This window comes from Poecile atricapillus, chromosome 5 (genome assembly GCF_030490865.1).
Source record: "Poecile atricapillus isolate bPoeAtr1 chromosome 5, bPoeAtr1.hap1, whole genome shotgun sequence".
NCBI lineage: Eukaryota > Metazoa > Chordata > Aves > Passeriformes > Paridae > Poecile > Poecile atricapillus.
In genome coordinates, this window is record NC_081253.1 from 39,914,283 (window position 1) to 40,058,461 (window position 144,179).

Here is a 144,179-nt window from a genome sequence, read left to right on the forward strand (position 1 = left end):
TCCCCTTCCCTATATAAACCCTGGGGTTGTTGGTTTTTTTGTTGTTGTTTGTTTGTGGTTTTTGTTTATTTTTTTTTCCCAAGTTGAGTGGAGCTTCTGTGTTAGCCCCCTTTGCAGAGGGCCCTGCACTAATAAAGGCTGATTTCTCTGTGGTAACTGCTGGCCAGAGCTCTAGTCCTTTTTCTCCCTGCATTGCCTGGGAAGGAGCTGCTGCTTAGCCGGTCATCACTTGTCAGGCCAGGAGAGAGACATGCCTGTTCCACTAAGAGCCGTCCTTCTCAGGATGCTTTTCCAAAAAGGTCGCGGCAGCCCTGACATCCACCCCACCGCAGCAGTGCACCATTGCTGTGATTTAAAGTAAAATACCTTTGTGTCCTTTTGCACTGTGAGATCAATAGAATCTCTCACGAGGTCCACGTGTGTTAGCAGATCATGACAGAGCCCTCAGCAAACCAGCCAGCACCACAGGAGTACGAGGACACAGATGGCACTTCCTGGCTGGGACAGGGCTTGTCCCTTCAGCAAAACCGCCAAAAGCCAAGGGCTTCAGGCCATTTTCCCCGCACCACTGCACGCCTGGGCAGATTGCCGAGCACAAGCCCTTTTTCCCCCTCTTCTGCTATACCCTGTACACCATGGGCAGCAAAGGAAAGCTCCTGGGAGTCTGTCTAATACAACATATCCTATATTTATATACTAAAGAAAAACAAAAACAAGAAAAGAACAATGTTGAAGAAAAAAAAGCTCTGCTGGCTCAGGTGGCTCCAGCAGACAGAGCCTGCCAGATCAGCTCTCTGCAGACCTCCAGCAGCACAGCCAGCTGAGGCCCGATAGACGAGGCCGTGACCTCCATGCCCTGCGGAGCTGATCTCGCAGCCTCTGGAATGTGGAGATCGGAGCAGGGGCCCTTGCCCTCAGCAGGAACAACGTCTGAACTGCCAGGCTTCCGACCTCCAGGCTGCTGTCATCCATCGTGTCTTCAAGGGCTGGAAGAGAGACAAACAGATCCCAGACCTGCAAGGGCCCCCGGACAGCCCCCTGCCAGAGGCATCCCAGCCAGCTCTTGCCATGGCCAAGAAGGAGCAGGGACCGAGGGGATCAGCCCAAAGCTGCGACCACGAATGCCCCACGTGCCCCTGAAATCTCCATGGGCTTTGCCCACGCTGCCCCTCATCCGCACATTGAGCAGAGCCCTCCGCAGCCTGGCCAGGGATTGCAGCTCCCCCCGCCAGCCCCGCTGACAGCCCGCTGCCCTCACTCACATTGGTAGATCTGCAGGAGCTCTTCCTTCTGCCCCATCAGGAGCCGCCCGGCAATCCCTGGGAACATAGAGCCTGTCAGGGCCCCGGCGGCACAGCTCCCTGCCAGCGGCGCTGCCAGCCCTGGGGCCACACGCCCTCCTGTCCCGGCAGGGCTCAGCCCCAGCCCTTGCCTCATCCTGACTCAGCCCAAGGGCACGGCTGCCAGAGGCCGGCAGCAGCCCCGAGGGCAGCCGGGGCTCCAGGGCGCCGGGCTCCAGGGCGCCGGGCCCGGGTGCCGCTGCCGGGGCAGCAGCCGGGGCCGGGGCCGAGCTGCGGTGGGGAGGGAGCCCGGGTTCGTGGCTCACCGATGAACCTGATGGCCGCCGCTCGCAGGGCCTCCTGTGGGTGCTGCAAGTACCGCAGGGCCTGGTGCAGGTGCTCGGCCGCTCGGCTCTCGTCCTCTGCCAGCTGGAGAGAGCGGCAGGAGGGAAGGGTTGGCGCGGGCTCTGCCCCTCGGCCGGGCGCTGCCTGCGGCCAGCCCCGACCTCCCGTGCCCGCCCAGCCCTGAGGCACCGGGCAGCAGCCGCTGGCGCCGGGCTCTGGAGGGGACAGAGGGCCGGCTGCTGCCCGGGGAGGCGCGGTGCCGGCCCGCCCCGCAGCCCCAGTGACTCGGGGCTCCATTGGCACCTGTCTCGGGGCCACAGGAGCCTGGAGAAGAAGCCGTGAGGCCCCGGCTGCGGCACTGGGCCGGGGCCCAGCTGCCAGCCCCATACACCGAGCGCCGGGGCCAGGGGGCTTCTCCAGGCTGAGGCTGGGCCTTCCAGGCCGTCCTTACCAGGACTTCAGCGAACTTCCACAGTTTCTCTTTCTTCACAGGATTTGGAAGGTCCCTCCTCTTCAAGAATTTGGCCATGCTGAGCAGTGCTCTCTGAGAGGCCTGGAGAGCAGCAGAGACCCGCAGATGGCCCCACAAGCCAGGGCACAGGAGCCGCATTCGTGTGCCAAGGCCTGCAGGTGGCTGCAGCCAGCAAGGTGGCAGGCCTGCAGGAGGCAGCCGAGCCCCCTCCCCGGGTGACAGCAGCAGCCCCGGAGTCCTCACCTGTGCTACACGCTGGTTCTCATCATGGCAGTGGAAGAAGAGTGGCAGCAGGCTCTGGCACATTTGTGTCTCCAGGGCCTCTTTTTCCATTTCAACTAAAACAATCACCAAAGTTTGGAAGAGCAAGATGGACACTAGCTGCACCTGGCTATTATCCTATATGAAAGGAAGAGGAAAAAACCTCAGCCCTGTCGGCACAGGGCTCAGCAGAGCACAGGCCTGCGAATCTCCAGGGCACCAAGTGTCCAGGCAGCAGCCAGTGGCCTCGGCTGGGGGCACAGAGCCTTACGTGGTCAAAGAGTGGTGGCAGCACCTCAGCCAGCTGCAGGGCGATGGGGCTGGGTATCAGCATCTCCTTGTCCAAGACTATAAAACTGAGTATCATGATTGTCATCCGAACTATTTCTCTGTCTGCGTCCCGCAGGAGCTCCACAAGCCTTTCAGTCAGGCTCCACATCTTTTCATTCTGTGTGGAAGACAAGTCTATGAAACGCCACCCTGCTGCCACAGGGCTGAGAGGCCAAAGGCCTGTCCCAAAGCACTCAGGCAGCTGAAGCGGGAGGCAGGAGAGCTGGCAGCAGCTGCCTTTTTGCCTGAAGCCCAGCCGAGCCCAAGTGACTGCATTCCCCAGTGCAGCTTTTGCCACTGCCCACTTCTCACCATCGAGGGATCGTCACCGAGCTTGAAAAGGGCTCTGAGCGCTAGATGACGCTTGTCCCTGCACTCGCTACTCAGGTGCCTTGAGAGGATTTCCAGGAGTCTGTCAGCACCACGTTCACTCAAGTCCAGGTAGTCCAGGACCTGAAAGGCACAGGACAGTGACAGGGGAGCCAGCCAGCAGGAGCATGGAACCACACAGGGCTGGGCCCAGGCGGCAGCCCAGGGCATGGGCACCGTCCCAGGCAGCTGCAGCTATGAGAGGGCCGAGAGGTGGGAGACAGCTCTGCAGGGAGGCAGTTCTGGCCATGGGGCTCACCTCCACAAGGAATGCCAGGGCAGGCAGATCCCAGCGTGCCTCCTGTGTGCTGAGTAGCCGGAGCAGGTAGCGAGCAATCCGGGAACAGAAGTGCCTGGAGACACAGGACATCTCCCTGGCAGGTGAAAAAGTAACCAAGACTGTAAGTCTGAGAGACAAACCTCTCCCAGGAATGACTGAAAAGTCCTGGTCTTTCACCATGATCCTGCAAGGGGATCTGAGCTGCTCATGGGAACCTTCATCTCCCAGCCTTTTCCAGTCTCCTTGGCCATCCCTTGGTGATGAGGCCCTATGGCCTGCGACAATGGGGACGGTGGACACAGGGCAACCTGGGCACGGGGCACAAATGCCAGAGGCAATGGGGAGAAGGGGGTCTCACCTGGCCAACAGACCCACGGCATAGTGGTGGGTGTCGGGGCAGAGCAGTGTGTCCCAGCCACGCTTGCGTTCCATTGAGAACACCACTTCATTACAGCGCATTTGGCAGAGCAGGGACTTCAGGGCCCGCACTGCAAACCTGTGTGCACAGCAAAGCCCAGGTCACAGGGCTGAGAGCACTGGCTCCTGCCCTGGGGACATGGCAGGGACAGAAGGACTGGGATGGAGCACCTGCTGGGGCTGATGGCAAGGCCGTGTTGCTCCTGGCATCCCTTCCAGAAGGCATTGAGATCCTCTGATATATCCAAAGTGCTGAAGAACACTTGGAAGAGTAGATGCACAAAGAGGCGGGGGAAATACACATTCACTACCCGTGGGACACAGGGCACCTGAAGGAACTTCCACATCACCACTGTTGCCTGCAGAGGACAAAGCACCCAGGGATAGTGCTCAGTGCCAAGGTATCTGTGTGGCAGGGCCTGAGCGTGGCAGGGCAAGGCCAGGGGAAAGCCTTGGGGAGCTCCACGCCTGGTGCCCCTGAAGCTGCCCCTAGGCCAGGTTTCAGCCCAGTGCCTGAGGCAGGGAGATGCAGTGGGGGAAGGAGGAAACAGAGCTGCTGAAGAGGCGGTCGGCCATGGGGTGAGCAAAGGCCAGTTGCAGAAACTCACAGCCAGGGCAAAGACACCCGTGTTGTCCCCATCGGAGGTGCACGTGCTGTGCTCTGGCCAGGTTCTCAGCACATCGAGGAGTATCTGTACTACTGGCTCCACAGTCCTGCTCGAGCACATGATGGTCTTCCACATGGTCATTGCAGCTCTGTGGGGTGACAGCTCTGTCTCACGGGGGTCTCAGACACATCCCCGTGGCCTGGGCAGCAGTGGCAGGGGGAGCTGAGCTGGCTGCCAGATCTGCCTCCGCCCGCTGCCCCTCGCCGGCAGCAGCACCCAGACAACCCTGCCCTGCTGGGCACTGAAGGGGCATGGCATGGCAGCAGGCTCGGGGGCCGATGTAGCAGGGCTGGGAAAGGTCCCAGGTAGACAGGACCCTGGAACTCTCTGTTGGTCAGACACCTGGGCCAGGCTGTGCAGGGTGATGGGCTGGGGAGCCCTGAGCCCTCTGGGCACGTGGGCCCCGTACCTGTCACACGTTGGGGCCACACGCAGGAGAGCAATGACCACGTCAGTGGGCTGTGCCTCGGTCAGATCCAGCAGGGTCCTGCCCAGCCTGGAGTCAGCAGACTCATTGGCCATGAGCCACTGGTGGATGTACCTCACCATGGCAGGCACCTGGAGAAGGCACAAGGGGAGACTTGGAAAGCTGCCAGAGGGAGTCAGGAATGTCCCCAGCTTCTCCAGAGAAGTGCTTCCCTTGTCACCACGCTGCAATGGCCTCAAAGGCTTAGAGTGATCAGCAGGCGTGGCTTGGGAGGCCAAGTGATCCCTGGAGAATCACACCCTGGCCACAGGCTGCTTACTTGCTCTGGAATGGAAACACCCTCCTCCAAAATGAATTCCAGCATGGCAGCACTGGTGTCGCTGGTGTAGACGTCACCATCTTCCATGGACCCAGTGCCCATGACGCTGGTCTCTTCCTGCCAAATGTGCTTGATGAATTTGCATGTTGGGTAGAAGGAAGGGTGGGAAGAGAGGGATGTTGCATGGAGTGTTCCAAGCATGGTGCTGGGCTGAGCAGTGCCAGCAGGCCCAGCCCAGCTGGGGATAGCTGCAGGTACCTGTGCTGTTCTGTGGAAGAGGCCACAGGCAAGGTCCTGCTCTTGTGTCTGGTCCATGGCTGCATCTGGCAAAGAGCGAGAGCAGCCAGAGCTGAGGGGCTGCAGGAGAGGCTGGAGAACGCTGCCCAGCCCTGCGATCCCCAGGCAGGGACAGCCCCGAGATGCCCCAGGGGATGGAGCACAGCCTCTGCTGAAGGGGCAGCCCCAGCCCCTCTTGTGTCCTGTCCCTGGGTGTGTCTCCACAGGATAGGGTAGGATGGGATGAGATGGAATGCAGTGGGATGCAATGGGTTGGGATGGGGCCACCAGCCTTTTGTCCCAGCTCTGCAACTCACCCTCCTCCAGTGGCTGGAACTCCTGCACCTCTTCAGTCTCCACTTCTGGGGCAGCTCCAGGACCTTCTTCCTCTTTTTCCTCTTGCTCTTCCTCATCCACCCAGGCCTGCTTGGGCTCTCTTGGGGGTCGCTGCTCCAGATCTTCTCCAACACTCTCCCATCCTTTCCATCGGAACAGCACCAGGGGATGGCATGGCATGCAGTGGGATGCGGCCAAGCTGGCAACAGGCACTAGCCCTAAGGCCGAGCTCTGCAACTCACCCTCCTCCAGCGGCTGGAACTCCTGCACCTCTTCGGTCTCTACTTCTGGCACAGCTCCAGGGCCTTCTTCTTCCTCCTCCTCCTCCACCCAGGCCAGCTTGGGAACTCTTGGAGGTCGCTGCTCCATGGCACTGCCTGGATTTATGGTACTTGCAGGACAGATGCCTCAGAAAAGCTCCGAGGCAGCAAGTCCTGCAGTTGTGTCTGGAAGGCACCTGCAAGACTCAAGTCCTGGCAAGACTTCAGGACAGTAAGTCCTGCACTCGGGTCTTGAGTACTCCTGCCACAAGGACAGGAGGCTTCTCGACAAGGATTGTGCCCTGGTCTCAAGGGCAGTGACTGCAGGGATGGGCAATGCCTCGGAAAAGCTCCGGGTCACCAAGTCCCACAGTCTGCCCTCGAGAGCACCTTAAGAAAAGAAGCCTCGGCAAGGCCACAGGTCAGCACGTCCTGTGGTCTGGCCTCGAGGTCACCTGCAGGAATGACGGCTCAGAGAAGCTCCAGGTCTGACACAAACGAGTGCGCTGTGCGGGGGCTCCTCACAGCACCGCTCTGGCGCGTCCTGTCTCGTTGCGTGCACCGAGCACTCTGGTGTGGTCTTGTCACCACCAGCTCTTGTCCGTTCCACCGTTTCATTCCACCGTTACCAGGCTGCACCGTGTCACTAACGGCTTTTGCACACACTGCCACCTTCCGGGTTCCTCCCCCATCCCCCCTAGAGTGACCCAGGTTGGACGGAATCCCTTACCCAAAGTGTCTAAGACAGCATGACGAGACCTTTAGGAACACCTCAAACCATCAGCAAACACTGCCCTGCTCTGCAGGCTCAGGGCAGCAGAAGGAGCCCCCAGGGCTGCCGACGCAGCCGCAGCAGGAAGGGCACGGGGCCTTGCACAGAAGCTGGCACGGCCTCCTTGGGACACGGCCCGGCTGGTGGCCATCCTAAACCCACAGGTGTGACACAGACAAGGAACGTGTGGGCCAGGCCACGAATGCTGCTCTGAGTCCTGGGGCCCGGCCAGCACTGAAATCAGCAGGTGTGGCAGTGTCCCAGCCGAGGCAGACCTGCTGCCCTCCCAAGCGAGCCCTGGCAGTGCTGGTGCCCTTCTCCAGCCCCAGAGACCTGTGCCCTTGGGGAGCTTCCGTGCCAGAGGGCAGGCAAAGCCCATGTGCATTGGGGGCTGAGCTCCATCCTGCAGGGGCTTCCTCGATCAACTATTGCTATCTATCCCATGACGATGCCCCTTCCTGGAATAATTTTTTTTTCCCTAGAAGGGATTAGCAGTAGCACCAGAACACCATCAGTTTCTGGGTTTCCCTGGACAATTCAATTGTACTGAGGTTCTCCCATGTTTCCTTCTGCTTTTACTTCTTGCATCCTGGAAAAAAAATTGGATCTACACAGCCTCCGATATTCTACATTCCTCTTGCTGCGTGTCTGGCTGTGGCAGCTCATGTCCAAACACAACTGCATCCCTGCTGAGCACGGGAATGGACGGCTACAAACAGGGAGGTCCCCAGTGAACCTCAAGGCAGACCCATGGGGAAATGCAGACTATTGGCATAACTCTGGGCAGAGAAGCTGTTCTGTGTCTCTGATTATGGTGCTGCTGCCCAGAAACTAGGCAAGAAAACCGTACTCCTTAATATAAGACCTATGGAGCAGGTATTTGTTTATTCGATTCCGAGATTTAGGGGCGTTGCTTCACTCATTCATCCATTCTTCACACCGTACTACCTTTTATACATTTTTTTAGTTAATGTGCACATTATACTTTCCTAACCTTCATATTGCAGCGTATTTTCCAATCACGTGGTTATGTAAGCCCTTGTAGCACATGTGCGGTTTCTGCACGAGATGGTCCTCAGCCTCCTGGTGGTTGGTTTGGATGATGGCTCATAAGTCTTCCTCAGGCTTGAACTTTTCACCCCTGCTTCCAAGGCATGCTCTATAAGATTGTCTGCTCACATAGTCAGTGGTTAGTTTTTGCAGTTCACTTGTTCCGCTAAATTTGCTGATTTCTAAAAAGTGCTTCATTTACATACCCTGTTACAACACAACTATTTACTGCACAGCTCCAGCTTTTTGTGTAGCTCAAACATTATCTCACTGCCTTTGCAACAAATCTGCCCTTTCTTTTATCCTTTGCAAATTCTTTTGCAGGCTTGTTGTGGTCACAAAATATTTACCTGTTTTGATCCTGAATGTCATTTTAATTTGCTTCCGTTTGTGATACGTGGTGACAGTTTGGTTACAATACCATATGAAACTCTGGCTCATCATGCAGGTTCCTAAGATTAGTATTCCAATTCCTAAAATTCCTACAAACAGTTGTGTTAGCCAATTCATATAAGGTAGCCAAGATGTTAGAGTTTCCCACAAATGTTTACTCCAAGACGTATCGTCTTTGGTTACTTCAGGGAGCACCTTTGCACGTTGCCAAACGGTATGGATATCCATTGCTTTTTGCCCTGACTGATCTATCCAAGTGCAACAACTGGTATTAATTAGAATACAAACTCTTCCCATTTGGGATTTTATCATCTCTAACACCATGTGGTTTTGAAAGACTGCTTCTTTTAGTGAGTTTATTTCATTTTGTAGTCTTAGTAAGTGTTGTGGTTTTAAAGCATTAGCTAAAAAAATCACTAGAAATCTTATTCATTTCTTGCTGTGAGATATGGATTAGAAGAAGAGCAAAACAGGCTTAAAACTTTAAAGGAATAAACAAAATTTATTAACAAAACTACAAGAATAAGAACACCAGAATAAAACTTCCAGAGCTCCTTTTTCCCCACTACTCAACCATTCTCTCGTTCACATGACAACACAGAGACAAAAAACTTTGATGGTTAAAACAGTCCCAACTTTGCTATAGTCTCTTCATCAGTCTTTGTAGAGAAAAAGAACTTCTCTTCTGCTAATCTATGGAGTTTTTCACAAGAAAACCATTTTCCTATGGTTTTCTATTGCTCTGATGCCAGCCACCTGGAAAACTCTGTCATCACTTCTCTCCTCACATTTTTGACATCACTCTGAGGTGAGTTATAGGTCATGTGTCAAGGCGTGTCATTTTAAGGATGAGTTATTCAAAGGCAAAAGTTCTCTTCATCTGTCTCTGTATCTCTGGAAACAGAAGTTTTCTCTTTGCCTCCTAAGGCCACAAATTTTCAACAACTCTCACTTCTCCATTTTTGTTCCAGCATCACATAAGATCACAACTGCTTCACCATTTGCTGAAATTCACACTTTGAAATACTCTAGTCCCCCCAAAATACTCTTTCATGAATTAAAGGAGTTTTTCAGAACATTATTGTCCATCTCTATAGTTTTAGCAAAAGAATATTTCAGCTTATTAAAGCATCTCTTTATTTCTCTCCCCAGCTGAAGCTTAATTCCTTTCTTCACTGTCTTTGATAGTTTATGTTGTCTCTTTACCTGTTGATCACTCTCTCTTTTCCTCTCTCTCTCTGGAAAAAAAAGGATTAATCTGCAAGTCTCAGCTGGGTAGTGAAAGAGTTAAAACTTGCCCAGGCCTTGTGGATGGTTCTGTGATCTCTGCCAGAGCAGCCGCTGGACCTGTCTGCTATGGAAGATTTTTTTCATGGTTGCTCTGGAAAGTGTAGTCACTGTCTCAGCCCACTGCAAGTCAATGGCTTTCTCTCTCCTTACTGGGCAGTCTCTGATGAAACTCAGCAACGGCAAAAACTGCAGCCGAGCCAGGGACTGGCCTGGCCCGGCCAGAGCCCGGGGAGAAGCCCCGCAGGCCCCATCTCCCGACCGGGAGCTGCGGCAGGCCCAGCCCAGCCCCTGCCCGGGCCGCATGGGCTGGGCAGGGGAACGGGAAACCAGCTGGAGCTCTGTTACCTTTCACAGCCAGAAACAAAGAGACAAAGAAATTTACAGGCTTAGGTCTTAAGGTGGTGTTCACAGGTTGATCTCACTTTTCAATGGTCAAAACTGCTGTCAATTCTCAGAAATGGCCAGTTATTGACCAGGAGAAAAACTCCCAGCAGCCTCCAGCAGTTTTAACTTCTTTAGGTGTTTCTCTTTGTTTTCTTAAATGCCAATCTGTCACAGTAAGGCATCTGCTGTTGAGTTAGCAATCCTATTTTGGCTGAGATGTTTGAAATTGCCTTTTCCAGTTGTGCAATTCTTAAAATTGGGAGCAACGCCCTAACAAAACTGTGAATCCTAGTGCTGCATCACACCAGTGGGCTATTGGGTGTTCTCTTAGTGAGTCTGTTCTTCCATAGTCCTTCCATAGCAAATTCAAGTGGCCCCTCCCCCAATTGGTTTGGGAAAAGATTTCTTTGGAGAAAAATGGACAAAATGTTTATTTAGCAGCCAAGTATTCACAAGTATAAAAAATGAATAATATTAAACAATAAAACTTTTCACAGTTTTGAAGAGATGGTAAATTCAGAAGGTCCTTTTTGTGGAGTGTAACTCGGCTCACTCAGACTCTTATCAGTCCCTCTGGTGCTGGAGTGCAGAGTCCCAGGCCCTGGTGGGCCACAGGCATGAGCTCCTGGTATTTCTCTGCGTTTTCAGTTCAGAGCAGGTTTAAACCATTCCAAGGAAAAGAAAAGCCACAGTCCAAGGGACTTCTCTGCCTCAGCTAGCTAAAAAACTAACTAAAAGCAAAGGAGACCTCTGTCTCACTGTGCATCCATACTGCAGACAACACAGTCCAGGAGCAGGATGCAGGGGAGTGAGGGCAGTTTCTGAAAACAAACTGCATGCTTCCTTTTTTCCTCTCTTTGCTCTCAGAACCAGTCTTAAACGTGCAGAAATTAATATCCAGCGTCAACAGAACAGACGCCTGGGGATACAAGCATCAAAAAGTCACCCCAGGACAGAGGGCTATTAGCTCAGCCTTTTGTGCTGAGGGTCCTGCTGCTCACGGCTTTGACTCGATTACCTCCAAGACTGTAGTCACAGTGTAGCTCACCCTTTGCACTCCCTGTCTCACAAAACTGCTGCCATCAGTGAACCAGTTCATGGCACCTGGGAGCGGCTCCTCCTTTAGATCTGGGCAGCTGGAATACACAGCTTTGATGGTCTCTAGGCAGTCAGGTACTACAGGTTCAGCTTCAGACCTTCCTTGCAGAAAAGAGGCAGGGTTAATAATATTGGTCACTTGAATTTCAGTATCATCAGATTCGGCCAGGACTGCTTGGTACTTTTGGAACCTCGAGGAAGACAACCAATGGTTCCCTTTCTGATCTAATACAGGTGGCACTGTGTGTGACACTAAGACAATCATCTTTTGCCCTAGTGTAAACTTCTTTGCTTCTTCAGTGTTTGTGATCACTGCTGCTGCTGCCCTAAGGCAGGCAGGCCAGCCTTTGGCCACAGTATCAAGTTTAGATAAATAGGCTACTGCCCTTTTGTAAGGACCCAGGTGTTGTGCCAGAACCACTAAAGCTATTCCCTGTCTCTCATGGGAGAATAACCAAAATTCCTTCCTTCACGCAGCCCCAAAGCAGGGACCCTCATGAGTTCACGCTTCCATTTTTCAAAGGCCCTGTTTGCTTTGGGGTTCCATATCACGGCATTTTCAGAGATTTTCACCAATTCATATAAAGGTTTCTCGATCAATCCATAGCTGTGTACCCACAGCTGGCACCAACCTGTCATTTCAAGGAAAATACAGAGTTCTCTTACGGTTTGTGGTTGATGTGTCTGGAAAATTGCTTTCTTCTGGGCAGTTCCCAAGGACTGCTGTCCTACGGAGGCCTCATATTTGAGGTAGGTCACTTGTTGCTGTTCCAGCTGGGCTTTCTGTTGAGATACTCAATAACCATTCAATCCAAGAACATTCAAACTGCCCATTCAGAACATTCTTTAGTACTTTCAGTGGCAATCAACAAATCATCTGCATACTGTGGGAGTGTTCCTTCCCCAGGCAGAGATTGCTCTCATTCTTTAGCCAATTGATTCCTGTTATAAATGACTCAGACCATAAGCAGGAATGAGTAAATAAAGTTTAGCTAGATCCTGTTCAAGTTACAAAGCAAAGTGGGGACAGGGCTGGGAGCGTTGTGAGATTCTTTCTGCTCACCAGAGGCTCAGCCCACAGAATGGTGTCTCTACCTTTTATACATTCAAGGTTACATCAGCTACATTAATATTCATAAGCAGTCCCTATATTTCCTCCCAGCACCTCCCGCAGTCTGTGGCTTTGCCCATATATGTATACTTGGCTCCTCCTAGGGTCCGTGGCCTCATCCCTAGAGGTAGATTTAGCTCTTCCCAAGGTCTGTCAGTCAGTCCTCTGTGCCTTTTGTCGGTGAAGCCCTTCTTGCATCTTGACTGGTGGTGAGATGTTGGCCTGCCAAGCCTCCCAGCACCCAGTGTCCCCCACTCCCTGCCACCTCTTGCCAGGGACAAGAGTACGCCCACCCTGACGTGTTTTGACAGCCCTGCCAGCCAGAGCTGCCAGGCAGTAACTGCAGAAAGGAAGGGGAGGACTGAGGGGACAACGGAAAAGGGTTCAAAACCAAAGTGGAACAACAAGAGTACCTGTCAAAAGACCTATAAATCTTAACAGACATACTTCCCAACATACTTAATAACTCCTCCTCATTTGTGTGAGCCAATCGCTATACCTTATTCATTGCAATTCCCAAAAACTTTGGGAATTTTTTTGGACCCTTGAGGTAATACCCTCAATGCGTCCAGGTAAGGTTGGTTTTCCTGCCAGTGCTATGATTCTCCCATGCGAAAGCAAATGTATTTTGACTTTCTTCTGCAAATGGAAGACAGAAAAAAGCATCTTGAAGATCTATCACTGAAAACCCCTTCCAGCCCTTGAAGACATGACAGATGACATCAGCCTGGAGGTCAAAACCCTGGCAATTCAGACATTGTGCCTGCTGAGGGCAGGAGACCACGCTCCAATCTCCACGTTCCAGAGGCTGTGAGCCATGCCAGCTCCGCAGGGCATGGAGGTCATGGCCTTGTCTGTTGGGCCTCGGCTGGCTGTGCTGCTAGAGCTCTGCAGAGAGTTCATCTGGCAGGCTCTGTCTGCTGGGGCCACATGAGCAGGCGAAGATTTCCCTTTTCTTCAAGATTGTTCATTTCTTTTTGTTTTTCTTTAGTATATAAATATAGGATATGTTATAATAGACTCCCTTTCTTTTGCTGCCCATGGTGCATAGGGCATAGGGGAAGAGGGAGAAAATTGTGGTCATGCTCAGCAAGCTGCCCAGGCGTGCAGTGGTGCAGGGATAATGGTCAGAAGCTCTTGGCCTGTGGTGGTTTTGCTGAAGACACAAGCCCTGTCCCAGCCAGGAAGTGCCATCTGTGTCCTCGTGCCTGTGTGGTGCTGGCTGGGTTGCTGAGGGCTCCCAGGTGCCTCTTGATCCAGCTCCTCTGGAGCTCCTGTGGGGCTGCGGCGCTGCTGCCGGGCCATGCCAGGGGAGACTCTGAGGGGATGGGGTGGTTGGAAGCCATGAAGGGATGAGGGACTGCAGTGGCCATAACAGGACAAGGCTGTGGGAAGGCACGAGGGGGACGTGTGGAGGCTGGAGGCTCCAAGGGGACAGGAAGCTCTTGAGGAGCTGGGGCAATAGGAAGCCCTGAGGAACTGGGTGTCAGAGGCCATAAGCAGCCCCCGGACAGCTGCCTTGTTCCTGACGCCCAGCAAATCTGATGCTTCCCCAAAGCGTCTCCCGGACCTGCGGCAGAAGCCATCAAGGCTGGGCCGTACCAGGATGGTGGGGACACCCCGAGGTGCGCAGGCTGGGCTGGCTGGGGACAGGGAGGGCAAGGCCCTCCTGCTGGAGTATGGCACAAGGTAGTGGGAAGTCAGATAACCTGATATTTTACTCCCAAAACGTTCTTTCTTTCTTTCTCCTAAAATTTATCTCAGATTTTGTCATAAAATTATCTCAATGTGCTCTCTAGCTATTACCTCAGACTTTTCCTCAAATGTAATTTTGTCTCTTCGAGGTCACCTCTAATTATCTGCCAAATGTCCACTACATGTACTCCAGTGATTACTTCCGATTTCATAATTCTCTCAGTCCAGTGATTACCTCAACTTTAACCCCCAAATGTTCATTCTGTGCCCTACAGGTGACACCAGATAATGCCAGCATTCCTCTGCTATGAAGTTCTCTCCCTCTGAGCCACTCCAGGTTTACCCCTCACAAACTGAAACACTCCCTAGTCCTGAGACAATCCTGCCCCATTCTCCTCATCAGCGCTGGGCTGCCCCAGGGCACCTCCCACACCGCTTATGGAAGGCCGCCCAGTGCCTCGCCCGGAGGGGCGGACACAGCGGGTTCGAGTTCCCGCCCCGTGGCTGAGGGGACCGGCGGGCCGGGGCCGCCCGCGCCTGGGCGGGAAACGCCCCCTGCGGCCGGGAGCGGCGGCGGCGGCTGCGGCTGCGCAGTGGGGATGCGCCCGCCCCTCCCGGGTCCCTCAGGGAGCGCCCACGTCCCCTCAGAGGCCCTCGGGTACCTTCAGCGACTAGCAGGTGTGCTCAGCCACACCCAGCATGCCCGACTCCCCCTCAAATGAGGCCCACGTTCCCTCAGTGACCCCGACATCCCCTGAGGGACTCAACAGACACCTGCCTCTGCTCAGTGACCTCCATGTCACCTCAGTGGAATCCTGAGCACCTGCCACCCTCAGTGACCCTCATGGCCCCAGAGTGGCATGCAGGGCACCTTCATGACACCTCAGCAACACACAGGGCATCAGCCTCCCCTCAGTGACGCATGAGGCACTTATGCCAGGAAAATTAGCCCACAAACACCAGAGGTTTATATCCAAAATAAAGACAGAGGAGTCTTGTTACTTTATTTGAATAAAGGAAAAGGCCATGGGGCATTCTTCTGGGGTATCTCAAATTTTTAGAGGATGCAGCCTCCTTTTTTTCCTAATTTCCCAGCTGCATTTCCCACTCTCTTTACCCATTGGTGGAGGTATTTGAGAGGTACAGGCTTCCCAAATCGCCTAACAAAGACCCCCTTTTAATGTATACCCCTCCCCCCACCATTTTCTTATCCTATGGATCTGATGGTTCCACGCATTGCTTCTTCCATCTCTCAGTACCTAGCTTTACCCACAGTTTGTTTGTAAAGAGAAATCTCTCTCATTCCTTTCAGCTGGATACCTATTCTGGGAACCTAGTATCAGCTCAGTGACCCACATGTCCCTTCAACATCACTTGAGTTAAAACAGAGAAATTAAGAACAAGGCATTATTTATAAAATTGTCTTGTGTAAAAGAAGGGGCTCCAAAACCTGTGTGAAATGCTGACTGCTCCCATAATAGCAGGAAGAGAATAAAGACTATGGGATGAGATAAAGAGCTGGAATACATAAACAGGATGCAAGCACAAATGCGCCATAGGATGAGGGGTTCCTTGGATTCTTTTGGACCCCTAAGCCAGAAGAAATGGAAAGAGGGGGGTTCAAAAGAACTGAAGGCAGCATGTGCAAGAAGACAAGGTGAAAAGTTCAGCTGAAGGAAAATTGCTGACTTCAGCCCCAAAGACCCCCAGAAGACCACCAGAGTGACCAACAAGGAGCAGTGCGCAGCTGCAAGTAGGCGTGGAACTAATTTTAATAGGCAGCGAGGAGAAAATGAATATGTATTAGGCATACTGTGTAACCTTAGTTTATAGAGAATAAAAAGGGAGAAACAAGTCTGCAAGGTGTGCATGCCTTTGGAGGTGATATCCCCCATGCAGCTCAGTGCTGAATAAGTTCATACCTCCTCTTATAACTACTCCGTGAGTTATAGAGTTCTTTCTATCCGCATATCATTTTGGTGAGCCAGGCAGGAGGATCTCTGTCTGGCCCTGGGAGCGGCTGAGGAGAAGATTCCCTGGCGTGCCCCCAGGACCTTCCTGGGAGGGACCCCCAACCTCAGATCGCTCACCGCAGGGACAGACAACAACCTGCTGGCCTTGCGGATAAAGACATGAATTAGATATCAAGGAAGGGGCTGCTGATAAGCCATATAGGGATGTCTGATGCACAGCACAGTCCCAGTGGGCCTGCAAGCACCCGGCCAGGAGGGGCCGGAGACAGAGGGAAAGGGATTGATCCTGGCCGATAGCACAGCTGACTGAGGGGTTCTCACTGAGATGATAGAGCAGCTCGCTAGTGACTCTGGGGGTGAGTCGAGAGAACCCTTGTTTTGTGTGAATGCTAAATCCAGACACGTTGAGTCACTGAGTGTGTTTGGTGTGTGAATGAGCGAGTGAGACGCACCAGAGGTGCGGAGTGAGTGTGGAGCTCTGACCTCGGGCGACTGAGGTGGCCAGAGAAAAGCAAAGTGACTGGAGTCAATGTGGGGCAAGCCCCAGTGTAAATGAGGAGTGTTGTGCTTGAGTGTGAAATGGTTAATATTTGTTTTAACCATGGGTAGATGCTGGTATTGTTGCTTTAATAACCATCAGGGCATATGCTCCACGTGCCAAGTGAAAATGCTGAGGTTTGTGTGTGGAAAATCACATTGGGTGCCCACAAATTGGAATTGTGTGTGAGAAGAATATTGGGAAGAGACAGTGAAATTGTGTGAGGAAAATTTTGGATGGAAACGGGACAGGACAAGAAGGACGATATAAGGGGCACTGGACAAAGTAAAGAAATCCCTAAAGTGAGTCCGCTAGGTTGTATTCTTGCACATTGGAAAAATATTGCTGGATATTGTGGGGGAACTGAGAACAAGAGGGATTTAATCAGGTTCTGTAAGGACTGGTGGCCACTATATAAATTGGATGAGGGAGCAAAGTGGCCACCTCCTGGGACTTTGGACTATAACATGCTATTGCAACTCGTGCAATAGCTCTTTCTCAGGAGGGAAGGGAAGTGGACAAAAGTATCATGTGCTGATATGTTTTTCTCCCTTTGTAATCACCCCAAATGGCAGAGGGACTGTGGGATCAGGGCTCCCTCTGACCCTCTGGCATTGGCCCTGGAGAAGGAAAATAAGACTAAGAGGGGAAAGCTTAAGCGGTGTTGTTCAGTGTGTAGCATAGGGCAAAGATGCATAAAATCAGATAAGGTTTACCAGACTGTGGCCCAAGAACAAGATCTGGCAGACGATCTGCTTAAGCCTCCCCACATAAGACCAGAAAGGGATGAGGAGTCAGGGGATGTAGACACCACTCCGATTGCACACCGGACTAGACAACAGACACACATATTACAGGCACCTCTGCATGAGGCAGTGGCACCAGAGGGAGGAGTGGTATTGGTTAAAGTTCCCTTTTCCACAATCGATTTGGAGGCATGGGAAAAAGTTGTTAAAAATTACCACAATGATCCAGTTAACACAGCTAAATGTCTGCAATATATAATAAAACAACACAATCCAGACTGGAGTGACATGCAATTATTATTGGATGCACTGACCGAGACAGAAAAACAATTAATTATAAAAACGGCAGGGGATCTGGCAGAAGATTATTATAAAACCCAACAACTGGATGTGAAAGATTATTTTCCACTCCAAAACCCACAGTGGGATCCAAACAGATTAACAGAATTGGAAAAACTGGAAATGTATCAGGAGTGGATTGCAAAGGGGATGGAAAGAGCCATCCCCAAAACTATAAATTGGTCAGCCTTATTTGCAATCAAGCAGGGACCCTCTGAGTCGCCATCCAAATTCCTTGAAAAATTAAGAGATGCCATGCATCGTCACACATCACTGGACCCTGGGTCTGAAGTAGGGATACAGCAGTTAGTTAATTTATTCCTGGGGCAGTCTACGGGTGACATAAGAAGTAAACTCCAAAAGCCTTGGGGGGCAGATGGGAGGAACTTAGAAACTTTGTTGGATGAGGCATGGAGGGTCTTTAATAACCAGGAAGAAGGATTTAAACAAGGAATGATTTAGTTTGTAGCTGTTTTAAGTGAGGGAGAGAGAGGAAAGCGTGAACAGGGATCACATAGACAAGGCCTGAGACCTGAGCAGAGACCAGTGTGTGATCTGTAAGAAATATGGTGACTAGAAAATCAATGCCCAGAGTGGAAATGGGGTGGCTTTCAGGAAAAGGGAGACTGGGAGAATGGGAAAATTATTTGAATATTTTTCACATTGCTTATGTGAAAGAAGATTGAAGGGGACCAGTAGATCTCACCCCAGAAGATCCACTGGTTATAAAATTGAAACTGGGGGAAAAAAGGGAAAGAGGTGGAATTTCTGGTTGACACATGGGCAGCATATTCAGCCTTGAATAAGACTTTAGCACCTGTGGGGAAGGATTATGTTACAGTAATAGGAGCAACTGGTCAACCTGAAAAAGCATATTTTTGCAAGCCATTAAAGTATAAGCTTGGAAAGCAATGGGGCATTCATAAATTCCTTTATCTGCCCAGCTCCCTGAGACACCTTTTGGGGAGAGACTTGTTAGAACAATTCCAAGTAACTACTAAATTTAAAAATGGAGAGGTTATTCTGGAGGTAAATGATGAACAGTACATAGAGGTATTGAGTTTAATGTTGACAGCTGTCCAAATGGAGGGGGAAATTAGTGAAGAAATAATGAATCAAGTATTTCCTGGAGTGTGGGCCTCCAATATACTAGGGAGAGCAAAAAATGCACTTCCAATAATAATCAAACTCAAGGAAGGAAGACAACCAGTTAGAATTAAACAGTATCCCCTGAAGAGGGAAGATAGGGAAGGAATTAGTCCCAGAATTGAAAACTTTTTGCAATTGGGGCTGTTAAAGGAGTGTCCATCTGAGTTCAATACTCCCATTTTGCCAGTCCAAAAACCTGATGGGTCATACCAGACAGTACAAGATCTAAGGGCTGTTAACAAAATAACTGAGGTTCTCTATCCTGTAGTCGCAAACCGATTGTCATGGTTTTAAAGCAGTAATTGAAAATTACTAGAAAGCTTACTTATTTCTTGCTGTGAGATATGGATTAGAACAAGAGCAAAACAGGATTAAAACTTAAAAATAATAAAGAAAATTTATTAACAAAACTACAAGAATAAGAACACCAGAATAAACCTCCAGAAAACCCGTTTATCCCCCACTACCCAACCATTCTCTTGTTCACATGACAACATAGAGACAAAAAACTTTGGAACTTTGGTGTTTAAAACAGTCCCAATTCCTGCTAGAGTCTTTTTATCAGTCTCTGAAGAGAAACAGAAGTCTTCTTCTGCTAATCTATGGAGTTTCTCACAAGAAAACTAATTCTGTTATAGCTTTCTATTTTTCTGATGCCAGCTGCCCAGAAATCCTGTCATCAGTTCACTCCTCCCATTTCACATCACTCTGAGGTGTGTTATGGGCCATGAGTCGAGGGATGTCATTTTTAAGGATGAGTTATTCAAAGGCAAAAGTTCTCTTCATCTGTCTCTGTGAGCTTCTCTTGAAAGAGAAGTTTTCTCTTTGCCTCTACAACGGCCCCAATCTTCAACTATTACTTCTCCCCCCTCTGTTCCAGCACCTCACTGTATCATAATTACTCCACCTTTTGCTCAAAATCCACACTTTGAACACTCCATTCCTCCCAATGTACTTTGTCATGAATTAAAGGAGTTTTTTCAGAACACTATTGTCCATCTCTATAGCTTTAACAGAAGAATATTTCAGCTTATAAAGCATCTCCTTATTCTCTCTTCCTCATCTAAAACTTAACTCTTTTCTTCACTGTCTTTGATGGCTTTATGATGTCTTTTTCATGTTGATTGTCTCTCAGCTGAAGGAAAATTGCTGCCTTCAGTCCCAAAGGCCCCCAGAAGACCACCAGAGTGACCAACAAGGAGCAGTGCGCAGCTGCAAATAGGCATGGAACTAATTTTAATAGGAAGCAATGACAGGCGGGGTTAGCAAATGAATATGTATTGGGCATGCTGTGTAACCTTAGTTTATAGAGAATAAAAAGGGAGAAACAAGTCTCCAAGGTGTGCATGCCTTTGGAGGAGGTATCCCCCATGCACCTCAGCGCTGAATAAATTCGTATCTCCTCTAATGACTACTCTGCGAGTTATAGAGTTCTTTCTATCCGCATGTCAGGGTCACCCACACGTCCTGTCAGCAAATCCAGGGGCACCAGCCATCCCCTCAGTAACTCACCCTGAGAAACAGCCCCAGGGGCCAGCAGCAGGCAGAAAGCCACAAGGAATGGGGAAAAAGCTCTGCTCTGCTTACAGCGTGGGCTGAGGGCTGGGAGAGCAGCATTTCCACCCTGAAGTTTTGGAGACAAGGGATTACACCCTCCTTATAGGGCTGTCCCTCTCTCCAGGCAGCCAAAGGAGCACAATGGCAAAAGGCCAGCAACAGCAAAGCAGAGACCCAGCCCTGCACACCGGGAGGTCGCCCAGCACAAACCAGCTGTGGCACCCTGAAGGTGCCCACCACACTCTCATGTATCCCTGCCCTGGGAATGCCAGGAATATGGTTTGCCCAGAGGGTTTTACTATGGCCCCACTTGGGCTCCAAGTGCTGCTCTTCTCACTCACTCGTGCCTAAAGCCACAGAGCTTGGCGTCCCCCACTGCAAGAGGAACAAGACTCAACAGCCAGGCAGTCGAGCTCACAGAGTAAGGCTGATGGGTGGGGGGCTCCAATCCCGAGAACAGGGAGGGCACACGCCCAGCCCCACAACTCCTGGGCCCACATCTCTGAGAGGCCCAGACCAGGGTTACATGCCTGATTACAGGGGGCCCCTCCAAACTGAGGGAAATGCCTTGGGAAAGCACCCGAGAAGCCGAGTTTCAGGAACAAGGCAGCTGCCTGGGGGCACCTTATGGCCTCTGACACCCAATTCCTCAGGGCTTCCCACAACCCCGGCCCCTCAGGGTCTGCCCCAGACCTGCACAGCAGCAGCAGCACAGCCCCACAGGAGTTCCAGAGGAGCTGCATCAAGAGGCACCTGGGAGCCCTCAGCAACCCAGCCAGCACCACACGGGCACAAGGACACAGATGGCGCTTCCTGGCTAGGACAGGGCTTGTGCCTTCAGCAAAACCACCAAAGGCCAAGGGCTTCTGGCCATTTTCCCTGCACCACTGCACGCCTGGGCAGCTTGCTGAGCACAAGGACCCTTTTCCCCCCTTTTCCCTATGCCCTGTACACCATGGGCAGCAAAAGAAAGCTCCTGGGAGTCTGTCTATTACAGTACATTCCATATTGACATACTATAGACAAACAGAAAGAAGAACAATTTAAAGAAAAGAAAAATCCCTGCTGGCTCTGGTGACCCAAACAGACAGTGTCATCCAGATCAACTCTCAGCAGAGCTCCAGCAGCACAGCCAGGCACTGCAGCCGCACAGACAGGGCTGGTTTTCCATGCCCCGCGCAGCTGATCTCGCAGCATCCACAGGATAAAGTAGGGAGTTCTCTGTACTGCCCGGAGGACGCACACTGTTTCAATTGCCAGGGTTCTGATGGCAGGGCTGATGACAGAGGCCATGGTTTCAACAGAGCCACGGTCAGATCCCAGACTTGCCAGGGCCCACGGAGAGCCCCCTGCCAGGGCTATCCCAGCCAGCTCTTGCCATGGGCAGTTGGGAGCACGGACCGAGGGGAACAGCCCGAGGCTGCTGGCCACGAATGCCCCACGTGCCCCTGAAATCTCCGTGGGCTCTGACCATGCCACCCCCCCCATCTGCAGAGGGAGCAGAGCCCTCCGCAGCCAGGCCAGACTGGAGCCCCTGGGTGCAGCATTGGGCTGCAGCTGCCAGCCCCACACACTGAGCACTGGGGACAGGGAGGTTTTCAAAGCTGAAGCTGGGGCTTCCAGGCTGTCCTTTACCATGCATTAGGTGATTTTCAACAAATTCCCTGTTGTCCGCACCTACTGGAGGTCTCTCTTCTTTCAAGAACCTAGACACACAGCGTTTCCCGAGAGGCCTGGAGAGCAGCAGAGATGGCATCAAAGCCCACAGCGCAGGAGTTGCATCCCTGTGCCAAGGCCAGGAGGAGGCCTCAGCCTGGGAGGCAGCAGGACAGGAGGCAGCCAAGCCCCGTCCCACAGTTCCACCAGCATCACACAAAACCTCACATTTGCCACGGGCCAGTTCTCATCATGGCAGTGCAAAATGAGCGGGAGGAGGCTGTGGCTCACAATTCTCTGCAGGGCCTTTTTTCCTTTGTCCTCTGCCAAATCCATTACCTTTTGAAAATGTTGAATGGAGAGCAACTGCACACAGCTGTTGTCCTGGAGAACAGGAAGTGGAAAATATCTCTAAGCACCAAGTTCTCCAGTCCCAACTGGGCAAAGGCCTGAATATCCACCTTCTGGAAAATTCCTTCCCCAACAGACCCACCAACACCAACCTCCCTCAACACCCACTCTCAACATCTCGCCAAGACCTCCAGCTGTCCCCATCCCTCCACAGAGCTTTCCCACCCTCCAGCAGACCCCCTGGTTCCCTGCACATGCCATGGGATGGCACTCAGCAGGATCTGCTCCAAGGCCTTCCGCGGTAGCAAGCTCAGGCTGCCAGGCCAATGGTTCCTGGATCATCCTTCCCACTGAGCCTTCCTGTGCACGGCTCTTCCATTTACACATTTGAGCTCAGCTTGGACTTCTCCCCTTAAGCAGGATTGCTGGGAAAGGATCAAGAGCAGCCTGGCAAGCTCTTTCTCCAGCTCCCTCTTTACTCTTGCAGCAGGTAGAACATTCCACAGGAAAGCAACTGGTGCTACAAGGAGCGGGCAGCATCAGGCAGCTCTGGGGAGACCCCTCAGGACTGCTGTATCCTGAGGGAACACCATTGTCCTTGACCTGTAGGTGTCGAGGTGACACTGGTGGTTGGGTTCTTTTCCCCAGGACTGAAATGGACGAGAGAAAGGCTCTTTTCTCGTCTTCGGCCTTGGTTGTTTATTCTTTCCTTATCTATATTACATATATACAGAGTACAAGGAGCTACATACACTAAGATAGAGAGGTGAAAAATGGAGAACGAAGAAGCTCTTCAAGGTTTTTTCTATGTCTATTTGTCCAATAATCAAATGCCAAGTAAGTTCTTTTTCTTAGTGACCCAATGACCTGACACCGGTGTGCTGCACTGCGGCATTTTCTATCCAATCACTCATTATTATCCAAAAATCCTTAAAAGAAGAAGATGAAGGAAGAAGAAGGAGAAAGGGACAACACCCTAAGTCCTCCATCTTGTCTCTTCTTCTCTAAAATAGCTTAAACCTTAAACTCTAACTTTCTCACCCAGTGACTTAAGAAAACTCTAACTAACTCACACACTCATATTCCCAGTTTTTCTACTTAACTTTCAAAGTTATCTCCATGGTGTTGTGTTAAACTCAGTGCTCTCTCGGGTGTCAGAGGCAGGCACGACAGATAAGGGCACATTTTCTGTACCTCTGAGCCCAAGAGGGGAGAGAGTGCTGAAACCTACCTTTCTTTAGAGGAGACGCCCCTTTCAGGACATTTCCTCCTAACTTGTCTCAAAGTGAGAGAGAGGTGCAGTCCTCTAAGATAGGCTGCTTTGGTTTGGAAGCAAGGGCCCTCTCTCTCTCCTCTGTCTTCTCACAGAAGCTGCTTCTGTGGCCCTGCCCCGCTACCAAAAATCAGGCTGTGCTAAATCCGCACGCACAGTATTGTCGCATTGCCCCACCAAGCTCTAGGGTTATGCCTTGTGCTGAAAAATTTGAAGTTAGTGAAGCTGTCTGCATTCAAGGTGCCTAAAACCTGCAACTCCAGTGGGGCATAAGGGCACTTCCCAAGGTGAGACTGTTGTTGCCACATTCTGGTAGCCCACAGATGCAGGGATGCTGTTCCATGACCGTAGTCTTTCCATCCCTTTGGATATCCCTCTAGGATAATATTCCCTATCCTGGGGTTTAAGGGCTGGCCCATATAAAGCTCGAGAGACCCCATCAGGACACTAATTTTCATTCCTTCTCCTTTAAGCAGATTGCATGCTTGTCCTAAAGTAGTCCATCCTTTGGCCACAGGTGGCCAAGCAGCATCATTGGTATAGGGACCTGAGTTGCTCCACCTGTTCTACAGCAGTTACAAATGCTTGACATTGTAACATCATGCCAGCTTGTAGCTCCTCTATTTTTTCACCTTCTTCACTTGTTTGTCAAGCTCTGCATTCTCTTGAACAGCAACTTTGTATGCAACTAATAGGCAACCAGCCATCCGACCAGCAGGAGTCAGCCACTCTTTAGAGCGTCTCAGAGAGGAGTTTGTATAAATTCTCTGCAATATTTCAACACCCCCACAAGGTCCTTGGTCTCCCATGCTTCAGGCCCAGTACTTGTCCAGGTTTCTAGCTAATGCCATCATGTGCTCCAGCCTGGAGCTTCCTGCATCCAGCCTGGTCACTCCACTGACAAAGCCACCGCCCGAGGCTCTTTTTCACAAAACATTGTTACCAGTGCACTCACACAAGGACACCCTAAGGACCACAAGAGAAGTGAGGGCAAGAACTCTGTGCAGTGAAATTGCAACCACGTGATCTGCTGCCCATGGAACAGACTGTCCTGGGGCAGCTGTGTGCCCCACTGAGCAGCTCCTGCTCGTGGCACACGCACCCACGGCACTGCTTCCTTGCTGCAGCTACGCGCCCGCGCTCAGGGTGCTACTGTTATAAATGAAATTCAGCCAAATTTTATCAATAAGGATTTTATTGAAAAATCGGTAAAATCGAATTATGGAAACAACCACAATCACTGTCAGCGTCGAGCCCGGGATCGGCGCTGGGTGAACTCTGAATCAGCCTCTGCCACACTGATTCCCCCAAGTTCACAACTTGTCTTTTGGAGAGCGGTGTTTTATACAGGTTTTTTCAGATTGAGGCTATGCAGTTTCAATTTCTTTCTTTTTCTTGTCTTGTTACATATTCATAGTTCTGCTGCTGGACTGCTGATGAGTTTTCTGAGAAGGAGATGAAGTTTGAGTGGTTTTTTGGGAAGCAGGCTTTGAGATGTAGAATCATGGTGAGTTTTTTTTTTAGTCCGTGTAGTTGTTTTTGGGAAACTGACATTGAGATGTATGGTCCTGGAGAATCCGATCAGGTTGGTATCAGATATTAATCACCGGGTCATTAGAGCGCTTATCTTGCTTGGGTAGACCCAGCTCTTCTCAGTGTTATCTTAATTGCTGGGTCATTCTCTTGAACATTTCTGGTTTTCCAGCAGCTGCTTTTGCAATTTTAAGTTGCTTGTGGTTTTTATTTTACATAAAACATGCTTTTATACTTGATTTTATATGTGTACAATAAAACACGAATTATACCAACATATATTCCACAACCATACACTCCACTGCCCAAACCCTGTCCCTGTTCTCTTACCCACACTCAAACATGCGTCCATTTTTCACTCACACGTGCTCAAAACACCATGGGTTTTTGGGCTCTGGGCATCCCATCCTCATTGCCAAGAACATCATGGGTGCTGGAAGATGCCCGTGCACAAAATTGCAAAGCAAGTCTTACCTTATTAGTTGCTGTTGCATAAAACCTACCAGCCCCTGGATTGGTGAAAAGCCACTGTGCAGCGGCAGGAGATGGAGCATCGTGCTCCAATGGGAAGGGCAGGCAGGCCTTGCACCTTCAGGGCATGCCCTGCATCAAAAAGGCGTGCATTTTGTCCTTCTTGCCTCTCCACTGCAGAACCAAGCCTCCTATCTTGTCCCCTGGACTGGAATTTTCCCAGTTACCATGTCATCTCACCCTTGGCCTGTACATGAGGTAAGGTCACCATGCCAATAACAGCCTCATTGTTACTGTTCCTCTTTCACAGGTTAACTTCCCATCAATTGATCAATCCACTGTTCCTCTTAAGGGTCAAATTCCCAGCAGTTAACCCATAAGGTTTCCTTCAAAGTCTGTTCTTCGCCATCCTGCTGACGTGCACAACAGAGGACCAAATACGGCAGGGCCTTAGACACAACTTTGCTCCCTGACACACACAGGCTTCTTGTCCCACTACTGCCCTTCAGTAACACCTTGAACTCCACAATGCTGTGGAACCGGGCCTTCAGCACAGGGACCTTTCCAGCCTGATCTGCGCTCCTTCCTCTGCGTCTCTGCACAAAACACGGTGCAGGAGAGAACGGCAGGAGGGGCCTGTGTGTCACAGCACTCCGGATTGGTAACCCTTCAACTCCAGACAGATGCAGGTTAAGTGAAAAAGGCAAACTGTTTATTAATGCAAGGCGAAGCAAAGGGATGAACTGGAAAGGGGAAGAAGGGGATGGGCATGGACTGAGGGCTGGAGGTAAGGAACTGTCAAAAGGGAGGAAGAATAGAGGGGAAAAAGAGGATGGGCACAGTCTGAGGGCTGGAGGGAGCTATCTACAGGCTGGGAGAGAACTGAAGCCCCATGAGAATCCCACAAGCTCAGCTTTGCCAGTTGTCAGCTGTGCCTGGATTTCCACTGGCACTGGGAGGTGGTGTCCTCTTCAGTGTCTCCTGCAGCTGTTCTTGGGACACTTGTTCACTGGCAACCTGAGCTTGGATATGCTGGTTGCTGTGGGATGGGGTGGTGTCTTTCCTCGGGGCTTCAGTGGCTGGAAGAGAGAGGACGAGAGCCACGGTCAGGGCATGTATCTGCAGGGATCCTAGGAGACATTCCTGCCAAGGACATTCCACCTGGCTCTTGCAATGGACACAAGAGAAGACCAGACAACAGGATCAGCCAGAAGGTGCTGGCCACAACTCCCACCCATGTCCTTGAAATCTCTCTGTTCTCCGCCCACACCGCCCTCATCCAGACAGGGAATGAAGCACTCTGCAGCTGGGCCAGGGATTGCAGCTCCCTGCCCAGGCATAGCAACTGCCCTCTGCCAGCCCCCACTGCCAGCCCACTCCTCTCACTCACCCTCACTGAGGGTCTGCAGCTCTTCCTTGTGCGCCCTTGTGTATGAACGTCCTGACCGTGCCTGGGAACACAGAGCCTGTCAGGGCCTTGGCGGCACAGCTCCCTGCCAGCGGCGCTGTCAGCCCTGGGGCCACACGGCCTCCCACCCCCGGCAGGGCTCAGCCCCAGCCCTTGCCGCATCCTGACTCAGCCCAAGGGCACGGCTGCCAGAGGCCGGCAGCAGCCCCGAGGGCAGCCGGGGCTCCAGGGCGCCGGGCCCGGGTGCCGCTGCCGGGGCAGCAGCCGGGGCTGGGGCCGAGCTGCGGCGGGGAGGGAGCCCGGGCTCGTGGCTCACCGATGAAGCTGACGGCTGCCTCTCGCAGGGACTCCTGTGGGCTGTCCAGATATGGCAATGCCCGGCGCAGGTGCTCGGCCGCTCGGCTCTCGTCCTGTGCCAGCTGGAGAGAGCGGCAGGAGGGAAGGGTTGGTGCGGGCTCTGCCCCTCGGCCGGGCACTGCCTGCGGCCAGCCCCGGCTTCCTGTGCCCGCCCAGCCCTGAGGCCCTGGGCAGCAGCCCCACTGGGCTGGGGCTCCATCGGCACCCGGCTCGGGGCCACAGGAGCCTGAAGAGGAACCCGTGTGGCCCAGGGAAGGGAGCGGTGTGTGGGGCGCAGGCTGGCTCCCCAGGGTGGAGCACTGCGCCACAGCTGCCAGCCCCACACACTGAGCACTGGGGACAGGGAGCTTCTCCAGGCTGAGGCTGGGGTTTGCAGGCCATCCTTTACCACACATTCAGCGATCTTCATCAGATCCTCTGTTGGCAGCACCCACAGGAGCTCTGTGTTCTTTAAGAATGTGGCAGCACAGTGCAGCGTTTCCCGAGAGGCCTGGAGAGATGCAGAGATGCCATTGCTGGCCAGGGCACAGGAGTTGCATCCCTGTGCCAAGGCCAGGAGGAGGCTGCAGCCTGGGAGGCAGCAGGGCAGGAGGCAGCTGAGCCCCCTCCCAGAGATCCACCAGCATCACACAAAACCTCACATCTGCCACGCGCTGGTTCTCATCGTGGCAGTGTAAAATGAGCGGGAGCAGGCTCTGCGTCACAATTCTCTCCATTGCCTTTTTTCCCTCTTCCACTACCAGGTTCATCGTATTGTGGAAGAGGTGAATGGAGAGCACCTGCACGTGGCTTTTGTCCTGGAGGAAAGAAGGAGGAAATGATCTCAGCACCAGCTTCTCCAGCCCACCTGGGCAAAGACCTGAAAATCCACAGGGCCAAAGTTTGTGTGGGCAGCAGCCAGTGCCCGTGGCCAGGGCACAGAGCCTTACGTGGTCAAAGAGCAGCACAAGTGGCTCAGCAAGCTTCGGGGCAGCAGTCCTTGATAACAGAAGATTTTTTTTCTTCAGCATATTTGTGAGCACAGACAGAGACATGCTGACCACTTCTCCGTCTGTGTCACTCAGCAGCTGCAGGAAGCTTTGACACAGTCTGCGTATAGGTGCGGCCTGTGTGGAACACAAGGCTGTGCTGGAAGCCCTGAACGGCTGCAGCACCAAGACCACCCTGGCACTGCAACCCCACCCTGCTGCTCCCAGGCCCAGAGGTCAAAGGCCTGTCCCAAAGCACTCAGGCAGGTGAGGCAGGAGAGCTGGGAGCAGCTGCCTCAGCTCCTGAAGCCCAGCCAGCCCAAGGGGCTGCTTTGCCCAGCACAGCTTCAGCCGCTGCCCCGTTCTCACCAGCGAGGGTTCCTTGCTGAGAACCACGAAGGCTCTGAGTGCCAGGCGACGCCTCTCCCTGCACTCGCTCTGCAGGTGCCTTGACGCGATCTCGAGGACACAGTAACCACAGTCACTCAAGTTCAGGCAATCCAGGACCTGAAAGGCACAGGGCAGTGAGAGGGAAGCCAGCCAGCAGGAGCCTGGAACTGCGCAGGGCTGGGCCCAGGCAGCAGCACAGGGCACGGGCACCGTCCCAGGCAGCTGCAGCTATGCAAGGGGACAGGGCATGAGGGCAGCTCAGTGAGGTAGTGCTGGCCATCAGGCTCACCTCCACAAGGAATGCCAGGGAGGACAGATCCCAACGTGCCTCCTCCCTGATGAGCCACCGGACAAATTGGTGTGCCACACGGTAACACAAGGGCGTCAAGTCACGGCGCATCACCCTGGAAGGGGGGAAATGGCACCAAGATGGTGAGGTAGGGGGTGGGGAGGCAAACCTCTCCCAGGGATGACTCACGGAGATCTGGCCTTTCCCCAGCATGCCTGGAGGGACCATGGGTGCTTTGGGACCATGGGGCTTCTTCTGGGCACTCTCCTCTCAGACTTCTCCAGTCTGCTCGGCCATCCCCCAATGGCAAAGCCCTCTGACCAGGACCACAGGGACTGTGGTAGGGCACTCTGGGCACAGGGCACACATTTCAGAGGCAATGGCGAGAAGGGCTCTCACCTGGCCAACAGACCCACGGCATAGTGCTGGGTGTCAGCACGGAGCAGCGTTTCCCAGCCACACTTGCGCTCCATAGCCATCAACTCCTTGTCATAGTGCAGAAAGCAGAGCAGAGCCTTCATGGCCTGCACTGCAAACCTGTGTGCAGAGCAAAGCCCGGGTCACACTGGGTGCATTGGTGTCAGCCACAAGGGCATGGGAAGGACAGGAGGACTGGCACCTGTTGGGTTTTTTGGGAAGGCGGTGTTCCTCCTGGCATTCTCTCCAGAAGTTATCAACTTCTGCTGGCATCAGATGCGTGGTGGTGAAAACGTGCAACAGCAGAGCCGCAAACAGAGAGTTGGAATAATGCATCATGGCCTCATGGCTCTGAGGCACTTGCATAATCACCCAGAGCACCAGAGTTGCCTGCAAAAGAAGCACACCAAGACAGTGCTCAGTGCCGAGGTGTCCATGGGGCAAAGCCGAAGGGGAGATGAAAGGGGAACAGCGGGCCTGGGGTCCCCTGAGCCTGCCCCTAGGCCAAGTTTCAGCCCAGCCTGAGGCAAGGAGAGGATGAAGACCTGCTGCAGAAGTGACCTAGGGGACAGTCCAGGCCAGTTCCAGAAACTCACAGCCAGAGCAAAAACGTCCTTGTTGTCCTCATCAGAGGTGCAGATGCTGCAAAGTGGCCAGTTCTCCATCACATGGAGCAGAGTTGGCAGCACCTTCTCCATCGCTGGTTTTGATGAGGCTATGGTTTTCCACATCACTGCAGCAGCTCTGTGGGATCAGAGCTGTGTGTCAGGGGTGTCTCAGTCACAGAGCCATGCCCTGTGTAGCTGTGGGGTCCCAGGTGACAGAGCCCCAGTGCCCTGAGGGGCAGGGAGGGAGCATTGGCAGCAGCCTCAGGAAACAGAGGGGACATCTCTGCCTGTTGGGCAGAGCCCATTGGACAGGCTGTGCAGGGCCATGGGCCCTAAAGGCCGGTGAGCCCTGAGCTCTCAAGGCATGTGGGTGCTGTACCTGTCACACGATGGGGCACAGCGCAGGAGGGTCAGCACCACATCTTCCGGGTGTTCTTCAGCCAGCCTCACGATGTTAGTGGGCAGCCTGGCATCCACCGTAACAGAGCACATAAGATGCTGGTGAATGCTCTGTACAATAGCTGGCACCTAGAGTAGGAATGGGGAAGACTTGGAGCGCTGTCCAAGGCAGCAGCTTCCCCAGCTTCTCCCAAGAAGTGCTTCCCTTCATGCCACACTGTGCTGGCCTCAAAAGCTGAGGGGGCCCTGTGGATGTGGCTTGAAGGGGCACACGATCGTGGGAGACCTCCAGTTCTGGTGCCTGGCTGGCAACCTGCTGGTCAGAAGGAACACCCCCCTTTCAAAAACATCCATATTAGGTGCATGACTCATGGTGGGAGGGGGCGTAGTGTCAGTATTTGCGGAATGGCCATGTCCTCAGTCAGTGCCACATCAGAGTTTGCCCTGTCATCACTCACCGCAGCATCAGAGTCTTGTGAGGGCGCAGCTGAATCTGGGCTGACATCAGGCTCTGCCTGGAGCTCGGTCAGCCCAGAGTCAGGCTCAGCTGTGTCCTCAGTTCCTATGGGGCTGATCTTTCTATGCCGAATTGGCAGGAACTGGCGGAACCTCTATGCAGAATGAAAAAAGGACAGGGAAGAGAGGCATGTTCCATGGAGTGCTGCAAGTGCAGAGCTGGGCTGAGCAGTGACAGCAGGCCCAGCCCAGGTGGGGATGGCTGCAGGTACCTTCAGCATTTTGCGGAACCGGCCGCGGGCGGGCTCCTGCTGTTGTCTCTTTTCCATGGCTGCATCTGGAAAAGAGCAGCCAGAGCTGAGGGGCTGCGGGAGAGGCCGGAGAACACAGCCCAGCCCTGCACTCCCCAGGCAGGGACAGCCCTGGGGTGGCTCAGGGGATGGAGCACGGTCACTGGCGGGGGTCAGCCCCAGCCCATATTCTGTCTTGCCCTTGGGCATGTCCACAGGGGAGGGGACGGGATGGGATGGGATGGGATGGGATGGGATGGGATGGGATGGGATGGGATGGGATGGGATGGGATGGGATGGGATGGGATGGGATGGGATGGGATGGGATGGTGCGGGCCCTAGCTGGCTGCAGCCATCAGCCCTGTGGCCCAGCTCTACCACTCACCATCCTGCCGTGGCTGGAACTGCTCTGGCTCTTCAGGGTGTTCTGCTGGGGCAGCTCCAGGGTCGGTGTTTCTGTTCCTTCGGAACACTCTGAATAGGCTGATGAATCTGCCTGCCATGACAAAATCTGGCCTTGGGAGCACCTTCTAAAAAGATGTCTATAGAAATCTCCGGCTCACCAAGACCCACACTCTGCTCACAATGTGAGCTGTAGGAATTCTGCCTTGGAAAAGCTTTGGGTCAGGCACAAAAGAGTGGGCTGTGCGGGGCTCCTCACAGCACCACTCTGGTGCGTCCTGTCCCGTAGCATGCACCAGGCACTCTGGTGTGGTCTTGTCACCACCAGCTCCTGTTCATTTCACCGTTCCATTCCACCGTTACCAGGCTGCGCCATGTCACTAACGGCCTTTGCACACACTGCCACCTTCCTAGTTCTGTCCCCATCTTCCCCAAAGTGGCCCAGGTTGGAAGGAATCCCTCACCCAAAGTGTTTAAGACAGCATGACAGGATCTTTAGGAACGCCTCAAACCATCAGCAAACGCTGCCCTGCTCTGCAAGCTCAGGGCAGCAGAAGGAGCCCCCAGGGCTGTCAACGCAGCCGCAGCAGGAAGGGCACGGGGCCTTGCACAGAATCGGTTCAGGGGCCTGGCAGCACTGAAATCAGCAAGTGTGGCAGAGTCCCCACTGAGGCAGACCTGCCACCCCAGCCGAGCCCTGGGATCTTCTGTGTCTTTTTCTGGGACAAATGTTAGCCCAGTCTCTGATGTTCAAGGCTCCAGTTGCTGTGTGTCTGTCTGTGTTACAGCTGATGCAAGGCAAACATTTCCTCCAGACACAGAGTCCTCCTTGAACAGTCACAGAGCTACATCTATTTTTACATTATATTTGTAATTTTATTTTTTTTTAAGTTTTCCAGAGCCTACTGACTGTTTTCAAGGTTTTCTCCCTACCCCTAGTGCACATTCTCCAGAAATTGTGCTTTCACATCCTTTTGCATTTATTAAAGTTACCTGCAATGAGCAGTCAATCAAAGCCCTGGGAAAACTTGAACTTCAAGGTGAAACCCCGCAAAATATTTATCTCCCACATCTGAAGCCATGAATCGCCAAGTACTGTCCCCAGTACACCTGTAGGTGTGCTGATGCCATTTCAAAGGGGTTGCCAATGAAAACAAATTTTAATATTTTTGTAGTTTCCACATTGGAATTAAAGTCCTTGACTAGCAAAATCGCATGTCAAAATTTCTAGGACTCTTACATACCATAGCTGTCATTTTCACCCTGCATTTTAGAGTCTCGGAACAGTCACACAAGGTTTTAGTTCTAGACACTACAGAAAAAGTCCTTGATGTTCGGCTATAGGTTTTCATCAGCATATAGTCTTGATGATTATTTTAGGCAGGAGCAGTAAACTCAAGAATGAGCCAAACAGGCTATTCCTGTGTTCTCATGTCCTGAGTCTCTCTCTCTCTCTCTCACGATGGCGCCAAGGCCGCTGCCTTGGGACACCTGAGTGTGGAAGGCGAGCCCGCCCTCAAACAGGGCCATCCAAGTCAGTCACAGGCACAGGCTGCAGCTGAAGCTGCCAAGCATTGGTGTGAGGCTGGCAAGTCAAGAGAAAGCCATTGTGGCCAATTGTGCTGAAGCCTTTTGCCAAAGCAAAGGCAGCTGTGCCCACAGCCTCCCCCTGTTTGGCAGCCGGCTGCTGCGGACGCCTCAGTGCGCAGGTGCCGACGTTGGGGCTGCTTCTGTTCCTGTGCCCACTCTGCTGCTGTTCCTGTGCACACTCTGCTGCTGTTCCTGTGCACACTCTGCTGCTGTTCCTGTGCCCACTCTGCTGCTGCTCCTGTGCACACTCTGCTGCTGTTCCTGTGCACACTCTGCTGCTGTTTCTGTGGGCTCCAGAGCCGCTTGGGCAGCAGTGACTGGGCAGCCCTGCTGGAGGAGACATCGCTGCCCTCCCCATGGTGGCAGCAGCTCAGTGGGCCCCGAGCTCTGTGTCAGGGGGGCCTCGGTCACAGCAGCGTGGCCTGGGCAGCCGCGAGGGCCCGGCCTGGCCGCCAGCCCTGCCTCTGCCCACTGCCCCTTATCGCAGGCACCCAGTGGCCGTGGCCTGGCAGCACCCCCCTGCCCTCCATGTCCCCAGCCAGCCCAGCCTGGGCACACCTCAGGCTGTCCCCACCCTCCTGGAGGGGTGCTGTCCCAGCCTGGAGGGCTTCTGCTGCAGGCCTGGGAGACATTTTGGGGAAGCGCCAGATCAGACGGGTGTCAGGAACCAGGCGGCTGCCCTGGGGCTGCTTATGGCCTCTGACACCCAGTTCCTCAGGTCTTCCCACCAGCCCGGCCCCTCAGGGGCCTCCTGTCCCCTTGGAGCCTCCTGACACCCACTCCCTCACACGTCCCCCTTGTGCCTTCCCACTGCCTTGTCCCGTCAGGGCCTCCACAGCCCCTCATCCCCTCATGGCCTCCCAGCACCCTGTTCCCTCAGGGTCTCCCCCAGCGTGGCCCGGCAGCAGCGCCACAGCCCCACAGGAGCTCCAGAGGAGCTGCATCAAGAGGCACCTGGGAGCCCTCAGCAACCCAGCCAGCACCACACGGGCACGAGGACACAGATGGCACTTCCTGGCTGGGACAGGGGTTGTGCCTTCAGCAGAACCACCACAGGCCAAGGGGTTTCTGGCCATTTTCCCTGCACCACTGCACACCCTGGCAGGTTGTTGAGCACAAGGACCCTTTTCCCTCTCTTCCCCGGTATCCTGCGGACCTTGGGCAGCAAAAGAAAGCTCCTGGGATTCTGTGTATTTAGAACATATCCTTTATTTACATACTAAACAAAAACAAAAATAAGGAAAGAACAATTTTGAAGACAAATAAAATCCTGGCTGGCTCAGGTGGCCCCAGCAGACAGAGCCTCCCAGATCAGCTCGCAGCAGAGCTCCAGCAGCACATCCAGTCAAGGCCTGAGAGATGAGACCGTGTCCTGTATGCCATGTGCAGCTGATCTTGCAGGTTTCCAAAGATGGAATATTGAGTTCTCTGTACTGCCTGAAGGATACAAAATTTTTGAATTGCCAGGCTTCTGATGGCAGGGCTGATGTTGCCTGCCATGTCTTCAAGGGCTGGAAGAGAGGAACAGAGCTGTTAGAGTTCAGAAACACACATAATCACAGAATGATTATATGAAGGTGCTTTATTGAAGAGCTCTGGGTGTCAGGGGTACACAGACCCAAATCTGACCCAATTTGGTTTTGAGTTGAACATGTTTTATACTCTATCCTTATACAACTTACATATTAATTATTAAACTTCCATTGTTCTATTGTATGCATTGTTTTTACCCAAGCATGGATTTCTCATGATCCCCCCTAGCCCCCTAACATTGTTCCTGATGTTCTATAAACAATAATTATATCTAATCACATCTAACAATTGTATCATTTATCATCTACTGACTACACAGGTGCAGTTTGACCTGATCTTTAGCAAGCAAAAGGCCTAACATATCTCAGGGCCTACTTTTTCCAGGGCTTTCCAAACGTAACTTTCTTTCTAAGTCCCCAAATTTTCTAAGATTTTAAGACCTTTTCTATCACCCTCACTTCTCTTGTGGTCCTTAGGGTGTCCTTGTGTGAGTGCACTGGTAACAATGTTTTGTGAAAAAGAGCCTCGGGCGGTGGCTTTGTCAGTGGAGTGACCAGGCTGGATGCAGGAAGCTCCAGGCTGGAGCACATGATGGCATTAGCTAGAAACCTGGACAAGTACTGGGCCTGAAGCATGGGAGACCAAGGACCTTGTGGGGGTGTTGAAATATTGCAGAGAATTTATACAAACTCCTCTCCGAGACGCTCTAAAGAGTGGCTGACTCCTGCTGGTTGGATGGCTGGTTGCCTATTAGTTGCATACAAAGATGCTGTTCAAGAGAATGCAGAGCTTGACAAACAGGTGAAGAAGATGAGAAAATGGAGGTGCTACAAGCTGGTATGTTGTAACTTGACAAGTTACAATGTCAAGCATTTGTAAGTGCTGTAGAACAGGTGGAGCAACTCAGGTCCCTATACCAATGATGCTGCTTGGCCACCTGTGGCCAAAGGATGGACTACTTTAGGACAAGCATGCAATCTGCTTAAAGGAGAAGGAATGAAAATTAGTGTCCTGATGGAGTCTCTCGAGCTTTATATGGGCCAGTCCTTAAACCCCAGGATAGGGAACATTATCCTAGAGGGATATCCAAAGGGATGGAAAGCCTACGGTCATGGAACAGCGTCCCTGCATCTGTGGGCTACCAGAATGTGGCAACCACTGTCTCCCCTTGGGAAGTGCCCTTATGCCCCACTGGAGTTGCAGGTTTTAGGCACCTTGAATGCAGACAACTTCATTAACTTCTATTTTATCAGCACAAGGCATAACCCTAGAGCTTGGTGGGGCAGTGCCACAATACTGTGCGTGTGGATTTAGCACAGCCTGATTTTTGGTAGTGGGGCAGGGCCACAGAAGCAGCTTGTGTGAGAAGACAGGAGAGAGAGGGCCCTTGCTTCCAAACTGAAGCAGCCTATCTTTAGAGGACTGCACCTCTCTCTCACTTTGAGACAAGTTAGGAGGAAATGTCCTGAAAGGGGCGTCTCCTCTAAAGAAAGGTAGGTTTCGGCACTCTCTCCCCTCTTGGGGGTACAGAAAATGTGCCCTTATCTGTCATGCCTGCCTCTGACACCCGAGAGAGCACTGAGTTTAACACAACACCATGGAGATAACTTTGAAAGTTAAGTAGAGAAACTGGGAATATGAGTGTGTGAGTTAGTTAGAGTTTTCTTAAGTCACTGGGTAAGAAAGTTAGAGTTTAAGGTTTAAGCTATTTTAGAAAAGAAGAGACAAGATGGAGGACTTAGGGCGTTATTCCTTTCTCCTTCTTCTTCCTTCATCTTCTTCTTTTAAGGGTTTTTGGGTAATAATGAGTGATTGGATAGAAAAAGTCGCAGTGCAGCACACAGGTGTCAGGTCATTGGGTCACTAAGAAAAAGAACTTACTTGGCATTTGATTATTGGACAAATAGACATAGAAAAAACCTTGAAGAGCTTCTTCGTTCTCCATTTTGCACCTCTCTATCTTAGTGTATGTAGCTCCTTATAGTCTCTATATATGTAATATAGATAAGGAAAGAATAAACAACCAAGTGTGAACATGAGAAAACAGCCTCTCTCTTGTCAATCTCAGTCCTGGGGAAAAGAACCCAACCACCAGTGTCACCTCGACACCTACAGGTCAAGGCCAACGGTGTTCCCTCAGGATACAGCAGTCATGTGTAAGGTACAGAACAGGCCACTCCTTACAAGTCCCTTGTTGTGGTTTTAAAGCAGCAATTGAAAAATCACTAGAAAACTTACTTATTTCTTACTGTGAGATATGGATTAGAACAAGAGTAAAACAGGATTAAAACTTAAAAGGAATAAAGAAAGTTTTTAAACAAAACTACAAGAATAAGGAAACCAGAATAAAACTTCCAGAAAACCTTTTTTTCCCCCACTACCCAACTATTCTCTTGTTCACATGACAACATAGAGACAAAAAACTTTGCTGTGTACAAGTGTCTCAATTCTTGCTATCATCTTTCCATTACTCTTTGTAGAGAAACAAGTCTTCTTCTGCACATCTATGGAGTTTTTCACAAGAAAACTATTTCTGTTATAGCTTTCTATTTCTCTGATGTCAGCTGCCTGGAAAAAGCTGTCATCAGTTGTCTCTTCCCATTTCACATCACTCTGAAGTGTATTATGGGTCGTGAGTCTAGGGATGTCATTTTTAAGGATGAGTTATTCAAAGGCAAAAGTTCTCTTCATCTGTCTCTGTGAGCTTCTCTGGAAACAGAAGTTTTCTCTTTGCCTCTACAAAGCTACAAATCTTCAACTATTACTTCTTCCCCTCTGTTCCAGCACCTCACTGTATCACAGTCACTTTACCGTTTGCTTAAAATCCACACTTTGAACTACTCTATTCCTCTCAATATACTCTGTCATGAGTTAAAGGAGTTTTTTTTCAGAACACTATTGTCCATCTCCATAGCTTTAAGAGAAAAATATTTCAGCTTATTAAAGCACCTCCTTATTCTCTACCTTTTCTGAAGCTTAATTCTTTTCTTTACTGTCTCTGATAGTTTATAAAGTCTCTTTACATGTTGATTACTCACTCTTTTACTCTCTGGAAAAAAAGGATTAATCTGCAAGTCTCATCTGGGTAATGAAAAGGTTAAAATCTTGCCCAGGCTTTGTAGACGGTTCTGTGATCTCTGCCGGAGCAGCGGCTGGAGCTGTCTGCGTTGGAAGATTCTTCATGGCTGCTCTGGAGAGTGTGGTCACTGTCTCAGCCCACCGCAGATCAAGAGCTTTTGTCTTTCTTTACTCGACAGTCTCTGGTGAATTCAGTCATGGCAAAAAAAACTGCAGCTGAGCCAGGGACCAGCCTGGCCCGGCCGGAGCCCGGGGAGAAGCCCTGCAGGCCCCATCTCCCGACCGGGAGCCGCGGCAGGCCCAGCCCAGCCCCTGCCCGGGCCGCATGGAAGCCAGCTAAAGCTCAGTTTCCTTTCACAGCCAGGAAACAAAGAGACAAAGAAATTCCCAGGCTTAGGTCTTAAGGTGGTGTTCACAGGTTGATCTCACTTTTCAATGGTCAAAACTGCTGACAATTCTTAGAAATGGCCAGTTGTTGGCCGGAAGAAAAACTCTTATCAACCTCCAGCAGTTTTAACTTCCTTAGGTGTTCCTCTTTGTTTTCTTAAATGCCAATCTATCACATCCCTGCTCACCAGCAGGAATGAAGGCAGTGTACGGTGGCAGCAGAGCAAGCACACCTGCAAAGAATCACCTGGCAAACATCCACCTCAAGCAGGCCAGAACTCCTGTACAAAGTCCCTTGGCGCCTTCAGGGTCTCGGTCTCTGTTCTTGTGACGGTCGTGAGGCAAATGAGGGAAACTGCAGACCATCTCTTACAATGTGCCAGCACTGGAGCCCTTGGGTTCCAAGGAAGCAACCATAAATCCGCTTTTCCAGGAGATCCCAGCCCTCTGAATCACAACTAGCATAGGGATCGGTAGAATGGTTGGAATGCCAAAGACTGGATTGCTGAGGAAGAAACCCCAGACTTTAATAAATGCAATTGCCTGATGGAAAACAATCCAGGAATTCAGTTCCTGGAGTTGGAAAAGCAAGGAAATGGTTTTCTTGGAGATGCCATAGGCAGTCCTGGACTGGGGAATTCCCTAATCCATCCATCCCTGACTGAGGAATGGAAGTTCCTGGGATGAGCCAGGATTAACAGATCCCCTCCCTCAGGTGTGTGGTCCAGGATTTTCCCATTTTTTCCCAGCCCAGGTGAGCCACGTGCAGCATTCCAAAGGGATGAAGCCATTAAGTGGGAAATCCATGATTTTCCCATTTTTCCCCCATTTTTTCCCAGCCCAGGTGAGCCATGTGCAGTATTCCAAAGGGATGGGGGTGTTAAGTGGGAAATCCATGATTTTTTCCATTTCTCCCCGGTTTTTCCCAGCCCAGGTGAACCACGTGCAGCATTCCAAATGGATTGGTTAAAACCGATTAGGTTTTTTATTCCCCATGGGAATAATCCTGGCCTCAAAAACACTCCCAGAAAGGGAAAATCCCAATTTTAGCAGCTTTTTCCACCTCCACATTGCAGGATTCCCTGGACCTGCTGGATAGTGGATGCTCATCCCAAATATACTGCCCATTTCTCTAGGAACACTCCAATGGCAGTGCTGATGCAAGTTGTGCTGATTCAGTGCTCTGAGGTTTTTTGGCATTTTTTCCTTGTGATTTCAGGGGGCTGGGAGGGGGGGAGTAAGGCTGGACACAATCTGGATTCAGAAAAATACCAGATAGTGCCAGGAATGAGGAAATCACAGTTGAAGCAAGCACAAAGGAACTAGGAATAAAATAATTTTTAAGAAGGAAAAGGAAGGGGAAGAAAAGGATAAAAACGGATTCCAAACAAATCCACTTGAAAAGAATAACTTGGAGGTAGGATAGGAGAAATTCCAACACAACAGGTCACCAAGGCCTTGGAGGTCCCATATGTTTGGTTTTATTTGGGGTTTTTTTGGATTTTAAATTTTTAATTTTTTTTCTTTTCCAAGAAAATCCCATTTCCTTTTTGATGGGACTGGAAGTTACCTCCTGTTTGTGTTTTGTTCTGGTTTTGGCCATCCTCATTGTTGTTAGAAACTTCTGTAAAATGGTGAAAATGATGATGAACTGTGACCTTTTTTCATTGTCTTTACTTGTGATGCAATTGCAGTGAAAAAAAGAGGAAAAACACCAATAAAAAAATGGGAAAAAATATTTAAAAAATCAGAATTTTACCACCTACCAGAGCCTGGCTATTTGTTATAAACCGTCATTTGTCTGGTGCTCTTTTTGCTATAAGATATAATTATAGGGCATTCTGAAAAGGTTAAAAACAAAAGAGAAAGAAGGTAAATTAAAATCTAAAATTTTGGCTTCATTTTCACAGAATATACCACAAAAAAAAAAAAAAAAAAAAAAAAAATTCCCACAAAAAGATAAATAAAAGAAAAAGAATAGTCATAATAATAATTATAATTAGTAATAATCATTGTAATAACATTAATTAAAAATTGTCAGTATTCTAAATATTTCTTCTTTGTAGTTTTTTAGGGACTAAATTTTGGTACTTTATTTTACTATTTAAAATATATAAGCTCCATGTCACCAGGTCCCACAGTCTGCCCTCGAGGGCATCTGCAGATGAGGAGCCTCAGCAAGGCCACAGGTCACCAAGTGCTGTGGTCTGGCCTCGAGGTCACCTGCAGGAATGACGGCTCAGAGAAGCTCCGGGTCAGACACAAACGAGTGCGCTGTGTGGGGGCTCCTCACAGCACCGCTCTGGCGCGTCCTGTCCCGTCGCGTGCACCGAGCACTGTGGCGTGGACCTGTCACTGTGGCCAGCTCCTGTGTCACCATGTTATCAAAATCAATATTATGGAAATACCCAGGGTTCTTATCTGGTGGCCCACACTCACATAAATAGTCTGTTATGACCCATAGAAGCTAGAAACGTGAAGCATTCAAGGACAAAATTACTGAGTGGCAGAAAATTTAGGGCCAGGAAGGATAAGGAGTGGGTTGGGATGCCCATGGGGAGAAAAATGGATCTGTTTCTCTAAGGCTGGACATTGGGATATCTGAGAAGAAGGTGGAGTGCAAGATCTGGTAAAACAAGAAATCGTACGAGATACCACCAAAAAGCTGGCAAGCCCACCAGTATCCACTTGTGGGAGTTGGATTGACAGGGATTGACAATGAGTTGGCCTTGGCTGTTTGTGAAGTGGCCATTAATCTAAGGCTGAGAGAAACATTGGGTTAGATCATGGGGAGGAGCATGGGATGATGGGAAGGATTATGTTCATGTTATGTAAATGCGCTAAGACACTTAAGGTAATGTTCTTGGTTCTTGTTGGTGTTTGGTTATTATTGTTTTACATATAAGGTTATGTTCTGAGCTCCTGTTGATGATTGTTTATCAGTGTTGTATATATTGTTAAGTAAGTTGTTACGTTTTCCCAATTTTGGGGTCTTTTGAGGTTGCCCTGTACTGCTGTTCGGATTATGTTCTTTGGTTTGCACCCTGATCAAAATTGTTTCCAGGTTTCTCAATCAAACCCATCCCTATTCGTTTATTTCATTTCTTCCACCCTGGCTGATCTGAGGATTGTCGTGACACTGGCGATATCCAGCCAAGTACAGAAAGCAGAAATGTACACAAAGATACAAAAAGCACTGGGGAGTGAAACTGAGCTACCCAAATGGGAATGGAACCTATTTGTGGACCTAGGGGAAAGAATAAGCCAGGAATTCAATCTCATTAACTGTTGGCTATGTGGAGGACCACTGATGACCGAGGAGTGGCTGTGGAAGGGAGTAACTTCAGTTCTGTGGAGTTATCGAAGTGGAATCAAACTGAGGGACAAAGGACTGGTCAACCTGAGGGGTGGGTACTAAGCTCGGAGACTACTGGGGAGGAGAGTATTTGGAGAACTGGGAGGGCCTTCTCTAAGAAAGTAGGAAAGACCCCCTGTAACAGCTGCAAGGTAACTAACGGAACAAACATCTGGTGGGTCATTGCAATGATGTGTCAGAGGCAGGACAGCGACAAGCACACACGAAAGTCATGCAGCAACAGCTAACTTTACTGAGACCTCTTCTCCTTATATGGATCAGAAGGCACGTGTGGTTAATCCTCATTGATCCAGCTCGTTGCCACACGGCCAACCAGCCCATAGCAGGCAGAATCCCCAGCGGCCTGGGCCTGCTCTCCAATGGCCCTGACTGGCTGAGTTACATGAGGATGGTAATTATGTAATCAACCACATTTCACTTATCAAGTTGGGATTATTTATAACTGTGAGGCCTCCAGGCCAGCTGTAGGCCAACACAGCAAATCCCCTCAGCTCCTCAGCAGCTGTGGAGAATGAGGAATAACTCACAGTGTCAGTATGATAGGAAGCTCTCTTCCTATGCAATGGGAGTTCCTCCCCCGAAAAGATCAATCCATATGAAGACATTCCCAGAATAGCTCCATATTGGTCACTTATTATAACTTTTTTCAATTCTGTTTCTTTTTTCTCTTGATTCTGCTGTGCTTCTTCTGCACTTCTCTTCACTCCTGGATTTCTCAGCTCCTTTGAGCTGAGCTCCTTGGGGATACTCCCTCACAGGGAGTCCCTCTTATCTCAGTCCTCCAGGTCTGAAGAAGACTCCAGAGCTCATTAGGATCTTGTTTCTCGTGTTTATTAGGATGTTATCACAAAACTTGGCAGGTCTCTCCAGACTCTCTGCACAAGTTCAATTCACCACAAGCTGGCTCATTTTGTTCTGATGGTACAAAATGGCCTTGTGGCTCACTTTGGACTTTGAAGGCACAAAATGGCCCTGAACTACACAGTTCTTTTATCTTTATACTCATCCAATGAACAATAGACACGCATATTATTTTCCTTAATGACCCAATGACCCATCATCTGTGTGCTGCACTGTGGCATTTTCTATCCAATCACTTACTATTACCCAAAAACCTCTAGAGGAAGAACATGAAGAAGAAAGAAGAAGGGAAAGAAACAACATTCTAAATCCTCCATCTTGTTTTCTGCTTTCTAAACTAGCTTAAACTCTAAACTGTAACTTTTTCACTAGTGACTTAAGAAAACTCTAATCTACACACTCACACTTTTAGCTTTTCTATCTAACTTTAACAGTTGTTTTCATGTATCACTATGAAAACATGCCCATAAATTTCATGTTATATGAAATTCAGTGTTCTTCTGGATCTCAGAGCTAAGCATCAGAAACAAGGGCACACACTCTGTGCTTTAGACTCCAACAGGATATAGGGAACACCTCCAAGATGCGGGTGGTCCTGAATGCTCTGTTCTGGATTTGCGGAAGGAGAGCATAGATGAATTTACCCTCAGAATGGAGAGGAAGCTAATAGCTACCCTGGAGCTAATCCAACCGGGTTTTTTCTATTACCTTTGAAAAAGGAGATAAACTAGGAGTACCCGTGTATGAAGACCTCAAAAGGTCTTGAAGGGACTAGACTGGAGGTACCCAAAGGTGGGGAAAGGATGAGTGACCTCCAAAAAGGATCCTAGAGACTTCTGGACCTGCCACCCGGGCTCCAGACAGCAGTTGGGTTTACCAAACTCCTATATACATGCTTAATAGGATAATCTGATTACAGCCAACAGTTGAGATAATAACTATTAGAATTGCCATAGATTATAGCTACTGCTTGAACTTAACTTTAAAACCTTAATACTTTCCACTACCTAGCTTAATGTCTTTTCTATTTAAACTACAATCTGTATTTGCTTTGTAGATATGGCTACCAAATGCATGTTCTGTACCACACTGGTTATTAATCTGAGAAAACAAGGTATTAGACAAGGGAGAAATAGGAGTCCTGCCAAAGAACATATTATAAATCCTACCATTTTCCACCAAGCCCTTCTGAATAACTTATTCCATCCATCACTGTTCAAGATGGGTTCCCACTTTGGTATGGGTACAAGTGCAGTCTTTCTGATTTCCCTTGCCAAGTCCATCACTGCCTCTCCATGTCTGTCTATTTGTAAACAACAATCTGATGGACTGAATTTTTCCACACACACCTCCCTCTTCAGTTAAAAGATATTCTAAGTCCAATCTGTTTTGATAAATGGCTGTCCTTGTTTACCTTTGTTGTTCTGTTATTAGCTCTAAGGTTGAGGCGGTTATGTTAGTTATTGTCTCAAATGCCACCTGACAGTATGTCTGTACAAATGCATTGTCCTGGGAAACTCAGAAACTGATGGTGTTCTGGTGCTACTGCCGATCCTTTCCATGAAAAAAATTCATTCCAGGAAGAAGCAACATCCTCTGACAGATACCAAGAGCTGTCAGCAGTAGTTCCAGGAGCTTCTGCCAACAGCCCCCGCAGGAAGGGAGCCCAGCCCCCAATGCATGTAGGCTTTGGCTGCCCTCTGGCACAGAAGCCCCCCAAGGACACAGGTCTCTGGGGCAGGAGATGGGCACCAGCACTGCCAGGGCTCGGCTGGGGTGGCACGTCTGCCTCTGCCACACCTGCTGATTTCAGTGCTGGCCAGGCCCCAGGGCTCAGAGCAGCATTTGTGCCCTGGCCCACACATTCCTCGTTTGTGTCACACCCTGTGCAGGTTTAGGATGGCCACCAGCCGGGCCGTGTCCCAAGGAGGCCGTGCCAGCTTCTGTGCAAGGCCCCGTGCCCTTCCTGCTGCGGCTGCGTCGGCAGCCCTGGGGGCTCCTTCTGCTGCCCTGAGCCTGCAGAGCAGGGCAGCGTTTGCTGATGGTTTGAGGCGTTCCTAAAGATCCTCTCGGGCTGTCTTAGACTCTTTGGGCAAGGGATTCCTTCCAACCTGGGCCACTTTGGGGGGGTTGGGGGCGGAACCAGGGCAAGCGGAGAGCTTGGCCCCATCCCATCCCATCCCATCCCATCCCATCCCATCCCATCCCATCCCATCCCATCCCATCCCATCCCATCCCATCCCGTCCCACGTGGTTCAAGGTTAAATTTATGGTCCACTTTGGACTTGAAGTCCAAGGTTGGCTTAGGTGGGCAAAGGTTGGATTTGAAAGTCCAAAGTTGGATTTGAAGGTTGAGGTTTGGTTTTGATGGGGAACCCTGAGAAATCATGGAATAATTGCTTTCCATGGGTATTTTAAACTCCTCCAGCTCCCCTCCCAAAATTTCCATGGAATAACAGCATTGTTGTCATCAAGAATTTTGAATGTTCCAGTTTCATTCCCAGATTCTCATGGAACGGCATTCTGTGCACTGAGGATTTGGAATCCTCCAGCTCCCATCCCAGATTTCCACCAAAACCATGGAATTACAGTAATCCAGGCATCAGGAATTTGGAATCCTTCAGCTCCCCTCCTGAAATTCCCATCAAATAATGTCATTCTGGATGTCATGAATTTTGAAGCCTCCAGCTGTCCTCCCCAGTTCTCATATTTCCATGAAATAAGAGAATTCTGTGCATTGAGAATTTAGAATCCTCCAGCTCCCCTCCAAGATTGCCCCCAAACCTATGGAATTATAGAATTCCAAGCAGTGGGAATTCAAAAGCCTCCGATTACCCTCACAAATCCCCACAAAAACCATGGAATTACTGTAATCCAGGCATCAGGAATTTGGAATCCTTCAGCTCCCCTCCCAAATTCCCACAAAAGCATAGAATTACAGAGTTGCAAGCGTTGGAAATTGTCTCCCCCATATGTCCTCCCTAATTCCCATCAAATTCCCAAGGCATAACAGCATTCCAGGCACCAGGAATTTTGAATCCTCCAGTTCCCCATCCAAATTCCTATGAATAATGGCATTCTGGGTGCTAGGAGTTTCAAATGCCCTAGCTCCCCTCTCAAATGCCCATGGAATAACGGCATTCCAGCTGTCAGGAATTTTGAATGCTCCAGCTCCCCTCCCAAAATTCCCATGGAATAACAGCATTCCGGGTGTAAAGAATTTGGAATCCTCCATGTCCCCATCCAAATTCCCATGAATAATGGCATTCCTGGCATCAGGAATTTCAAATCCTCTACCTCCCCTCCCAAATTGCCATGGAATAACAGCATTCCAGCTATTGGGAATTTAGAATCCTCCATATCAGCTCCCAAATTCCCATCAAATTCCCATGGAATAATGGCATTCCAAACTTCAGGAATTTGGAATTTCCAAGCTGTCCTCCCCATCTGCCATGGAATAACAGCATTCCAAGTGTCAGAAATTCTGAATCCTCCAGTTCTGCTCCCAGATTCCCATGGATTAATGGCATTCCAGGCATCAGGAATTTCCAATCCTCTAGCTGCCCTCCCAAATTTCCATGGAAGAATGGCATTCCAGGTATCAGGTATTTTTAATCCTCCAGCTCCCCTTTCCAAATTCCCACCAAGTTTCCATGGGATAACGGCATTCCATGCATTGAGAATTCAGAATCCTCCAGCTCTATTGAGAAACCGCCAGACTATTCAGCCGAGTCTTCACAGAAGTATGGCGAGCGTCGTTTATTTCTGTCTCTAGCACACTTTCATAGGGTCCCACAGGGTCCGCGGGCTTAGCAAGCTACTACTGGTTAATACATATGGTTTACATTCTTTCCCCAATACACAAGGCTATTGTTTTTCTTTCATTCTTGCTGCTTCAGGAGAGTTTCAAGGACACTATCTTTAATATCATCGCTTATACCAAAGGCTGGCTTGTGCAGACAGGCTTTTACTAAAATGCCATGCTTTTACTCTCTTAAAATGTTTTACTACAATTCCCCATTTCTCTTTTTGCACAAGCCAGACTTTAGACACGATTCTATTTACACTTTTACAGAGACAAGATAACATACAACTTAAAACTACTATCCTTATTAATACTATAAGTAAAATCTGTCCTCCCTTCAACACAAGAGACTTAAATCATCCAGCAACGCCCCAGCTGGCGAACCAACTTCCAATGGGGTCACTGTCTTCTTTCAGGGCATGCAACCCATTCTGTAGCTGCTTTAGTTGTTTGTGGATTGAAACTGAATGATCAGTAAGGTTCAAACAGCACATGCCTTCAAACTCCTCACAATTATGTCTTTGTGCTAAGAGCAAGAAATTAATTGCAGTTTGATTTTGCAATACAGTGTGGCGTACACCACCCACATCAGCTGAAAGTTCACTTAACACTGTTGATGTTAAGTTCAGTTCTTTCCTGATCTAACAAGCTAGCTCTTTTAGAGTTGACAAGCTTTTAGCAGCAGCTGCTCTTGGAGCAAAAGGGAGGCTAGCTATATTATACCATGACCCCAAAAATCTGGGTCTCTAACCTCATCACATTGTCATTCATATAGGTTTCACTTTGACCATTTGATGTTTTTTATTTTACCAGCTATATTGAGCAATGAGTGTAAGTTTGGATGGAACAAAGTAAGTTGCCCAAGGTAACAGGGTCCTCTATGTGGGCTAGCAGGAATTCCATTCCATGCTCTATCTCCACAAATTAAGAATATTGAACTAGGTAATCGCTTTGGTGATCGTCCTGTGAGACTGCATCGTGAATAAAAAGCTTTACTTTTGGTGTTAGTAATGAGATCAACTACAGGGTTAACTGGAGCTCAGTGTTGCGCCACTTTATTGGAGTGGCTTTTTGTTAGGGGTTCAATCATCCATCCACCTGAGGTATTGGTGGAGTTTAACAAATCCAATTCTTCTGGGGGGCCCTATGGTAACCTTGAGAATTTCAATCATTTTTTCTTGCCAACAGGCTTCATGTTGTCTTGACGTGAAGCCAACAGTGCGATGGCACTCTCATAACATTGCTAATGGATTCAGTTGAGTCTCATTACTAACTAAACCTTTAAATGCTTGAGGATCCCATTCAGGGACACCTTTGAGACAGGTGCAAAAAGGATCTCCAGGTGTGGCTAGGCTTAGACACATTGATTTTTGGCCAGTCAAATGTACCAGAGTGACCCATGTGTTCTGTCGCTTTTGGATGTTAGTTAGCAGACAGTTGGAACTCTACACAGTACAATTACCATAAGCAGTTTGTTCCATGCAAATGACACCATGCTTTCAGAATTACAGCTTAGGTTTTAAGGTTAAATGAACTTTCAAATATGCTCACTTTAACTCTTGAAGGGGGAATACTTATACTTTATACTAATATCTTTTCTAAACTTATCAATAACTTACAAATAACAATTATCACACAAGCTAAACTCTTTATCCTAAACTATTATCTAACTACTTTTAACACACGTGCTCTAGTATTTATGCAATATAAGCGTGAAAGCAATTTGCTTAAAAGGTAAAATACAGTTACAATTTGCTTTTATATACATCTAGATGGAGTCTCTATACTCTTCTAGATCTTCTGTAAAACTCTTCTCACAAACAATGATTTAACGCGATTCAGTCTTGGAACATCCGCTGCTCTTGTGACGTCAGCTGGCAGCTGATCAGTGACTGACTGAAGGCATCGATGTTTGGATTGTTCTTCACATCCTTCTAAATCTTGCAACAGAGAACAACTGAAGAAAAATGGTACAGACACAACATCATGATAAAAACATAAAATTTCTGTTGGCAAACTGTCTGTGTACTTTTCAGACACAACTGTGTCCTGGCAGCTCCACTTCTGATCTTGTTTGGAGTACCAAGGTTGTGTGGTGACGTCTCTGTTCACTGGATCTCACATTTTCAGAGGCAGACAGCCTGGTCAGATGAACAGGTGACCTTTTTGAACTTGTTAACAAAACACAGACATTTCTCTCCTTGAAGTTAATAAATTACACTAATTAAAGGCTTTTAGGGCATCAATTTCCCCCATTTTCCTTAAAAAAAATAAAAATGAGATGCATTTCTGTTCAACATTAACACAAAACCTTATGCACAATTAGTAAGAACTTATACCAGTTAAAAATCAATTAAATCTTAAACATTATTTATAACATATGTAATATAAAACTGCTATTAATTACTAAAACACTGCACTAGCATCCCATAGTTAGCAAACAAACAGAAACAAAAAAAAAAATCAGTGAAGGATTGGAAAATCATCTCCGGAAATGATTCTCCAAGCCCACTTCAAAATTGATCCAGCTGTCATATCAATAGGGTCAAATTGTTGAGTCAACAAGTGACTCAAATACTCTTTTGGTACAGAAAATAGCTGGATCTGTTGGCAAACATTCTGTCCAGGTAAAGTCAAGGCTTGGCCAGGGCCTTAGGCTTTAAACTGGAAAGATGCCTCTTAACTCATTTCTAAAACAAGGTTCTCAATAGTAGCAGCTATGAGATGCTTACAGCACAGCAAAATGTTAAAATGCATTTGTACAAAGCAAATGATCAGGAGCCTTGGGTACCAGACCAATTAAACCACGCAGCAGTTGGTTTAATCTGAAGCCTCTCCTATGGCAGCTGATCCTCAGCAATGGCACATCTTAAAATTCTGGAAACACTGAAAAATAAGAAAGCTATGAAAAACAAAAACTGCCGAGATTGCAACAAACAATAGAACTCCTGATGAAGTCAAGGGTGTCACAGACTGCATTCACTTCTATCCACAAGCAGGTGTTCACCAGTGTTCCATCACAGCTGTCTCAGCTGTGGCCGTCCTCCTCTCTCTAGGAAAACAACTATACTTTGCAGTTTAAACAAGTGTCTCCAACAAAACACAAAACAATTTCAATCAAACAATATCTAAACCCAACAATAATTATATATGACAAAAGGAAATAACAAAACTTAACCTTAAAAGAATATCTAAGTTATAAAACTTAACTTAAAAACATTCAAGCCTAAACATTATAAAACTTGACTATCCTTAATTCTATTAACACTTATTCTATATTAAATGAAAACATAACTTAATCTTATTCTGTTACTACAAAAAAGCAACTAAAAGTTTAATATATACCTTTTAAACACAATATAACAATAACATGGATTCACTATAAAGATTATAAAAATGTAAGAAATACATCACAATTCTATGTCATCTAGCTTTGAGAATAACCCACAATAACTGCAAATGTTACTAAAAATACTTATTCATAACAGGAATTTGCCTAGTATATGTTTAAATTGGTTAGGATTTTAAAGTGTAGTTTTTCTAGAGAAAAACCACCACAACAACATGCGATTTGGCAAGTTGCCATCCAGCTTTTGTAGCACTTTTCAAGAACATCAAGTCCAATTTTTAAACTAAAATCCAAAATCCAAATTGCTATATATGCAGTTATATGTGTTTTATATAACAAAAGAACTCACATTGAAATTACCTTATTAAAATTGTGGAAAAAACAAGCAAATAGATAATACATGCTCTAACTTAACTTTGTCTTGTACAGTAAAGTTCTCTTAACTAATTATTTTTTAAACCACAAATCCCTTCTGTAGATAACATTAATTGGAAGGTTTTCTTAAAAGCTGTAAATCACACCATATTTTAACCTTAAGTTCTAAAACCAACTATTGCAAGGCAACTTCTATTAATATTCACCTTAAACACTTTTTTTTTTTTTAACTTTCAAAGAACCACAATAATTTCTCTAGTAAAACTCTAAAAACTGCAATTGCATAAACTCATAATTACTTAAAACACAACATTAACTCTACAATGGTATATAAAAACATTTTGAAAACCTAATAAATCATGACTTTTCAACAAACTGGGTACTATCCCCCTGCTTTTTCTTAGAGAGGGAGCGGGGGGGGGGGGGGTGAGCTGCCCACTCTGCTGCCACTGCAGCTCTGCTCTTATCTTTCTTCACATTCTCTACATACTCTAGCAGCGAGGAAAAATGGAGAAAAAGAAAAAAAACCTCACAAAGTTAACTTTAACAAATGCAGTTTTTTCTCTCAATCTCTCTTGTTGTTCGCTGATAGAGGAAAAAAGGGCACGATTTTACAAAAGCAGGTGATGTTACATGAAATGTCTCTCACGGCCAGGTGCTAACAACGGCGATCATGGCAGCTTATCAGCATGGCCTTGGAACTTTTCTTGCGCTGCTTCTACCCCCAGGGTACCTTTGTTCTCTGCGCCCACCTCGCTCCCCCATGTCCCCCTGGTTCGGGTGGAAACCAGTCTAAATTTGGCTTCTTTTCTTCCAGGGTGGTAAAGATGGAACTTAAATAAGATTGTAATGCTAAAAGTGACTCCAAAAATGAAGCAAATAGTTCCAAATGTATCACATCCTGCCATAACTGAACAGATTCTGTTCGTTGTTTCAGCGTTCCCTGTGCAACTTTTTTTTTTTTTTTTCTCATTATTTTCTTCTCTTTGACTCTCCCTCCCTCTCTCCACGGGCAGCATAGATAGGAGAGCTTGCCCAGCAGTGGGAGATAAAGGCATCTGCTGCTGTGACGCAGGTAGAATTACGGAGCTCACAGCCTCAGCATATCTCACTTTTCTGGTTTTTAAGGTATTAATTACAATCTGCCAAGTTGGACCGAGAGACACAGTGTCCTTGCTCTTTTCCGTAATTGCTGTTTCCCATATCAGAGCCCTTAAATCCGTCCATTCTTACACTGCAAAGAGCAGTGCTGGCACTACTAAATGCCCGTGATAATTAGCCCATATAATGAGCATATCCAGGTCCTTTTCCCGGGCTGCTTCGCCTCGTTTAACGAGGATGCTAAGAAGCAGTTTATCTGCCGCCGCAAATTCCACATCCATGCTGATGGCAACCCGCAAGGGGGAAGGTTGCGACCCTTCTACCACGCCCTTGCCTGCCTGGGCCCCCCCCAGCAGCCTTACTTCCACGTCCAACCGCTCCGCATCTCACCGCGCTCAGGCTGCCTATCTGGTGCCGATCCAAGCCCGCGACGTCTAACGCCCAGATCCACTCCGCTGACTCCAAAACCCCTCTGCCCGCAGGGGTGTCCTTGCTCGGAGCGCCAGATGTTGAAAGACCCCAAAGCTATTCACCAGTTTCACAGAAGTAATTGTGAATGCCGTTTATTTCTATCTTTAGCACACCTTTTATAGGGTTCTACAGGGTCTGTGGGCAGAGCAAGCTACTATTGGCTAACACACACAGTTTACATTTTTTCTCCTACACACAAGGATATTGTTTTACTTTACTCTCTCTTCTGCATGAAGGTTTCAAGGACTTTAGCCTTTAATATCACGACTTATGTCAAAGGCTGGTTTGTGCATACAGGCCTTTACTAATATATAAAATATAGCAACACACCAGGGTTTCCAGATCCCAGCTGTCTGGGCCTCAGAAAACAAATTTATTAGCTGCTTCATTCCTTCACTCGATCCTGGGTCCAGGCTGGTATGTTTCCACATTGCATTGCGCAGTTGATCTAAAAATTCAGAAGGTGTTTGAGAAGGACCTTCTTTAATAGCATATAGAGATGATTAATTTATAGTTCCAGGAATTGCTCTTTCCAGTTCTTTTACTATTAATTCCTGATATCTTTGTAACTGTCTTAGTCCTCCTTGTTCATTGGGATTCCAGCCAGCATCCTGAAGGGGAAATACATCCTTAACATCCTCCTGTGTTGTCCTACAATCATCCTCAGCTAGGTCTTTAGCTATCTTTAATACCAATAGTTTTTCTGTCTCTGTCAGGGCATCAAGCAGTAGCTGTAAATCTGACCAATCTGCTGAATGCTGCTTAACCACAAATCTCAGTTTCTTAGCAATGCCTACTGGATCACTCCAATAACTCTTAGCAATCTTTTCCCAAACCTCCAAATGTATTGTAGAAATGGACTCATGGACTAATTGACTAATCTTGTCGTTCCCTCAGGGGTCATTGCTTCTCTCAGAGGTGCTTGTATAAACTCTTTAACCTGCTTTTGGGTCCTGGATGCTACAGGGCTTGGTGGGGGAGACTTAGAAGTCTTGGTACTTGATGAGGAAGACCCAGGCTCCTCATCCTCACTGTCACCACTCAGCAATGGTGGTTCTGAGCCTGCTTCCTCTTCCACCTCCCCCCTCTCTCTAACATTCTAAGAGGTGGTCTTAGGAAGTTTGCTGGTTCCCATTCCAAAACCTCTCTTTGGTATACTTCATCAGGGTGAGTGCATCTTTGATTAATTGAGCATGTTCTACAACACCATTTAGGCTTTTCTCCTTGAGCTTTGTTACCTTTCTCCAGGGCCAATACCAAGGGATCAGATGGTGGTCTAATCCCACAATCCCTCTGCCACTCAGGGTGGCCACAGAGGGTAAAAAACATATCAGCATAAATGACTTCCAGCCACTTGTGTTCATGCTGGAGGAAAAGCATTAACTGCAATAAGGTTTCCTAGTCCAGCGTACCATTTACTGGCCACCTCACACCCCCATCCAGTCTATATATGGCCACCACTGTGTACAGAATTTAACAAGCTCCCTCTTGCTCTCTGCACCAACATATCCCACTAGTTCTTTCCAATGTGTTAAAAGCCATTCCAAAGGACTACTCCTAGGAATTTCTTTACTCTCATTTGCTCCCATCCTGGAAGTTCTTTTTCTTGCAATGTTTCGTTATCCCAACTTCGAGGTTTCTCTTCGTAATGTTCAGGTACCAAATTATCTTGGGCACACTCAACCCTAAGAATGTCTATTGGTTTCTTTAAGGGCCCTGAAACACCATGCTCTAATAACTCAAATATCTCACTTCTGCCATGGGTTACTTTACCAGTTCCTAGCAAGATTTTTATCGCTATCTGGGTGGCTTTATTCTCTTTTGTGCTATAAAGGAAACAGAGTCGCCACTTGGGGATCCTCCACCTAAACACCCGTTGGACAACTACAACTACAAGCAACCACAATCACTGTCAGCGTCCAGCCTGGGATTGGCGCTGGGTGAACTCTGAACCAGCCTCTGCCACACTGATTCCCCAAAGTTCACAACTTGTCTTTGGGAGAGCCGTGTTTTATACAGATTTTTCAGCTTGAGGCTATGCAGTTGCAGTTTCTTTCTTTTTTTGTTTGGTTTTTTCCGGTTGTTAGATATTCATATTTCTGCTGCTGGACTGCTGATGAGTTTTCTGAGAAGGAGATGAAGTTTGGCTGTTTTTTTTGGGAAGCAGGCTTTGAGATGTAGAATCGTGATGAGTTATTTTTTTTTAGTCTGTGTAGTTTTTTAGGGAAACTGACATTGAGATGCATGGTCCTGGAAAATCAGATCAAGTCGGTATCAAGCGTTAATCACCAAGTCCTTAGAGCACTTATCTTGCTTGAGTGCACCCACCTCTACTCGATGTTATCTTAATCGATTAGTTGTTTTCTTGCAAATTCCTGGTTTTCCAGCAGCTGGTTTTGCAATCTCAAGTTGTTTCAGTTTTTTACATAGAACCTGTTTTTATACTTGATTTTATATGTGTACAATAAAACGCAAATTCTACTAACACATATTACAAGAAAAACCAGCCCAACAGCGCACCGGCTGCTGCAAATCACCTCTGCTGAGCCTCTCTCAGCTTGTGACAAATCACTCTGCCGAGCCCCCCTCGGCCCTCGGCTGGCCACACAAATCCCCAGCAGCTAATACCGCTTCCTGCTACCTTTGTCACTCCACACTTAGAGTAAATTAATTCCTGTGACCCAAATCAACCTTTACAGCTCTCTCCAGGACCTTTCTTGTCCCTAAACCTGGGACCAAAACCACAAACTGCAACCTACCAGGCTGCTTTTTAATCACAAATCAAACAGAATGGGAGTCTCCACGGCTCCCAAAACACAGCAAACCAGCAATTCTGTTGTTACCACCGTTTCAACTCAAGACACAAACTATTAACTCCCAGCTGCTGCTCCTGGCACTGCTTAAAACACAAACCACCAGCAGCTTACGCTGCTCCTCCTGCTCTCAACTTAAGAGCTCACACTCCTAAAACCAGTTTTTCTGTGGAAACATACAAATAAAACCACAGAGGCATTCGTAATTCGTACCAAATTTGCACGTAAAGACATCTCTTTTATTTATCAATTTTATCTATTTATCAACAGCCTTTTAACAGTGGATATGCCATACACCACCTCAAAGATAGCTGTTTCAATTTTTAAACATACCTTTTGTCCATAGTTCTGGCAGTTCCTGGTCTTTCTCCACGCTGTCAGTGAGGACACAGGAGCCTCCCTCTTCTCAGAAAATTCTGGGTGTGCCTGGACCCCTGCTGGCCCCTGGGCTAGAGAGAGCAGAGTCCTGCCTCGGTCGCCAAAATGATTTACCAAAATATGGATATGATCTAGTATCAGTATCCAGCTGAGATGGACAAAGACTCTTTAACCGATTAGGGTTACAGAGTGTGTGTTTATTGGCAGTGCTGGGCCGATGGGCAGGGTCACCCCTTAATACACACGGCCCTGAGTTCAGGTGAATAGAGACTTTTATTTACTGAGATATTGAATACAAATACATATTCATAACCCAGTTACCACCCACTCCCTGCTTCCCATGCCAATTAAGAAAGAAACAATTGAGCATGTGCAGTTTGTTCCTTGAAATGAGTCAGTGGTCTTATTATGGGAAGTGGTCACAAAAGGAGGAAGGAATATATATCTCTTCCTCATTCTGAACTTCCTACCTTTTCAGTCCAAAGTGACAAATGGATCCCAGGCCAGGCTTGTAGTTTCGTGTTTCCAATTAGTTTCTGGTTTGTAATTGTCTTATGTTCTTGAAGTTCCTCACAAGATTCTTTGTTTCTCATTAAAAGCCCAGCTGAACAAACACAAGGCTGACAGACAGTTATTGGGTAATGATTAGCTCCTAATTCTAGTAGGGCCTCTCTATATATTTTGTGAGGAAAAAGACACAACTTTGGGGGTTCAAATAAACTAGGGCGTTTATTAAGGGAAAAAAACAAAGGGGAGGAAAGGATAATGGGTGAGGGAGAAAAAAAGAAAAGAAATTTTAAAAAGTCCCTGGTTTGAGGATTGAGGAATCCTCTGGCCGAACCGGCATTTTGGTCCCAAAGCAAGAACTCAGCGGCACTGCAGTGAATGCAGCTAATCTGCACTCAGATTTATATAAAAAAGTCTCTAAAAGAGATGCAGACCGAAGTCTGCAGTGTTGGGTCCTCAGCTGCAGCTAATCCACAGTTAAAGGGCACTTCTTCCAACTTCACAGCTCCTTTTATAATCTCTGTCCCCTCAGCTTGTTGCTGGCAGTCCCACCCCTATAGCTGTTGTTGATTGGTGCTGGTAACATCTTCTCCTCCAACAGTTTGCTGTCCTTGGGGTAACTGAGGTTTTGGAGGGAAAGTTCCTCATTAGTATTCACCGTTGCCGCGGTGTCAAGTTACAAGTCTTCTGGGGCAGCTTAAAAATTCTCTGTAAAATGCTGCTGGTGAGGGGATTTGCTTTGACGACCTCGACAGTAACAAACTTAAAAGAGATTATTAAACTTACAAACAATGCATCAATAGCAACAAACAAATGAGTTAGGGACTACAAAAACAGGGATAATGCTTATGACATTTAAACATTCAATTGGACCCAAAAAAAAAACCCGACCAGTACAATTCTACAATGAACAACTTCTAAACAACAACAACAAACACTTCCACATGCAAAAGCCAATGTAAGGTTTTATAGATGACATATTTTAATTTTATTTAGCAAGGATTAATTTTAATTAAGGCTTTAGCTTTTCTAATATCTTAAATTCCTCAAAGTTTATGTTTCAGCCTGAAAGAAGAACAAATTTCAGAGGACTGGGAACACCTATTGGAATGGCTGCAGGTAAAAAGACGGCACCCAGGTGCCAAAGATTTGTACAAAAAAGCTCTTGCCCGTGGCTGGCCTGTCACCAGGGAAATGTGTAAAACTTGCATATCAGCCTGTGAGCAGTGTCACAGATGACTAGAAAGGCATCCTTTAGAAGATGATCTACGCACTTAAGAAAGGGTAAAGGCTTATGGGATGTGTGGCAGGTAGATTATATTGGTCCCTTTAAGAAGTCAGGTGGTAAACACTTTGTGCTGGTAGGAGTGGAGATTATATGCGGGTTGGCCCAATCCCAAGCTTTGAAAAGAACTACAGGAGATAATACTGTCAAAGCATTGCAAGGGTGGTTTGGAATTTTCCCAAAACCACAAGAAATTCAATCTGCTAATGGGTCCCACTTCACTGCCAAAATTGTACAGAATTGGGAAAAGGTGAAGGAATAAAATGGACTTTTCACACCCCTTACTGCCCTCAAGCTAACGGGATTGTAGAAAGGACCAATGGTTTCCTGAAACGGCTCCTTAAACCACAAGAGGGAAGCTGGGCTCTTTGGCTAGGGGAAGCTGTAAAAAATGTAAATGACAGATGGGGATTAAACAGGTGTCCCAAAATCACTGCCTTTTGTCCAAAAGCCCCAAGCATAATTCCCACTCTATGGGGACCAAGGGACCCTAAGAATCCAGCACACTACCCTGGACAACCTGCCCCGGTGGACCTTCCTAGTGTAGGGCAAGTACCACTAGTACTAAAAACATCTCCAAATAAATATGCATGGGTGGCCTCCGATGCTCTGGGAAAAAAGCATCGGATCAACACATGCTGGGTAATTCCATCATTTTAAGTTTCTGCCTTTTGGAGGCAGACTCTGTTGTGTTCACTTTCCACAGAAGAACACCGAGGGCCATGAAGACCAGACAAACCATGATAATACTAGTATTAAATAGTAAGTACTGTCATGGGGTTAGTTTACCTTTAAGAAAGTTAAAGTTGCTGGAGACTCCTGGGAGTCTTTTCTCCTGACCAATTATTGGTCATTGCTGAGAATTGACAGCAGTTTTAGCCATTGAAAAGTAAAATCAACTTGTGAACCCCACCTTAAAGTGTACAACCAGAACTCTGTGGTTCTCTTTGTTTTCCTGACTGTGAAGGGTGGCGGAGCTCCGGCTGGCCTCCGGTTCCCTGCCCAGGCCATGCGGCCGGGCAGGGGCCGGGCCGGGCCCGCTGTGTCTCTCGTCTCCCGGCTGGGAGATGGGGCTTGTCTCAGGTGAGGTCAGGCTGGGCCGGGCCCGGCCCGATTTCTGGTTCAGCTGGAGGTTTTGCTGTAACTACATTCACTAGAAAACTGCTGAGTGAAGAAGGAGAGGAGCTCTGGGCTTGCAGCAAGCAGAGACACCGACCACGCAGCTATGAGGAACTATTCATCGCAGACAGCTCCAGCTCCTGTTCAGCAGAGATCACCGAACCATCTACAAAAGCCTGGGCAGGATTTTAACTCTTTCTCATCCAGATGAGACTTGCGGATTAATCTTTTCATCCAGAGAGAAAAAAGGAGAGTGATCAACATGAAAAGAAACTTTATAAACTACTAGTGGCAAGAAAGAAAAGAGACTTCAAGAAAGGTAGAGAATTAAGAAGATGCTTTAATTAAGCTGAAATATCTTTCTGTTAAACCTATGGAGATGGACAATGAAGTCCTGAAAAGAACTCCTTTAATTCATAATAGAGTATGGGGAGGAATAGAGTGTTCAAAGTGTGAATTTGAGTAAAAAGCAGAGTAATTGTGGTATAGTGAAGTGCTGAGAGATTTGAAGCCTTGAGAGGCAATGAGAAAACTGTTTTCTAGTGAAGCGCATAGAAACAGATAAAAAATACTTTTTGCCTTTGACTAACTTATCCTTAAAAATGCTATCCCCAAACTTATGACCCATAACACATTTCAGAGTGATGTGGAATGGGAGGAATGAACTTTGATAGCAGCAGCTCTGAGCAGCTGATATCAAGGAGACAGAAAACTATAACAAAATAGCTTTCTTGTGAGAAACTCCATAAATTAACAGAAAGGAACTTCTGTTTCTCTACAGAAACTGTGGAAAAGAATACAGGAAAATTAAGACTGTTTAAACCAACAAAATTCTGAAGTTTTTGTCTATGTTGTCATGTGAACAAAAGAATGGTGAGCAGTGAGAAATGAAAAGGTTTTTCTAAAAGTTTATTCTGGTGTTCTTATTCTTGTAGTTTGTCAATAAACTTTCTTTACTCCTTTTAAGTTTCATGCCTGGTTTGCTCTTATTTTAATCCATATCTCTCAGCAAGAGATAAATAATTCTTTTTTCCCCTTTTTGTTAATTACTAGTTCAAAACCACGACAGTACTTACTATGGTAAGATACTTGTCTGCCTCTTACCACAACACCATGGCCAAAACTCGGTTGAGTGGCCATGGTCTGAAGCTACCATCAGGTACCCCTGATGTGTTCTAGGATCCTACCCCATAAACCATCACCCAAACCTAGTGACCGTAGTACTACACGAATCTTGAGGTACATACCGTCAAAATGACTGGGGTTGGGACTGAAAAGATTGGCCCAGAGTGATAACTGGAAGAATTGGTGAAGAAATTAAGGTAGGATGCAGAAAAGTGGAAAAGTCTCTTTACAAGAAAGCTTCCACCATTGCAATCGCCGGAAATTTTCTAGAATCAGATGTGACAAGCAATTTGCACCCCAACATCATGGCTAAACTCTGTGCCACAGCAGTGTGGTCATATAACAAACAATCCCCCCTCATACTGTGTTGTCATCAGAAAAATATCGGTTACTATACCCTGGACCCCAGTACCAACAAGTGGAAATTACGAAGCTTTGTAAAAAACAATCTACTGACTGTTGGTATCATTTCACTTGAACCAAATCAACCTCTGTAACATGTAATTGGCAAAATGACCTGACACATCAGTCAGGTCTGAAAGGTCTAATTTATAGACTCAAAATCAATGCTGTGGAAAAACCCATACTGAGTGCAGTAATCATGTACCATGGTGTAATCACCCCCCAGTGCTGGATGACAAACATAATGTTTTCCCTCCCTTTATGGGAACGCAAGGTGATGATGTGACAATAACCTGAAAATTAAATGTTGAATCCTCATTGAAGCTGTATACAGTTATGGCATGGGACCTCATGGCCATGTTCTGTTTTGTGAAATTCAAAATCAGAATTGTTGGCTAAAGCTTACTGACATACAATTTTCCCATCAAATCGTGTGTGGGAAAAACAATACCAAATACTGGGGAGAACTTGATGTTAATGTTGTAACACCTACACCTACCACCACCCAACCCCAGCAGAAGCCCAGCCACTGCCTTTGTATGGATTATACGGAATTCTTCAGTGCATTCAATATTCCCGATCATTGCATTAGGGCTGAATCATGATGGAGCTGCTCTCTGTCCTTTTGAGCATAGGGATTGGGCCCATCAAATTGGTGAGAAGTGGCAAACTGTTGGTTTGGAAACTTAATTAATAACTTAATTCACTGTAAATTTGAAAACTTGTATTGTCCAGGAACAACAAGGGTTTATCTGTGAAAGTAATGCAACCAAAGTTCATGCTATTTGTTTGGACACGGAACAAAATATCTGCAACTCTGAAATACATCCTACCGAGACTTCTGAAACAGAACGTGTGCATATAGGACGTGGATGTGCATGTCTGAGAACTGCTTGTGATAGTGTACTTCTAGAAATCTTAGTAGTGAATACAAAAAAATCATTCAAATTTTTCTGTTTGTAATTTTACTAAGATTGCAGGAAATGATTTTTCTTATGTAGTCCTAGCTATTTCTTATCACTTTTTGCAGTCCAATCACACACTGATCCACCATTTATTGCCTACCTCTGTGGGGATGAATTTCACACTGGTAAAGCAATTGTTGCTTCACCAGGATTTAATTGAAATTTTGGAAAAGTAAAAATAGGAAATCGGCCCTCGTGATAAAGAAATTGCCTGAAATTGTTTATTTGGATTGTATTGGATGAATTGAAATTGCTTATTCTTTGTAATAAGAAGTTGAATGTATATTTTAAGTGAAAATGGATTCTTTGCTTTTGTTTTTCCTTTTTTCTTGCCCTTATCTTTCTCCTACTTTACTTTTTCTGTCTGATTTTCTGTCTCTGTTTTCCGGGGTATGCTACCAAGCTTTGATGAGACCTGAAGACTTCGTAACAACACTACAAAGGAGCCCTCTTGACGCTGATCGTGAGTCACGGGGTGGTGTAAGAGACACTCTGAAGTTTCCCTCATTTGCCTCACGAGCATGGCAAGAACAGAGACCGAGACCCTGAGGAGCCCAGGGGTGTCGTTCTAATTGGGAACGGCAGGAAGAACGACACGGACTCTCAAGGGAGTCAGAACAGGAGAGAATCTCTAGTTTAGTGCTACAGCCATGTTATATAGACGAGTTCGTGGAAAGTACAGAAAAGAAACTCTTATTGGTTAGTAAAGTACTACATTACCATCATTGGTCAGTGGGGCTCACCACCCCCTGACTTTCTCCTGCAAGGAAAACACGGGAACAGACAAACAGCACCTGCAGGCTGTTTTCTGTCTTTGAGGATTTTTTTGAATCCTCCCATGAAATTCCCAGGCTAGCTCTCAGGCAGGGCTGGCAGGCCATGGGCCTACAGCCTGCTCCAAAGCTAGCCTCCACACAGGGGACTTTGTGCAGGGGTTCTGGCCTGGTTGAGGTGGATGCTTGCTAAGCCATTGTTTGAAGGTGTGCTCGACCTACAGCACAAGAGTGATTGTTTGCAGGTGTTTGCTGTGCTGCCATGGTACACTGTCTTCGTTCCTGCTGCTGAGCAGGGACTTGTAAGGAGCGGGGCCTGTTCAGTACCTCACACCTGCTTCCCAGAGCAACGGGTCACACCACAATAGCCTATACATCTCCCCACCTTTTGGCCAACTGCCCCTCACCTTGAAACTTGAGACTCTAAAGGTGACTTTTCTAAGCTGCTTTCAGAGAGAGAGTTCCCCACGGAAGAAGGCACTGGCGACCCCATCTTGTCCATTGGTAGCGATACCTCCCCCTCGTTTTCTCTCTTTACTTTGCCTCTTTATTTCTCTCTCTCTCTCTCTCTGTTTCTCTCATCTATTGCATAACCCATGATGCTGGCACTAAAATAAAGATGCATTATTGCTGTTGTGATTTAAACTGAAATCCCTTGGTGTCCTTTATGCACTCTGAGATCAAACAAACCTCTCACGATTGTGACACATGTATACTTCAATGTGTGCACAAATGATGGATAAGACAATTTCTAGCATCTATACTGTTCATCAGGCCAGGGGAGATATTAGGGAGGATGAGAATTTAACAGAAAAGTTTCACAGATAGGAATGTTTACTGGAAGGTTCTCTAGAAATGAAAGCAAGCTTGGATATATAAAAAGACATTTGTAGGGCCACTTATTGCTGAAACCACCGAGAGAACAAAGGTTTAGTCGAGATGGAAGGTTTAGAGCAAGGGTTTAGTCAGTTAGAAGGAGGTTTGATGGCTAAAGTCCAACAGCTTTAAGTTGTCTACAAACAAAGCATGTTTTCTACCAAGTAAAAAAGCATAGGCAGACAGAAAGACGTTTTTTACCAAAGCAAAAAGAATTTTCCACTGCAAAACAACTTTCAGAGTTTAACATGTAATTACTAACTCAAATGATTAGTTAGTCACTACCATAGAATGGCAATTTCAGCAGTTTTGATAGGATTTATGTACATGTAAAGGTATTGTGTATGATGCTGATTGGTTGTTATGCAATGATACACACAGCAAAAGAAAGTGATATAATGCACTGTAACCAGAACTAAGTGGGCTTCAGGACACAGGGCTTGCCTGTAGCCAGCAGCTGTAGGCTGAGCCACGACCCCCTGCTGTAATCTAGTCGATAGAATAAACAGCATTCTAAAGAAGAGCCATCTGAAGTCCCCATCTCTCTGCTGGCTCTAACAGCTCTCTGTTAGAGAACTCTCTCTAGAGAGTCTCTCTCTCCCTGATCCTGTCCACGGATGGAGCGTTGCTGTGCTTTCAGGAAGCTGTTCTAGAAAGCCTCAGGCATTCCAAGCTCCTTTGCCCTCTGTGCATGCTTGCCAGAGAATCCCTCACAGCCAGATTCAGGGCATACTCAGCTTGGCTCTTCCAAAATCCATGGCCTTCAAGGTGCTCAGTTAAACCTTGAACTCCACTGTGCTGTGGAACTGGACCTTCAGCACAGGGACCTTTCCAGCCTGATCTGCGCTTGTTCCTCTGCGTCTCTGCACAAAACACAGCGCAGGAGAGAACGGCAGGAGGGGCCTGTGTGTCACAGCGCTCTGGATTTGTGACCCTTCAACTCCACAGAGATGCAGGTTTAGTGAAAAAGGCAAACTGTTTATTGATGGGATGCGAAGCAAGGGATGAACTGAGGGGCAAAAAAGGGGATGGGCAAGGTCTGAGGCCTGGAGGCAGAGCGCTGTGAAAAGGGAGGGAGAGTGGAGGGAAAAAGAAGGGATGGACAATGTCTGAGGGCTACAGGGAGGGAGCTGTGAAAAGGGAGGGAAACTGGTGGGTAAAAGAAGGGATGGGCAGTGTCTGAGGGCATGGAGGCATGGAGTTATCAAAAGGGATGGAGAACTGAGGGAAAAAGAAGGGATGGAAAGTGTTTGAGGGCCGCAGGGAGGGAGGTATTCAAAAGGGAAGGAAACTGGAGAAGAAAAGAAGGGATGGGAAGTTTCTGAGGGCTGCAGGGACAGAGCTATCTACAGGCAGGGAGAGGGCTGAAGTCATGCGAGCTTCCCACAGGCTCAGCTGTGCCAGTTGTCAGCTGTGCCTGGAGCTCCAGCTGGTCTCTTCTGGTCTCAGCGTAGTCTCATCTTCCATTGCATCATATACAAAGACTGGTTCTCCTAAAGCAGCAGACGAGTGAACTTCTGCTGTTCTTTCAATAAATGTCTGCTGAAAAACGGTGTTCCTCTGAGAAGGGTTGTCATCTCTTCTCAGGGCTTGAAGTGCTGGAAGAGATGGGAACAGAGCCACGATCAGAGCCCGGATCTGTGGCAATCCTAGGAGAAAGTGCTGCCAGGGCCAGGCCAGCCTGCTCTTGCTGTGGCCACAAGAGGTAAGGGGCCAACAGGAACAGCTGCAAGGTCCTGGCCACCCCACCCAAATCTGCCCCCCCACATCCCTGAAATCTCTCTGTGATATTTCCACACCACCGAGGTGTCCACACAGGGAGAGAAGCCCTCTGAAGCCGGGGCAGGGATTACAGCTCCATGCCCGGGTATTGCAGATGCCCCAGTGCCTGCCCCTCACTGCCAGCCCTCACTCACCCTCGATGAGGGCCTGCAGCTCTTCCTGCTGCCCCCTCAGGTGCTCTCCGGCCATCCCTGGGAACACAGAGCCTGTCAGGGCCCCGGCGGCACAGCTCCCTGCCAGCGGCGCTGCCAGCCCTGGGGCCACACGGCCTCCCGCCCCGGCAGGGCTCAGCCCCAGCCCTTGCCGCATCCTGACTCAGCCCAAGGGCACGGCTGCCAGAGGCCGGCAGCAGCCCCGAGGGCAGCCGGGGCTCCAGGGCGCCGGGCCCGGGTGCCGCTGCCGGGGCAGCAGCCGGGGCTGGGGCCGAGCTGCGGCGGGGCGGGGAGCCAGCCCGGGCTCGTGGCTCACCCATGAACCTGACGGTGTTCAACAGCGTGACAATCTCTTCAGTCCTTCGCAAGCAACACAGCTGCAGGCCTCTAATAAATCCATGGGCCTGACAGTTTGTTACTTTTCTCAAGGCTTGCAAGCTGGGAACGCCTTTCCTGTTCTCAGATAGTGTGTAATCACCTTTCTTCCAGGCTTCCCAGCAATCTTCTGCACTTTCAGCCTTGCTCCTTTCTCACACGTACCTGTCTACCTTTGTGTTTCATTCTATTTCCATTCCAGTTTTCACAGTGACAGCCCTACACCTTTAGCTTTACACATACTTGATGTGTTTGGCTCAGGTGTTGGTGAATGAGACATCATGAGATACAGGAGGTTTCCCCATGTTGGGATTGATTTTCTTGGGGTTTGCAGGCTGTTCAAAGCATCGCTGCGCACTACATCTTCCCAGAATTTGTGTCATCTCCCTGCTAAACAATCTCTTAGTGCAGTTGGGGTCCCTCTAGTAAAAATCTTAATACATTAAGAATCATTTCTACAGAGGCTGGGCTCATTTAATCTGCACATTTGTGTTTTGTTGGTAAGTAGTGAATTTTTGTAGCAGCAGCAGAGATATTCTTAGCTGACTGTGGAGGGGTTGAGGTAGGTTCCCCTGTTTTTCAGAATATGCAATTCTGCTGGACATTGAATGGGTTTTGTCAGGACGGTCTGGCATGTGGTGCAGAAGGGCACGCACATGACAGAATCCAAAACTTTCCATAGCACCTGTATGGGTTCTGACCAAGGTAAAGTTCACAGCCCTTCCAGTGCTGTGCTTTGCATTGGTTCCTGGGTGGGTGTTGAGAACAGAGCAGTGTTTTGGCTACTGCCGGGCAGTGCTGTCCCTCTGACATTCCTTCCCCCATCAAAGGGGATGGGAGTGGGCAAGATGATGGGAGAGGACACAACCAAGCCAAATGACCCAAATTAGCCAAAGGGATATTCCACATCTTATGACAACAGCTCAGAGAGCTAAGCTCAGGGAGAGAGGAGGAAGGGGGGGAGCATTTGTGAGTTTTCAGTGTTTTCCTTCTGGAGGAGCCGTTACGCGTGCTGAAGCCCTTCTTTTCAGAAAATGTCCAAACATCAGATGGGAAGTAGAGAGTGACTTTTTTCTCTTCAGCCCATGCAGGCACAGATCTCTGCTTAGTTCTTTATTTTACTGTAATAAAACTGCCTTATCTCACCCTGCTGGCTGTTCTCTGTCTTATCCTCTTCCCTGTCCCAGTGGGAAAGAGAGTGACAGAGTGGGCACCTGGCACGCAGCCAGGGTTGAACCACTACAGTCGTTTAGGCACCCGAATGTGGGCAGATAGAAAATTGGTGAAATGGACTATAGCTGGAACCTCGAGGGGCCGGGCTGGAACAGCAGAGGAGTGCAGGCCTGGGGTGGCAGACAGTTTAGCAATGAGCTCAAAGCTGTGGCAGGAGCAGCATGAGGCTGGGCAGACCCAGGGATGTTGAGCTCAAAGTGTACTAAAAATCCAGAGCAACAACAGAAACAGCAGGGTTTGGGCAGCCCTGGAAGGAGAAAAAAGGTGGAGGGGGGATTGTTTTTGGGTGTTCCCTGGCTGTCACCTGTGCAATGCCCTGGCAACAGCAGCAGCTGCTGGGCTCCCACAAGCAGCCGTGAAACTCCTCCCTTTCAGAGGTGGTCGGGGTCCCGGTTTTCCCCTGAGGCACCCAAGCACATGGTGAGGATCCCTCCCAGAGTGATTGGGTATTGAAAGGAGCCAGTTACATGGCCACACCTGGGAGCAGAGGCTCACCCACATTAAAGAGACACAGTGATGGAAAAGTTCTGCAGTAGCAGTGGATCCTCTGGGCAGCAGCAGTCCAACATCAAAACCTCAGCCATCTGCCCTTTGAGCCGTGTCCCCCAGCTCAGAGACAGCCATAACCCCACAGCCTGTCCCTCCTCCCCCAGGCATGACTCCCAAATGCTCCTTTCCCTTGGCTGACTCCTTACTGTGAGATGTAAGAGGTCTCGGCCATGTCTTTTGTTTCTTCATGACCTGTATTTGTGGCCTGGACAACTGCTGCCTTCACAGAGTCTTCCTTTCAGATGGGAAACAATTCCCTAAAGAATCCAAACCAAAAGAAGGGCCTCTACTTTGCTGTATTGAGACAAAATTAAACGCTAAAAATTAGCTAAAATGCAGAATAAAAACCCAAATATTCTTAGCTTATAATGGCACAGCTCCTTATCAAATTCAGGGATCCCTAAATTTTTAGCTAAATACAATCTCACTCATTTTCAACATGTAAACAAGACAGCCAGCCCTGTCCTGCTGGCTCCCAGCAGCGCCTTGCAGCAGTCCAGCATCCACGTCAGGATGCTGGCCAACACAGGGCTGTCCTGGAAACTAAGGCCGCTGACTTGAAGTTTGTGCAGGTACCCAAAGGCCAAGCCCAGCGGTGTTCCCTCAGGATGTAGCGGTCCTGAGTGATGTCCCCTGACGTTGCCCAATCCTTGTGGCACCAGTTGCTTTCCTGTGGAATGTTCTAGCTGCCCCAAGAGTAAAGAGGGAGCTGGAGAAAGAGCTTGCCAGGCTGCTCTCCATCCTTTAACAGCAATCCTGCTTAAGGGGAGAAGTCCAAGCTGAGCTCAAATGTGTAAATGGAAGAGCCGTGCACAGGAAGGCTCAGTGGGAAGGATGATCCAGGAACCATTGGCCTGGCAGCCTGAGCTTGCTACCACGGAAGGCCTTGGAGCAGATCCTGCTGAGTGCCATGCCATGGCATGTGCAGGGAACCAGGGGGTCTGCTGGAGGGTGGGAAAGCTCTGTGGAGGGATGGGGACAGCTGAGGGTCCTGGTGAGATGAGGGAGGTTGGTGTTGGTGGGTGTGTTGGGGAAGGATTTCTCCAGAAGGTGGATTTTCAGGCCTTTGCCCAGGTGGGACTAGAGAACTTGCAGCTTATAGATATTTTCTGCTTCCTTTTCTCCAGGACAGCAGCCATGTGCAGCTGGTCACCATTCAACATTTTCAAAAGGTAATGAACTTGGAAGAGGACAAAGGAAAGAAGCCCCCGGAAAGAACTGTGAGCAAGAGCCTGCTCCCACTCTCCTTGCACTGCCATGAGGAGAACTGGCACATGACAAATGTGAGGGTTTGTGTGATGCTGGTGGATCTCTGGGAGGGGGCTCGGCTGCTTCCTGCCCTGCTGCCTCCCAGGCTGCAGCCTCCTCCTGGCCTTGGCACAGGGATGCAACTCCTGCGCCCTGGGCAGCAATGGCATCTCTGCATCTCTCCAGGCCTCTCGGGAAACGCTGCACTGTGCTGCCAGGTTCTTGAAAAACACAGAGCTCCTGTGGGTGCTGCCAACAGAGGATCTGTCGAAGATCACCGAATGCGTGGTAAAGAACGGCCTGGAAACCCCAGCCTCAGCCTGGAGAAGCTCCCTGTCCCCAGGGCTAAGTGTGTGGGGCTGGCAGCTGTTTCCCAGTGCTGCACCCAGGGGCTCCAGCCTGCGCCCCACATGCCGCTCCCTTCCCTGGGCTGTACGGCTTCTTCTCCAGGCTCCTGTGGCCCCGAGCCCTGACAGGTTCTGTGTTGCCAGGGATGGCCGGGCAGCACCTGAGGGGGAAGAAGAAAGAGATGCTGCTCATCTGTGAGGGTGAGTGAGGGCAGCGGGCTGTCAGCGGGGCTGGCGGGGGGAGCTGCAAGCCCTGGCCTGGCTGCGGAGGGCTCTGCTCCCTCTGCGGATGGGGGACGGTGTGAGCAGAGCACACCGAGATTTCAGGGGCACGTGGGGCATTCGTGGCCAGCATCTTGGCTGATCCCCTTGTTCCCTGCTCCCTCCTGGCCATGGCAAGAGCCAGCTGGGATGGCCCTGGCAGGGGCCTCTCCGTGGGCCCTCGCAGGCCTGGGATCTGACCGTGGCTCTGATAGTAAAAGGGCTTAAAATCTTAGAAAATTCGGGGACTTAGAAAGAAAGTTAGGTTTGGAAAGCCCTGGGAAAAGTAGGCCCTGGGAAGTGTTAGGCCTTGCACTGGCTAAAGATCATGTCAAACTGCACCTCTGTAGTCAGTAGATGATAAATGATACAACTGTTAAATATGATTAGCTATAATTATTGTTTAAAGAACATGAGGAACAATGTTAGGGGGCTGTGGGGGATCACGAGAAATCCATGCTTGGGTAAAAACAATGTATACAATAGAACAGTGGAAATTTAATAATTAATATGTAAGTTATATAAGGATAGAGTATAAAACATGTTCAGCTCAAAACAAAAAAAAACCTCAAAAAAAGGGTAAACATATGGACTGACTCAAAGTATGCTTTTGGAGTAGTACATGTACATGGAGCACTGTAGAAAGAAAGAAGACTGCTGTCTTCTCAAATTACGCACATTAAACATCAAGATGCAGTCCTACAATTGATAAAAGCCGTCCAAAAACCAGAACAAGTGGCAATTATGCACTGCAAATCACACTAATCAGGAAACTCCAAAATTTGTGAGGGGAATTGAAAGGCAGACTGGACAGCTCGACAGATTGCTCGAGAAGTGCAAACAACAATGGCATTGTTACCTTTAAAAGTTAACGTATCTCAATTTAATTTGCCTCCAAAACCAAAAGATTCAATAGAAGATGAGAAATTGGGACAGTTGCTAAATGCACAAAAGAATTCAAAACTGCACAAAGACAAATATTGTTAACCCCCTTGATAATGAGAGAAGTTCTACAAATTAAACATAACAAATGGCATTGGGGTGCAGAGGTATCGTTAAAATTGCTCAAGCAAAAATTAATCTCGGTACGGATGCTAACAATGGCAAAATCAACTCAGTGGCTAGACACAGGCATAGCTAGGAGAGATTAGGATAGGAATAGAATCAAGATGACACTTAGCAAGAACCCTCTAGTGAAGTGAAATTTAGGTGGGCCCTAGAGTCTTTGCTTGGTCCTATAGCAAACTATCAGAAGAGAGAAATGTTGTACAAACTTACAGGTCAGGTAGATAGACTAGCAAGAGTCACCCAGGAAAGATTTAAAGAACTAAACGTAAAATGACAATTTATTACTCCTGAAAGAGCATGGAGTGTGTGAGTTTTTCTAAAGGGACAGATTGATCATTGTTGTGTCCACATCCCAAATGTGACTGCAGATGTCGAAGATGACATCTATCAGTTGCAGCAAATAGAGCACGAAGCACAGGAAGAGCAAAAGGATTTGACCACAAGTTGGTTAGGCAAAATCTTCAAAGGGTTAGGGTAGAATGTGAATTCATGGATTAAATCTATCATTGAGAATGTGATCATCTTACTAATTGTATTCTTAGCAATTTGGTTAGTTGACAGCCTCTTCAAGGGAGAAATACAGAAGAAAACATCCTGAAACCAGAAAATAATAAAGGCACTAACACGAGATCTACCCCCACCATCTTCTGGTTCTCCAATTTGTGACAACATCCAGGACAACGCTTACATCAATCAAGGATTCGAAGAACATCAAGTATAAACTCAGAAAAAAAGGACTGTATCAAGTGAAAACATTTTCACTTCTAGTGAAGTGAAAATGCTTTCAAAGGTGGGAATGATAGTAAAAGGTCTTAAAATCTTAGAAAATTTGGGGACTTAGAAAGAAAGGTAGGTTTGGCAAGCCCTGGGAAAACTAGACCCTGGGAAATGTTAGGCCTTGTGCTTGCTGAAGATCATGTCAAACTGCACCTGTGTAGTCAGTAGATTATGAATGATACAATTGTTAGATGTGATTAGAAATAATTATTGTTTAAAGAACATGAGGAACAATGTTAGGGGGCTGGGGGGGATCATGAGAATTCCATGCTTGGGTAAAAACATTGCATACTATAAAACAATGGAAGTTTAATAATTAATATGTAAGTTATATAACGATAGAGTATAAAACATGTTCAGCTCAAAACCAAATTGGGTCAGATTTGGGTTTGTGTACCCCTGACACCCAGAGCTCTTCAATAAAGCACCTTCATATAATCATTCCGTGATTATGTGTGTTTCTAAACTCTAACAGCTCTGTTCCTCTCTTCCAGCCCTTGAAGACATGGCACGCAACATCAGCCCTGCCATCAGAAGCCTGGCAATTCAAAAATTTTGTATCCTCCAGGCAGTAGAGAGAACTCAATATTCTATCTTTGGAAACCTGCAAGATCAGCTCCACATGGCATACAGGACACGGTCTCATCTCTCAGGCCTTGACTGGATGCGCTGCTGGAGCTCTGCTGAGAGCTGATCTGGGAGGCTCTGTCTGCTGGGGCCACCTGAGCCAGCCAGGATTTTATTTTTCTTCAAAATAGTTATTTCCTTATTTTTGTTTTTGTTTAGTATGTAAATATAGGACATGTTCTAAATACACAGACTCCTAGGAGCTTTCTTTTGCTGCCCAAGGTCCGCAAGATATCGGGGAAGAGAGGGAAAAGGGTCCTTGTGCTCAGCAACCTGCCAGGGTGTGCAGTGGTGAAGGGAAATTGACCAGAAACCCCTTGGCCTTGGGTGGTTTTGCTGAAGGCACAACCCCTGTCCCAGCCAGGAAGTGCCATCTGTGTCCTCGTGCCCGTCTGGTGCTGGCTGGGTTGCTGAGGGCTCCCAGGTGCCTCTTGATGCAGCTCCTCTGGAGCTCCTGTGGGGCTGTGGCGCTGCTGCCGGGCCACGCTGGGGGAGACCCTGAGGGAACAGGGTGCTGGGAGGCCATGAGGGGATGAGGGGCTGTGGAGGCCCTGACGGGACAAGGCAGTGGGAAGGCACAAGGGGGATGTGTGAGGGAGTGGGTGTCAGGAGGCTCCAAGGGGACAGGAGGCCCCTGAGGGGCCGGGCTGGTGGGAAGACCTGAGGAACTGAGTGTCAGAGGCCATAAGCAGCCCCTGAGCAGCCCAGAGCTCGGCTGGGGTGGCAGGTCTGCCTCAGTGGGGACTCTGCCACACTTGCTGATTTCAGTGCTGCCAGGCCCCTGTACAGATTCTGTGCAAGGCACCGTGCCCTTCCTGCTGCGGCTGCCTCGGCAGCCCTGGGGGCTCCTTCTGCTGCCCTGAGCCTGCAGAGCAGGGCAGCGTTTGCTGATGGTTAGAGCTGTTCCTAAAGATCCTGTCGGGCTGTCTTAGACACTTTGGGCAAGGGATTCCTTCCAACCTGGGCCACTTTGCGGGGGGTGGGGTGGCCGTCATTCTTGCAGGTGACCTCGAGGCCAGACCACAGCACTTGGTGACCTGTGGCCTTGCCGAGGCTTATCTTCTGCAGGTGCTCTCAAGGGCAGACTGTGGGACCTGGTGACCCAGAGCTTTTCCGAGGCATCGCCCATCCCTGCAGTCACTGCCCTTGAGACCAGAGCACAATCCTTGACGAGGAGCCTCCTGTCCTTGTGGCAGGAGCCCTCAAGACCCGAGTGCAGGACTTGCTGTCCTGCAGTCTTGCCAGGACTTGAGTCTTGCAGGTGCCTTCCAGGCACAACTGCAGGACTTGCTGCCTCGGAGCTTTTCCAAGGCATCTCTCTTGCAAGTACCATAAATCCAGGCAGTGCCATGGAGCAGGGACCCCCAGGAGTGCCCAAGTTGGCCTGGGTTGAGGAGGAGGAAGAAGAAGGCCCTGGAGCTGCCCCAGCACAGGAGACCAAAGAGGTGCAGCAGTTCCAGCCACTGCAGGAAGGTGAGTGGCAGAGCTGGGCAACAGGGCTCTGCCTGTGGCTGGCTTGGCCCCATCCCCATCCCCATCCCCATCCCCATCCCCATCCCCATCCCCATCCCCATCCCCATCCCCATCCCCATCCCCATCCCCATCCCCATCCCCATCCCCATCCCCATCATCCCCATGCCATGCCATCCCATCCCATCCCAGGTGGTTAAAGGTTGAATTTGATGGTCAAAGTTTCGACTTGAAGTCCCAAGGTTGGATTTGGTTGTCAAAGGTTGTTTTTATTTGTCAAAAGTTGGATTTGAAGGTCAAAAGTGTGATTGAAAGGTCTCAGTTTGTAGTTGATGGTCAAAGGTTGGACTTGAAAGTCCAGGCTTGAATTTGGTGGATTAATGGCATTCCAGTTGATGGGATTTTAGAATCCTCCAGCTGCGCTCCCAAATTCCCATCAACAGTGGAAATCCATGGAATAACAGCATTCTTTTCATTGGGAATTTTGACTCCTCCAGCTTCCTTTCCATATTCCCACCAAAACCATAGAATAACAGCATTCCGGACATCAGGAATCTTGAATCCTTCCATTTCCCACCCAAATTCCCACGAAATAATGGAATTCCAGGCATCAAGAATCTTGAACCCTACAGCTCTCCTCCACAATTCCCATGCAATTATGGAATTCCAGGCATCAGGAATTAGAAAAATGGCACATTTATTGCTACAGAATGGTCATGGACACGATGGCATCGGATACTACAGGTGGGAAGGAAACTGGGAATTGCTGTGGCGGCTCCAGAATCTCTGCCAAGCTCAACATCCTGTCTGCACAACTCCACGACAACTCAGGAATGTACCAAAAAACATGGAAAAGTCAAGGCACCCAGGCACACATTGGAAACTAAGTGTAACTCTTCTTTTTTTGTTTTTTATATTTTCAAGAGATTTGTCCTTTTTTTTTCTTCTTCACCACTAATTTTTTTGTTCTTTTTCCTTCCTTTATTTTTAATTTTCAACCCTTTTTTGATTTCCAACTGGAAAAATTCCAAGCAACTCAAGTGGAAAAACCCAAACAACCCAAGAAACCAAAGAAGTTTTCATCTCTCGGATTACACATGGCAAAACAATTTAAGTAGTAAAATAAGGTACCAAACTTTCACTCCCCAGAAAATCTACAAAGAAGACATATTCAGAATCTTGATAATTTTTTTAATTATTAGTATTACTTTTATCTCCTTCTTAAAATCCATTTTTTGCGGGTTTTTTTTGTTTTTATTTTTTTAATTCCATGGTGTAAAAGGATTTCTCCTCTGAAAAATAACCCAAATGTTTTGGTTTTGGGGTTTTCTTGGGGATTTTTTTCTATTTTTTCCAAACACTCAAGGTGTCCTCTATTCTATTTTGTGGCAAAAAGAACACTAGACTAACTCATCATAGAATCACAAGGCTGGAAGAGACCTTCAAGATCATTGAGTCCAACTCATGCCCCAACACCTCAACTAAACCATGGCACCGAGTGCCAAATACAGTCCTTATTTAAACACACCCAGGGATGGTGACTCCACCACATCCCCAGGCAGACCATGCCAGTGCTTTATCACTCTTTCTGTGAAAACTCTTTCCTGATATTCAACCTATATTTCCCTTGGCACAGCTTGAGACTGTGTCCTCTGCCTCTGTCAGCTGCTGCCTGGAGAAAGAGACCAAGCCCACCTGCCCACAGCCACCTTTCAGGGAGTGGTAAGAACAGCTCTGAGTCTCCTTGTCTCCAGGATAAACAACCCCAGCTCCCTCAGCTGTTCCTCACAGGGTTTGTGTTCCCAGCCTCGTTGCCTCCTCTGGACGTGCTCAAACATCTCAACGTCCTTCCCAAAGTGAGGGATCAGAACTGGACAAAGCACTCAAGGTGTGGCCTCACCAGTGCCGAGCACAGGGGAAGAATGACCTCCCTGCTCCTGCTGGCCACACTATTCCTGATCCAGGCCAGGGGCCACTGGCCATCTTGACCACCAGGGCACGCTGCTGGCTTGTGTTCAGCTGCTGTCACCAGCACCCCCAGGTCCCTTTCTGCCTGGGCACTGACCAGCCACACCGTCCCCAGCCTGGAGCATTGCAGGGGGTTATTGTGGCCAAAATGCAGGACTCAGCACTTGGATTTGCTAAACTTCATCTTATTGGACTCTGCCCACCCATCCAACAGTTCCAGGTCTCTCTGCAGAGCCCTTCTACCCTCCAACAGATCAATACACACTCCCAGCTTGGTGTCATTGCAAATTTACTGGTGGTGGACTCAATCCCTTCATCCATGTCATCAGTAAAGATATTGAACACAACAGGACCCAGCACAGACCCCTGAGGGACACCACTGCTCACTGGCCCCCAGCTGGATGCAGCACCGTTCACCAGCACTCTCTGGGCCCAGCCATCCAGACTGTTCCTAACCCAGCAAAGAGTGCTCCTGTCCAAGCCTGGGCTGCAGCTTTTCCAGGGAATGCTGCGGGAGACAGAGCCAAAGGCCTTGCTGAAGTCCAGGTACACAACATCCACAGCCTTTCCTGCATCCACTAGGCAGGTCACCTGGTCATAAAACAAGACCTATCCCTCCTGAACCCACACTGGCTGGGTCTGATACCCTGGCCATCCTGTGAATGCTGTGTGATGACACTCAGCATAAACTGCTCCATTATCTTATCAGGTACTGAGGTCAGGCTGACTGGCCTGTAATCACCAGGATCCTCCTTCCCACCCTTTTTGTGAATGGCTGTCACATTGGCCAGTTTCCAGTCATCTGGAACCTCACCAGTGAGCCAGGACTGTTGGTAAATGATGGAGAGTGGTTTTGCAAGCTCACCTGCCAGCTCCCTCATCACCCTGGCTGGATCCCATCTGCCCCATAGATTTATGAACATCCAAGTGGCTCAGCAGTTCTCTGACTGCCTCCTCCTGGACAACAGCAGGACCATCCTGCTCCCTGACACCATCTACCAACCCAAGAGGACAGCTGTCCTGAGGACAAGCCGCTTTCCACTAAAGATTGAGGAAAAGAAGGTGTTAAGCACCTCTGCCTTCTCCTCATCTGCAGTTACTAAGTTCCCTCCTGCATCTAATAGAGAACAAGGGTGGCTCTTACCCTTCCTTTTACCATTAATGTATTCATAAAATCATTTTTTATTATCCTTTACAAAAGTTGACAAATGAAGTTTGAACTGAGCTTTGTCCTCCCTAATGTTTTCCCTACATGCCCTAGCAACCTCCCTAAAACACATCCTGAGAGACCTGACCTACCTTTCAAAGATGATATACATCCTCTTTTTATTCTTCAGTTCCTTCCAAACTTCATTGCCCATCCAGGCTGGATGTTTGCCTCGTCGACTCATCTTTCAGCACACAGGGACAGACTCTTCCTGTGCCCTCATGTCGTGGTTTTGAACCAGTAATTAACAAAAAGGGGAAAAAAGAATTATTTATCTCTTGCTGTGAGATATGGATTAAAATAAGAGCAAACCAGGCATAAAACTTAAAAGGAATTAAGAAGAGTTTATTGACAAACTACAAGAATAAGAACACTAGAATAAACTTTTAGAAAAACTTTTTCATTTCTCACTGCTCACTATTCTTTTGTTCACATGATAACAGAGACAAAAACGGTATAATTTTGATGGTTTAAACAGTTCTAGTTCTTTCTATAGTCTTTTCCTCAGTTTCTGTAGAGAAACAGAAGTTCTTTTCTGTTAATTTATGGAGTCTTTCACAAGAAAGCTATTTTGTTATAGTTTTCTGTCTCCTTGATATCAGCTGCTCAGAGCTGCTGCTATCAAAGCTCACTCCTCCCATTCCACATCACTCTGAAATGTGTTATGGGTCATAAGTTTGGGGATAGCATTTTTAAGGATAAGTTAGTCAAAGGCAAACAGTATTTTTTATCTGTTTCTATGCGCTTCACTAGAAAACAGTTTTCTCATTGCCTCTCAAGGCTTCAAATCTCCCAGCACTTCACTATACCACAATTACTCTGCTTTTTACTCAAATTTACACTTTGAACACTCTATTCCTCTCCATACTCTATTATGAATTAAAGGAGTTCCTTTCAGGACTTCATTGTCCATCTCCATAGTTTTAACAGAAAGATATTTCAGCTTAATTAAAGCATCTTCTTAATTCTCTACCTTTCTTGAAGTCTCTTTTCTTTCTTGCCACTAGTAGTTTATAAAGTTTCTTTTCATGTTGATCACTCTCCTTTTTTCTCTCTGGATGAAAAGATTAATCCGCAAGACTCATCTAGATAAGAAAGAGTTAAAATCTTGCCTAAGCTTTTGTAGATGGTTCGGTGATCTCTGCTGAACAGGAGCTGGAGCTGTCTGCGATGGAAAGTTCCTCATAGCTGCTTTAGAGCGTGGTCTCCGTCTCTGCTTGCAGCAGGCTCAGAGCTCCTTTCCTTCTTCACTCGGCAGTTTTCGAGTGAATGTAGTTACAGCAAAACTCTGCAGCCGAGCCAGAGATCAGGCCGGGCTCGGCCCAGCCCGACCTAGCTCGGGGCAAGCCTCATCTCCCGGCCGGGAGACGAGAGACGCGGCGGGCCCGGCCTGGCCCCTGCCCGGCCGCATGGCCTGGGCAGGGAACCGGAGGCCAGCCGGAGCTCCGCCACCCTTCACAGTCAAGAAACAAAGAGAATCACAGACTTCTGGTTGTACACTTTAAAGTGAGGTTCACAAGTTGATTCTACTTTTCAGTGGCTAAAACTGCTGTCAATTCTCAGCAATGGCCGATAATTGGTCAGGAGAAAAGACTCTCAGGAGACCCTAGCAACTTTAACTTTCTTAAAGGTAAACTAACCCCATGACACCTCAAGATCTCTGTTTTGAAGACCACCCATCCTTCCTGGACTCCTTTGTTTTTAAGGGCTACTTCCCAAGGAATGCTTTGAATAAGTGTCCTGCTTTAGGGACAGTAAGTCTCCTAAATAGGCACTCCAATGTAAGTAAAGTCCAATATAAAAGTCCTATTGATGTTCCTCCTGATTTCACCAGATCTGGAGAACTCTATCATTCCATGATCACTATGTCCCAAGCAGCCTCCAACCACCACATCTCCCACCAGCCCATCTCTATTTGCAAACAACAGGTCTAACATAGTCCCTCCCCTGCTGGGCTCACTCACCAGCTGCGACAAAAAGTTGTCCTCCACATACTAAAATCTTCCTGGACTGCCTCTTTCCTGCTGTATTAAGTTACCAGCAGATGTCTGGTTGGCTAAAATCACCTACAAGAACAAGGGCTGGTGATGCTGAAACCTTCTCCAGCTGCTTATAGAATGAGTTGTCTGCCTCTTCTTCCTGGTTGGGTGGACGATAACAGACTCCCAGTAGGATATCAGCCTTGTGGGCCTTCCCCTTAATTCTTACCCATAGGCACTCAACTTTATCATCATCAGTTTCAATACTTACGGTGTCGCTCTATTGGGAACAGCGAGAAGAACGACAGACTCTCTTGGGAGTCGATCAGGAGAATTTCTCCCGGTTTATTGCTTCAGGTCTTTTTTACAGACCGATACGTGAAAGTACAGAAAGGAAAACTCTTATTGGTTAGTAAATGAACACATCACCATCATTGGTCAGTGGGGTATACCACCCCTCAACCTTCTCTTGTAAGAAAACAAGGAACAGACAAACAGCGCCCGCAAGGCTCTTTTCTATCTCTGAGGGTCGTTTTAATTCCTCCTTAGGAATTCTCAGGCCACTTTCCCAGGCAAGACTGAGAAAGTTATGTGGCCTGCTATTCCACAGGCACTGTGCTCCCTACTTCACAGTTAGCATCCATACTTACGGTGTCAAAACCTCCCTAACAGAAAGGGCCACTCCTCCACCTCTTCTCCCTTTCCTGTCTCTTCTGAAGAGCTTGTAGCCACCCAGTGCAGCACTCAGCCATGAGTACATCATGGCTTTGCTGTTGCACCACGGCCTCCAGCTCTTCTTCTTTGTTACCCATGCTGTGTGCATTGGTGTACATGCCCCTCATCTGAGCTACTGATTTCACCCCTAACTCAGGCTCACCACCCTTGGGCCTGCTTCCAGACAGCCCAGCTGCATCCCCTTCCCCCTTGAAACCTAGTTTAAAGCCCTCTCAGTGAGTTCTGCCAGTTCATAAGATAAAATTCTTCTACCCTTAAGAGAGATGCAGCCCATCCAGTTCCAGCAGGCCGGGTGCTAGAAAAGTCGCCCCATGATCAGAGAACCCAGAATTCTGCCGATGACACCAACCCTTGAGCCACTTGTTGATAATGTGGGCTCTTCTATTGCTTTCACTTTTTTTCTGCCACCAAAGGGACTGAGGAAAAGTCTACCTGTGCTCCTGCCCCATCAACCACTGAGCCAGTGCCCTGAAGTCTCTTTGAATTGCCCTGGCACTCCTCGTTTCAGTCTCATCTCTGCCAGCCTGGAGTAGCAGCAGTGGATAACAACCAGAGGGCTGGATCAGCCCAGGAAGTCTCTCAGTGATACCCCGTAGCCGAGTCCCAGGGAGGCAGCAGACCTCCCTGTGGGATGGGTCCAGTCAGTGTACGGGGCCCTCTGTTCCCCTCAGAAGGGAGTCACCCACTACAACCACCTTTTTTTTTCTTTTTAATAAGCTTTGTAACAAAAAGCCAGGCACTGATAGATGGGGGAATTCTGATTTATAAATATTTTTTCCCATTTTTTATTGGTTTTTCCCTCTTCTTTTCACTCCAATAGCATCACAGGTATTGAGAATGAAAAAAGGCCACCGTCCATCATCATTTTCACCGTTTTACAGACGTTTCTAAGAATATTCAGGAATGAGGATGGGCAAAAAGAGGCACTGCAGGAGCACGAGTTGACTTCCAGTCCCATCAGAAAGGAAAAGGGGGATCTTCCTGGAAAAAAATCCAATAATATTTTTAAAAAGCCCTAAAAAGTTCCCAAATAAAATAAAAAATTTGGGCCCTCCCAGGCCCTGGTAGCCTGCTGGGCTGGAATTTCTCCTATTCCCCCTCCAAATTATTCTTTCCTAATGGATTTGTCTGGAATTTTGTCCTTACTTTTCCCTATTTTTCCTTTTTAAAAATCCTTTTTTCCCCCAGTTCCTTTCTGCTTGTTTCCACTATGTTTTCCTCATTTCCAGTGCTGTATGGGATTTTTCCGGTTCTGGATTGTGTCCTGCCTCTCTCCCCACCTTCCATGCCCCTAAATCCCAAAAGAGAATAACCCAAAAAACCTCAGAAGACTGAATCAGTACACGTGGCATTGTACTGCCATTGGAGTGTTCCTAGAAAAATGGGCAGAAATTTGGGATGAACATTCCCTCTCCAGTAGATCCATCAATACCTGCAATGCCGAAGTGGAAAAAGCTGCTAAAATCGGGATTTTGCCTTTCCAGGAGGGTCTTTGAACCTGGCTTTATTCATTAACCTTTCAACGTGCACAAAAGAGGACCAAATACGGCAGGGCCTTAGACACAACTTTGGTCCCTGACACACACAGGCTTCTTGTCCCACTACTGGCCTTCAGTAACACCTTGAACTCTACAATGCTGTGGAACCAGGCCTTCAGCACAGGGACCTTTCCAGCCTGATCTGCGCTCCTTCCTCTGCATCTCTGCACAAAACACGGTGCAGGAGAGAACGGCAGGAGGGGCCTGTGTGTCACAGCGCTCTGGATTTGTGAGCCTTCAACTCCACAGAGATGCAGGTTTAGTGAAAAAGGCAAACTGTTTATTGATGGGATGCGAAGCAAAGGGATGAGCTGAGGGGCAAAGAAGGGGATGGGGAGTGTCTAAGGGCTGGAAGGAGGGAGGTATCAAAAGGGAGGGAAAGTGGAGGGAAAAAGAAGGGATAGGCAGTTTCTGAGGGCTGCAGGGACAGAGCTATCTACAGGCAGGGAGAGGGCTGAAGCCATGCGAGCTTCCCACAGGCTCAGCTGTGCCAGTTGTCAGCTGTGCCTGGAGCTCCAGCAGGTCTCTTCTGGTTTCAGCGTAGTCTCGTCTTCCATGGCACCTTCAATGAAAACTGCTTCTCCTAAGCCAGCGGACAGCGTAGCTCTCCAGCTCTTTTAGAGAATATCTCTCGAAGGTCTGTGTTTTTTTGAGAAGGGCTGTCATCTGTCCTCAGGGCTTCAAGTGCTGGAAGAGAGGGGAACAGAGCCACGATCAGAGCCCAGATCTGTGGCAATCCTAGGAGAAAGTGCTGCCAGGGCCAGGCCAGCCTGCTCTTGCTGTGGCCACAAGAGGTAAGGGGCCAACAGAATCAGCTGCAAGGTCCTGGTCACAAATCTCCCCAACTACATCCCCACCCAAATCTCTCGCCCTGCATCCCTGAAATCTTTCTGTGATATTTCCACACCACCGAGGTGTCCACACAGGGAGAGAAGCCCTCTGAAGCCGGGGCAGGGATTACAGCTCCATGCCCGGGTATTGCAGATGCCCCAGTGCCTGCCCCTCACTGCCAGCTCTCACTCACCCTCGATGAGGGCCTGCAGCTCTTCCTGCTGCCCCCTCAGGTGCTCTCCGGCCATCCCTGGGAACACAGAGCCTGTCAGGGCCCCGGCGGCACAGCTCCCTGCCAGCGGCACTGCCAGCCCTGGGGCCACACGGCCTCCCGCCCCGGCAGGGCTCAGCCCCAGCCCTTGCCGCATCCTGACTCAGCCCAAGGGCACGGCTGCCAGAGGCCGGCAGCAGCCCCGAGGGCAGCCGGGGCTCCAGGGCGCCGGGCCCGGGTGCCGCTGCCGGGGCAGCAGCCGGGGCTGGGGCCGAGCTGCGGCGGGGCGGGGAGCCAGCCCGGGCTCGTGGCTCACCCATGAACCTGACGGCCGCCTCTCGCAGGGACTCCTGTGGGCTGTCCAGATATGGCAGGGCCCGGCGCAGGTGCTCGGCTGCTCGGCTCCTGTCGTCTGCCAGCTGGAGAGAGCGGCAGGAGGGAAGGGTTGGCGCAGGCTCTGCCCCTCGGCCGGGTGCTGCCTGCGGCCAGCCCCAGCCTCCCGTGCCCGCCCAGCCCTGAGGCCCGGCCCGCAGCCCCACTGGGCTGGGGCTCCATTGGCACCCGGCTCGGGGTTACAGGAGCCTGGAGAAGAAGCCGTGCAGCCCAGGGAAGGGAGCGGTGTGTAGGGCACAGGCTGGCGCCCCCGGGTGCAGCACTGGGCCACCGCTGCCAGCCCCACACACTGAGCACTGGGGGCTGGGGGCTTCTCAAATTTGGGCTTCTCCAGGCCGTTCTTACCAGACACTCGGCAAACTTCGCCAGCTGCTCCTTCCTCAGGAGCTGCTTCAAATTCCTCCTCTTGAGGAACTCGGCCACACGAAGCAGCGTTTCCCGAGAGGCCTGGAGAGCAGCAGAGATGCAGAGATGGCACTGCAGCCGAGGGCACAGGACTCTTGTCTGGGTGACAGGGCCCAGAGGAAGCTGCAGCCTGGGAGGTTCCAGGACAGGAGGAAGCCGATGCCCCTCCCAGGGATGCACCGGCACCACAGCAAACCTCACCTTCGCCACACGCCAGTTCTCATCATGGCAGTGGATGAAGAGTGGAAGCAGGCTCTGGTTCAAAATCTTCTCCAGAGGCTTCTTTCCCTCATCCACTACCAAGTCCATTGTCTTGAAGAAGAGGTCAAGGGAAAGCAACTGCACATGGCTGTGGTCCTGGAGGAAAAGAAGAGAAAAAGACCTTAATACCAATTCCTCCAGGCTCGACTGGACAAAGGCCCAGAAATCTGTAAGACACAAAGTTTCTGGGCAGCAGCCAATGCCCGTGGCTGGGGGCACAGAGCCTTACGTGATCAAAGAGCAGCAGGAGTGCCTGAGCCAGCTTCGGAGCAGTGGTGCTGCATATCCCGATGTCTTTACTGTTGAGAATATTGATGAACACCTGGAGGGTCATGCCAACCACATCTCCATCTGTATCACCCAGCAGGTCCTGAAGGCGTTGAGACAGGCTGCACATTCTTATGGCCTGTTTGGAACACAAGGCTGTGCTGGAAGCCCTGAACGGCTGCAGTGCCAAGACCACCCTGGCACTGCAACCCCACCCTGCTGCTGCTGGGCCCAGAGGCCAAAGGCCTGTCCCAAAGCACTCAGGCAGGTGAGGCAGGAGAGCTGGGAGCAGCTGCCTCAGCTCCTGAAGCCCAGCCAACCCAAGGGGCTGCTTTGCCGCTGCCCCGTTCTCACCATCGAGGGATCCTTGCTGAGCCCCACGAGGCCTCTGAGCGCCAGGCGACGCCTCTCCCTGCACTCGCTCTGCAGGTGCATTGACGCGATCTCGAGGACACAGTCACCATATTTCGTCAAATCTAAGTACTCGAGGACCTGAAAAGCACAGGGCAGTGAGAGGGGAGCCGGCCAGCAGGAGCCTGGAACTGCGCAGGGCTGGGCCCAGGCAGCAGCACAGGGCACGGGCACTGTCCCAGGCAGCTGCGGCTATGCAAGGGGACAGGGCTGGCAGGCAGCTCAGCAAGGTAGTACTGGCCATCGGGCTCACCTCCACAAGGAATGCCAGGAAGGACAGATCACAGCATGGCTCCTTCCTTCTGAGTGACTTGAGCAGGTCGAGTGCAATGTGGGAACAGAAGGGGATCAAGCCACGGCGCATCTCCCTGTCAGGGGGAAAACGGCACCAAGACCCTGATGCTGGGGGGACAAACCTCTCCCAGGAATGACTCACAGAGATCTGGCCTTTCCCCAGCATCCCTGGAGGGACTGTGGGTGCTTTGGGAAGTGGCTTCTCCTTTGGGCACCCTCCTCTCTCAGCCTTTTCCAGCCTGCTCAGCCATCCCTCAGTGATGAGGCCCTCTGGCCAGGACCACAGGGACTGTGTGAGGCACCCCAGGCACCGGGCACAAGTTTCAGAGGCTGTTGGGAGAAGTGAGGCTCACCTGGCCAGCAGACCCACGGCATAGTGCTGGGTGTCAGCATAGAGCAGCGTGTCCCAGCCACGCTTGCGTCCCATTTCCATGACTACATTGTCACACCCCAGTCGGCAGAGCAGAGCCTTCATGGCCTGCACTGCAAACCTGTGTGCAGAGCAAAGCCCAGGTCACACTGGGTGCACTGGTGTCAGCCACAAGGGCATGGGAAGGACAGGAGGACTGGCACCTGTTGGGGTTGCTGGGAAGGCGGTGTTGCTCCCGGCATGCTTTCCAGAAGCTGTCAACTTCCACTGGTGGCATCAGCTGTGTGGTGATGACAACTTGGAACAACAGAGCCACAAACAGGCGGGCGGAATAAAGCATCATCGCCTCGTGGCACTGAGGCATCTGGACCATCACCCAGAGCACCAGAGTTGCCTGCAAAAGAAGCACACCAAGACAGCACTCAGTGCCAATGTGTCCATGGGGCAGGGCCTGAGGGGACATGCACGGGGAGCAGCGGGCCCGGTGTCCCCTGAGCCTTCCCCTAGCCCAGGTTTCAGCCCAGCGCCTTAGACAGGGAGAAGATGGAGATTTCCTGGGGAAGCAAGCTCCAGGTGATCAAAGGCCATCTCCAGAAACTCACGCTCAAGGGAAAAACGTCCTTGTTGTCCCCATCAGAGGTGCAGGTGCTGCAAAGGGGCCAGTTCTCCATCACACAGAGCAGTGTAGGCAGCACTTTCTCAACTGTTGGTCCCGATGAGGCTATGGTTTGCCACATCAGTGCAGCAGCTCTGTGGGATCAGAGCTCTGTGTCAGGGGTGTCTCAGTCACAGAGCCATGCCCTGTGTAGCTGTGGGGTCCCAGGTGACAGAGCCCCGGTGCCCTCAGGGGCAGGGAGGGAGCATTGGCAGCAGCCTCAGGAAACAGAGGGGCCCGAGGCTCCTGGACCTCTCTGCCTGTTGGGCAGAGCCCATTGGACAGGCTGTGCAGGGCAATGGGCCCTAAAGGCTGGTGAGCCCTGCGCTCTCAAGGCACGTGGGCCCCATACCTGTCACACGATGGGGCACAGCGCAGCAGGGTCAGCACCACATCGATAGGGTGTTCTTCAGCCAGCCGTATTATGTCAATTTCCTTCCTGACATCCACAGTGACATGGGACACCAGACTCTGGTGAATGTTCCTCACAATAGCTGGCACCTGGAGGAGGCATGGGGAAGACTTGGAGCGCTGTCCAAGGCAGCAACTTCCCCAGCTTCCCCCAAGAAGTGCTTACCGTCCCATCACACTCTGCTGGCCTCAAAGGCTGAGGGGGCCCTGTGGATGTGGCGTGAGGGGGCACAGGATCCTGGGAGACCTCCAGTTCTGGCTCCTGGCTGGGTACCTGCTGGCCAAAAGAAACAGCTCTCTTGTCAACAATGTCAGTAGAAACACGAGGGTCCTTGAAATAATCCCATATGAGCTCTTGGCTTAGAGTGGGAGTGGGTGTCCTGTTGGCATTCGCGATGCCCTGAGTCTCTCCAACGTCATAATTTTGAATGGTCACGTCCTCGATCCCTGCCATGTCAGCCTCGGCCCTGTCATCTTTCACTGCAGCGTCAGAAACTTCTGAGGGCTCAGCTGAATCTGGGCTGACATCAGGCTCTGCCTGGAGCTCCTCCAGCCCAGAGTCAGGCTCAGCTGCGCCCTCAGTTGCTGCTGTGGTGGTGTTGTTTCTACGCTGAATGCGCAGGAATTTGCGGAACCTCTGTGCAGAATGAACAAAGGACAGGGAAGAGAGGCATGTTCCATGGAGTGCTGCAAGTGTAGAGCTGGGCTGAGCAGTGACAGCAGGCCCAGCCCAGGTGGGGATGGCTGCAGGTACCTTCAGCGTTTTGCGGAAGCGGCCGCGGGTGGGCTCCTGCTGTTGTCTCTTGTCCATGGCTGCATCTGGAAAAGAGCAGCCAGAGCTGAGGGGCTGCGGGAGAGGCCGGAGAACACAGCCCAGCCCTGCACTCCCCAGGCAGGGACAGCCCTGGGGTGGCTCAGGGGATGGAGCACGGTCACTGGCGAGGGTCAGTCCCAGCCCCTCTTCTGTCCTGTCCCTGGGCATGTCCACACGGGACGGGACAGGACGGGACGGGACGGGACGGGACGGGACGGGACGGGACGGGGTAAGATGGGATGGGATGGGACGGGGTGGGATGGGATGGGATGGGATGGGATGGGATGGGATGGGATGGGATGGGATGGGATGGATGTGATCCAGCTGGCTGCAGCCATCAGCCCTGTTGCCCAGCTCTGCCACTCACCATCCTGCAGTGGTTGGAACTGCTCCGGCTCTTCTGGCTCTTGTGCTGGGGCAGCTCCAGGGTCTGTCTTTCTGTTCCGTCGGAACACTTTGAACAAGTTGAGGAATCTGCCTGCCATGATGCAATCTTGCCTCAAAGGCACCTTAAAGAGAGATGCCTTGGGAAATCTCTGAGAAAACAAACTGTGCAGTTGTGCCTTGAAGGCACCTGTGAGAGAGAAGCCTCAGGGAGGCTACAGGACAGCAGGTCCTGCAGTCTGGTCTCGAGGGCTCCTGCCACAATGACTGGAGACTCCTCGTAAATGACTGTGGTCACCAGGTCCCACAGTCTCACCTTGAGGACAGAGGTCAGAAGGATGGGAGATGCCTCAGAAAAGCTCCAGGTCACCAAGTACCGGAGTCTGGCCTTGAAGGCACCTGCAAAAGAAAAGTCTTGGGAAGACCACGGGCCACCAAGTCCAGCAGTCTTTCCCCACAGACACCTGGAAAAGAAAAGCCTCGGGAAGACCACGGGCCACCAAGGGCCGCAGTCTTGCCCCGCAGGCACCTGGAAAAGAAAAGCCTCGGGAAAGCCACAGGCCAGCAAGGCCCGCAGTCTTGCCCCGCAGGCCCCTGCAAAAGAAAAGCCTCGGGAAAGCCACGGGCCACCAAGGCCCGCAGTCTTGCCACGAGGTCACCTGTGGAAGAAACGCCTTGGAAAAGCTCCGGGTAAGACACAAACGAGTGCGCTGTGTGGGGGCTCCTCACAGCACCGCTCTGGCGCGTCCTGTCCCGTCGCGTGCACTGAGCACTGTGGCGTGGACCTGTCACCAACAGCTCCTATGTCACCCTGTGTCACAAAGGGCCCTTGGACACCCTGTCCCTTTCCATTCCACGGTTACCAGGCTGCACCGTGTCACAAAGGGCCCTTGCACTGACTGCCACCTGCCCTGGTTCCGCCCCCATCCCCCCCAAAGTGGCCCAGGTTGGAAGGAATCCCTTGCCCAAAGTGTCTAAGACAGCCCGACAGGATCTTTAGGAACACCTCAAACCATCAGCAAACACTGCCCTGCTCTGCAGGCTCAGGGCAGCAGAAGGAGCCCCCAGGGCTGCCGAGGCAGCCGCAGCAGGAAGGGCAAGGGGCTTGCAGAGAATCTGTACAGGGGCCTGGCAGCACTGAAATCAGCAAGTGTGGCAGAGTCCCCACTGAGGCAGACCTGCCACCCCAGCCGAGCCCTGGCAGTGCTGGTGCCCTTCTCCTGCCCCAGAGACCTGTGCCCCTGGGGGGTTTCTGTGCCAGAGGGCGGCCAAAGCCCACGTGCATTGGGGGCTGGGCACCTTCCTGCAGGGGCTGTTGGCAGGAGCATCTGGAACAACTGCTGGCAACTCCTAGTCTTGGTCAGATTAATTACATTAATTGGAATTATTTTCCCATTGAAGTCATTTCATGCTGCTCAAAAAACATCTTTGTTGAGAAGGTACAGAAGGATCTGGTGGACTTCACCAATTCATTGGAATGGCCAGAGAATATGAAAGATGTGCAAGTTTGCTTCCCATCTCAAAGCAGCAAGTCCTTTACCTTAACATCATTCATCGAGAGTCACTTTACAAAATATAACACTGCACAGAGGTTAAAAAAAGGCCATTCTTTGGTTTGCAAACCTTTACTTTTCTATGGAGGGATGATAATATCCTAATTCTCTGAAGGATTAAAGCTCTCAAGGAATGACAGTCCACTCAGTATTACAAAAGTCGTCCAAACAATTGAGTCGATTGCAAAAAGGCTAATCCTCCCCCTGGTACAGATATCGAGGCGGCCAATAAATTACAGCTCTCCCCTCTTCTTTTTTGCATGCAAACCAGGACCACTAACAGGAAAAGTCACAGATATTCCTTATGTCCTCCATAACCAAGGCTGTGCCAAACCATGGATGATGCCATCAAACTGACTCAAATTCCAGCCTAGACCTCTGACTTCCAGACAACTCCTTCCCCAACACACCCACCCGCACCAACGCCCCCAAAACACGCTCACAGAACTCCTCAACACCCCACCAGCACCCCCAGCTGTTCCCATCCCTCCACAGAGCTTTCCCACCCTCCAGCAGACCCCCTGGTTCCCTGCACATGCCATGGCATGGCACTCAGCAGGATCTGCTCCAAGGCCTTCCGCGGTAGCAAGCTCAGGCTGCCAGGCCAATGGTTCCTGGATCATCCTTCCCACTGAGCCTTCCTGTGCACGGCTCTTCCATTTACACATTTGAGCTCAGCTTGGACTTCTCCCCTTAAGCAGGATTGCTGTTAAAGGATGGAGAGCAGCCTGGCAAGCTCTTTCTCCAGCTCCCTCTTTACTCTTGGGGCAGCTAGAACATTCCACAGGAAAGCAACTGGTGCCACAAGGAGTGGGCGACGTCAGGGGAGATCACTCAGGACCGCTATATCCTGAGGGAACACTGCTGGGCTTGGCCTTTGGGTACCTGCACAAACTTCAAGTCAGTGGCCTTAGTTTCCAGGACAGCCCTGAGTTGGCCAGCATCCTGACGTGGATGCTGGACTGCTGCAAAGCACTGCTGGGAGCCAGCAGGACAGGGCTGGCTGTCTTGTTTACATGTTGAAAATGAGTGAGATTGTATTTAGCTAGAAATTTAGGGATCCCTGAATTTGATAAGGAGCTGTGCCATTATAAGCTAAGAATTTATTTTTTTTATCCTGTATTTTAGCTAATTTTTAGCATTTAATTTTGTCTCAATACAGCAAAGTAGAGGCCCTTCTTTTGGTTTGGATTCTTTGGGGAATTGTTTCCCATCTGAAAGGAAGACTCTGTGAAGGCAGCAGTTGTCCAGGCCACAAATACAGGTCATGAAGGAACAAAAGACATGGCCGAGACCTCTTACATCCCACACTAAGGAGTCAGCCAAGGGAAAGGAGCATTTGGGAGTCATGCCTGGGGGAGGAGGGACAGGCAGTGGGGTTATGGCTGTCTCTGAGCTGGGGGACACGGCTCAAAGGGCAGATGGCTGAGGTTTTGATGTTGGACTGCTGCTGCCCAGAGGATCCACTGCTACTGCAGAACTTTTCCATCACTTTGTCTCTTTAATGTGGGTGAGCCTCTGCTCCCAGGTGTGGCCATGTAACTGGGTCCTTTCAATACCCGATCACTCTGGGAGGGATCCTCACCATGTGCTTGGGTGCCTCAGAGGAAAACAGGGACCCCGACCACCTCTGAAAGGGAGGAGTTTCACGGCTGCTCGTGGGAGCCCAGCAGCTGCTGCTGTTGCCAGGGCATTGCACAGGTGACAGCCAGGGAACACCTAAAACAATCCTCTCCCCCACCCCTTTTCTCTTTCCAGGGCTGCCCAGACCCTGCTGTTTCTGCCGCTGCTCCGGATTTTTAGTACACTTTTATCTCAACATCCCTGGGTCTGCCCAGCCTCATGCTGCTCCTGCCACAGCTTTGAGCTCATTGCTAAACTGTCTGCCACCCCAGGCCTGCACTCCTCTGCTGTCCCAGCCCAGCCCCTCGAGGTTCCAGCTATAGTCCATTTCACCAATTTTATATCTCCCCACATTCGGGTGCCTAAACGACTGTAGTGGTTCAACCCTGGCTGCGTGCCAGGTGCCCACTCTGTCACTCTCTTTCCCACTGGGACAGGGAAGAGGATAAGACAGAGATCAGCCAGCAGGGTGAGATAAGGCAGTTTTATTACAGTAAAATAAAGAACTAATCAGAAATCTGTGCCTGCATGGGCTGAAGAGAAAAAAGTCACTCTCTACTTCCCATCTGATGTTCAGACATTTCCTGAAAAGAAGGGCTTCAGCACGCATAACGACTCCTCCAGAAGGAAAACACTGAAAACTCACAAATGCTCCCCCCCATCCTCCTCTCCCCCTGAGCTTAGCTCTCTGAGCTGTTGTCATAAGATGTGGAATATCTCTTTGGCTAATTTGGGTCATTTGGCTTGGTTGTGTCCTCTCCCAGCATCTTGCCCACTCCCATCCCCTTTGATGGGGGAAGGAATGTCAGAGGGACAGCACTGCCCGGCAGTAGCCAAAACACTGCTCTGTTCTCAACACCCACCCAGGAACCAATGCAAAGCACAGCACTGGAAGGGCTGTGAACTTTACCTTGGTCAGAACCCATACAGGTGCTATGGAAAGTTTTGGATTCTGTCATGTGCGTGCCCTTCCGCACCTCAGGCCAGACCGTCCTGACAAAACCCATTCAACGACCAGCAGAATTGCATATTCTGAAAAACAGGGGAACCTACCTCAACCCCTCCACAGTCAGCTAAGAATATCTCTGCTGCTGCTACAAAAATTCACTACTTACCAACAAAACACAAATGTGCAGATTAAATGATCCCAGCCTCTGTAGAAATGATTCTTAATGTATTAAGATTTTTAGTAGAGGGACCCCAACTGAACTAAGAGATTGTTTAGTTGGGAGATGACACAAAGTCTGGGAAGATGTAGTGCGCAGCGATGCTTTGAACAGCCTGCAAACCCCAAGAAAATCAATCCCAACATGGGGAAGCCTCCTGTATCTCATGATGTCTCATTCACCAACATCTGAGCAAAACACATATGTGTAAAGCTAAAGGTGTAGAGTTGTCACTGTGAAAACCGGCATGGAACAGTAGAAGGAAACACAAAGGTAGACAGGTATGTGTGAGAAAGGAGCAAGGCTGAAAGTGCAGAAGATTGCTGGGAAGCCAGGAAGAAAGTAGATTACACACTATCTGAGAAGAGGAAAGGCGTCCAGTTTCTTCCCAGCTTGCAAGCCTTGAGAAAAGTAACAAACTGTCAGGCCCATGGATTTATTAGAGGCCTGCAGCCGTGTTGCTTGTGAAGGACTGAAGAGATTGTCACGCTGTTGAACACCGTCAGGTTCATGGGTGAGCCACGAGCCCGGGCTGGCTCCCTGCCCCGCCGCAGCTCGGCCCCAGCCCCGGCTGCTGCCCCGGCAGCGGCACCCGGGCCCGGCGCCCTGGAGCCCCGGCTGCCCTCGGGGCTGCTGCCGGCCTCTGGCAGCCGTGCCCTTGGGCTGAGTCAGGATGCGGCAAGGGCTGGGGCTGAGCCCTGCCGGGGCGGGAGGCCGTGTGGCCCCAGGGCTGGCAGCGCCGCTGGCAGGGAGCTGTGCCGCCGGGGCCCTGACAGGCTCTGTGTTCCCAGGGATGGCCGGGGAGCACCTGAGGGGGCAGCAGGAAGAGCTGCAGGCCCTCATCGAGGGTGAGTGAGGGCTGGCAGTGAGGGGCTGGCACTGGGGGAGCTGCAATGCCCAGGCAGGGAGCTGTAATCCCTGCCCCGGCTTCAGAGGGCTTCTCTCCCTGTGTGGACACCTTGGTGGTGTGGAAATATCACAGAGAGATTTCAGGGATGTGGGGGGGCAGATTTGGGTGGGGTGGCCAGGACCTTGCAGCTGTTCCTGTTGGCCCCTTACCTCTTGTGGCCACAGCAAGAGCAGGCTGGCCTGGCCCTGGCAGCACTTTCTCCTAGGATTGCCACAGATCCGGGCTCTGATCGTGGCTCTGTTCCCCTCTCTTCCAGCACTTCAAACCCTGAGGAGAGATGACAACCCTTCTCAGAGGAACACAGTTTTTCAGCAGACATTTATTGAAAATACAGCAGAAGTTCATTCGTCTGCTGCTTTAGGAGAACCAGTCTTTGTTTAAGATGCCATGGAAGATGAGACTACGCTGAAACCAGAAGAGACCAGCTGGAGCTCCAGGCACAGCTGACAACTGGCACAGCTGAGCCTGTGGGAAGCTCGCATGGCTTCAGCCCTCTCCCTGCCTGTAGATAGCTCTGTCCCTGCAGCCCTCAGAAACTGCCTATCCCTTCTTTTCCCCTCCAGTTTCCTTCCCTTTTGAATACCTCCCTCCCTGCGCCCCTCAAACACTTTCCATCCCTTCTTTTTCCCTCAATTCTCCATCCCTTTTGATAGCTCCATGCCTCCATGCCCTCAGACACTGCCCATCCCTTCTTTTACCCACCAGTTTCCCTCCCTTTTCACAGCTCCCTCCCTGTAGCCCTCAGACATTGTCCATCCCTTCTTTTTCCCTCCACTCTCCCTCCCTTCTCACAGCTCCCTCCCTCCAGCCCTCAGACCTTGCCCATCCCCTTTTTTGCCCCTCAGCTCATCCCTTTGCTTCGCATCCCATCAATAAACAGTTTGGCTTTTTCACTAAACCTGCATATCTGTGGAGTTGAAGGGTCACAAATCCAGAGCTCTGTGATACACAGGCCCCTCCTGCTGTTCTCTCCTGCACCGTGTTTTGTGCAGAGACGCAGAGGAACGAGCGCAGATCAGGCTGGAAAGGTCCCTGTGCTGAAGGTCCAGTTCCACAGCACAGTGGAGTTCAAGATTTAACTGAACATCCTGAAGGCCATGGATTTTGGAAGAGCCAAGCTGAGTATGCCCTGAATGCAGCTGTGAGGGATTCTGTGGCAAGCATGCACAGAGGACAAAGGAGCTTGGAATGCCTGAGGCTTTCTAGAACAGCTTCCTGAAAGCACAGTAATGCTCCATCCATGGACAGGATCAGGGAGAGGGCAGAACTGTTAGAGCCAGCAGAGAGATGGGGACTTCAGATGGCTCTTCTTTAGAATGCTGTTTATTCTATCGACTAGATTACAGCAGGGGGTCGTGGCTCAGCCTACAGCTGCTGGCTACAGGCAAGCCCTGTGTCCTGAAGCCCACTTAGTTCTGGTTACAGTGCATTATATCACTTTCTTTTGCTGTGTGTATCATTGCATAACAACCAATCAGCATCATACACAATACCTTTACATGTACATAGATCCTATCAAAACTGCTAAAATTACCAAACCATGTTAGTGACTAACTCATCATTTGAGTTAGTAATTACATGGTAAACTCTGAAAGTTATTTTGCAGTGGAAAATTCTTTTTGCTTTGGTAAAAAACGTCTTTCTGTCTGCCTAAGCTTTTTTACTTGGTAGAAAACATGCTTTGTTTGCAGACAACTTAAAGCTGTTGGACTTCATCCATAAAACCTCCTTCTAACTGACTAAACCCTTGCTGTAAACCTTCCATCTCGACTAAACCTTTGTTCTCTCGGTGGTTTCAGCAATAAGTGGCCCTACAAATGTCTTTTTATACATCCAAGCTTGCTTTCATTTCTAGAGAACCTTCCAGTAAGCATTCATATCTGTGAAACTTTTTGTTAAATTTTCATCCTCCCTAACATCTCCCCTGGCCTGATGAACAACATAGATGCTAGAAATTGTCTTATCCATCATTTGTGCACACATTGAAGTATACATGTGTCACAATCTGCTCATACAGGCGGGCGTCGTCACAGGTTTGTTTGATCTCAGAGTGCATAAAGGACACCAAAGGATTTCAGTTTAAATCACAACAGCAATAATGCATCTTTATTTTAGTGCCAGCATCATGGGTTATGCAATAGATGAGAAGGAGAGAAAGTGAGATAGAGAGAGAGGAATAAAGAGGCAAAGTAATGAGAGAAGGCGAGGGGGAGGTATCGCTACCAATGGACAAGATGGGGTCGCCAGTGCCTTCTTCCGTGGGGAACTCTCTCTCTGAAAGCAACTTAGAAAAGTCACCTTTAGAGTCTCAAGTTTCAAGGTGAGGGGCAGTTGGCCAAAAGGTGGGGAGATGTATAGGCTATTGTGGTGTGAGCCGTTGCTCTGGGAAGCAGGTGTGAGGTACTGAACAGGCCCCGCTCCTTACAAGTCCCTGCTCAGCAGCAGGAACGAAGACAGTGTACCGTGGCAGCACAGCAAACACCTGCAAACAATCACTCTTGTGCTGTAGGTCGAGCACACCTTCAAACAATGGCTTAGCAAGCATCCACCTCAACCAGGCCAGAACCCCTGCACAAAGTCCCCTGTGTGGAGGCTAGCTTTGGAGCAGGCTGTAGGCCCATGGCCTGCCAGCCCTGCCTGAGAGCTAGCCTGGGAATTTCATGGGAGGATTCAAAACAATCCTCAAAGACAGAAAACAGCCTGCAGGTGCTGTTTGTCTGTTCCCGTGTTTTCCTTGCAGGAGAAAGTCAGGGGGTGGTGAGCCCCACTGACCAATGATGGTAATGTAGTACTTTACTAACCAATAAGAGTTTCTTTTCTGTACTTTCCACGAACTCGTCTATATAACATGGCTGTAGCACTAAACTAGAGATTCTCTCCTGTTCTGACTCCCTTGAGAGTCCGTGTCGTTCTTCCTGCCGTTCCCAATTAGAACGACACCCCTGGGCTCCTCAGGGTCTCGGTCTCTGTTCTTGCCATGCTCGTGAGGCAAATGAGGGAAACTTCAGAGCGTCTCTTACACCACCCCGTGACTCACGATCAGCGTCAAGAGGGCTCCTTTGTAGTGTTGTTACGAAGTCTTCAGGTCTCATCAAAGCTTGGTAGCATACCCCGGAAAACAGAGACAGAAAATCAGACAGAAAAAGTAAAGTAGGAGAAAGATAAGGGCAAGAAAAAAGGAAAAACAAAAGCAAAGAATCCATTTTCACTTAAAATATACATTCAACTTCTTATTACAAAGAATAAGCAATTTCAATTCATCCAATACAATCCAAATAAACAATTTCAGGCAATTTCTTTATCACGAGGGCCGATTTCCTATTTTTACTTTTCCAAAATTTCAATTAAATCCTGGTGAAGCAACAATTGCTTTACCAGTGTGAAATTCATCCCAACAGAGGTAGGCAATAAATGGTGGATCAGTGTGTGATTGGACTGCAAAAAGTGATAAGAAATAGCTAGGACTACATAAGAAAAATCATTTCCTGCAATCTTAGTAAAATTACAAACAGAAAAATTTGAATGATTTTTTTGTATTCACTACTAAGATTTCTAGAAGTACACTATCACAAGCAGTTCTCAGACATGCACATCCACGTCCTATATGCACAAGTTCTGTTTCAGAAGTCTCGGTAGGATGTATTTCAGAGTTGCAGATATTTTGTTCCGTGTCCAAACAAATAGCATGAGCTTTGGTTGCATTACTTTCACAGATAAACCCTTGTTGTTCCTGGACAATACAAGTTTTCAAATTTACAGTGAATTAAGTTATTAATTAAGTTTCCAAACCAATGGTTTGCCACTTCTCACCAATTTGATGGGCCCAATCCCTATGCTCAAAAGGACAGAGAGCAGCTCCATCATGATTCAGCCCTAATGCAATGATAGGGAATATTGAATGCACTGAAGAATTCCGTATAGTCCATACAAAGGCAGTGGCTGGGCTTCTGCTGGGGTTGGGTGGTGGTAGGTGTAGGTGTTACAACATTAACATCAAGTTCTCCCCCGTGTTTGGTATTGTTTTTCCCACACACGATTTGATGGGAAAATTGTACGTCAGTTAGCTTTAGCCAACAATTCTGATTTTGAATTTCACAAAATAGAACATGGCCATGAGGTCCCATGCCATAACTGTATACAGCTTCAATGAGGATTCAGCATTTAATTTTCAGGTTATTGTCACATCATCACCTTGCGTTCCCATAAAGGGAGGGAAAACATTATGTTTGTCATCCAGCACTGGGGGGTGATTACACCATGGTACATGATTACTGCACTCAGTATGGGTTTTTCCACAGCATTGATTTTGAGTCTATAAATTAGACCTTTCAGACCTGACTGATGTGTCAGGTCATTTTGCCAATTACATGTTACAGAGGTTGATTTGGTTCAAGTGAAATGATACCAACAGTCAGTAGATTGTTTTTTACAAAGCTTCGTAATTTCCACTTGTTGGTACTGGGGTCCAGGGTATAGTAACCGATATTTTTCTGATGACAACACAGTATGAGGGGGGATTGTTTGTTATATGACCACACTGCTGTGGCGCAGAGTTTCGCCATGATGTTGGGGTGCAAATTGCTTGTCACATCTGATTCTGGAAAATTTCCGGCGAGTGCAATGGTGGAAGCTTTCTTGTAAAGAGACTTTTCCACTTTTCTGCATCCTACCTTAATTTCTTCACCAATTGTTCCAGTCATCACTCTGGGCCAATCTTTTCAGTCCCAACCCCAGTCATTTTGACGGTACGTACCTCAAGAGTCGTGTAGTACTACGGTCACTAGGTTTGGGTGACGGTTTCTAGGGTAGGATCCTAGAACACATCAGGTGTACCTGATGGTAGCTTCAGACCACGGCCACTCAGCCGAGTTTTGGCCATGGTGTTGTGGTAAGAGGCAGACAAGTATCTTACCATAGTAAGTACTTACTATTTAATACTAGTATTATCATGTTTTGTGTGGTCTTCATGGCCCTCGGTGTTCTTCTGTGGAAAGTGAACACAACAGAGTCTGCCCCCAAAAGGCAGAAACTTAAAATGATGGAATTGCCCAGCATGTGTTGATCCGAGGCTTTTTTCCCAGAGCATCGGAGGCCACCCATGCATATTTATTTGGAGATGTTTTTAATACTAGTGGTACTTGCCCTACACTAGGAAGGTCCACCAGGGCAGGTTGTCCAGGGTAGTGTGCTGGATTCTTAGGGTCACTTGGTCCCCATAGAGTGGGAATTATGCTTGGGGCTTTTGGACAAAAGGCAGTGATTTTGGGACACCTGTTTACTCCCCATCTATCATTTACATTTTTTACAGCTTCCCTTAGCCAAAGAGCCCAGCTTCCCTCTTGTGGTTTAAGGAGCCGTTCTTGTGGTTTTGGGAAAATTCCAAACCACCCTTGCAATGCTTTGACAGTATTATCTCCTGTAGTTCTTTTCAAAGCTTGGGCTTGGGCCAACCCGCATATAATCTCCACTCCTACCAGCACAAAGTGTTTACCACCTGACTTCTTAAAGGGACCAATATAATCTACCTGCCACACATCCCATAAGCCTTTACCCTTTCTTAAGTGCGTAGATCATCTTCTAAAGGATGCCTTTCTAGTCATCTGTGACAGTGCTCACAGGCTGATATGCAGGTTTTACACATTTCCCTGGTGACAGGCCAGCCACGGGCAAGAGCTTCTTTGTACAAATCTTTGGCACCTGGGTGCCGTCTTTTTACCTGCAGCCATTCCAATAGGTGTTCCCAGTCCTCTGAAATTTGTTCTTCTTTCAGGCTGAAACATAAACTTTGAGGAATTTAAGATATTAGAAAAGCTAAAGCCTTAATTAAAATTAATCCTTGCTAAATAAAATTAAAATATGTCATCTATAAAACCTTACATTGGCTTTTGCATGTGGAAGTGTTTGTTGTTGTTGTTTAGAAGTTGTTCATTGTAGAATTGTACTGGTCGGGTTTTTTTTGTGGGTCCAATTGAATGTTTAAATGTCATAAGCATTATCCCTGTTTTTGTAGTCCCTTACTCATTTGTTTGTTGCTATTGATGCATTGTTTGTAAGTTTAATAATCTCTTTTAAGTTTGTTACTGTCGAGGTCGTCAAAGCAAATCCCCTCACCAGCAGCATTTTACAGAGAATTTTTAAGCTGCCCCAGAAGACTTGTAACTTGACACCGCGGCAACGGTGAATACTAATGAGGAACTTTCCCTCCAAAACCTCAGTTACCCCAAGGACAGCAAACTGTTGGAGGAGAAGATGTTACCAGCACCAATCAACAACAGCTATAGGGGTGGGACTGCCAGCAACAAGCTGAGGGGACAGAGATTATAAAAGGAGCTGTGAAGTTGGAAGAAGTGCCCTTTAGCTGTGGATTAGCTGCAGCTGAGGACCCAACACTGTAGACTTCAGTCTGCATCTCTTTTAGAGACTTTTTTATATAAATCTGAGTGCAGATTAGCTGCATTCACTGCAATGCCGCTGAGTTCTTGCTTTGGGACCAAAATGCCGGTTCGGCCAGAGGATTCCTCAATCCTCAAACCAGGGACTTTTTAAAATTTCTTTTCTTTTTTTCTCCCTCACCCATTATCCCTTCCTCCCCTTTGTTTTTTTCCCTTAATAAACGCCCTAGTTTATTTGAACCCCCAAAGTTGTGTCTTTTTCCTCACAAAATCCATAGAGAGGCCCTACTAGAATTAGGAGCTAATCATTACCCAATAACTGTCTGTCAGCCTTGTGTTTGTTCAGCTGGGCTTTTAATGAGAAACAAAGAATCTTGTGAGGAACTTCAAGAACATAAGACAATTACAAACCAGAAACTAATTGGAAACACGAAACTACAAGCCTGGCCTGGGATCCATTTGTCACTTTGGACTGAAAAGGTAGGAAGTTCAGAATGAGGAAGAGATATATATTCCTTCCTCCTTTTGTGACCACTTCCCATAATAAGACCACTGACTCATTTCAAGGAACAAACTGCACATGCTCAATTGTTTCTTTCTTAATTGGCATGGGAAGCAGGGAGTGGGTGGTAACTGGGTTATGAATATGTATTTGTATTCAATATCTCAGTAAATAAAAGTCTCTATTCACCTGAACTCAGGGCCGTGTGTATTAAGGGGTGACCCTGCCCATCGGCCCAGCACTGCCAATAAACACACACTCTGTAACCCTAATCGGTTAAAGAGTCTTTGTCCATCTCAGCTGGATACTGATACTAGATCATATCCATATTTTGGTAAATCATTTTGGCGACCGTGGCAGGACTCTGCTCTCTCTAGCCCAGGGGCAAGCAGGGGTCCAGGCACACCCAGAATTTTCTGAGAAGAGGGAGACTCCTGTGTCCTCACTGACAGCGTGGAGAAAGACCAGGAACTGCCAGAACTATGGACAAAAGGTATGTTTAAAAATTGAAACAGCTATCTTTGAGGTGGTGTATGGCATATCCACTGTTAAAAGGCTGTTGATAAATAGATAAAATTGATAAATAAAAGAGATGTCTTTACGTGCAAATTTGGTACGAATTACAAATGCCTCTGTGGTTTTATTTGTATGTTTCCACAGAAAAACTGGTTTTAAGAGTGTGAGCTCTTAAGTTGAGAGCAGGAGGAGCAGCGTAAGCTGCTGGTGGTTTGTGTTTTAAGCAGTGCCAGGAGCGGCAGCTGGGAGTTAATAGTTTGTGTCTTGAGTTGAAACGGTGGTAACAACAGAATTGCTGGTTTGCTGTGTTTTGGGAGCCGTGGAGGCTCCCATTTTGTTTGATTTGTGATTAAAAAGCGGCCTGGTAGGTCGCAGTTTGTGGTTTTGGTCCCAGGTTTAGGGACAAGAAAGGTCCTGGGGAGAGCTGTAAAGGTTGATTTTGGGTCACGGGAATTAATTTACTCTAAGTGTGGAGTGACAAAGGTAGCAGGAAGCGGTATTAGCTGCTGGGGATTTGTGTGGCCAGCCGAGGGCCGAGGGGGGCTCGGCGGAGTGATTTGTCACAAGCTGAGAGAGGCTCAGCAGAGGTGATTTGCAGCAGCCGGTGCGCTGTTGGGCTGGTTGTTCTTGTAATTTGTGTTAGTATAATTTGCGTTTTATTGTACACATATAAAATCAAGTATAAAAACAGGTTCTATGTAAAAAACTGAAACAAATTGAGATTTCAAAAGCAGCTGTTGGAAAACCAGGAATTTGCAAGAAAATGACTCAGCAATTAAGATAATACCAAGTAGTGGTGGGTCTGCTCAAGCAAAATAAGTGCTCTAAGGACTTGGTGATTAACGCTTGATACCAACTTGATCTGATTTTTTAGGACCATGCATCTCAATGTCGGTTTCCCTAAAAAAACTACACAGACTAAAAAAAAATAACTCATCACGATTCTATATCTCAAAGCCTGCTTCCCAAAAAAAACAGCCAAACTTCATCTCCTTCTCAGAAAACTCATCAGCAGTCCAGCAGCAGAAATATGAATATCTAACATCCGGAAAAAAACAAACAAAAAAACAAAGAAACTGAAACTGCATAGCCTCAAGCTGAAAAATCTGTATAAAACACAGCTCTCCCAAAGACAAGTTGTGAACTTTGGGGAATCAGTGTGGCAGAGGCTGGTTCAGAGTTCACCCAGCGCCAATCCCAGGCTCGACGCTGACAGTGATTGTGGTTGCTTGTAGTTGTAGTTGTCCAACGGGTGTTTAGGTGGAGGATCCCCAAGTGGGGACTCTGTTTCCTTTCTAGCACAAAAGAGAATAAAGCCACCCAGATAGCGATAAAAATCTTGCTAGGAACTGGTAAAGTAACCCATGGCAGAAGTGAGATATTTGAGTTATTAGAGCATGGTGTTTCAGGGCCCTTAAAGAAACCAATAGACATTCTTAGGGTTTAGTGTGCCCAAGATAATTTGGTACCTGAACATTACGAAGAGAAACTCCGAAGTTGGGATAACGAAACATTGCAAGAAAAAGAACTTCCAGGATGGGAGCAAATGAGAGTAAAGAAATTCCTAGGAGTAGTCCTTTGGAATGGCTTTTAACACATTGGAAAGAACTAGTGGGATATGTTGGTGCAGAAAGCAAGAGGGAGCTTGTTAAATTCTGTACACAGTGGTGGCCATATATAGACTGGATGGGGGTGTGAGGTGGCCAGTAAATGGTACACTGGACTAGGAAACCTTATTGCAGTTAATGCTTTTCCTCCAGCATGAACACAAGTGGCTGGAAGTCATTTATGCTGGTATGTTTTTTACCCTCTGTGGCCACCCTGAGTGGCAGAGGGATTGTGGGATTAGACCACCATCTGATCCCTTGGTATTGGCCCTGGAGAAAGGTAACAAAGCTCAAGGAGAAAAGCCTAAATGGTGTTGTAGAACATGCTCAATTAATCAAAGATGCACTCACCCTGATGAAGTATACCAAAGAGAGGTTTTGGAATGGGAACCAGCAAACTTCCTAAGACCACCTCTTAGAATGTTAGAGAGAGGGGGGAGGTGGAAGAGGAAGCAGGCTCAGAACCACCATTGCTGAGTGGTGACAGTGAGGATGAGGAGCCTGGGTCTTCCTCATCAAGTACCAAGACTTCTAAGTCTCCCCCACCAAGCCCTGTAGCATCCAGGACCCAAAAGCAGGTTAAAGAGGTTATACAAGCACCTCTGAGAGAAGAAATGACCCCTGAGGGAACAACAAGATTAGTCAATTAGTCCATGAGTCCATTTCTACAATACATTTGGAGGTTTGGGAAAAGATTGCTAAGAGTTATTGGAGTGATCCAGTAGGCATTGCTAAGAAACTGAGATTTGTGGTTAAGCAGCATTCAGCAGATTGGTCAGATTTACAGCTACTGCTTGATGCCCTGACAGAGACAGAAAAACTATTGGTATTAAAGATAGCTAAAGACCTAGCTGAGGATGATTGTAGGACAACACAGGAGGATGTTAAGGATGTATTTCCCCTTCAAGATCCTGGCTGGAATCCCAATGAACAAGGAGGACTAAGACAGTTACAAAGATGTCAGGAATTAATAGTAAAAGAACTGGAAAGAGCAATTCCTGGAACTATAAATTAATCATCTCTATATGCTATTAAAGAAGGTCCTTCTCAAACACCTTCTGAATTTTTAGATCAACTGCGCAATGCAATGTGGAAACATACCAGCCTGGACCCAGGATCGAGTGAAGGAATGAAGCAGCTAATAAATTTGTTTTCTGAGGCCCAGACAGCTGGGATCTGGAAACCCTGGTGTGTTGCTATATTTTATATATTAGTAAAGGCCTGTATGCACAAACCAGCCTTTGACATAAGTCGTGATATTAAAGGCTAAAGTCCTTGATACCTTCATGCAGAAGAGAGAGTAAAGTAAAACAATATCCTTGTGTGTAGGAGAAAAAATGTAAACTGTGTGTGTTAGCCAATAGTAGCTTGCTCTGCCCGCAGACCCTGTAGAACCCTATAAAAGGTGTGCTAAAGATAGAAATAAACGGCATTCACAATTACTTCTGTGAAGACTGGTGAATAGCTCGGGGGTCTTTCAACATCTGGCGCTCCGAGCAAGGACACCCCTGCGGGCAGAGGGGTTTTGGAGTCAGCGGAGTGGATCTGGGCGTTAGACGTCGCGGGCTTGGATCGGCACCAGATAGGCAGCCTGAGCGCGGTGAGACGCGGAGCGGTTGGACGTGGAAGTAAGGCTGCTGGGGGGGCCCAGGCAGGCAAGGGTGTGGTAGAAGGGTCGCAACCTTCCCCCTTGCGGGTTGCCATCAGCATGGATGTGGAATTTGCGGCGGCAGATAAACTGCTTCTTAGCATCCTCGTTAAACGCGGCGAAGCAGCCCGGGAAAAGGACCTGGATATGCTCATTATATGGGCTAATTATCACGGGCATTTAGTAGTGCCAGCACTGCTCTTTGCAGTGTAAGAATGGACGGATTTAAGGGCTCTGATATGGGAAACAGCAATTACGGAAAAGAGCAAGGACACTGTGTCTCTCGGTCCAACTTGGCAGATTGTAATTAATACCTTAAAAACCAGAAAAGTGAGATATGCTGAGGCTGTGAGCTCCGTAATTCTACCTGCGTCACAGCGGCAGATGCCTTTATCTCCCACTGCTGGGCAAGCTCTCCTATCTATGCTGCCCGTGGAGAGAGGGAGGGAGAGTCAAAGAGAAGAAAATAATGAGAAAAAAAAAAAAAAAGTTCCACAGCGAACACTGAAACAACGAACAGAATCTGTTCAGTTATGGCAGGATGTGATACATTCGGAACTATTTGCTTCATTTTTGGAGTCACTTTTAGCATTACAATCTTATTTAAGTTCCATCTTTACCACCCTGGAAGAAAAGAAGCCAAATTTAGACTGGTTTCCACCCGAACCAGGGGGACATGGGGGAGCGAGGTGGGCGCAGAGAACAAAGGTACCCTGGGGGTAGAAGCAGCGCAAGAAAAGTTCCAAGGCCATGCTGATAAGCTGCCATGATCGCCGTTGTTAGCACCTGGCCGTGAGAGACATTTCATGTAACATCACCTGCTTTTGTAAAATCGTGCCCTTTTTTCCTCTATCAGCGAACAACAAGAGAGATTGAGAGAAAAAACTGCATTTGTTAAAGTTAACTTTGTGAGTTTTTTTTTCTTTTTCTCCATTTTTCCTCGCTGCTAGAGTATGTAGAGAATGTGAAGAAAGATAAGAGCAGAGCTGCAGCGGCAGCAGAGTGGGCAGCTCACCCCCCCCCCGCTCCCTCTCTAAGAAAAAGCAGGGGGATAGTACCCAGTTTGTTGAAAAGTCATGATTTATTAGGTTTTCAAAATGTTTTTATATACCATTGTAGAGTTAATGTTGTGTTTTAAGTAATTATGAGTTTATGCAATTGCAGTTTTTAGAGTTTTACTAGAGAAATTATTGTGGTTCTTTGAAAGTTAAAAAAAAAAAAAAGTGTTTAAGGTGAATATTAATAGAAGTTGCCTTGCAATAATTGGTTTTAGAACTTAAGGTTAAAATATGGTGTGATTTACAGCTTTTAAGAAAACCTTCCAATTAATGTTATCTACAGAAGAGATTTGTGGTTTAAAAAATAATTAGTTAAGAGAACTTTATTGTACAAGACAAAGTTAAGTTAGAGCATGTATTATCTATTTGCTTGTTTTTTCCACAATTTTAATAAGGTAATTTCAATGTGAGTTCTTTTGTTATATAAAACACATATAACTGCATATATAGCAATTTGGATTTTGGATTTTAGTTTAAAAATTGGACTTGATGTTCTTGAAAAGTGCTACAAAAGCTGGATGGCAACTTGCCAAATCGCATGTTGTTGTGGTGGTTTTTCTCTAGAAAAACTACACTTTAAAATCCTAACCAATTTAAACATATACTAGGCAAATTCCTGTTATGAATAAGTATTTTTAGTAACATTTGCAGTTATTGTGGGTTATTCTCAAAGCTAGATGACATAGAATTGTGATGTATTTCTTACATTTTTATAATCTTTATAGTGAATCCATGTGATTGTTATATTGTGTTTAAAAGGTATATATTAAACTTTTAGTTGCTTTTTTGTAGTAACAGAATAAGATTAAGTTATGTTTTCATTTAATATAGAATAAGTGTTAATAGAATTAAGGATAGTCAAGTTTTATAATGTTTAGGCTTGAATGTTTTTAAGTTAAGTTTTATAACTTAGATATTCTTTTAAGGTTAAGTTTTGTTATTTCCTTTTGTCATATATAATTATTGTTGGGTTTAGATATTGTTTGATTGAAATTGTTTTGTGTTTTGTTGGAGACACTTGTTTAAACTGCAAAGTATAGTTGTTTTCCTAGAGAGAGGAGGACGGCCACAGCTGAGACAGCTGTGATGGAACACTGGTGAACACCTGCTTGTGGATAGAAGTGAATGCAGTCTGTGACACCCTTGACTTCATCAGGAGTTCTATTGTTTGTTGCAATCTCGGCAGTTTTTGTTTTTCATAGCTTTCTTATTTTTCAGTGTTTCCAGAATTTTAAGATGTGCCATTGCTGAGGATCAGCTGCCATAGGAGAGGCTTCAGATTAAACCAACTGCTGCATGGTTTAATTGGTCTGGTACCCAAGGCTCCTGATCATTTGCTTTGTACAAATGCATTTTAACATTTTGCTGTGCTGTAAGCATCTCATAGCTGCTACTATTGAGAACCTTGTTTTAGAAATGAGTTAAGAGGCATCTTTCCAGTTTAAAGCCTAAGGCCCTGGCCAAGCCTTGACTTTACCTGGACAGAATGTTTGCCAACAGATCCAGATATTTTCTGTACCAAAAGAGTATTTGAGTCACTTGTTGACTCAACAATTTGACCCTATTGATATGACAGCTGGATCAATTTTGAAGTGGGCTTGGAGAATCATTTCCGGAGATGATTTTCCAATCCTTCACTGATTTTTTTTTTTGTTTCTGTTTGTTTGCTAACTATGGGATGCTAGTGCAGTGTTTTAGTAATTAATGGCAGTTTTATATTACATATGTTATTAATAATGTTTAAGATTTAATTGATTTTTAACTGGTATAAGTTCTTACTAATTGTGCATAAGGTTTTGTGTTAATGTTGAACAGAAATGCATCTCATTTTTATTTTTTTTAAGGAAAATGGGGGAAATTGATGCCCTAAAAGCCTTTAATTAGTGTAATTTATTAACTTCAAGGAGAGAAATGTCTGTGTTTTGTTGGCAGGTTCAAAAAGGTCACCTGTCCATCTGACCAGACTGTGTGCCTCTGAACACACGAGATCCAGTGAACAGAGATGTCATCACACAGCCGTGGTACTCCAGACATGGATCAGAAGTGGACCTGTCAGGACACAGTTGTGTCTGAACACTACACAGACAGTTTACCAACAGAAATTTTATGTTGTTGTTATGATGTTGTGTCTCTACCAATTTTTCAGGTATGCTTTGTTTTAAGATTTAGAAGGATCTGAAGAACAACTTGAACATCAAAGCCCTCAGTCACCGATCAACTGCCAGCTGACATCACGGGAGCAGTGAACATTCCAGGACTGAATCATGCTGGAGAAATTCTGTAGAAGACCTAAGAAACGTGTAGAGACTCCATCTAATTGTATATAAAGCAAAGTGTAGTTATGTGTTTACCCTTTCAGCAAATTGCTTTCACGCTTAGACTACATATATACCGGAGCACATGAGTTAAAAGTAGTTAGATAATAGTTTAAGATAAAGTGTTTAGCCTGTGTAGTGATTGCTAGGTTAGTATAGACTTTTTGCTCTTAGCACAAGGACATGGTTGTGAGGAGTTTGGAAGCATGTGCTGCTTGGATCTTACTGATCATTCAGCTTCCATCCATCAGCAACTACAACAGCTACAGGATGGGTTACATGCCCTGAAAGAAGATAGTGACCCCATTGGAAGTTGGTTCGCCAGCTGAGGCATCACTGGATGGTTGAGGTCTCTTGTGCTAGAATGGGGATGGACTTTACTTATAATGTTAATCGGGATGACAGTCTAGGTTGTATGTTATCTTATCCAAAGCCTGGTTTGTGCAAAAAGAGAAAGGGGGAATTGTTGCTATAATTTATATATTAGTAAAGGCCTGTATGCACAAACCAGCCTTTGACATAAGTCGTGATATTAAAGGCTAAAGTCCTTGAAACCTTCATGCAGAAGAGAGAGTAAAGTAAAACAATATCCTTGTGTGTAGGAGAAAAAATGTAAACTGTGTGTGTTAGCCAATAGTAGCTTGCTCTGCCCGCAGACCCTGTAGAACCCTATAAAAGGTGTGCTAAAGATAGAAATAAATTGGCATTCACAATTACTTCTGTGAAGACTGGTGAATAGCTCGGGGGTCTTTCAACACTGGTGGATGAAGTCTGGAGGGTCTTTAGCAATTGAGAAGAAGGATATAAAGAGGGGATGAGAAAATTGGTGGCAGTAGTGAAGGAGGGGGAGAAAGAAAAATGTAAGCAAGGTCCACCAAAACGAGGACCACCCCAACTTGGAAGGGATCAATGTGCATTTTGCAAGACATTTGGACACTGCAAAAATCAGTGCCCAGAAGTAAGAAAAAGTGATGAACAGAGAAGAGATGATCGGAAAGGAAAGGGGGTGGTTGCTCATGTGAAAGAAGACTGAAGAGGACCAGTGTGCCCTACCCCAGGGGACCGTCTGGTTATAGCTCCCAATCTAGGGAATAAAGAAAAAGAAGTGGAATTTCTAAGAGATACAGGAGCAACATTTTCAGTGTTGAATAAGGCTCTAATACCTGTGATAGCAGAAGGTTTTAAAATCTTAGAAAATTCAGGGACTTAGAAAGAAAGGTAGGTTTGGCAATCCCTGGGAAAAGTAGGCCCTGGGAAATGTTAGGCCTTGTACTTGCTAAAGATCATGTCAAACTGCACCAGTGTAATCAATATATGATAAATGATACAATTGTTAGATGTGATTAGCTATAATTATTGTTTAAAGAACATGAGGAACAATGTTATGGGGCTGGATGGGATCATGAGAAATCCATGCCTGGGTAAAAACATTGCATACTATAGAACAATGGAAGTTTAATAATTAATATGTAAGTTATATAACGATAGAGTATAAAACATGTTCAACTCAAAACCAAGATGGGTCAGATTTGGGTTTGTGTACCCCTGACACCCAGAGCTCTTCAATAAAGCACCTTCATATAATCATTCCGTGATTATGTGTGTTTCTGAACTCTAACAGCTCTGTTCCTCTCTTCCAACCCTTGAAGACATGGCAGATAACATCAGCCCTGCCATCAGAAGCCTGGCAATTCAAAAATTTTGTATCCTCCAGGCAGTAGAGAGAACTCAATATTCTATCTTTGGAAACCTGCAAGATCAGCTGCACATGGCATACAGGACACGGTCTCATCTCTCAGGCCTTGACTGGATGCGCTGCTGGAGCTCTGCTGAGAGCTGATCTGGGAGGCTCTGTCTGCTGGGGCCACCTGAGCCAGCCAGGATTTTATTTGTCTTCAAAATTATTCTTTCCTTATTTTTGTTTTTGTTTAGTATGTAAATATAGCATATGTTCTAAATACACAGACTCCCAGGAGCTTTCTTTTGCTGCCCAAGGTCCTCAGGATACCGGTGTAGAGAGGGAAAAGGGTCCTTGTGCTCAGCAACTTGCCAGGGTGTGCAGTGGTGCAGGGAAAATGGCCAGAAACCCCTTGGCCTTTGGTGGTTCTGCTGAAGGCACAACCCCTGTCCCAGCCAGGAAGTGCCATCTGTGTCCTCGTGCCCGTGTGGTGCTGGCTGGGTTGCTGAGGGCTCCCAGGTGCCTCTTGATGCAGCTCCTCTGGAGCTCCTGTGGGGCTGTGGCGCTGCTGCCGGGCCACGGTGGGGGAGACCCTGAGGGAACAGGGTGCTGGGAGGCCATGAGGGGATGAGGGGCTGTGGAGGCCCTGACGGGACAAGGCAGTGGGAAGGCACAAGGGGGACGTGTGAGGGAGTGGGTGTCAGGAGGCTCCAAGGGGACAGGAGGCCCCTGAGGGGCCGGGGCGGTGGGAAGACCTGAGGAACTGGGTGTCAGAGGCCATAAGCAGCCCCTGAGCAGCCCAGGGCTCAGCTGGGGTGGCAGGTCTGCCTCAGTGGGGACTCTGCCACACTTGCTGATTTCAGTGCTGCCAGGCCCCTGTACAGATTCTGTGCAAGGCCCCGTGCCCTTCCTGCTGCGGCTGCCTCGGCAGCCTTGGGGGCTCCTTCTGCTGCCCTGAGCCTGCAGAGCAGGGCAGCGTTTGCTGATGGTTTGAGGTGTTCCTAAAGATCCTGTCGGGCTGTCTTAGACACTTTGGGCAAGGGATTCCTTCCAACCTGGGCCACTTTGCAGGGGGTGGGGTGGGGGCAGAACAAGGGCAGGTGACAGTGTGTGCAAGGACCCTTCATGACACGTGGTGACATAGGGGCTGGTGGTGACAGGTCCACGCCACAGTGCTCGGTGCACGCGACGGGACAGGACGCGCCAGAGCGGTGCTGTGAGGAGCCCCCGCACAGCGCACTCGTTTGTGTCTGACCCAGAGCTTCTCTGAGCCGTCATTCTTGCAGGTGACCTCGAGGCCAGACCACAGCAGTTGGTGACCTGTGGCCTTGCCGAGGCTTATCTTCTTAAGGTGCCCTCGAGGGCAGACTCTGGGACCTGGTGACCCGGAGCTTTTCCGAGGCATCGCCCATCCCTGCAGTCACTGGCCTTGAGACCAGAGCACAATCCTTGACGAGGAGCCTCCTGTCCTTGTGGCAGGAGCCCTCAAGACCCGAGTGCAGGACTTGCTGTCCTGCAGTCTTGCCAGGACTTGAGTCTTGCAGGTGCCTTCCAGGCACAACTGCAGGACTTGCTGCCTCGGAGCTTTTCCAAGGCATCTCTCTTGCAAGTACCATAAATCCAGGCAGTGCCATGGAGCAGGGACCCCCAGGAGTGCCCAAGTTGGCCTGGGTTGAGGAGGAGGAAGAAGAAGGCCCTGGAGCTGCCCCAGCACAGGAGACCAAAGAGGTGCAGCAGTTCCAGCCACTGCAGGAAGGTGAGTGGCAGAGCTGGGCAACAGGGCTCTGCCTGTGGCTGGCTTGGCCCCATCCCCATCCCCATGCCCATCATCCCCATGCCATGCCATCCCATCCCATCCCATCCCAGGTGGTTAAAGGTTGAATTTGATGGTCAAAGTTTCGACTTGAAGTCCCAAGGTTGGATTTGGTTGTCAAAGGTTGTATTTATTTGTCAAAAGTTGGATTTGAAGGTCAAAAGTGTGATTGAAAGGTCTCAGTTTGTAGTTGATGGTCAAAGGTTGGACTTGAAAGTCCAGGGTTGAATTTGGTGGAATAATGGCATTCCAGTTGATGGGATTTTAGAATCCTCCAGCTGCGCTCCCAAATTCCCATCAACAGTGGAAATCCATGGAATAACAGCATTCTTTTCATTGGGAATTTTGACTCCTCCAGCTCCCTTTCCATATTCTCACCAAAACCATGGAATAACAGCATTCCAGACATCAGGAATTCTGAATCCTTCCATTTTCCACCCAAATTCCCACGAAATAATGGAATTCCAGGCATCAGGAATCTTGAACCCTACAGCTCTCCTCCACAATTCCCATACAATTATGGAATTCCAGGCATTGGGAATATTGAATCATCCAGCTCCCCTCCCAAATTCCCATGAAATAACATCATTCTGGGCATCGGGAATTTTGAATCCACCCATTCCCTTCACAAACGCTCATGGAATGATAGCATTCCAGGTGTTGGGAATTTAGAATCCTCCAGCTCTCCTCACAAATTCCCATGGAATAACAGCATTCCGGGCATCGAGAATTAGAAAAATGGCACATTTATTGCTACAGAATGGTCATGGACACGATGGCATCGGATACTACAGGTGGGAAGGAAACTGGGAATTGCTGTGGCGGCTCCAGAATCTCTGCCAAGCTCAACATCCTGTCTGCACAACTCCACGACAACTCAGGAATGTACCAAAAAACATGGAAAAGTCAAGGCGTCCAGGCATACATTGGAAACTAAGTGTAACTCTTCTTTTTTTGTTTTTTATATTTTCAAGAGATTTGTCCTTTTTTTTCTTCTTCACCACTATTTTTTTTTTCTTTTTCCTTCTTTTATTTTTAATTTTCAACCCTTTTTTCATTTTCAACTGGAAAAATTCCAAGCAACTCAAGTGGAAAAACCCAAACAACCCAAGAAACCAAAGAAGTTTTCATCTCTCGGATTACACATGGCAAAACAATTTAAGTGGTAAAATAAGGTACCAAACTTTCACTCCCCAGAAAATCTACAAAGAAGACATATTCAGAATCTTGATAATTTTTTGAATTATTAGTATTACTTTTATCTCCTTCTTAAAATCCATTTTTTGGGGTTTTTTTTGTTTTTATTTTTTTAATTCCATGGTGTAAAAGGATTTCTCCTCTGAAAAATAACCCAAATGTTTTGGTTTTGGGGTTTTCTTGGGGATTTTTTTCTATTTTTTCCAAACACTCAAGGTGTCCTCTATTCTATTTTGTGGCAAAAAGAACACTAGACTAACTCATCATAGAATCACAAGGCTGGAAGAGACCTTCAAGATCATTGAGTCCAACTCATGCCCCAACACCTCAACTAAACCATGGCACCGAGTGCCAAATACAGTCCTTATTTAAACACACCCAGGGATGGTGACTCCACCACATCCCCAGGCAGACCATGCCAGTGCTTTATCACTCTTTCTGTGAAAACTCTTTCCTGATATTCAACCTAGATTTCCCTTGGCACAGCTTGAGACTGTGTCCTCTGCCTCTGTCAGCTGCTGCCTGGAGAAAGAGACCAAGCCCACCTGCCCACAGCCACCTTTCAGGGAGTGGTAAGAACAGCTCTGAGTCTCCTTGTCTCCAGGATAAACAACCCCAGCTCCCTCAGCTGTTCCTCACAGGGTTTGTGTTCCCAGCCTCGTTGCCTCCTCTGGACGTGCTCAAACATCTCAACGTCCTTCCCAAAGTGAGGGATCAGAACTGGACAAAGCACTCAAGGTGTGGCCTCACCAGTGCCGAGCACAGGGGAAGAATGACCTGCTCCTGCTGGCCACACTATTCCTGATCCAGGCCAGGGGCCACTGGCCATCTTGACCACCAGGGCACGCTGCTGGCTTGTGTTCAGCTGCTGTCACCAGCACCCCCAGGTCCCTTTCTGCCTGGCCACTGACCAGCCACACTGTCCCCAGCCTGGAGCATTGCAGGGGGTTATTGTGGCCAAAATGCAGGACTCAGCACTTGGATTTGCTAAACTTCATCTTATTGGACTCTGCCCACCCATCCAACAGTTCCAGGTCTCTCTGCAGAGCCCTTCTACCCTCCAACAGATCAATACACGCTCCCAGCTTGGTGTCATTGCAGATTTATTGGTGGTGGACTCAATCCCCTCATCCATGTCATCAGTAAAGATATTGAACACAACAGGACCCAGCACAGACCCCTGAGGGACACCACTGCTCACTGGCCCCCAGCTGGATGCAGCACCGTTCACCAGCACTCTCTGGGCCCAGCCATCCAGACTGTTCCTAACCCAGCAAAGAGTGCTCCTGTCCAAGCCTGGGCTGCAGCTTTTCCAGGGAATGCTGCGGGAGACAGAGCCAAAGGCCTTGCTGAAGTCCAGGTACACAACATCCACAGCCTTTCCTGCATCCACTAGGCAGGTCACCTGGTCATAAAACAAGACCTATCCCTCCTGAACCCACACTGGCTGGGTCTGATACCCTGGCCATCCTGTGAATGCTGTGTGATGACACTCAGCATAAACTGCTCCATTATCTTATCAGGTACTGAGCTCAGGCTGACTGGCCTGTAATCACCAGGATCCTCCTTCCCACCCTTTTTGTGAATGGCTGTCACATTGGCCAGTTTCCAGTCATCTGGAACCTCACCAGTGAGCCAGGACTGTTGGTAAATGATGGGGAGTGGTTTTGCAAGCTCACCTGCCAGCTCCCTCATCACCCTGGCTGGATCCCATCTGCCCCATAGATTTATGAACATCCAAGTGGCTCAGCAGTTCTCTGACTGCCTCCTCCTGGACAACAGCGGGACCATCCTGCTCCCTGACACCATCTACCAACCCAAGAGGACAGCTGTCCTGAGGACAAGCCGCTTTCCACTAAAGATTGAGGAAAAGAAGGTGTTAAGCACCTCTGCCTTCTCCTCATCTGCAGTTACTAAGTTCCCTCCTGCATCTAATAGAGAACAAGGGTGGCTCTTACCCTTCCTTTTACCATTAATGTATTCATAAAATCATTTTTTATTATCCTTTACAAAAGTTGACAAATGAAGTTTGAACTGAGCTTTGTCCTCCCTAATGTTTTCCCTACATGCCCTAGCAACCTCCCTAAAACACATCCTGAGAGACCTGACCTTCCTTTCAAAGATGATATACATCCTCTTTTTATTCTTCAGTTCCTTCAAAACTTCATTGCCCATCCAGGCTGGATGTTTGCCTCATCAATTCATCTTTCAGCACACAGGGACAGACTCTTCCTGTGCCCTCATGTCGTGGTTTTGAACCAGTAATTAACAAAAAGGGGAAAAAAGAATTATTTATCTCTTGCTGTGAGATATGGATTAAAATAAGAGCAAACCAGGCATAAAACTTAAAAGGAATTAAGAAGAGTTTATTGACAAACTACAAGAATAAGAACACTAGAATAAACTTTTAGAAAAACTTTTTCATTTCTCACTGCTCACTATTCTTTTGTTCACATGATAACAGAGACAAAAATGGTATAATTTTGATGGTTTAAACAGTTCTAATTCTTTCTATAGTCTTTTCCTCAGTTTCTGTAGAGAAACAGAAGTTCTTTTCTGTTAATTTATGGAGTTTTTCACAAGAAAGCTATTTTGTTATAGTTTTCTGTCTCTTTGATATCAGCTGCTCAGAGCTGCTGCTATCAAAGCTCACTCCTCCCATTCCACATCACTCTGAAATGTGTTATGGGTCATAAGTTTGGGGATAGCATTTTTAAGGATAAGTTAGCCAAAGGCAAACAGTATTTTTTATCTGTTTCTATGCGCTTCACTAGAAAACAGTTTTCTCATTGCCTCTCAAGGCTCCAAATCTCCCAGCACTTCACTATATCACAATTACTCTGCTTTTTACTCAAATTCACACTTTGAACACTCTATTCCTCTCCATACTCTATTATGAATTAAAGGAGTTCCTTTCAGGACTTCATTGTCCATCTCCATAGTTTTAACAGAAAGATATTTCAGCTTAATTAAAGCATCTTCTTAATTCTCTACCTTTCTTGAAGTCTCTTTTCTTTCTTGCCACTAGTAGTTTATAAAGTTTCTTTTCATGTTGATCACTCTCCTTTTTTCTCTCTGGATGAAAAGATTAATCCGCAAGACTCATCTAGATAAGAAAGAGTTAAAATCTTGCCTAAGCTTTTGTAGATGGTTCGGTGATCTCTGCTGAACAGGAGCTAGAGCTGTTTGCGATGAAAAGTTCCTCATAGCTGCTTTAGAGCGTGGTCTCTGTCTCTGCTTGCAGCAGGCTCAGAGCTCCTTTCCTTCTTCACTCGGCAGTTTTCTAGTGAATGTAGTTACAGCAAAACTCTGCAGCCGAGCCAGAGATCAGGCAGGGCCCGGCCCAGCCCGACCTAGCTCGGGGCAAGCCTCATCTCCCGGCCGGGAGACGAGAGACACGGCGGGCCCGGCCCGGCCCCTGCCCGGCCGCATGGCCTGGGCAGGGAACCGGAGGCCAGCCGGAGCTCCGCCACCCTTCACAGTCAAGAAACAAAGAGAATCACAGACTTCTGGTTGTACACTTTAAAGTGAGGTTCACAAGTTGATTCTACTTTTCAGTGGCTAAAACTGCTGTCAATTCTCAGCAATGACCGATAATTGGACAGGAGAAAAGACTCTCAGGAGACCCTAGCAACTTTAACTTTCTTAAAGGTAAACTAACCCCATGACACCTCAAGATCTCTGTTTTGAAGACCACCCATCCTTCCTGGACTCCTTTGTTTTTAAGGGCTACTTCCCAAGGAATGCTTTGAATAAGTGTCCTGCTTTAGGGACAGTAAGTCTCCTAAATAGGCACTCCAATGTAAGTAAAGTCCAATATAAAAGTCCTATTGATGTTCCTCCTGATTTCACCAGATCTGGAGAACTCTATCATTCCATGATCACTATGTCCCAAGCAGCCTCCAACCACCACATCTCCCACCAGCCCATCTCTATTTGCAAACAACAGGTCTAACATAGTCCCTCCCCTGCTGGGCTCACTCACCAGCTGCGACAAAAAGTTGTCCTCCACATACTAAAATCTTCCTGGACTGCCTCTTTCCTGCTGTATTAAGTTACCAGCAGATGTCTGGTTGGCTAAAATCACCTACAAGAACAAGGGCTGGTGATGCTGAAACCTTCTCCAGCTGCTTATAGAATGAGTTGTCTGCCTCTTCTTCCTGGTTGGGTGGACAATAACAGACTCCCAGTAGGATATCAGCCTTGTGGGCCTTCCCCTTAATTCTTACCCATAGGCACTCAACTTTATCATCATCAGTTTCAATACTTACGGTGTCGCTCTATTGGGAACAGCGAGAAGAACGACAGACTCTCTTGGGAGTCGATCAGGAGAATTTCTCCCGGTTTATTGCTTCAGGTCTTTTTTACAGACCGATACGTGAAAGTACAGAAAGGAAAACTCTTATTGGTTAGTAAATGAACACATCACCATCATTGGTCAGTGGGGTATACCACCCCTCAACCTTCTCTTGTAAGAAAACAAGGAACAGACAAACAGCGCCCGCAAGGCTCTTTTCTATCTCTGAGGGTCGTTTTAATTCCTCCTTAGGAATTCCCAGGCCACTTTCCCAGGCAAGACTGAGAAAGTTATGTGGCCTGCTATTCCACAGGCACTGTGCTCCCTACTTCACAGTTAGCATCCATACTTACGGTGTCAAAACCTCCCTAACAGAAAGGGCCACTCCTCCACCTCTTCTCCCTTTCCTGTCTCTTCTGAAGAGCTTGTAGCCACCCAGTGCAGCACTCAGCCATGAGTACATCATGGCTTTGCTGTTGCACCACGGCCTCCAGCTCTTCTTCTTTGTTACCCATGCTGTGTGCATTGGTGTACATGCCCCTCATCTGAGCTACTGATTTCACCCCTAACTCAGGCTCACCACCCTTGGGCCTGCTTCCAGACAGCCCAGCTGCATCCCCTTCCCCCTTGAAACCTAGTTTAAAGCCCTCTCAGTGAGTTCTGCCAGTTCATAAGATAAAATTCTTCTACCCTTAAGAGAGATGCAGCCCATCCAGTTCCAGCAGGCCGGGTGCTAGAAAAGTCGGCCCATGATCAGAGAACCCACAATTCTGCCGATGACACCAACCCTTGAGCCACTTGTTAATAATGTGGGCTCTCCTATTGCTTTCACTTTTTTTCTGCCACCAAAGGGACTGAGGAAAAGTCTACCTGTGCTCCTGCCCCATCAACCACTGAGCCAGTGCCCTGAAGTCCCTTTGAATTGCCCTGGCACTCCTCGTTTCAGTCTCATCTCTGCCAGCCTGGAGTAGCAGCAGTGGATAACAACCAGAGGGCTGGATCAGCCCAGGAAGTCTCTCAGTGATACCCCGTAGCCGAGTCCCAGGGAGGCAGCAGACCTCCCTGTGGGATGGGTCCAGTCAGTGTACGGGGCCCTCTGTTCCCCTCAGAAGGGAGTCACCCACTACAACCACCTTTTTTTTTCTTTTTAATAAGCTTTGTAACAAAAAGCCAGGCACTGATAGATGGGGGAATTCTGATTTATAAATATTTTTTCCCATTTTTTATTGGTTTTTCCCTCTTCTTTTCACTCCAATAGCATCACAGGTATTGAGAATGAAAAAAGGCCACCGTCCATCATCATTTTCACCGTTTTACAGACGTTTCTAAGAATATTCAGGAATGAGGATGGGCAAAAAGAGGCACTGCAGGAGCACGAGTTGACTTCCAGTCCCATCAGAAAGGAAAAGGGGGATCTTCCTGGAAAAAAATCCAATAATATTTTTAAAAAGCCCTAAAAAGTTCCCAAATAAAATAAAAAATTTGGGCCCTCCCAGGCCCTGGTAGTCTGCTGGGCTGGAATTTCTCCTATTCCACCTCCAAATTATTCTTTCCTAATGGATTTGTCTGGAATTTTGTCCTTACTTTTCCCTATTTTTCCTTCTTAAAAATCCTTTTTTCCCCCAGTTCCTTTCTGCTTGTTTCCACTATGTTTTCCTCATTTCCAGTGCTGTATGGGATTTTTCCGGTTCTGAATTGTGTCCTGCCTCTCTCCCCACCTTCCATGCCCCTAAATCCCAAAAGAGAATAACCCAAAAAACCTCAGAAGACTGAATCAGTACACGTGGCATTGTACTGCCATTGGAGTGTTCCTAGAAAAATGGGCAGAAATTTGGGATGAACATTCCCTCTCCAGTAGATCCATCAATACCTGCAATGCCGAAGTGGAAAAAGCTGCTAAAATCGGGATTTTGCCTTTCCAAGAGGGTCTTTGAACCTGGCTTTATTCATTAACCTTTCAACATGCACAAAAGAGGACCAAATACGGCAGGGCCTTAGACACAACTTTGGTCCCTGACACACACAGGCTTCTTGTCCCACTACTGGCCTTCAGTAACACCTTGAACTCCACAATGCTGTGGAACCAGGCCTTCAGCACAGGGACCTTTCCAGCCTGATCTGCGCTCGTTCCTCTGCGTCTCTGCACAAAACACGGTGCAGGAGAGAACGGCAGGAGGGGCCTGTGTGTCACAGCGCTCTGGATTTGTGACCCTTCAACTCCACAGAGATGCAGGTTTAGTGAAAAAGGCAAACTGTTTATTGATGGGATGCGAAGCAAAGGGATGAGCTGAGGGGCAAAGAAGGGGATGGGGAGTGTCTAAGGGCTGGAAGGAGGGAGGTAACAAAAGGGAGGGAAAGTGGAGGGAAAAAGAAGGGATGGGCAGTGTCTGAGGGCTGGAGGCAGGGAGCTGTGAAAAGAGAAGGAGAGTGGAAGGAAAAACAAGGGATGGGCAGTTTCTGAGGGCTGCAGGGACAGAGCTATCTACAGGCAGGGAGAGGGCTGAAGCCATGCGAGCTTCCCACAGGCTCAGCTGTGCCAGTTGTCAGCTGTGCCTGGAGCTCCAGCAGGTCTCTTCTGGTTTCAGCGTAGTCTCGTCTTCCATGGCACCTTAAATGAAAACTGCTTCTCCTAAGCCAGCAGACAGCGTAGCTCTCCAGCTCTTTTAGAGAATATCTCTCGAAGGTCTGTGTTTTTCTGAGAAGGGCTGTCATCTGTCCTCAGGGCTTCAAGTGCTGGAAGAGAGGGGAACAGAGCCACGATCAGAGCCCAGATCTGTGGCAGTCCTAGGAGAAAGTCCTGCCAGGGCCATGCCAGCCTGCTCTTGCTGTGGCCACAAGAGGTAAGGGGCCAACAGAATCAGCTGCAAGGTCCTGGTCACAAATCTCCCCAACTACATCCCCACCCAAATCTCTCTCCCTGCATCCCTGAAATCTCTCTGTGATATTTCCACACCACCAAGGTGTCCACACAGAGAGAGAAGCCCTCTGAAGCCGGGACACGGATTACAGCACCATGGCCGGGCATTGCAGATGCCCCAGTGCCAGCCCCTCACTGCCAGCTCTCACTCACCCTCGATGAGGGCCTGCAGCTCTTCCTGCTGCCCCCTCAGGTGCTCTCCGGCCATCCCTGGGAACACAGAGCCTGTCAGGGCCCCGGCGGCACAGCTCCCTGCCAGCGGCACTGCCAGCCCTGGGGCCACACGGCCTCCCGCCCCGGCAGGGCTCAGCCCCAGCCCTTGCCGCATCCTGACTCAGCCCAAGGGCACGGCTGCCAGAGGCCGGCAGCAGCCCCGAGGGCAGCCGGGGCTCCAGGGCGCCGGGCCCGGGTGCCGCTGCCGGGGCAGCAGCCGGGGCTGGGGCCGAGCTGCGGCGGGGCAGGGAGCCAGCCCGGGCTCGTGGCTCACCCATGAACCTGACGGCCGCCTCTCGCAGGGACTCCTGTGGGCTGTCAAGGTACGGCAGGGCCCCGCGCAGGTGCTCGGCTGCTCGGCTCCTGTCGTCTGCCAGCTGGAGAGAGCGGCAGGAGGGAAGGGTTGGCGCAGGCTCTGCCCCTCGGCCGGGTGCTGCCTGCGGCCAGCCCCAGCCTCCCGTGCCCGCCCAGCCCTGAGGCCCGGCCCGCAGCCCCAGCCGGGGCTGGGGCTCCATTGGCACCCGGCTCGGGGCCACAGGATCCTGGAGAAGAAGCCGTGCAGCCCAGGGAAGGGAGCGGTGTGTGGGGCTCAGGCTGGCGCCCCCGGGTGCAGCACTGGGCCACCGCTGCCAGCCCCACACACTGAGCACTGGGGGCTGGGGGCTTCTCAAATTTGGGCTTCTCCAGGCCGTTCTTACCAGACACTCGGCAAACTTCGCCAGCTGCTCCTTCCTCAGGAGCTGCTTCAAATTCCTCCTCTTGAGGAACTCGGCCACACGAAGCAGCGTTTCCCGAGAGGCCTGGAGAGCAGCAGAGATGCAGAGATGGCACTGCAGCCGAGGGCACAGGACTCTTGTCTGGGTGACAGGGCCCAGAGGAAGCTGCAGCCTGGGAGGTTCCAGGACAGGAGGAAGCCGATGCCCCTCCCAGGGATGCACCGGCACCACAGCAAACCTCACCTTCGCCACACGCCAGTTCTCATCATGGCAGTGGATGAAGAGTGGAAGCAGGCTCTGGTTCAAAATCTTCTCCAGAGGCTTCTTTCCCTCATCCACTACCAAGTCCATTGTCTTGAAGAAGAGGTCAAGGGAAAGCAACTGCACATGGCTGTGGTCCTGGAGGAAAAGAAGAGAAAAAGACCTTAATACCAATTCCTCCAGGCTCGACTGGACAAAGGCCCAGAAATCTGTAAGACACAAAGTTTCTGGGCAGCAGCCAATGCCCGTGGCTGGGGGCACAGAGCCTTACGTGATCAAAGAGCAGCAGGAGTGCCTGAGCCAGCTTCGGAGCAGTGGTGCTGCATACCCCGATGTCTTTACTGTTGAGAATATTGATGAACACCTGGAGGGTCATGCCAACCACATCTCCATCCGTATCACCCAGCAGGTCCTGAAGGCGTTGAGACAGGCTGCACATTCTTATGGCCTGTTTGGAACACAAGGCTGTGCTGGAAGCCCTGAACGGCTGCAGTGCCAAGACCACCCTGGCACTGCAACCCCACCCTGCTGCTGCTGGGCCCAGAGGCCAAAGGCCTGTCCCAAAGCACTCAGGCAGGTGAGGCAGGAGAGCTGGGAGCAGCTGCCTCAGCTCCTGAAGCCCAGCCAACCCAAGGGGCTGCTTTGCCGCTGCCCCGTTCTCACCATCGAGGGATCCTTGCTGAGCCCCACGAGGCCTCTGAGCGCCAGGCGACGCCTCTCCCTGCACTCGCTCTGCAGGTGCATTGACGCGATCTCGAGGACACAGTCACCATATTTCGTCAAATCTAAGTACTCGAGGACCTGAAAAGCACAGGGCAGTGAGAGGGGAGCCGGCCAGCAGGAGCCTGGAACTGCGCAGGGCTGGGCCCAGGCAGCAGCACAGGGCACGGGCACCGTCCCAGGCAGCTGCGGCTATGCAAGGGGACAGGGCTGGCAGGCAGCTCAGCGAGGTAGTGCTGGCCATCAGGCTCACCTCCACAAGGAATGCCAGGAAGGACAGATCACAGCATGGCTCCTTCCTTCTGAGTGACTTGAGCAGGTCGAGTGCAATGTGGGAACAGAAGGGGATCAAGCCACGGCGCATCTCCCTGTCAGGGGGAAAACGGCACCAAGACCCTGATGCTGGGGGGACAAACCTCTCCCAGGAATGACTCACAGAGATCTGGCCTTTCCCCAGCATCCCTGGAGGGACTGTGGGTGCTTTGGGAAGTGGCTTCTCCTTTGGGCACCCTCCTCTCTCAGCCTTTTCCAGCCTGCTCAGCCATCCCTCAGTGATGAGGCCCTCTGGCCAGGACCACAGGGACTGTGTGAGGCACCCCAGGCACCAGGCACAAGTTTCAGAGGCTGTTGGGAGAAGTGAGGCTCACCTGGCCAGCAGACCCACAGCATAGTGCTGGGTGTCAGCATAGAGCAGCGTGTCCCAGCCACGCTTGCGTCCCATTTCCATGACCACATTGTCACACCCCAGTCGGCAGAGCAGAGCCTTCATGGCCTGCACTGCAAACCTGTGTGCAGAGCAAAGCCCAGGTCACACTGGGTGCACTGGTGTCAGCCACAAGGGCATGGGAAGGACAGGAGGACTGGCACCTGTTGGGGCTGCTGGGAAGGCGGTGTTGCTCCCGGCATGCTTTCCAGAAGCTGTCAACTTCCACTGGTGGCATCAGCTGTGTGGTGATGACAACTTGGAACAACAGAGCCACAAACAGGCGGGCGGAATAAAGCATCATCGCCTCGTGGCACTGAGGCATCTGGACCATCACCCAGAGCACCAGAGTTGCCTGCAAAAGAAGCACACCAAGACAGCACTCAGTGCCAATGTGTCCATGGGGCAGGGCCTGAGGGGACATGCACGGGGAGCAGTGGGCCCGGTGTCCCCTGAGCCTTCCCCTAGCCCAGGTTTCAGCCCAGCGCCTTAGACAGGGAGAAGATGGAGATTTCCTGGGGAAGCAAGCTCCAGGTGATCAAAGGCCATCTCCAGAAACTCACGCTCAAGGGAAAAACGTCCTTGTTGTCCCCATCAGAGGTGCAGGTGCTGCAAAGGGGCCAGTTCTCCATCACACAGAGCAGTGTAGGCAGCACTTTCTCAACTGTTGGTCCCGATGAGGCTATGGTTTGCCACATCAGTGCAGCAGCTCTGTGGGATCAGAGCTCTGTGTCAGGGGTGTCTCAGTCACAGAGCCATGCCCTGTGTAGCTGTGGGGTCCCAGGTGACAGAGCCCCGGTGCCCTCAGGGGCAGGGAGGGAGCATTGGCAGCAGCCTCAGGAAACAGAGGGGCCCGAGGCTCCTGGACCTCTCTGCCTGTTGGGCAGAGCCCATTGGACAGGCTGTGCAGGGCGATGGGCCCTAAAGGCTGGTGAGCCCTGCGCTCTCAAGGCACGTGGGCCCCATACCTGTCACACGATGGGGCACAGCGCAGGAGGGTCAGCACCACATCGATAGGGTGTTCTTCAGCCAGCCGTATTATGTCAATTTCCTTCCTGACATCCACAGTGACATGGGACACCAGACTCTGGTGAATGTTCCTCACAATAGCTGGCACCTGGAGGAGGCATGGGGAAGACTTGGAGCGCTGTCCAAGGCAGCAACTTCCCCAGCTTCCCCCAAGAAGTGCTTACCGTCCCATCACACTCTGCTGGCCTCAAAGGCTGAGGGGGCCCTGTGGATGTGGCGTGAGGGGGCACAGGATCCTGGGAGACCTCCAGTTCTGGCTCCTGGCTGGGTACCTGCTGGCCAAAAGAAACAGCTCTCTTGTCAACAATGTCAGTAGAAACACGAGGGTCCTTGAAATAATCCCATATGAGCTCTTGGCTTAGAGTGGGAGTGGGTGTCCTGTTGGCATTCGCGATGCCCTGAGTCTCTCCAACGTCATAATTTTGAATGGTCACGTCCTCGATCCCTGCCATGTCAGCCTCGGCCCTGTCATCTTTCACTGCAGCGTCAGAAACTTCTGAGGGCTCAGCTGAATCTGGGCTGACATCAGGCTCTGCCTGGAGCTCCTCCAGCCCAGAGTCAGGCTCAGCTGTGTCCTCAGTTGCTGCTGTGGTGGTGTTGTTTCTACGCTGAATGCGCAGGAATTTGCGGAACCTCTGTGCAGAATGAACAAAGGACAGGGAAGAGAGGCATGTTCCATGGAGTGCTGCAAGTGTAGAGCTGGGCTGAGCAGTGACAGCAGGCCCAGCCCAGGTGGGGATGGCTGCAGGTACCTTCAGCGTTTTGCGGAAGCGGCCGCGGGTGGGCTCCTGCTGTTGTCTCTTGTCCATGGCTGCATCTGGAAAAGAGCAGCCAGAGCTGAGGGGCTGCGGGAGAGGCCGGAGAACACAGCCCAGCCCTGCACTCCCCAGGCAGGGACAGCCCTGGGGTGGCTCAGGGGATGGAGCACGGTCACTGGCGGGGGTCAGTCCCAGCCCCTCTTCTGTCCTGTCCCTGGGCATGTCCACACGGGACGGGACAGGACGGGACGGGACGGGACGGGACGGGACGGGGTGGGATGGGATGGGATGGGATGGGATGGGATGGGATGGGATGGGATGGGATGGGATGGGACGGGGTGGGATGGGATGGGATGGGATGGGATGGGATGGGATGGGATGGGATGGGATGGGATGGGATGGGATGGGATGGATGTGATCCAGCTGGCTGCAGCCATCAGCCCTGTTGCCCAGCTCTGCCACTCACCATCCTGCAGTGGTTGGAACTGCTCCGGCTCTTCTGGCTCTTGTGCTGGGGCAGCTCCAGGGTCTGTCTTTCTGTTCCGTCTGAACACTTTGAACAGGTTGAGGAATCTGCCTGCCATGATGCAATCTTGCCTCAAAGGCACCTTAAAGAGAGATGCCTTGGGAAATCTCTGAGAAAACAAACTGTGCAGTTGTGCCTTGAAGGCACCTGTGAGAGAGAAGCCTCAGGGAGGCTACAGGACAGCAAGTCCTGCAGTTGGGTCTCAAGGGCTCCTGCCACAATGACTGGAGACTCCTCGTAAATGACTGTGGTCACCAGGTCCCACAGTCTCACCTTGAGGACAGAGGTCAGAAGGATGGGAGATGCCTCAGAAAAGCTCCAGGTCACCAAGTACCGGAGTCTGGCCTTGAAGGCACCTGCAAAAGAAAAGTCTTGGGAAGACCACGGGCCACCAAGTCCAGCAGTCTTTCCCCACAGACACCTGGAAAAGAAAAGCCTCGGGAAGACCACGGGCCACCAAGGGCCGCAGTCTTGCCCCGCAGGCACCTGGAAAAGAAAAGCCTCGGGAAAGCCACAGGCCAGCAAGGCCCGCAGTCTTGCCCCGCAGGCCCCTGCAAAAGAAAAGCCTCGGGAAAGCCACGGGCCACCAAGGCCCGCAGTCTTGCCACGAGGTCACCTGTGGAAGAAACGCCTTGGAAAAGCTCCGGGTAAGACACAAACGAGTGCGCTGTGTGGGGGCTCCTCACAGCACCGCTCTGGCGCGTCCTGTCCCGTCGCGTGCACTGAGCACAGTGGCGTGGACCTGTCACCAACAGCTCCTATGTCACCCTGTGTCACAAAGGGCCCTTGGACACCCTGTCCCTTTCCATTCCACGGTTACCAGGCTGCACCGTGTCACAAAGGGCCCTTGCACTCACTGCCACCTGCACTGGTTCCGCTCCCATCCCCCCCAAAGTGGCCCAGGTTGGAAGGAATCCCTTGCCCAAAGTGTCTAAGACAGCATGACAGGATCTTTAGGAACACCTCAAACCATCAGCAAACACTGCCCTGCTCTGCAGGCTCAGGGCAGCAGAAGGAGCCCCCAGGGCTGCCGAGGCAGCCGCAGCAGGAAGGGCACGGGGCTTACACAGAATCTGTACAGGGGCCTGGCAGCACTGAAATCAGCAAGTGTGGCAGAGTCCCCACTGAGGCAGACCTGCCACCCCAGCCAAGCCCTGGCAGTGCTGGTGCCCTTCTGCCCCAGAGACCTGTGCCCCTGGGGGGTTTCTGTTCCAGAGGGTGGCCAAAGCCCACGTCCATTGGGGGCTGGGCACCTTCCTGCAGGGGCTGTTGGCAGGAGCATCTGGAACAACTGCTGGCAACTCTTAGTCTTGGTCAGATTAATTACATTAATTGGAATTATTTTCCCATTGAAGTCATTTCATGCTGCTCAAAAAACATCTTTGTTGAGAAGGTACAGAAGGATCTGGTGGACTTCACCAATTCATTGGAATGGCCAGAGAATATGAAAGATGTGCAAGTTTGCTTCCCATCTCAAAGCAGCAAGTCCTTTACCTTAACATCATTCATCGAGAGTCACTTTACAAAATATAACACTGCACAGAGGTTAAAAAAAGGCCATTCTTTGGTTTGCAAACCTTTGCTTTTCTATGGAGGGATGATAATATCCTAATTCTCTGAAGGATTAAAGCTCTCAAGGAATGACAGTCCACTCAGTATTACAAAAGTCGTCCAAACAATTGAGTCGATTGCAAAAAGGCTAATCCTCCCCCTGGTACTGATATCTAGGCGGCCAATAAATTACAGCTCTCCCCTCTTCTTTTTTGCATGCAGACCAGGACCACTAACAGGAAAAGTCACAGATATTCCTTATGTCCTCCATAACCAAGGCTGTGCCAAACCATGGATGATGCCATCAAACTGACTCAAATTCCAGCCTAGACCTCTGACTTCCAGACAACTCCTTCCCCAACACACCCACCCGCACCAACGCCCCCAAAACACGCTCACAGAACTCCTCAACACCCCAACAGCACCCCCAGCTGTTCCAAACCCTCCACAGAGCTTTCCCACCCTCCAGCAGACCCCCTGGTTCCCTGCACATGCCATGGCATGGCACTCAGCAGGATCTGCTCCAAGGCCTTCCGCGGTAGCAAGCTCAGGCTGCCAGGCCAATGGTTCCTGGATCATCCTTCCCACTGACCCTTCCTGTGCACGGCTCTTCCATTTACACATTTGAGCTCAGCTTGGACTTCTCCCCTTAAGCACGATTGCTGTTAAAGGAGGGAGAGCAGCCTGGCAAGCTCTTTCTCCAGCTCCCTCTTTACTCTTGGGGCAGCTAGAACATTCCACAGGAAAGTAACTGGTGCCACAAGGAGTGGGCGACGTCAGGGGAGATCACTCAGGACCGCTACATCCTGAGGGAACACCGCTGGGCTTGACCTTTGGGTACCTGCACAAACTTCAAGTCAGTGGCCTTAGTTTCCAGGACAGCCCTGAGTTGGCCAGCATCCTGACGTGGATGCTGGACTGCTGCAAAGCACTGCTGGGAGCCAGCAGGACAGGGCTGGCTGTCTTGTTTACATGTTGAAAATGAGTGAGATTGTATTTAGCTAGAAATTTAGGGATCCCTGAATTTGATAAGGAGCTGTGCCATTATAAGCTAAGAATTTTTTTTTTTATCCTGTATTTTAGCTAATTTTTAGCATTTAATTTTGTCTCAATACAGCAAAGTAGAGGCCCTTCTTTTGGTTTGGATTCTTTGGGGAATTGTTTCCCATCTGAAAGGAAGACTCTGTGAAGGCAGCAGTTGTCTGGGGCACAAATACAGGTCATGAAGAAACAAAAGACGTGGCCGAGACCTCTTACATCCCACACTAAGGAGTCAGCCAAGGGAAAGGAGCATTTGGGAGTCATGCCTGGGGGAGGAGGGACAGGCTGTGGGGTTATGGCTGTCTCTGAGCTGGGGGACACGGCTCAAAGGGCAGATGGCTGAGGTTTTGATGTTGGACTGCTGCTGCCCAGAGGATCCACTGCTACTGCAGAACTTTTCCATCACTTTGTCTCTTTAATGTGGGTGAGCCTCTGCTCCCAGGTGTGGCCATGTAACTGGGTCCTTTCAATACCCGATCACTCTGGGAGGGATCCTCACCATGTGCTTGGGTGCCTCAGAGGAAAACAGGGACCCCGACCACCTCTGAAAGGGAGGAGTTTCACGGCTGCTTGTGGGAGCCCAGCAGCTGCTGCTGTTGCCAGGGCATTGCACAGGTGACAGCCAGGGAACACCTAAAACAATCCTCTCCCCCACCCCTTTTCTCTTTCCAGGGCTGCCCAGACCCTGCTGTTTCTGCCGCTGCTCCGGATTTTTCGTACACTTTTATCTCAACATCCCTGGGTCTGCCCAGCCTCATGCTGCTCCTGCCACAGCTTTGTGCTCATTGCTAAACTGTCTGCCACCCCAGGCCTGCATTCCTCTACTGTTCCAGCCCAGCCCCTCGAGGTTCCAGCTATAGTCCATTTCACCAATTTTATATCTGCCCACATTCGGGTGCCTAAACGACTGTAGTGGTTCAACCCTGGCTGCGTGCCAGGTGCCCACTCTGTCACTCTCTTTCCCACTGGGACAATGAAGGGGATAAGACAGAGATCAGCCAGCAGGGTGAGATAAGGCAGTTTTATTACAGTAAAATAAAGAACTAAGCAGAGATCTGTGCCTGCATGGGCTGAAGAGAAAAAAGTAACTCTCTACTTCCCATCTGATGTTCAGACATTTCCTGAAAAGAAGGGCTTCAGCACGCGTAACGGCTCCTCCAGAAGGAAAACACTGAAAACTCACAAATGCTCCCCCCCATCCTCCTCTCCCCCTGAGCTTAGCTCTCTGAGCTGTTGTCATAAGATGTGGAATATCCCTTTGGCTAATTTGGGTCAGTTGGCTTGGTTGTGTCCTCTCCCAGCATCTTGCCCACTCCCATCCCCTTTGATGGGGGAAGGAATGTCAGAGGGACAGCACTGCCCGGCAGAAGCCAAAACACTGCTCTGTTCTCAACACCCACCTAGGTACCAATGCAAAACACAGTACTGGAAGGGCTGTGAACTTTACCTTGGTCAGAACCCATACAGGTGCTATGGAAAGTTTTGGATTCTGTCATGTGCGTGCCCTTCCGCACCTCAGGCCAGACCGTCCTGACAAAACCCATTCAACGACCAGCAGAATTGCATATTCTGAAAAACAGGGGAACCTACCTCAACCCCTCCACAGTCAGCTAAGAATATCTCTGCTGCTGCTACAAAAATTCACTACTTACCAACAAAACACAAATGTGCAGATTAAATGATCCCAGCCTCTGTAGAAATGATTCTTAATGTATTAAGATTTTTAGTAGAGGGACCCCAACTGAACTAAGAGATTGTTTAGTTGGGAGATGACACAAAGTCTGGGAAGATGTAGTGCGCAGCGATGCTTTGAACAGCCTGCAAACCCCAAGAAAATCAATCCCAACATGGGGAAGCCTCCTGTATCTCATGATGTCTCATTCACCAACATCTGAGCCAAACACATATGTGTAAAGCTAAAGGTGTAGAGTTGTCACTGTGAAAACCGGCATGGAACAGTAGAAGGAAACACAAAGGTAGACAGGTATGTGTGAGAAAGGAGCAAGGCTGAAAGTGCAAAAGATTGCTGGGAAGCCAGGAAGAAAGTAGATTACACACTATCTGAGAAGAGGAAAGGCGTCCAGTTTCTTCCCAGCTTGCAAGCCTTGAGAAAAGTAACAAACTGTCAGGCTCATGGATTTATTAGAGGCCTGCAGCCGTGTTGCTTGTGAAGGACTGAAGAGATTGTCACGCTGTTGAACACCGTCAGGTTCATGGGTGAGCCACGAGCCCGGGCTGGCTCCCCGCCCCGCCGCAGCTCGGCCCCAGCCCCGGCTGCTGCCCCGGCAGCGGCACCCGGGCCCGGCGCCCTGGAGCCCCGGCTGCCCTCGGGGCTGCTGCCGGCCTCTGGCAGCCGTGCCCTTGGGCTGAGTCAGGATGCGGCAAGGGCTGGGGCTGAGCCCTGCCGGGGCGGGAGGCCGTGTGGCCCCAGGGCTGGCAGCGCCGCTGGCAGGGAGCTGTGCCGCCGGGGCCCTGACAGGCTCTGTGTTCCCAGGGATGGCCGGGGAGCACCTGAGGGGGCAGCAGGAAGAGCTGCAGGCCCTCATCGAGGGTGAGTGAGGGCTGGCAGTGAGGGGCTGGCACTGGGGGAGCTGCAATGCCCAGGCAGGGAGCTGTAATCCCTGCCCCGGCTTCAGAGGGCTTTTCTCCCTGTGTGGACACCTTGGTGGTGTGGAAATATCACAGAGAGATTTCAGGGATGTGGGGGGGCAGATTTGGGTGGGGTGGCCAGGACCTTTCAGCTGTTCCTCTTGGCCCCTTAACTCTTGTGGCCACAGCAAGAGCAGGCTGGCCTGGCCCTGGCAGCACTTTCTCCTAGGATTGCCACAGATCCGGGCTCTGATCGTGGCTCTGTTCCCCTCTCTTCCAGCACTTCAAACCCTGAGGAGAGATGACAACCCTTCTCAGAGGAACACAGTTTTTCAGCAGACATTTATTGAAAGAACAGCAGAAGTTCACTCGTCTGCTGCTTTAGGAGAACCAGTCTTTGTTTAAGATGCCATGGAAGATGAGACTACGCTGAAACCAGAAGAGACCAGCTGGAGCTCCAGGCACAGCTGACAACTGGCACAGCTGAGCCTGTGGGAAGCTCGCATGGCTTCAGCCCTCTCCCTGCCTGTAGATAGCTCTGTCCCTGCAGCCCTCAGAAACTGCCTATCCCTTCTTTTTCCTTCCACTCTCCTTCTCTTTTCACAGCTCCCTGCCTCCAGCCCTCAGACACTGCCCATCCCTTCTTTTTCCCTCCACTTTCCCTCCCTTTTGATACCTCCCTCCTTCCAGCCCTTAGACACTCCCCATCCCCTTCTTTGCCCCTCAGCTCATCCCTTTGCTTCGCATCCCATCAATAAACAGGTAAACCTTTCATCTCTGTGGAGTTGAAGGGTCACAAATCCAGAGCTCTGTGATACACAGGCCCCTCCTGCTGTTCTCTCCTGCACCGTGTTTTGTGCAGAGACGCAGAGGAACAAGCGCAGATCAGGCTGGAAAGGTCCCTGTGCTGAAGGTCCAGTTCCACAGCATAGTGGAGTTCAAGGTTTAACTGAACATCCTGAAGGCCTTGGATTTTGGAAGAGCCAAGCTGAGTATGCCCTGAATGCAGCTGTGAGGGATTCTGTGGCAAGCATGCACAGAGGACAAAGGAGCTTGGAATGCCTGAGGCTTTCTAGAACAGCTTCCTGAAAGCACAGTAATGCTCCATCCATGGACAGGATCAGGGAGAGGGCAGAACTGTTAGAGCCAGCAGAGAGATGGGGACTTCAGATGGCTCTTCTTTAGAATGCTGTTTATTCTATCGACTAGATTACAGCAGGGGGTCGTGGCTCAGCCTACAGCTGCTGGCTACAGGCAAGCCCTGTGTCCTGAAGCCCACTTAGTTCTGGTTACAGTGCATTATATCGCTTTCTTTTGCTGTGTGTATCATTGCATAACAACCAATCAGCATCATACACAATACCTTTACATGTACATAGATCCTATCAAAACTGCTAAAATTACCAAACTATGTTAGTGACTAACTCATCATTTGAGTTAGTAATTACATGTTAAACTCTGAAGGTTATTTTGCAGTGGAAAATTCTTTTTGCTTTGGTAAAAAACGTCTTTCTGTCTGCCTAAGCTTTTTTACTTGGTAGAAAACATGCTTTGTTTGTAGACAACTTAAAGCTGTTGGACTTCATCCATAAAACCTCCTTCTAACTGACTAAACCCTTGCTGTAAACCTTCCATCTCGACTAAACCTTTGTTCTCTCGGTGGTTTCAGCAATAAGTGGCCCTACAAATGTCTTTTTATACATCCAAGCTTGCTTTCATTTCTAGAGAACCTTCCAGTAAGCATTCATATCTGTGAAACTTTTTGTTAAATTTTCATCCTCCCTAACATCTCCCCTGGCCTGATGAACAACATAGATGCTAGAAATTGTCTTATCCATCATTTGTGCACACATTGAAGTATACATGTGTCACAATCTGCTCACACAGGCGGGCGTCGTCAGAGGTTTGTTTGATCTCAGAGTGCATAAAGGACACCAAGGGATTTCAGTTTAAATCACAACAGCAATAATGCATCTTTATTTTAGTGCCAGCATCATGGGTTATGCAATAGATGAGAAGGAGAGAAAGTGAGATAGAGAGAGGGGAATAAAGAGGCAAAGTAATGAGAGAAAACGAGGGGGAGGTATCGCTACCAATGGACAAGATGGGGTCGCCAGTGCCTTCTTCCGTGGGGAACTCTCTCTCTGAAAGCAGCTTAGAAAAGTCACCTTTAGAGTCTCAAGTTTCAAAGTGAGGGGCAGTTGGCCAAAAGGTGGGGAGATGTATAGGCTATTGTGGTGTGACCCGTTGCTCTGGGAAGCAGGTGTGAGGTACTGAACAGGCCCCGCTCCTTACAAGTCCCTGCTCAGCAGCAGGAACGAAGACAGTGTACCGTGGCAGCACAGCAAACACCTGCAAACAGTCACTCTTGTGCTGTAGGTCGAGCACACCTTCAAACAATGGCTTAGCAAGCATCCACCTCAACCAGGCCAGAACCCCTGCACAAAGTCCCCTGTGTGGAGGCTAGCTTTGGAGCAGGCTGTAGGCCCATGGCCTGCCAGCCCTGCCTGAGAGCTAGCCTGGGAATTTCATGGGAGGATTCAAAACAATCCTCAAAGACAGAAAACAGCCTGCAGGTGCTGTTTGTCTGTTCCCGTGTTTTCCTTGCAGGAGAAAGTCAGGGGGTGGTGAACCCCACTGACCAATGATGGTAATGTAGTACTTTACTAACCAATAAGAGTTTCTTTTCTGTACTTTCCACGAACTCGTCTATATAACATGGCTGTAGCACTAAACTAGAGATTCTCTCCTGTTCTGACTCCCTTGAGAGTCCGTGTCGTTCTTCCTGCCATTCCCAATTAGAACGACACCCCTGGGCTCCTCAGGGTCTCTGTCTCTGTTCTTGCCATGCTCGTGAGGCAAATGAGGGAAACTTCAGAGCGTCTCTTACACCACCCCGTGACTCACGATCAGCGTCAAGAGGGCTCCTTTGTAGTGTTGTTACAAAGTCTTCAGGTCTCATCAAAGCTTGGTAGCATACCCCGGAAACCAGAGACAGAAAATCAGACAGAAAAAGTAAACTAGGAAAAAGATAAGGGCAAGAAAAAAGGAAAAACAAAAGCAAAGAATCCATTTTCACTTAAAATATACATTCAACTTCTTATTACAAAGAATAAGCCATTTCAATTCATCCAATACAATCCAAATAAACAATTTCAGGCAATTTCTTTATCACGAGGGCCGATTTCCTATTTTTACTTTTCCAAAATTTCAATTAAATCCTGGTGAAGCAACAATTGCTTTACCAGTGTGAAATTCATCCCAACAGAGGTAGGCAATAAATGGTGGATCAGTGTGTGATTGGACTGCAAAAAGTGATAAGAAATAGCTAGGACTACATAAGAAAAATCATTTCCTGCAATCTTAGTAAAATTACAAACAGAAAAATTTGAATGATTTTTTTGTATTCACTACTAAGATTTCTAGAAGTACACTATCACAAGCAGTTCTCAGACATGCACATCCACGTCCTATATGCACAAGTTCTGTTTCAGAAGTCTCGGTAGGATGTATTTCAGAGTTGCAGATATTTTGTTCCGTGTCCAAACAAATAGCTTGAGCTTTGGTTGCATTACTTTCACAGATAAACCCTTGTTGTTCCTGGACAATACAAGTTTTCAAATTTACAGTGAATTAAGTTATTAATTAAGTTTCCAAACCAACAGTTTGCCACTTCTCACCAATTTGATGGGCCCAGTCCCTATGCTCAAAAGGACAGAGAGCAGCTCCATCATGATTCAGCCCTAATGCAATGATAGGGAATATTGAATGCACTGAAGAATTCCGTATAGTCCATACAAAGGCAGTGGCTGGGCTTCTGCTGGGGTTGGGTGGTGGTAGGTGTAGGTGTTACAACATTAACATCAAGTTCTCCCCCGTGTTTGGTATTGTTTTTCCCACACACGATTTGATGGGAAAATTGTACGTCAGTTAGCTTTAGCCAACAATTCTGATTTTGAATTTCACAAAATAGAACATGGCCATGAGGTCCCATGCCATAACTGTATACAGGTTCAATGAGGATTCAGCATTTAATTTTCAGGTTATTGTCACATCATCACCTTGCGTTCCCATAAAGGGAGGGAAAACATTATGTTTGTCATCCAGCACTGGGGGGTGATTACACCATGGTACATGATTACTGCACTCAGTATGGGTTTTTCCACAGCATTGATTTTGAGTCTATAAATTAGACTTTTCAGACCTGACTGATGTGTCAGGTCATTTTGCCAATTACATGTTACAGAGGTTGATTTGGTTCAAGTGAAATGATACCAACAGTCAGTAGATTGTTTTTTACAAAGCTTCGTAATTTCCACTTGTTGGTACTGGGGTCCAGGGTATAGTAACCAATATTTTTCTGATGACAACACAGTATGAGGGGGGATTGTTTGTTCCATGACCACACTGCTGTGGCGCAGAGTTTTGCCATGATGTTGGGGTGCAAATTGCTTGTCACATCTGATTCTAGAAAATTTCCGGCTATTGCAATGGTGGAAGCTTTCTTGTAAAGAGACTTTTCCACTTTTCTGCATCCTACCTTAATTTCTTCACCAATTGTTCCAGTCATCACTCTGGGCCAATCTTTTCAGTCCCAACCCCAGTCATTTTGACGGTACGTACCTCAAGAGTCGTGTAGTACTACGGTCACTAGGTTTGGGTGACGGTTTCTAGGGTAGGATCCTAGAACACATCAGGTGTACCTGATGGTAGCTTCAGACCACGGCCACTCAACCGAGTTTTGGCCATGGTGTTGTGGTAAGAGGCAGACAAGTATCTTACCATAGTAAGTACTGTCGTGGTTTTGAACTAGTAATTAACAAAAAGGGGAAAAAAGAATTATTTATCTCTTGCTGTGAGATATGGATTAAAATAAGAGCAAACCAGGCATAAAACTTAAAAGGAGTAAAGAAAGTTTATTGACAAACTACAAGAATAAGAACACCAGAATAAACTTTTAGAAAAACCTTTTCATTTCTCACTGCTCACCATTCTTTTGTTCACATGACAACAGAGACAAAAACTTCAGAATTTTGTTGGTTTAAACAGTCTTAATTTTCCTATATCCTTTTCCACAGTTTCTGTAGAGAAACAGAAGTTCCTTTCTGTTAATTTATGGAGTTTCTCACAAGAAAGCTATTTTGTTATAGTTTTCTGTCTCCTTGATATCAGCTGCTCAGAGCTGCTGCTATCAAAGTTCACTCCTCCCATTCCACATCACTCTGAAATGTGTTATGGGTCATAAGTTTGGGGATAGCATTTTTAAGGATAAGTTAGTCAAAGGCAAACAGTATTTTTTATCTGTTTCTATGCGCTTCACTAGAAAACAGTTTTCTCATTGCCTCTCAAGGCTTCAAATCTCTCAGCACTTCACTATACCACAATTACTCTGCTTTTTACTCAAATTCACACTTTGAACACTCTATTCCTCCCCATACTCTATTATGAATTAAAGGAGTTCTTTTCAGGACTTCATTGTCCATCTCCATAGTTTTAACAGAAAGATATTTCAGCTTAATTAAAGCATCTTCTTAATTCTCTACCTTTCTTGAAGTCTCTTTTCTTTCTTGCCACTAGTAGTTTATAAAGTTACTTTTCATGTTGATCACTCTCCTTTTTTCTCTCTGGATGAAAAGATTAATCCGCAAGTCTCATCTGGATAAGAAAGAGTTAAAATCTCGCCCAAGCTTTTGTAGATGGTTCGGTGATCTCTGCTGAACAGGAGCTGGAGCTGTCTGCGATGAAAAGTTCCTCATAGCTGCGTGGTCGGTGTCTCTGCTTGCTGCAAGCCCAGAGCTCCTCTCCTTCTTCACTCAGCAGTTTTCTAGTGAATGTAGTTACAGCAAAACCTCCAGCTGAACCAGAAATCGGGCCGGGCCCGGCCCAGCCCGACCTGACCTGAGACAAGCCCCATCTCCCAGCCGGGAGACGAGAGACGCGGCGGGCCCGGCCCGGCCCCTGCCCGGCCGCATGGCCTGGGCAGGGAACCGGAGGCCAGCCGGAGCTCCGCCACCCTTCACAGTCAGGAAAACAAAGAGAACCACAGAGTTCTGGTTGTACACTTTAAGGTGGGGTTCACAAGTTGATTTTACTTTTCAATGGCTAAAACTGCTGTCAATTCTCAGCAATGACCAATAATTGGTCAGGAGAAAAGACTCCCAGGAGTCTCCAGCAACTTTAACTTTCTTAAAGGTAAACTAACCCCATGACAGTACTTACTATTTAATACTAGTATTATCATGGTTTGTCTGGTCTTCATGGCCCTTGGTGTTCTTCTGTGGAAAGTGAACACAACAGAGTCTGCCCCCAAAAGGCAGAAACTTAAAATGATGGAATTACCCAGCATGTGTTGATCCGATGCTTTTTTCCCAGAGCATCGGAGGCCACCCATGCATATTTATTTGGAGATGTTTTTAGTACTAGTGGTACTTGCCCTACACTAGGAAGGTCCACCAGGGCAGGTTGTCCAGGGTAGTGTGCTGGATTCTTAGGGTCACTTGGTCCCCATAGAGTGGGAATTATGCTTGGGGCTTTTGGACAAAAGGCAGTGATTTTGGGACACCTGTTTACTCCCCATCTATCATTTACATTTTTTACAGCTTCCCTTAGCCAAAGAGCCCAGCTTCACTCCTGTGGTTTAAGGAGCCATTTCAGGAAACCATTGGTTCTTTCTACAATCCCGTTAGCTTGAGGGCAGTAAGGGGTGTGAAAAGTCCATTTTATTCCTTCACCTTTTGCCCAATTGTGTACAATTTTGGCAGTGAAGTGGGACCCGTTATCAGATTGAATTTCTTGTGGTTTTGGGAAAATTCCAAACCACCCTTGCAATGCTTTGACAGTATTATCTCCTGTAGTTCTTTTCAAAGCTTGGGCTTGGGCCAACCCACATATAATCTCCACTCCTACCAGCACAAAGTGTTTACCACCTGACTTCTTAAAGGGACCAATATAATCTACCTGCCACGCATCCCATAAGCCTTTACCTTTTCTTAAGTGCGTAGATCATCTTCTAAAGGATGCCTTTCTAGTCATCTGTGACACTGCTCACAGGCTGATATGCAAGTTTTACACATTTCCCTGGTGACAGGCCAGCCACGGGCAAGAGCTTCTTTGTACAAATCTTTGGCACCTGGGTGCCGTCTTTTTACCTGCAGCCATTCCAATAGGTGTTCCCAGTCCTCTGAAATTTGTTCTTCTTTCAGGCTGAAACATAAACTTTGAGGAATTTAAGATATTAGAAAAGCTAAAGCCTTAATTAAAATTAATCCTTGCTAAATCAAATTAAAATATGTCATCTATAAAACCTTACATTGGCTTTTGCATGTGGAATTGTTTGTTGTTGTTGTTTAGAAGTTGTTCATTGTAGAATTGTACTGGTTGGTTTTTTTGGTGGGTCCAATTGAATGTTTAAATGTCATAAGCATTATCCCTGTTTTTGTAGTCCCTTACTCATTTGTTTGTTGCTATTGATGCATTGTTTGTAAGTTTAATAATCTCTTTTAAGTTTGTTACTGTCGAGGTCGTCAAAGCAAATCCCCTCACCAGCAGCATTTTACAGAGAATTTTTAAGCTGCCCCAGAAGACTTGTAACTTGACACCGCGGCAACGGTGAATACTAATGAGGAACTTTCCCTCCAAAACCTCAGTTACCCCAAGGACAGCAAACTGTTGGAGGAGAAGATGTTACCAGCACCAATCAACAACAGCTATAGGGGTGGGACTGCCAGCAACAAGCTGAGGGGACAGAGATTATAAAAGGAGCTGTGAAGTTGGAAGAAGTGCCCTTTAACTGTGGATTAGCTGCAGCTGAGGACCCAACACTGCAGACTTCGGTCTGCATCTCTTTTAGAGACTTTTTATATAAATCTGAGTGCAGATTAGCTGCATTCACTGCAGTGCCGCTGAGTTCTTGCTTTGGGACCAAAATGCCGGTTCGGCCAGAGGATTCCTCAATCCTCAAACCAGGGACTTTTTAAAATTTCTTTTCTTTTTTTCTCCCTCACCCATTATCCTTTCCTCCCCTTTGTTTTTTTCCCTTAATAAACGCCTTAGTTTATTTGAACCCCCAAAGTTGTGTCTTTTTCCTCACAAAATATATAGAGAGGCCCTACTAGAATTAGGAGCTAATCATTACCCAATAACTGTCTGTCAGCCTTGTGTTTGTTCAGCTGGGCTTGTAATGAGAAACAAAGAATCTTGTGAGGAACTTCAAGAACATAAGACAATTACAAACCAGAAACTAATTGGAAACACGAAACTACAAGCCTGGCCTGGGATCCATTTGACACTTTGGACTGAAAAGGTAGGAAGTTCAGAATGAGGAAGAGATATATATTCCTTCCTCCTTTTGTGACCACTTCCCATAATAAGACCACTGACTCATTTCAAGGAACAAACTGCACATGCTCAATTGTTTCTTTCTTAATTGGCATGGGAAGCGGGGAGTGGGTGGTAACTGGGTTATGAATATGTATTTGTATTCAATATCTCAGTAAATAAAAGTCTCTATTCACCTGAACTCAGGGCCGTGTGTATTAAGGGGTGACCCTGCCCATCGGCCCAGCACTGCCAAATAAACACACACTCTGTAACCCTAATCGGTTAAAGAGTCTTTGTCCATCTCAGCTGGATACTGATACTAGATCATATCCATATTTTGGTAAATCATGTTGGCGACCGTGGCAGGACTCTGCTCTCTCTAGCCCAGGGGCCAGCAGGGGTCCAGGCACACCCAGAATTTTCTGAGAAGAGGGAGGCTCCTGTGTCCTCACTGACAGCGTGGAGAAAGACCAGGAACTGCCAGAACTATGGACAAAAGATATGTTTAAAAATTGAAACAGCTATCTTTGAGGTGGTGTATGGCATATCCACTGTTAAAAGGCTGTTGATAAATAGATAAAATTGATAAATAAAAGAGATGTCTTTACGTGCAAATTTGGTACAAATTACGAATGCCTCTGTGGTTTTATTTGTATGTTTCCACAGAAAAACTGGTTTTAGGAGTGTGAGCTCTTAAGTTGAGAGCAGGAGGAGCAGCGTAAGCTGCTGGTGGTTTGTGTTTTAAGCAGTGCCAGGAGCGGCAGCTGGGAGTTAATAGTTTGTGTCTTGAGTTGAAACGGTGGTAACAACAGAATTGCTGGTTTGCTGTGTTTTGGGAGCCGTGGAGGCTCCCATTTTGTTTGATTTGTGATTAAAAAGCGGCCTGGTAGGTCGCAGTTTGTGGTTTTGGTCCCTGTTTTAGGGACAAGAAAGGTCCTGGGGAGAGCTGTAAAGGTTGATTTTGGGTCACAGGAATTAATTTACTCTAAGTGTGGAGTGACAAAGGTAGCAGGAAGCGGTATTAGCTGCTGGGGATTTGTGTGGCCAGCCGAGGGCCGAGGGGGGCTCGGCAGAGTGATTTGTCACAAGCTGAGAGAGGCTCAGCAGAGGTGATTTGCAGCAGCCGGTGCGCTGTTGGGCTGGTTGTTCTTGTAATATGTGTTAGTATAATTTGCGTTTTATGGTACACATATAAAATCAAGTATAAAAACAGGTTCTATGTAAAAAACTGAAACAACTTGAGTTTGCAAAACCAGCTGCTGGAAAACCAGGAATTTACAAGAAAACGACTAAGCGATTAAGATAACATCGAGTAGAGGTGGGTGCACTCAAGCAAGATAAGTGCTCTAAGGACTTGGTGATTAACGCTTGATACCGACTTGATCTGATTTTCCAGGACCATGCATCTCAATGTCGGTTTCCCTAAAAAAACTACACAGACTAAAAAAAAATAACTCATCACGATTCTACATCTCAAAGCCTGCTTCCCAAAAAAAACAGCCAAACTTCATCTCCTTCTCAGAAAACTCATCAGCAGTCCAGCAGCAGAAATATGAATATGTAACAACCGGAAAAAAACAAACAAAAAAACAAAGAAACTGCAACTGCATAGCCTCAAGCTGAAAAATCTGTATAAAACACGGCTCTCCCAAAGACAAGTTGTGAACTTTGGGGAATCAGTGTGGCAGAGGCCGGTTCAGAGTTCACCCAGCGCCAATCCCAGGCTCGACGCTGACAGTGATTGTGGTTGCTTGTAGTTGTAGTTGTCCAACGGGTGTTTAGGTGGAGGATCCCCAAGTGGGGACTCTGTTTCCTTTCTAGCACAAAAGAGAATAAAGCCACCCAGATAGCGATAAAAATCTTGCTAGGAACTGGTAAAGTAACCCATGGCAGAAGTGAGATATTTGAGTTATTAGAGCATGGTGTTTCAGGGCCCTTAAAAGAAACCAATAGACATTCTTAGGGTTTAGTGTGCCCAAGATAATTTGGTACCTGAACATTACGAAGAGAAACTCCGAAGTTGGGATAACGAAACATTGCAAGAAAAAGAACTTCCAGGATGGGAGCAAATGAGAGTAAAGAAATTCCTAGGAGTAGTCCTTTGGAATGGCTTTTAACACATTGGAAAGAACTAGTGGGATATGTTGGTGCAGAGAGCAAGAGGGAGCTTGTTAAATTCTGTACACAGTGGTGGCCATATATAGACTGGATGGGGGCGTGAGGTGGCCAGTAAATGGTACGCTGGACTAGGAAACCTTATTGCAGTTAATGCTTTTCCTCCAGCATGAACACAAGTGGCTGGAAGTGACTTATGCTGATATGTTTTTTACCCTCTGTGGCCACCCTGAGTGGCAGAGGGATTGTGGGATTAGACCACCATCTGATCCCTTGGTATTGGCCCTGGAGAAAGGTAACAAAGCTCAAGGAGAAAAGCCTAAATGGTGTTGTAGAACATGCTCAATTAATCAAAGATGCACTCACCCTGATGAAGTATACCAAAGAGAGGTTTTGGAATGGGAACCAGAAAACTTCCTAAGACCACCTCTTAGAATGTTAGAGAGAGGGGGGAGGTGGAAGAGGAAGCAGGCTCAGAACCACCATTGCTGAGTGGTGACAGTGAGGATGAGGAGCCTGGGTCTTCCTCATCAAGTACCAAGACTTCTAAGTCTCCCCCACCAAGCCCTGTAGCATCCAGGACCCAAAAGCAGGTTAAAGAGGTTATACAAGCACCTCTGAGAGAAGCATTGACCCCTGAGGGAACGACAAGATTAGTCAATTAGTCCATGAGTCCATTTCTACAATACATTTGGAGGTTTGGGAAAAGATTGCTAAGAGTTATCGGAGTGATCCAGTAGGCATTGCTAAGAAACTGAGATTTGTGGTTAAGCAGCATTCAGCAGATTGGTCAGATTTACAGCTACTGCTTGATGCCCTGACAGAGACAGAAAAACTCTTGGTATTAAAGATAGCTAAAGACCTAGCTGAGGATGATTGTAGGACAACACAGGAGGATGTTAAGGATGTATTTCCCCTTCAAGATCCTGGCTGGAATCCCAATGAACAAGGAGGACTAAGACAGTTACAAAGATGTCAGGAATTAATAGTAAAAGAACTGGAAAGAGCAATTCCTGGAACTATAAATTAATCATCTCTATATGCTATTAAAGAAGGTCCTTCTCAAACACCTTCTGAATTTTTAGATCAACTGCGCAATGCAATGTGGAAACATACCAGCCTGGACCCAGGATCGAGTGAAGGAATGAAGCAGCTAATAAATTTGTTTTCTGAGGCCCAGACAGCTGGGATCTGGAAACCCTGGTGTGTTGCTATATTTTATATATTAGTAAAGGCCTGTATGCACAAACCAGCCTTTGACATAAGTCATGATATTAAAGGCTAAAGTCCTTGATACCTTCATGCAGAAGAGAGAGTAAAGTAAAACAATATCCTTGTGTGTAGGAGAAAAAATGTAAACTGTGTGTGTTAGCCAATAGTAGCTTGCTCTGCCCGCAGACCCTGTAGAACCCTATAAAAGGTGTGCTAAAGATAGAAATAAACGGCATTCACAATTACTTCTGTGAAACTGGTGAATAGCTTGGGGGTCTTTCAACATCTGGCGCTCCGAGCAAGGACACCCCTGCGGGCAGAGGGGTTTTGGAGTCAGCGGAGTGGATCTGGGCGTTAGACGTCGCGGGCTTGGATCGGCCCCAGATAGGCAGCCTGAGCGCGGTGAGACGCGGAGCGGTTGGACGTGGAAGTAAGGCTGCTGGGGGGGGCCCAGGCAGGCAAGGGCGTGGTAGAAGGGTCGCAACCTTCCCCCTTGCGGGTTGCCATCAGCATGGATGTGGAATTTGCGGCGGCAGATAAACTGCTTCTTAGCATCCTCGTTAAACGAGGCGAAGCAGCCCGGGAAAAGGACCTGGATATGCTCATTATATGGGCTAATTATCACGGGCATTTAGTAGTGCCAGCACTGCTCTTTGCAGTGTAAGAATGGATGGATTTAAGGGTTCTGATATGGGAAACAGCAATTACGGAAAAGAGCAAGGACACTGTGTCTCTCGGTCCAACTTGGCAGATTGTAATTAATACCTTAAAAACCAGAAAAGTGAGATATGCTGAGGCTGTGAGCTCCGTAATTCTACCTGCGTCACAGCGGCAGATGCCTTTATCTCCCACTGCTGGGCAAGCTCTCCTATCTATGCTGCCCGTGGAGAGAGGGAGGGAGAGTCAAAGAGAAGAAAATAATGAGAAAAAAAAAAAAATAAGTTCCACAGCAAACGCTCAAACAACGAACAGAATCTGTTCAGTTATGGCAGGATGTGATACATTCAGAACTATTTGCTTCATTTTTGGAGTCACTTTTAGCATTACAATCTTATTTAAGTTCCATCTTTACCACCCTGGAAGAAAAGAAGCCAAATTTAGACTGGTTTCCACCCGAACCAGGGGGACATGGGGGAGCGAGGTGGGCGCAGAGAACAAAGGTACCCTGGGGGTAGAAGCAGCACAAGAAAAGTTCCAAGGCCATGCTGATAAGCTGCCATGATCGCCGTTGTTAGCACCTGGCCGTGAGAGACATTTCATGTAACATCACCTGCTTTTGTAAAATCGTGCCCTTTTTTCCTCTATCAGCGAACAACAAGAGAGATTGAGAGAAAAAACTGCATTTGTTAAAGTTAACTTTGTGAGGTTTTTTTTCTTTTTCTCCATTTTTCCTCGCTGCTAGAGTATGTAGAGAATGTGAGGAAAGATAAGAGCAGAGCTGCAGCGGCAGCAGAGTGGGCAGCTCACCCCCCTCCCCCGCTCCCTCTCTAAGAAAAAGCAGGGGGATAGTACCCAGTTTGTTGAAAAGTCATGATTTATTAGGTTTTCAAAATGTTTTTATATACCATTGTAGAGTTAATTTTGTGTTTTAAGTAATTATGAGTTTATGCAATTGCAGTTTTTAGAGTTTTACTAGAGAAATTATTGTGGTTCTTTGAAAGTTAAAAAAAAAAAGTGTTTAAGGTGAATATTAATAGAAGTTGCCTTGCAATAATTGGTTTTAGAACTTAAGGTTAAAATATGGTGTGATTTACAGCTTTTAAGAAAACCTTCCAATTAATGTTATCTACAGAAGAGATTTGTGGTTTAAAAAATAATTAGTTAAGAGAACTTTACTGTACAAGACAAAGTTAAGTTAGAGCATGTATTATCTATTTGCTTGTTTTTTCCACAATTTTAATAAGGTAATTTCAATGTGAGTTCTTTTGTTATATAAAACACATATAACTGCATATATAGCAATTTGGATTTTGGATTTTAGTTTAAAAATTGGACTTGATGTTCTTGAAAAGTGCTACAAAAGCTGGATGGCAACTTGCCAAATCGCATGTTGTTGTGGTGGTTTTTCTCTAGAAAAACTACACTTTAAAATCCTAACCAATTTAAACATATACTAGGCAAATTCCTGTTATGAATAAGTATTTTTAGTAACATTTGCAGTTATTGTGGGTTATTCTCAAAGCTAGATGACATAGAATTGTGATGTATTTCTTACATTTTTATAATCTTTATAGTGAATCCATGTTATTGTTATATTGTGTTTAAAAGGTATATATTAAACTTTGAGTTGCTTTTTTGTAGTAACAGAATAAGATTAAGTTATGTTTTCATTTAATATAGAATAAGTGTTAATAGAATTAAGGATAGTCAAGTTTTATAATGTTTAGGCTTGAATGTTTTTAAGTTAAGTTTTATAACTTAGATATTCTTTTAAGGTTAAGTTTTGTTATTTCCTTTTGTCATATATAATTATTGTTGGGTTTAGATATTGTTTGATTGAAATTGTTTTGTGTTTTGTTGGAGACACTTGTTTAAACTGCAAAGTATAGTTGTTTTCCTAGAGAGAGGAGGACGGCCACAGCTGAGACAGCTGTGATGGAACACTGGTGAACACCTGCTTGTGGATAGAAGTGAATGCAGTCTGTGACACCCTTGACTTCATCAGGAGTTCTATTGTTTGTTGCAATCTCGGCAGTTTTTGTTTTTCATAGCTTTCTTATTTTTCAGTGTTTCCAGAATTTTAAGATGTGCCATTGCTGAGGATCAGCTGCAATAGGAGAGGCTTCAGATTAAACCAACTGCTGCATGGTTTAATTGGTCTGGTACCCAAGGCTCCTGATCATTTGCTTTGTACAAATGCATTTTAACATTTTGCTGTGCTGTAAGCATCTCATAGCTGCTACTATTGAGAACCTTGTTTTAGAAATGAGTTAAGAGGCATCTTTCCAGTTTAAAGCCTAAGGCCCTGGCCAAGCCTTGACTTTACCTGGACAGAATGTTTGCCAACAGATCCAGATATTTTCTGTACCAAAAGAGTATTTGAGTCACTTGTTGACTCAACAATTTGACCCTATTGATATGACAGCTGGATCAATTTTGAAGTGGGCTTGGAGAATCATTTCTGGAGATGATTTTCCAATCCTTCACTGATTTTTTTTTTGTTTCTGTTTGTTTGCTAACTATGGGATGCTAGTGCAGTGTTTTAGTAATTAATAGCAGTTTTATATTACATATGTTATTAATAATGTTTAAGATTTAATTGATTTTTAACTGGTATAAGTTCTTACTAATTGTGCATAAGGTTTTGTGTTAATGTTGAACAGAAATGCATCTCATTTTTATTTTTTTTAAGGAAAATGGGGGAAATTGATGCCCTAAAAGCCTTTAATTAGTGTAATTTATTAACTTCAAGGAGAGAAATGTCTGTGTTTTGTTAACAAGTTCAAAAAGGTCACCTGTTCATCTGACCAGGCTGTCTGCCTCTGAAAATGTGAGATCCAGTGAACAGAGACGTCACCACACAACCTTGGTACTCCAAACAAGATCAGAAGTGGAGCTGCCAGGACACAGTTGTGTCTGAACACTACACAGACAGTTTGCCAACAGAAATTTTATGTTTTTATCATGATGTTGTGTCTGTACCATTTTTCTTCAGTTGTTCTCTGTTTCAAGATTTAGAAGGATGTGAAGAACAATCCAAACATCGATGCCTTCAGTCAGTCACTGATCAGCTGCCAGCTGACGTCACAAGAGCAGCGGATGTTCCAAGACTGAATCGCGTTAAATCATTGCTTGTGAGAAGAGTTTTACAGAAGATCTAGAAGAGTATAGAGACTCCATCTAGATGTATATAAAAGCAAATTGTAACTGTATTTTACCTTTTAAGCAAATTGCTTTCACGCTTATATTGCATAAATACTAGAGCACGTGTGTTAAAAGTAGTTAGATAATAGTTTAGGATAAAGAGTTTAGCTTGTGTGATAATTGTTATTTGTAAGTTATTGCTAAGTTTAGAAAAGATATTAGTATAAAGTATAAGTATTCCCCTTCAAGAGTTAAAGTGAGCATATTTGAAAGTTCATTTAACCTTAAAACCTAAGCTGTAATTCTGAAAGCATGGTGTCATTTGCATGGAACAAACTGCTTACGGTAATTGTACTGTGTAGAGTTCCAACTGTCTGCTAACTAACATCCAAAAGCGACAGAACACATGGGTCACTCTGGTACATTTGACTGGCCAAAAATCAATGTGTCTAAGCCTAGCCACACCTGGAGATCCTTTTTGCACCTGTCTCAAAGGTGTCCCTGAATGGGATCCTCAAGCATTTAAAGGTTTAGTTAGTAATGAGACTCAACTGAATCCATTCGCAATGTTATGAGAGTGCCATCGCACTGTTGGCTTCACGTCAAGACAACATGAAGCCTGTTGGCAAGAAAAAATGATTGAAATTCTCAAGGTTACCATAGGGCCCCCCAGAAGAATTGGATTTGTTAAACTCCACCAATACCTCAGGTGGATGGATGATTGAACCCCTAACAAAAAGCCACTCCAATAAAGTGGCGCAACACTGAGCTCCAGTTAACGCTGTAGTTGATCTCATTACTAACACCAAAAGTAAAGCTTTTTATTCACGATGCAGTCTCACAGGACGATCACCAAAGCGATTACCTAGTTCAATATTCTTAATTTGTGGAGATAGAGCATGGAATGGAATTCCTGCTAGCCCACATAGAGGACCCTGTTACCTTGGGAAACTTACTTTGTTCCATCCAAACTTACACTCATTGCTCAATATAGCTGGTAAAATAAAAAACATCAAATGGTCAAAGTGAAACCTATATGAATTACAATGGGATGAGGTTAGAGACCCAGATTTTTGGGGTCATGGTATAATATAGCTAGCCTCCCTTTTGCTCCAAGAGCAGCTGCTGCTAAAAGCTTGTCAACTCTAAAAGAGCTAGCTTGTTAGATCAGGAAAGAACTGAACTTAACATCAACAGTGTTAAGTGAACTTTCAGCTGATGTGGGTGGTGTACGCCACACTGTATTGCAAAATCAAACTGCAATTAATTTCTTGCTCTTAGCACAAAGACATAATTGTGAGGAGTTTGAAGGCATGTGCTGTTTGAACCTTACTGATCATTCAGTTTCAATCCACAAACAACTAAAGCAGCTACAGAATGGGTTGCATGCCCTGAAAGAAGACAGTGACCCCATTGGAAGTTGGTTCGCCAGCTGGGGCGTTGCTGGATGATTTACGTCTCTTGTGTTGAAGGGAGGACAGATTTTACTTATAGTATTAATAAGGATAGTAGTTTTAAGTTGTATGTTATCTTGTCTCTGTAAAAGTGTAAATAGAATCGTGTCTAAAGTCTGGCTTGTGCAAAAAGAGAAATGGGGAATTGTAGTAAAACATTTTAAGAGAGTAAAAGCATGGCATTTTAGTAAAAGCCTGTCTGCACAAGCCAGCCTTTGGTATAAGCGATGATATTAAAGATAGTGTCCTTGAAACTCTCCTGAAGCAGCAAGAATGAAAGAAAAACAATAGCCTTGTGTATTGGGGAAAGAATGTAAACCATATGTATTAACCAGTAGTAGCTTGCTAAGCCCGCGGACCCTGTGGGACCCTATGAAAGTGTGCTAGAGACAGAAATAAACGACGCTCGCCATACTTCTGTGAAGACTCGGCTGAATAGTCTGGCGGTTTCTCAATAGAGCTGGAGGATTCTGAATTCTCAATGCATGGAATGCCGTTATCCCATGGAAACTTGGTGGGAATTTGGAAAGGGGAGCTGGAGGATTAAAAATACCTGATACCTGGAATGCCATTAATCCATGGGAATTTGGGAGCAGAACTGGAGGATTCAGAATTTCTGACACTTGGAATGCTGTTATTCCACGGCAGATGGGGAGGACAGCTTGGAAATTCCAAATTCCTGAAGTTTGGAATGCCATTATTCCATGGGAATTTGATGGGAATTTGGGAGCTGATATGGAGGATTCTAAATTCCCAATAGCTGGAATGCTGTTATTCCATGGCAATTTGGGAGGGGAGGTAGAGGATTTGAAATTCCTGATGCCAGGAATGCCATTATTCATGGGAATTTGGATGGGGACATGGAGGATTCCAAATTCTTTACACCCGGAATGCTGTTATTCCATGGGAATTTTGGGAGGGGAGCTGGAGCATTCAAAATTCCTGACAGCTGGAATGCCGTTATTCCATGGGCATTTGAGAGGGGAGCTAGGGCATTTGAAACTCCTAGCACCCAGAATGCCATTATTCATAGGAATTTGGATGGGGAACTGGAGGATTCAAAATTCCTGGTGCCTGGAATGCTGTTATGCCTTGGGAATTTGATGGGAATTAGGGAGGACATATGGGGGAGACAATTTCCAACGCTTGGAACTCTGTAATTCTATGCTTTTGTGGGAATTTGGGAGGGGAGCTGAAGGATTCCAAATTCCTGATGCCTGGATTACAGTAATTCCATGGTTTTTGTGGGGATTTGTGAGGGTAATCGGAGGCTTTTGAATTCCCACTGCTTGGAATTCTATAATTCCATAGGTTTGGGGGCAATCTTGGAGGGGAGCTGGAGGATTCTAAATTCTCAATGCACAGAATTCTCTTATTTCAT